Here is a 144,179-nt window from a genome sequence, read left to right as displayed (position 1 = left end):
GATTTAAACTAATAAGAAAACTATAGTATAACTTTTTTCCACCAGTTTCAAGTTAATTTTCATGCATTAAATTTTCAAATGATAGCACAAAAATTACTAAGCTATGTTTGGGTTTAATGAGGTAATAATAAAGAGACATTGTGGCTGTGAAGTTTCTGACCTATGAAAGAAGAAGTAATAATTATTGACTTCTAAAGGTCCACAATGAAATTACTGATTGAAAATGAGGAAAAGAGAGCATTTTCATGTTTTTCAAGGTATTGATAATTTTTTAATTGCCTCTTGTAAAAACTCATTCATTTTTGTGCTAAGTACTTGAAAAAATACTCCTTCAAATATTCTGCAGAACTAATGGCTTATGTTTATTCATAGTTGGAATTAATTTCGTTTGTGGAAATCAGTGTGTAGTCAAAACTTGAACTAACTGACTAACACTCTGTAATATTTGCATTGTAATGCACATTTCGCAAATGGCTCAGTTAAAAGTTAGTCATGGCATCTCCTGCAGTTTCTTTGAATTTGTAATCGACTGATTACTCAGTATCAACTCACAATGACAACTGTAAACATACAGCATAGGTCATGCATATGTTCATTCATACCCATTGTGAGTTTTGAGTGAGAGATTACAGAAAATATTGTGAATAAAGGTAATAACCGCAATTGCATTTGATTTGCTAAGAATTGATTGAAATTTTAGGTAACTGAAAAATATTTCCTCAAAAATGGCATGGTTGTAACTCCCCTGATGCTATTTCTTTCTTTTTTTCAGATGGGCTAAACTTCGTGTGGCCATGGTGCCTTACACCATTGTTTTTGAGCCACTGTCTGAATGTATGGTGATTGGTGGCATTGCCTCATGGGCTGTATCTTTTTTATTCAACTTGGACCCATTAGTATTTTACTTGGTCCACATACTTGTCTGGTTCCTGCTTGACTGGATATTGCTCTCCATTATTCAGGTAGGAGCACTTTGTGTGTGATGGACTGAAAGCCCTCTCTCTGGATTAAAATGTTGATGTAGTGGAAGGGTTTGCATGCTCCAATGACCCCTAGAGCTGTATTGTAAGGGGAAATGTTGATTGCTCCTTGTAGGGTTGTTCTTACCAAATAGGTGAGAGGATCGAAGCCAGAAAAAAGTTAGTCCATGTAGCATCCGTGTCACAGTAGGGCATAGTAGTGCATTTAACCCCTGTGAAGCAGTTGCATATTATCATATTAATCAAGAACATGGGGGATCGAGATGGTGCGGTGGCTGTCGTACTGGCTTCCCACCCAGAGGGCCCGGGTTCAAATCCTGGCGGTGTTGAATATTTTTCAGTGGTATCTTGATCCCTACTTGAGGTGCTTTGTGGAGGGCACTTTGAGTGAGTATGCCTTCTGTCGGATGGAACGTTAAGCTGCGGACCCCTTGGCACCTTTCGTAAAGAGCAGGCTAATGCCGATGCGGGTTGTCTCTCCACCCTTCATCCTTTCCTTTCCATCCCTAATGGCACAAATGACCTCAGCTGTCGGTTGCCTCTCCTTAATACTACTACTACTCAAAAACATGGTATGTTTCGATAGGTGAGCCTAGGGCTCACTCCTAACTAAGCCTTCAGGCTTGTTAAATTTACGCAGTCATGGGGTAGGGGTGTTAGTTCCTTTCCTTATGCGAACATTTGGATTCCCATAAAGTTCTAGTCACCAGAAAATAACATCATAACATCTCAAGTATAGAATGTAGATTGCAAAATACAGTATGCTAGAGTGATAGTCATTTAGCTATCATGATGTATGCATTAATTTCTTATTAGTAACAAATTATTATTTCCAATTTGTCTTAACTTAGTGCAGATGTATGATATATACGAGGGTCATCCGGAAAGTAGTACCCGTTCGTGAAGTAAAGACACAAAAGTAAATATTAACAAACATAAAAAATTTTATTTGAAAGAGGATACTTTAAACTACTTCTCAACATAATCTCCAAGCAAATTAAGGCATTTGTCATAACGCGTGACAAGTTTCTGTATTCCTGCTGCATAGTCCTTCGCCGCCAGCTCATTGAGATACGCGAGGGACCCATCTTGCACAAATTTTTGCATAATGCAGATGGTGTTTAACAATTTCATGAACAATTGTTCGAGAAACATTGGGAAAATGCTCACAGATGTCATCAATTGTGACGCGCCGATCGTTCCTCACGAATTCGTCAACTGAGCTCACCAGTTGGTCTGTAATGACAGACGGTCTCCCCGAACGCTCATCGTCGTGTGTGTTCCCCCTCCCCATGTTGAAGTTGCGACACCACCGCCGAACAGACGACTCGTCCATTACATTGTCTCCATACACCTCCTTTAATTGGCGATGAATATCACATGGGCGAACGTTTCTTGCATTGAGGAATTTAATCACTGCCCTCACTTCACAACTGGCGGCGTTCTCAATTTTTTTAAACATTGTAAACAATCACAGAAACAACACAGGCAATGCTAGCGTCACGCAACTTGGCTTAGAGAAGGCAGACAAGCCACTGAAGCTATCTGACCTCGTCCAGCGGCTACTCGCGTCGTCAGCACTTCATGCGGCACGAACGGGTACTACTTTCCGGATGACCCTCGTATGTATGCACAAGGAGTCAGTGTTACTAGCACTTTGCTAATTGCATTAGATCGCCTATATATTTTATACATAGAGTAACTAAAAATATACTAATGTTAGTAAAAAGATTGAGCTAAAAAATTCTGTGGTTTCATCTATGTATTATTATTACATCCGAGCAAGAAAAGTGACAGGTGAATTTGCAAGTCATGTGTGTTGCAAGAATTTTTATATCCATGTGTGTATACAACCAAGAATACAGAAATGAATGTTCAAAAGGAATGAATGAATGGTTGACACATTCAATTTCACTAAAATTTCATTGGAGGTGGGTAAAATTGTCATGGAAAATGTTTTGACCACAAAATCAATGTTTCTCCATTTCAGAATGGCTCCGTGTCTTTTGGGAAGTTTGACTTTGTGGTAGGGTGGTTATTCCGAGAGTTTAGTGGGCCATGTTTATTCGTCCGTGCCTTGTGGGACCCAGTGATCCAGTGGCGCACTCGGACCTACCGACTCAAGTGGGGTGGGATTGCAGAGGAGCTGAAGCCCAAAGTGAAAGTGTGATTGTGCTCCTTGTTGCGTGAGTGTGTGCATGAGGGTGTGATGGGATTTTTTAAATCGGGAAGAGCATATGTGTCAAGGATTGACAATAACTTGTCTCCTCTTGACAGTTGTGTTTTGTTAATGAAAGGTTAGTGAGCGTTATAAATGATGGTCTGAGCATTCCCTCAATTACAACTAGAAGAGTATTTTAAATCATCAGCTCATAATTACTGCACAATAGTAATACTGGGGCCAGATTTCCTTTGTAAAATTCTGGTTTAAAAACGTTTTAACTTTGTGAAGAGGTGTGTATGTTTTTGTGCATGTCAGATAATTTTATGTTATTTGGCAAAAGATTTTCATTTTATGTTGAAAGTGTGGCCTTTGTTACTAAATGTGAGCTATAATTTTGAAATGCCAAATTTCAATGTTTATTTCATAGTTAAAAAGAAATTTTACTTAGCTGGGAATTTGAACATTGTCCAAAAAGTTATTGGCCAATCAATGATTTTTTTGCTGTTCAAATATTTTCTCAATCTCTGATGGGTATTTTATTCCCCATTGATAATTTTTATTCTTTCCTTACCAAGTTTTATTGGTCACATGAATACATAATAAGAATGTTTGTAATATTTTCGTGTATTGATGTCTCTTAGATTTGAATGGAACAACGTTGTTTGAGAATTAAGCAATACTCAGTGCCTCATATGTTGCCTGTTTTTTTTATTTTAGTCTCCAAATTAAAAATTTCCTTGCTCAAAAGGATCCTTTGTCTTTTCATATATTTTTCTGCATCACATTCTTCATTGATTTATTTATCCATTGGGTTTTTTAATTTGCTCATTCTATCAGGTTCTTCAAAAACTACATTTTTGAAATGTGTAATTTTCTTGTAATTAATTATTTTCTTTCATGTCTGTATGTGATGGCCTTACTTTCTTATTTAACAAGATTTGCTACTATGCTCTTCTGATCATGGTATGAGCCCTAGAGCACATATGGGAGTACTAAATTCCAATTCTAAAGTTCCATGAAATTGTTAAATTATATCATTAGGTACCTGAAGAGATGATTTATTTCTTGAATGTTATATGTCAAGTGCAGCAAAAGTCAGGTTAATTATACCCAGATAATCTTTTGTGTGCCACTCAGGTTAACATTATTTTATAAATGTTAGCATTTTGTGTGGGAAAAGAAACATTTTTGCAGGCATTATTTGATTATTGTCCATTTTGTTTTGAACAAAGTTAACCAGGCAGTATTAGCTAAGTGTTTCAAAACACAAGAGGTGTTTTTCATATATTTATGGATTGTGAAGTAAATTATTGTATTGGTAAAATTTATAAATTGTTGTGAGAATAATTTTTAAAATCTATTGAATTTCTTTTCAGCAATCTAAAGAAAAATGTGTGAAAGAATACATTGGTGGCCTTTTAGCATATTAGCATTTTGGATGAAATAATTTTCTCTATAGCAATAAAATAACATTTACTTTCTGAATGAAAAATTGAGCTTAGGAATCTTATAGCTTTCATGTACTACTGTTTAAATTGGAACAACTAACCACTGGTGGATCTCATAAAACAATTGTTTTATTAATGTGTCTTATTTCATCAAATGTTGATTGTATAAGCTTTCCAAAAGATTTTAAGTTTTAAATTTCTTTCAGTAAATGTGATTGTTTTTCAGTTTTTGGGTGGCACGCAAAGAAATGCATTTTTTATGTGGATGTGGTAGCCTGTACATACTCAATAATTTTTTGCTGGATATTTTTAAACAATTGTAATGGCTGTGTTACCATTTCATTTAATTTCTTTTTAAATGCTTTTGTCATTACTGTTTTTGTTTTCTTTCTTCCAGAGCTGTCATTATGTTTGATCAAGGGATTAAGTCAATTTTTACTAATTGTGAAAGCAACACTGAGTGGTAGGCTAGGTAGCAATATGGGAACAAATTTGCTGGTGTTACAAATAATCAGTTGAATTGCAAGCCAGTTCTTGGCTCTTGTTGTTCTTGTTTAAGATAAATGCATTTAGTAAGCCCTATAAAAAATAATATCAAGATTTTGTGAATTTTACACATTTGACAATTGTGAACATAATAGGCACATTTGTCATGTTTAATACATTGAAATTTTGCTGTGATTGAAGCCATTTATTATGTTAGGTACTTTACATAATTGTACCTTACCTCTTGTTGATGCTAAAATTGTACCATGGCCAAGAAAAGAATGCCTAGGTTAGAAGAAATTAACCATGACTAGTTTTATCAGTCTATTCAACTGATTACTGGCATTTATTGCTCCTAGAGCATTTGGCTTAATCTTATCAGTTTAAAGATAAAATCGAAGTTTTGCTACCACTTATTTGTATGATAAGTGAAATGAGTATTGCTCATGATTATGTATTCTTTATAACATGACTAAGCACGCAAGATCTGATTACAAAATTACATTTTCCAGTGTTTATCAGTAATGCTTAGTCTGAAATGGACTGGAAAGCAAACCAAATTGTATAGAGAATGTTATGGATAATTACAGTTGATAATAAAATCTTAATTTTTGATTTTTATTTAGAGAAAAAATTCTAAAGGAAAGGAAAAGCTTTGATTCAACCTCCTTGTAAATTTAGCTTTAAAATTGAGAAGTTACACAAAACTTTTTTGTGTTTTCTCGGAAAATAGTCTGATTCAAATGTACAGTGTTGCTGTATTTTTTACGCACATTAGCTAGAGTCTAAATTTTACCATGTTTGTAAATAACATCCAATAAAATTTGTGGAGCACACATTCTTTTAATCTATAATTCAGCACTATGAGAGAGTTAAACATCCAGTAGGTATGGGAAATCACAGTGATGCGCATTCCAATGAAGCAATTGAAGCACTGCTTCACTAATTTCATTGCAGAAATTAATAAAATAAATAGCAGCTGTCATTGCTTTTGTTGCTAAACTTCAGCGGCCATTCACTGCCTAATGCTAGATTCTAGTAAGCAGCACACTGCTGAAATGGCATCTGTAGCTTGTGACAGAAATTAGGACACTCACCTGAGGAAACCGAATAAAATCATGAGCTCTCTGTGAGAGTCTGTTTACTGTTTATTCCTTTCCATGCTATGTTGCTTGATTTATGGCTCAAGTGAATGTAGTCTTGCATGATTGTTCACCCCACCAATGCATGCATTAGCTGCAGATGCTTCTTCCACAAGCAGCGAAAGATGACATCCTTAGATCAGTCCTGGCATGTAATTTCACGCATTTTTAGGGTGTTTATTTTAATATACTAGAAAAACTAATGGAATGAATTATAAAAAATACACTGAAAAACATCTTGCTGCAAAATTCAGGGATTTTGGAAGTGTTATAAAGGATATGTTTTGTTTTCTACGTGGCATTCTATTGAAAGTTTATATCATGAAAGTATTCTACTGCATATTGCAAAACAATATTTTTCAAGTCCTCTGAAAACATGCATGTGAGATAAATGTTATTAATCCAGGAACTCAGTTAAAATGCCTTGTTTTACCATGCGCTCATAGATGGAAGTATTTTTTCAGTTCATTATATGTTCAGTAAAATAAAGGTTAATAATGCACTTAACCTAATCACATAATTAGGTTTGAGAAGTGTAATTTAAGTGTCTCATGAACTTAGTATTATACGGAAACATCGAAAACCTGACATTTATACTGTAATGTAGTCGCAAGTTATTACTTTAACTGTGGTGGTAGAAAGGCTATGTGAGGAGTGTGGACTGAGGAGCATTCACCAGATTAGGTGAGAGGAAGAAGGAGCTACTGAGAAAGGAAGTACTACCTCTTCCTTTAGGTGACTCTAGGAAATAAAGTGAATGCTGGATGTTGAGAAGGAGAAGAGGGGAGAGAGGCCTTAGGGATGGGGGGTCGATTGTGGAGTGGGAGAAAGGAGAACAGTGGTAATTTGGAGGTGATGCATGAATCGCAATGCGGACCATAGGACTAGCATTATAAATCCATTGGAAATGGCCATGTAGGATGTGACATAACTTCAGTAGCTGGATAAATCAAGCTCCCTGAATTCTCTCTACTTAACAAGATATTCCTTCTGATTCCATGTGTAGGTAATGGAATTTTCATGCTTTACACACTGAAGTCTTTGGGTCTGGTAGAGAGTATCATGGGGAACACTGCACTAAAGAAAGGTGGGCATCCCTTGCATTGAGATCAATTAAAACAATATTCTTTTACATTAATTTTATTGCTTTATATCATTTTCTAAGGCTTTCGCTGTTGATTTTGGGAAAATTAATTCTTAATACTATTATCCAAGGACCTTACAGTCTGTCTGTTTTTGCCTATGTTGCAGAGAACACTGTTTTTTTCCAAATGAAAATGAAGATTATAGGCGGGGATGCCTATAATAACTTGGTGCACTACCTCATTGGAGGGTGTGGTAACTTTATTATATAGGTACATTAAAAATGACAAAAAGTTAAGATTTGATGAGCAACAGCTGTATTTCTGCTGCTCATCTCACATTCAATATTAACGAATGTGTGATGGATGTTTTATATGAAGTATATTCTAAATTTAAAAAAGTTTCTTTTCTTTATTGTTAAAAATGTGTGACAGTTATCAATGAAAGTTTTTCTATGACATAAATACCTATTTTTTTACAGTTTTCATGAGTCTGTGTGATATTATGATCCTTCTTATGATTATGTGTATGTTGATGTATCTTGTTCCAGACTCATGAATGAAAATGATTAAGTACATCGATGTAAACTCATTTATTTAATGCTATTTTATTGCTTTTCAATCTGCCCTTTTACTACCCTGTTTATTCTTTAAATAAAGATATCCTCTACTGGCTGTTATTAGTACAGTCTGGAACATTGTTTGTTTGAACAGCTGCTGCACAGATGAGCTGTTGAATTCAGCCAGAGTGTGATTTTAATTGCTTTGAAATGTGATATTTTTGTCTATTAAAGGCTGACTTCTTGTGTTTAAGTTTTTGGATATTCAATGTTTATATGTTCTCAGCTACTATTTCACTTATGATGAATTGAATATTTTATTCTTAAGCTCAATTATGAAATGACTGACTAGACTAAATAGTTAGCATTTAAATTAAATATTTATTCAATTGTAGCATCCTGATGAATGGTCAAATGCAAGTGAAATGCTTTGATATTTATTGTTTTTACAATGATTCTGCCACGCTTGGATTACCTGCTATGAAAAAACCTAAAATTTTAGCATTTATAAATTTCAAGAATCTCTATCACTATTACCTGGATCATATGCAATCTGGTAATGTCTTTCTTGTCACAATCTAAGAAGAATTCACTATAATAATTTTGCATTGATTTCTACAGCATCAATATTGCAAAATGTTATTTTTCACTTTTCCACTATAAAATTTACCCTTTCCTTTGGTTTTAATGGATGGACAGCAAAATCTCATGGTGATTATGCTGGATAACACTTCTGGTATGAAAAATAATCTTTTATAATTGACTAGGATTCATCTACAGAAAATAAAATTATAAATTATAGGAAAACGCTAATTATTCTCCAAGAAAAATAATCCTCTTCGTAGACCAAATACATGTAAGATATTCCCCTTCTTGCACTGTAAATGACGATGATGGAGTATCTCATGGCCCGTCATACAGTATAAAAATTTACATAATGACATTTTTTATAATACTTGGTGAATTAGGCCACAGAATTAAAGCTGCAAAATGAAGTGCTCAATTGCAATGGAAACCATTGGTGTCATATTTCCTTCAACAGCAATGGAATGAGCTCTTGGCCACTGATCAGTCCATTGACAATATTTAACAAACACTGGCCACTGGATTGTCTGCAGTGCACATCACCATTGTCAATTTATTTATTATAAAACTGCCAAATTTTCTGATAAAATCAAGAAATTATGCTCACAAGGTGTGGAAAGCCAAAAGGTGTTAATAATTTATATATCTGGTTAAATATGGTTAATGTAAATGAGTTGGCATTGGCGTTGAGAAACCTCTTCGAGGATATATTTCATGAAGCTTGGAGCTACAATGTTTATTAATAGAAATGACGCTGTCCCAATGAGAGACTGCTCAAATTATATTCTAAGGCTGTGATATTCTTGCTGTTAATTCTTAAGTTTTCCTACATACTCGAAGCCATAAATGAATCTCTTTCAGTTCTAATAATTACTTTCCTGCCTTATCCTAAATGGACTCTGAGATTCTATCTAATCTTGATGATTATATGTGATGGATGAATAAAGCTGATAGAGAAGGAAACTCTCAAATTTCATTCAGCAGAAATTACTGCTTCATTTCCTAATTCTAGAATAATGAATCTATGTATTTCCATGAAATTTTCACATAATTGAATTGAAAAGGTTTCAATATATTGAGTTCATAATTTATGTTGCTTAAGTGCCTCTGTCGATTCCTTCCCATCCTCCTTAATGTAACAATAACTTGTAAGAAGGCACGTACAAAGTATTCTGTTGGCAATTTAGCAGAAAATAGTTAAATTTCATGATGAATTTCTTGCTTTAAAAAATTAGATCATCTTGTATGTTATATTTCCCATTACTCACATCCAAATTAAGCCTACGTATATTTTCAAAATTGAACAGATTATTATTGTCAGTAGGACAAAAAGATCATGAAAGCAATCTTGTCAAAAACTTCCAGCTACAAATTATATTTACAAAAAAAAAATCTCTCCTTTTGTGCAGCCAGGCTTGGCCAAGAAGAACCCTAAACCCACCAGGTTGATCTTGCATCTGAAGAAATTCTCGAATATGGAATAATTCTTGAATGACATAACTGGTTGGCAATGCTACATATACTGGTGGCATTGCCTTGAGGAATCACCCCTCCCCTCCAAATCTTATCTACTTTAAGGGGTTGGGCTAGAGCTTTGGACTACTGTCTTGGAGGGCCCAGGTTTGATTTCTGGGCACCCTCAGCTCCACCCAAGCTTGGTGATTTTCCAGGAGCCAGGTCTTCCTGGGAACCCATAATCAGCACGGGAAGGAACTGGCCCCCCTACCCTGATGTGTGAATTTCACACACTGTCGGTCTTAGTACTGGGTGAACTCTTCTACTATTACCTACGAGTACCAAACCGTCCTTAGGGTTGATTACTGTGTTTGTTTTTTATTGTATGTCACGGTTTTTATGCACGCATGGGAGAAATAGATATTTGACTCCTTACCTTCTATAGAAATTCATTCTACAAGATTAGTATACCAAGGATCGAGAAAGTTTTGGAAAAATAGATTTATTTCAGGTATTGTTAAAATGCCTCAAATTTCTTTGAAGTACATCCCTTGTGCATCAACATACTTCTGCCAGTGGCTTTTCCAAGACTCGGAAGCTCCTTGGTGGGTGGATTCCGGAAGATTCTTAAAGGTACCCATGCAAGCTTCTTTGACGGGTCTCATGTCGGTTTACTTTGAAGGATGATTTCACTTTTGGGAATAGGAAATAGTCTGCTGGTGCTAAGTTGGGACTGAAAGGGCGTTGAGGAATGGCCACAATGCTGTTTTTATTCAGGTAGTCGATTACCTTGGAGTAGGTGTAGTTGGGTGCACTGTCATGATTAATTTTCCAGTTTCCTCTGGCTGGCCTCACGCAGGTGACCCTTTTCTTCAGTCTCTTTAGCACATCTAGGTGAAAAGTACCATTCACTGTCTACCCCTCAGGTACAAATTCGTAACAGGCCACTCTCTGGTGTTGATGAAAACAATGAGCATGGCTTTCACTCTGGATTAGCTCATTCGAGCCTTTTTTAGGCGAGGTGATTCCGCAGTGTGCCATTCGGAACTTTGCCGCTTTGTTTCCAGGTCGTATTGGAATATCCAAATTTCGTATCCTGCGTCTTCTTCAACGCGTTGCAGGCCTTAGTAAGCAGGCATTCAAATTTTCAGTGATAATGGTGCTCAATGTCATCTTATCAATGCCAATTCGATCTGCGATCATGCGCACACTTAACCAGTCCAACCCCCACCACCGAGGATGTGCGGTGAGAGCGCACTGCGAAGTACAGTCACGTCAGGGAAAAATTGTTTCCAATACTTTTTATACCTACCTTCCAAAATGATTAGCCCCTGCAACTACGGCACCCGCCTCGCTCCGCTGTGTGCCGTGTCCGTCCCAGCGGGGGAGGTAGTTTTCGCAGTCGTCATTGCACCAAATTGATGCTGGAATTGATAGCTGCAGAGTAAAAGACCGTACCAGTTAGGAGAAGGGCTCCGAATGAAAGGAATGTGTTGAGGGCAAGGAAATAATAAAATATGAAGGGGGAAATGGAGAGAAGAAGTTTGGATAATTTAGGGCTTTGCGAGCTGAGATGGTAGGATAGCGGGGGTTACCGGAAGGGTAGTTATTGAGTAATATACAACCGAGTGGAAGAGAGTCTGTGAGCGTTGGCTTTGGAATGGAGCAAAATGCAAGTAGAAGCGTAGTGAACATAGAGTAGGTGTGTTAAACTATTATTAAGTGGGCAAAATTAAAAATATGAACCAACTAATTTTGTCATTACTCAATTCTAATCATCAACAAACTTTCATAAAAAGGAAGAAATAGACAGGACATGCGATAACTTAGAGGCAATAATTACAAGTGCCACTGTATGGAAACATTAATAGTGATGAAGGATGGAAACATGACCGTGGCTTAGGGAGTGATGAAGGTGAGATAGGGGACCACTATGGTTTAGGAAAAAGGAAACAATGCATTTCTTCAGAAGACAGGGCTAGCGTTTGGTTTAAAAGCCATCATAGGCGTGAATATACCCAGAAAATGCCCGGGGGTTTAGCGAAATATCAGTTGGACTATATTATGGAAGTACAGATTGATGAGCGGAATTAATGCATTCACACAGATTCCCGGGAGAGGTTAGTACTAAATACGTATAAAGTTAGAGCAAGGAGGATAAAATAGAGAAGACGGATGCATACAAAAACAAAAGCATTAACTAGGAAGAAAAGCAAGGAGTACCAAAAAGTAATACAAACATTTTAATGGGAGACGGGTATAGTAGAGAAAGATGCTAGTATATGACATAAGTGATATCAAAGGCCGACAAAACTACAGTAACTTTTTATAGAAAATGGACAACCAATACTTGGATTACCACGTTTTGATTAAGTGGAGAGAAGGAAGTTGGAGAATGTAGACATCGAGTTAATATGAAGAAGAATAAAGAGATGAATGAACTGATGTGAGGAACAAATAGGGCATAAGAAATGTAGAGAAGGACGCTATGCAATTTTATGAATAGTTTACAAAAGATTGGAGAAATTATTAATCTTTATAGAATGTTACTATCAAGAATTCAGAAGGGAAAATCCGTGAATCAAATCAAAGATTAGGCAGGAAAATTGCTAGTTGAAAAAAGAAAGATTAAAGAGATGGGGAATTAAACAGAGGATCCATATGGCAAGGACATTAGGCAGGAGGTTTAGAAATTGAAAGAGAATATGACATAAATGGAGGAAGCATATAAAAACTTCATTGGGAGATAGAAAGTCATTGATGGAATTGCCATAAAATAAGGTGGTGGGGATAGAAAATATCCCCGCGGAACTGTTTAAGGGTCTAGAAAAACGTTGAAGGAAGACTTTTGACGGGCTATGTCAAGAATATATGACGGCGGAAATCGACAGGAAAATTTGGTTAGACCCGTGTTAGACCTCCTCCAAAAACGTAAAGGGAGCTCGAACTTAGTAGGTGAGAACTCTAAAGAAAAAGTTTGAACTGACACATAGCTGATTTTCTCCTTAGGATCATCAATTAGAGGATGTAGATTAGTGAAAATGATTAATAATGGGATACTTATTTTGGGTTCAAGAAGGAGAGATACTTGTGGTACGTTAAAAGCAATGTTATTCTAATAATGAGGAACATAGATAACCAACAGGGTATGTGTTTGCTTACATGTAGGCTTCAAGAAGGCGTGATATTATGATAGGGTAGAATTAATGATTGTATTGCAGAAGATAGGACAAGTTGGAGAAATACATGTAGGTGACATATTCGTAACTTCTTCATATCAGATACTTCTCAGTTTCGTTCGGTAGACTGAGGATAGGAGTTGGCATTGGTTCGGAAGAAGGATTAGATTTTCTACTTAATTCTCACAAATTATTGTCCATTATCCCTCATGCTTTTAGTGAACACGTGGAGTGAGTGGTAAAAGAGACACGGAAATAACTAGAAATGGTAGAGAAAATTGGTAAGAAATTCATAAAAATCTGTTCGATTTTGGAGGATTCAGCTATATTTAACTTGTCTAATCATTGCTGAGAGTATAAGACCATCAGTTTGATAGGTATGGGTTGGGTGCCAATGTAAACAAAACAAAGGTTATGAGGTTTTTAAGAAGTAAGCTGGACGATGTGGAACAGTATCTTGAAATTACGAGGGCGATTCGAAAAGTAAGGTCTCCTATTTTTTCATGAAAAATCAAATTTATTCTCAACTTTGTGCACATCGTAGGAAAGGCTGAGCATTTAGCTATTTTTATACATAGTCGCCTTGACGATCAGTCCCTTTTTGCATCCTTGTAACCAGCTTTTTAATACCGGCGTACCTTTCTCCCGCCGCGTCACGAAGCCAACTGCCGACTGCTTCTTGCACTTCCTCGTCTAACTGGAATTTCTGTCCTCCAAGGTGTTTGGCCCCTAAAGGGTTGCCCCCAGCGACTACCACTTGTTTCTCACTCTCAAAAAACACCTTGGAGGACAGAAATTCAAGTCAGACGAGGAAGTGCAAGAAGTAGTCGTCAGTTGGGTTCGCGACGTGGCAGGAGAAAGGTACGACGCCAGTATTAAAAATCTGCTTACCAGGGTGCAAAAAGTGATTGATCGTCAAGGCAACTACGTAGAAAAACAGCTAAATGCTCAACCTTTCCAACGATGTACGCAATGTTGAGAATAAATTTGATTTTTCATGAAAAAATTGGGGACCTTGCTTTTCGAATCGCCCTCGTAATAAATTGACATAATCAAGTTTTGACCAAACCAATGATCTGTACCATATCAGCATAATGATACAGTCAAGAGTATTAGAGCCCCTTCCCGTACAGCCACTGCGGTTCTCTCCAAATGTCTACAATCGTTGAAAATCCAAAAAGTTCCCAAAGGCAGGAGACATAGAAGAACTGATTGCATGCGTTCCAGACACAATAGAATTGAGAAACATTTGATTATTCAAACAGGAGGAGATAGGTCATTGCAACTACTAAGCGAGCAATTGGACAGTTGAGTCCTGATATAGCACGGAAATGCATGCGATGGGGCTACATACTATTTAATTACTGTTCATCTTGCTTCAGATCTAATTTTGAATGAAAATATGAAATGGTTCATAAGGCTTTGAAACATGTAAATATGAAGTTGAATCACGAAAAAAATAAAAATGGTGTTTGAAGCTCTGAAACATGATTTTAAAATGATTAAAAGTGAAAACAATATTCGGAAATAAATTGAAAAAAAACAGGTAGTAAGATGCATCAAACACGATAGAAAATGTCGATTGACCAGGAAGCACTAACAGATAGCAAATCAGATCTGACAAAACATTTCAATCCATAGTGATCTATGTCTACCTCAAGCCTTCTGCCGTAATTCTGGAATGCGTCTCAATAATTTCCTCCAGCTCTCTGTTGTAATTACGCTTTCATTCCAAATCCTTCGTACCCCATTACCTCTGTGCGTTTTGGAATTATTTCTCTAAAATATACTAATAATCAAAAGTGCATTTATTGTGAGTAAGGGATTGTAAAAGAAAAACTAAAATATACCATCTTACAAAAAACAACCTAATCGCTGATCTCACCGCACTAGACTGTGCACTCTCCGCTTCTTGTCCCGTTGTCATAGAGGTACGGGTCCTAACTTTAGGTTTTCTGAAAAACTAAGGGCGGCAATACATGTCCGAGAACGTTATTTTATATTCAGGGAAAAAGTTTGCGAATCCAAATTCTAAATCTCTAAATTATTTTACCCTGGAATATGGGTCCGCACCAAAGAGAACAAAAAAAACATGAACACAGCAATCAACTCCGAGGTCGGTTATGGTAGAGTTCACTCAATGCTACCCACTACCTTGTGAAATTCACATATCAAGGTAGAGGGGCCAGTTCCTTTCCATGTGCCGGTTATGGTTTCCCAGGAAGATATGGTACCCGAAAAGTCACACAGCTTGTGTGGAGCTGAGGGTGCCCAGAGAGGCTTGCTCGGGAATCGAACACGGGTCGGTCAGTAGTCGAACGCTCTACCCCTTGACTACCGTGTACCCCAACCACGAGAATATTGATAATATATTTTTTTAAGTATGAAGATTCAGAGCTTTCACATATTAAATGAACATACTTGCAAATTGAAAAGCGACTTTCGATGCCTAATTCTCGTTTCTACATGAGTTCGAGGTCTATTGCACGGAGGTTAATGACGCCTTATTAATGGACGAGTGAAATTGGCCTATTCTGGTCCCTCATTCGGAAAAAATCTGGAACGATATCTCAACAAAAATATGACTAAAATTATGCCAAATTTCAAGTATTTAATTTTAATTGTTTATTCATTTTCCCTCTGCCTTTTAACAGAGTACATTTCTCGACGATCCCAAGATTTTGGCGATCCAAAGCTTGAAAAACCTTGGATCTTCATTCAAATCCTTACTACTAAAAAATCTTATTCATTCAATAAAAAGTAAGGGTTAATATTTTATTTTTAATGCTAACTCCTCATTTAAGGAAATATAACATATAACGATACATCTACGCAGATTAAAAATGTTTTGCGTATCTCCTCACTCATAAAAAGCCTTATCGGGCGATCGATGGAATACTATTGATCACCATTTCAAATTTATTAACACCGACATCCGCCGGATTTTGAAAAAGGGCAACCATTTCATTTTTAGTTCGAAAATATAAAGATGCCATTTTATCGAGTGTACTCACCAGGTAAGTTGACACGGAAGGGCGTTCGTTCAATTTCAAATCTGGGCGGCAACTGGCCGAGACACATCACGGTTTCCCCCCTGACGATTAGAATTCAATCAACCAATGAAATGTCATGGACTGTCATGGAATCATTAGTTTTTGAATTATTTTTCAATAAAAATATTCTCATAAACAAAGCTTTTTTAAAAAAAAATGAAAAATTTAAACAAACCATTCTCACAAGAAAAATAAAAGAAAATGAGGCGACAAAAACTTCAATGCATCCGAAGGGAATGTCATGGAATCATTACATATTTAAAGAATTTTGGGATAAAAATATTCTCATTAACAAAGTTTTGATTAATAAAATTGAATTAACCGAGAAAACCATTCTCACAAGACAAATAAAAGAAAATGAGAACACAAAAAACTTCAATGCATTCAAATTGGAATGTCATGGAATCATTTCATATTTGAATAAATTTCGATAAAAATATTCTCATCAAAAAGTTGGTATACAAAAATTGAAAATTCCGAGAAAACCTCGCTCACAAGAAAAATAAAAGAAAATAAGGCGACAAAAATCTTCCTTGCATCTGAAACTAAATGCCATTGAATTATTAGATATTTGAATAATTTTTGGATAAAATATTCTCATAAACAAAGTTTTGATAAAAAAATGGAAAAATCCAAGAAAGCCATTCTCTTGAGAATAATAAAAGAAAATTAGGCGACAAAACCTTCTATGCATCCGAAATTGAACGTCATGGAAGGTCATGGAATCATTAGATATTCAAATAATTTTGATAAAATATTCTCATAAACAAATTAGTGATAAAAGAAATTGAAAAATCCGAGAAAACCATCCTCAAAGAGAAATAAAAGAAAATGAGTAGATAAAAAAACTTCAATCTATCCGAATTGGAATGTCATGGAATCATTTGATATTTGAATAAATTTGGATAAAAATATTCTCATAAAAATGTTTATATAAAAAAATTGAAAATTCCGAGAAAATCCGCTCACAAGAAAAATAAAAGAAAATGAGGCGACAAAAATCTTCCTTGCATCTGAAATGGAATGCCATGGAATCATTAGATCTTTGAATAATTTTTTGATAAAATATCCTCATAAACAAAGATTTGATAAAAAATGGAAAAATCAAAGAAAGCCATTCTCTTAAGAAAAATAAAAGAAAATTAGCCGACAAACTTCTATGCATCCGAAATGGAATGTCATGGAAGGTCATAATATCTTTAGATATTCGAATAATTTTGATAAAATATTCTCATAAACGAAGTAGTGGTAAAAGAAATTGAAAAATCCGAGAAAACCATTCTCAAAAGAGACACAAAAGAAAATGAGGAGATAAAAAACTTCAATGCAGCCGAAATGGAATGTCAAGGAATCATTAGGTATTTGAATAATGTTTGGATAAAAATGTTCTCATAAACCAAGTTTTGAAGAAAAAACATTTAAAAATCCTAGAAAATCATTCTCAAAAAATTTAAAGAAAATGAGGCAACGAAAATCTTCAATGAGGCCGAAATGGAACTTGATTGAATAATTAGATATTTGAATAATTTTTTGATAAAACCTTTCTCGATAACAATGTTTTGATAAAAAATTGAAACATCCGAGAAAACCATTCTCACAAGACAAATAAAAGAAAATGAAGCGACAAAAAAACATCAATGCATCCGAAATAAAATGTCATATCAGTTCATGGAATAATTAAATATTTGAATAATTTTTCGAAAAAAATATTTTCATAACAATGTTTTTGTAAAAAAATTGAAAAATACACGAAACCAATTTCAGAAGAAAAATAAAATAAAATGAGGCGACAACAAATTTCAATGTGTCCGAATTTGAATGTCATCGAATTCCATGATAACATTTTGTATTTGAATAATTTTTAGATAAAAATATTCTCATAAACAAAGTTTTGATTAAAGAAAATTGAATAGATCGAGAAAACCATTCTCATAAGAAAAATAAAATAAAATGAGTTGACATAATACTTCGATGCATCCCAAATGGAATGTCATGGAATCATTATTTATTTAAATAATTTTTTGATTAAAAATTTCCATAAACAATATTTTGATTAAAAATATTGATATATCCAAGAAAAACATTCTCACAAGAAAAATACAAAGAAATGAGGCGACAAAAAAACTTCAATGCATCCGAAATGGAAGGTCATGAAATCATTATATATTTCAATAATTTTTATATAAAAATATTCTCATAAACAAAGTTTTGGTTAATAAAAGTAAAAATCCGAGAAAACCATTCTAAAAAGAAAAATTGAAAAAATGAGGAAACGAAAACCTTCAATAAATCCGAAATGGAATGTCAAAAAATCCTTAAATTTTTGAATAATATTTGGATAAAAATGCTCAAATAACCAATGTTTTGATAAAAAATTGAAAAATCCAAGAAAACAATTTTCAGAAGAAAAATAAAAGAATATTAAGCGACAAAAAATTTGAATGCATCCGAATTTGAATGTCATCGAAATTCATGAAATCAGTAGATATTTAAATAATTTTTTGATAAATATATTCTCATTAACAAAGTTTTATTAAAAAAATGAAAAATCTGAGAAAACCTTTCTTAAAAGAAAAATGAGAGAAAAGAGGAAATAAAAACTTAAATGCATCCGAAATTGAATGTCATGAGGTCATTAGATATTGGAATAATTTTTAGGATAATAATATTCTCATTTGCAAAGTTTTGATAAATAAAATTGAAAAATCCGAGAAGACCGCTCTCACAAGGAAAATAAAAGAAAATATGGCGACAAAAAACTCCATTGCATCCAAAATGGAATGTCATGGAATCATTATACCTGTATATTTGAATAGTATTTTGATACAAATATTTTTATAAACAAAGTTTTGAAAAAAATAAAAAAATCCAAGAAAACAAATTTCTCACACAAATAATAAATGATGCGAAAAAGTCTTCAATGCATCCGAAATGTAATGTCATAAAGTCATAAGATATTTGAATAATTTTTGGGTAAAAAGTTTCTCATAAACAAAGTTTTGATTAGTAAAATTGAAAAATCCAAGAAAACAATTTCCACAAGAAAAATAAAAGAAAAATAGGCGACAAAAAACTTCAATGCTTCCAAAATGGAATGTCATGTAATATGATAGAATCAACAGATATTTGAACAACTTTTGGATAGGAATATTCTAATAATAAAAGTTTTGATAAAACAAAATTAAAAATGGGAGAAACCCATTTTCAAAAGAAAAATAAAAGAAAATGAGGCGACAAAAATCTTCAATGCATCCAAAATGGAATGCCATAGAATCATTTAATATTTGAATTATTTTTGGGTTAGACTATTCTAATAAATAAAGTTTTCCTTAATAAAATGTAAAAGTCCGAAAAAACCATTCTTTCAAGAACAATAACAGAAATAGATGCGACAAAAAACTTCAATGCATCGGGAATGCAATGTAAGGGAATGTCATGAAATATCATGGAATGTCACGGAATCATTAATTATTTGATAAATTATTGGAGATAAATATTCTCATTAACAGTTTTAATTAAAAAATTGGAAAATCCGAAAACACTATTCTCACAAAGTATATAGAAGAAAATGAGGCGACAAAAAAGTTCAATGCATCCAAAATATAATGTCATGAAATCATTAGAAATTTGAGTACTTTTTTGATACACAAATTGTAATAAACAATGTTTCGATTAAAAAAATTGAAAAATCCGAGGAAACCATTTCCACAAGAAAAATAAAAGTAAATGAGGCAAAAAAAACATAAATGCATCCGAAATGGAATGTCATGGAATCATTAGATAATTTAATAATTTTTTGATAAAAATATTCTCATAAACAAAGTTTTGGTTAATTGAGAAATCCGAGAAAACCATTGTAACAAGAAAAATTAAAGAAAATGAGGCGAAAAAAACTTAAAATCATCCGTAAAAGAATTTCATGGAATCATAAACGATATGATTAATTTTTGAAAAAAATAAACTCATTATCTAAGTTTTAATTAAAAAATTGAAAGACTTATAAAACCATTCCTAAAAAAATAAAAGAAAATGAGGCGACAAAAAACTTCAATGCATCCGCAATGGAATGTCATTAAATGTTATGTAACCATTATATTTTTAAATAGTTTTTGGATAAAAATATTCTCATAAAACTTTTTTTGATTAAAAAATTGCAAAATCCGAGGAAACCACTTTCACAAGTAAAATAAAAGAAATTGAGGACAAATCTTCAATGCATCCGAAATGGAATATCATGGAATCATTAAATATTTGAATAATTCTTGGATAAAAATATTTTTATAAACAAAGTTTTGATAGAAAACATTGAAAAATCTGATAAAACCATTCCCACAAGAAGCATAAAAGAAAATGAGGCGACAAAAACTTCAATGCATCCGTAAAGGAATTTCATGGAATCATTATCGATTTTAATAATATTTGGAAAAAAATATTCTCTTATACTAAGTTTTCATTAAAAATTGAAGTCTGATACAACCATCCTAACAAGAAAAATAAAAGAAAATGAGTCGACAAAAAACTTCAATGCATCCTAAATGAAATGTCATGGAATGTTATGGAACCATTAGATAATCGAATAGTTTTTTGATAAAAATATTTTGTTATTTAAAGTTTTGATAAAAAAATGAAAAATCTGAGACAACCATTCTCACAAGAAAAATAAAAAAAGAGGAAAAAAATTTCGATGCATCCGCAATGGAATTTCATGGTATCATTAGATATTTGAAAAATGTCTCGATAAAAATATTCTCAGAAACAAAGTTTTGATTAAAAAAATTGAAAAATCCGAGAAAACCATTTTCACAAGTAAAATAAAAGAAAATGAGGCGACAAAAAACTTCAAAGCATCGGCAATGGAATATCATGGAATGTCTTAACGCGTTATGGAAAGTCATGGAACCATTAGATATTTAAATCGTTTGTGGATAAAAATATTCCCATAAACAAAGTGTTGATAAAGAAATATAAAAATCCGAAAAAACCACTTTCACAAGCAAAATAAAAGAAAATGAGGCGACTAAAACCTTAAATGCTTCTGAAATGGAATGCATGGAATCATTAGAAATTTTAATATTTTTTGGATAAAAATTTTCTAATAAATATGTTTTGATTAAAAAAATAGAAACATGCGAGAAAACCATTCTCACAATATAAATAAAAGAAAATGGGGTTACAATACTTCACTGCTTCCGAAATGGATTGTCATGGAAGATCATGGAATCATTAAATATTTGAATAATTTTGGGTACAAATATTCTCATGAACAAAGTTTTGATGAAAACAATTGAAAAATCCAAGAAAACTATTCTTACAAGAAAAATAAAAGATGAAGCAACAAAGAACTCCAATGCTTCCGAATTGGAATGTCATTGATCATTAGAAAATTAAATATATTTTTGGATAAAAATATTCTAATAAATATGTTTTGATTAAAAAATAGAAAGATGCGAGAAAACCATTCTCACAAGATATAAAAGAAAATGTGGTGTCATAATACTTCACTGCTTCCGAAATGGAATGTCAGGGACAGTCATGGAATCATTGGATCTTTGAAATATTTTTCCATAAAAATAATCTCATAAACAAAGTTTTGATTGATAAATTTGAGAAATCCAAGAAAATCATTCTCACAAGAAATATAAAAGAAAACGAGGCGACAAAAAACTTCAATGCATTCGAAATGGAATATCATGGAATCATTAGATATTTGAATAATTTTTTTATAAAAATATTCTCTGAAACAAAGTTGTGATTAATAAAATAGAAAAATCCAAGAAAACCTTTCTCGAAAGAAAAATATAAGAGAATTAGGCGACAAAAACTTTAATGCATCCGTAATGGAATTTCATGGAATCATTAACGATATCAATACTTTATGGAAAATAATATTCTCATTAACTAAGTTTTAATTTTAAAACTGAACAGTGAGAAAACCATTCCCACAAGAAAAATAAAACAAAATGGGGCGACAAAATACTTCAATGCATCCGAAATGGAATGTTAAGGAATGTTATTACACCATTAGATATTTCAATAGTTATTTGATAAAAATATTCTCATAAACAAAGTTTTGTTAAAAAAATTGAAAAATCCGAGAAAACCATTCTCTCAAGATAAATAAAAGAAAAAGTGGCGACAAAAAACTTCATTGCATCCGAAATGGAATGTCATGGAATCATTATATATTTGAATAATTTTTTGATAAAAATATTTTTATAAACAAAATTTTGAAAAAAGGAAAAATCCAAGAAAACAATTTTCTCACACAAATAATAAAAGAAAATGATGCGAAAAAGTCTTCAATGCATCCGAAAGGGAATGTCATAGAGTCATTAGATATTTGAATAATTTTTGGATTAATATATTCTCATAAACAAAGTTCTGATTAGTAAAATTGACAAACGGAGAAAACCATTCTCACAAGGAAAATGAAAGAAAATGAGGCGACAAAAAACTTCAATGCATCCGAAATGTAGTGTTGTGGGATGTTATTGAATCATGAGATATTTGAATAAATTTGAATATAAATATTCTAATGAACAGTTTTGATAAACAATTGAAAAATCCGAGAAAACCATTCTCTCAAGATAACTAAAAGAAAAACAGGCAACAAAAAACTTCAATGCATCCGAAATAGAATGTCAGGGAATATCATGGAATCATTAAATATTTGAATAATTTTGGATAAAAATATTCTCATAGACAAAGTTTTGATAAAAAAATTGAAAAATCCGAGAAAACCACTTTCACAAGTAAAATTAAAGAAAATGAGGCGACAAAAAACGTCAATGCTTCCAAAATGGAATGTGAATGAATCATTAAATATTTGACTACTTTAGGATAAAAATATTCTCATAAACAGGGTTTTGATAGAAAAAATTGAAAAATCTGAGGTGAACATTCTTACAAGAAAAATAAAAACAATGACGCGACAAAAAACTTCAATGCCTCCGAAATGGAATGTAATGGAATGTCATGGAATCATTAAATATTGGAATAATTTTTGGATAAAAATATTCTCATAAATGTTTTGATGAAAAAAATTAGAAAAATGCGAGAAAACCATTCTCACAAGATAAATAAAAGAAAATGTGGTGACACAATACTTCACTGCTTCCGAAATGGAATGTCAGGGACAGTCATGGAATCATTAGATATTTGAATATTTTTTTTATAAAAATATTCTCTGAAACAAAGTTGTGATTAATAAAATAGAAAAATCCAAGAAAACCTTTCTCACAAGAAAAATATAAGAGAATGAGGCGACAAAAACTTCAATCCATCCGTAATGGAATTTCATGGAATCATTAACGATTTGAATAGTTTTTGGAAAAAAATGTTCTAATTAACTAAGTTTTAATTTAAAAAAACTGAACTGTCTGAGAAAACCATTCCCACAAGAAAAATAAAACAAAATGCGGCGACAAAATACTTCAATTCATCCGAAATGGAATGTCTGGAATGTTATTAAAACATTAGATATTTCAATAGTTATTTGATAAAAATATTCTCATAAGCAAAGTTTTGATTAATAAATCTGAAAAATCGGAGAAAACCATTCTCACAAGAAAAATAAAAAATGAGGCGACAAAAACTTCAACGTATGTGAAATGGAATGCCATGAAATCATCAGATATTAGATAAATTTGTGGATAAAAATATTCTCCTAAACAAAGTTTTGACAAAAAAATCGGTGAAAACTATTTTCACAAGAAAAATAATTGAAAATGGGGCGACAAAAAACTTCAATACATCCGAAATGGAATGTAATAGAATGTCGTGAAATCATTAGATATTTCAATAATTTTTGGATAAAATATATATAAATAAAGTTTTGAAGAAACGTGAAAAGTCCGAGAAAACCCTCACAAGAAAAATAAAAGAAAATGAGGCGACAAAAAACTTCAATGCATCCAAAAGTGAATGTCATGGAATCATTATATACTTGAATAATTTTTGGATTAGGCTATTCTAATAAATAAAGTTTTGGTTAATAAAATTTAAAAGTCTGAAAAAAACTATTCATACAAGAACAATAACAGAAAATGATGCGACAAAAAACTTCAATGCATCGGGAATTCAATGTAAGGGAATGTCATTAAATATCATGGAATGTCACGGAATCATTAATTATTTGATAAATTTTTGGATGTAAATATTCTCATAAACAGAGCTTTAATTAAAAATATTGGAAAATCCGAAAACAGTATTCTCACAAGGAATATAGAAGGAGATGAGGCGACAAAAAAGTACAATTCATCCGAAATGTAATTTCATGAAATCAATAGAAATTTGAATAACATAATGAAAGGAGAAACTTTGTAATTCCACATAGATTTATTCGACGGACGACCTAGGTTTCGACGTGGCACGTCATCATCAGGTACATTTTGTAAAGAAGACAGAGAATATATAGTCACACAAATTGGGGGGGGGGTGGGTTGGGGGGGGGAAGGCGAGAAGAGAGACAACTCCCCGGTCTGAGGTGAGGGTTAGGGGGTGGAAGAGGGGAAAAAACCCCAGGGGGGGGGTTGGCCCGGAGGTGGTTAAGGGGGTTGAGAGCAAGGGGCTAGAAGAAAGGAAAGGATTAGGAACTCCGTAAACTCAGGAAGGGGGAGGTGGTGAAGGGGACGCGTGGATCAGGAGGGAGAGGGGAAACCCAGAATATACGTAAAAACGCTGTATTAAGAGCCGGTAGGGGAGGAGGTAAGGTAGGTGGGGTGTCATTAGGTGTGGAAGGAAGGAAGGTCTAGAAGGGGGGAGTGGGAAGGGTACAAGATTTCGTTAACAATGGTAACCTTATTCTTAACACATTTCAAAATTTCAAATTGCTCTAGCGCGTCAAGCCTTTGTCCTTTCTTCTCAAAATGTAAGAACTCTGGCACAAAATCACTCCGATGATTCTCGTCCAGCAGATGTTTGGCAAAGAGAGACGCCGAGTCCTTATTTTTGACGCACGATTGGTGTTCTAGTGTTAAAAATCTATGTGGAATTACAAAGTTTCTCCTTTCATTATGTTAAGTCGATTCCATGAAGTCACGCCTGAGACAACGAAGAAATTTGAATACTTTTTGGATATACATATTCTAAAAAACAATGTTTTGATTAAAAAAATTGAAAAATCGGAGAAAACTATTCCCAAAAGAAAAATAAAAGAAAATGAGGCGACAAATAACTTAAGTGGATCCGAAATTTTGAAAAGAGATAATTTAAACTTTTCATACATTATTCCACTAAAAATTAAACTTTTTTCCTACAGGCACCTTTTAGGCCTTTTTTAGGCACCTTTCTCCTAGACTACGCTACTGAAAAAGGTATCTTGATATGCGATATTTGATTTGATATTTTGCAACATTCTATTGAGTTTGTATATTATCGTATTAATTCTAATTTTAAATAATGTTATCCTCAAAACGTATTTATTTTATTTTCACCGGCGTAAATCATACGGACATGACGTTATTCACGAAAATGACATTGTTTCACTCTGTGTTACGTGAAGTTAATTTTGTAAGAACGTAACGATGGAAGCCATACTCGTGCTCTCATTCCACACAAAGTTTGTCATTTTACCATCTCCGGGTAAATCGAAGTGATGAATGCACATTGTTTTTCCTTCACCGACCGTTGTCTCAGTTTGTCCTGCTCTATTTTTGCATGCGCGTGAGGTGTGTTCGACTTCAGGGCACTTCGAAGTGGAAGCGTGCAGTGGAGAAACTGTGCCGGAGTCGGAAATCCCTCTAATAATTGCTCTGGCTAGCTAACGGGTGAGATAAATAACGAAAGATTTCATATGGCTCTCCTTCCGTAAATTTTCAAAATGCCTTTAAGTAATATGGTTTTTTAAACCGATGACGTGCTTTATGATTGATAACAAATAAACTCTTGCCGCCTTGTAAAATATTTTGCATACGCCTTTTATCATCAAATAAGTCTGCACATAAATGGTTGCCTCTTTCCTATCAAGAAATTATGTAAGGTTTATCAGCCTGTTTTTTTAGATTTATAAGACTAGAATGTTTTAGTGTTTTAGTGATTAGGTTTGAACATATAATTGATGAATAATATTTTCCCCTTTTTACTATCAAACCAAGTAAATTTAATTATGTTTCCCCGGCCGAGTAAATGGCAAAACCAATGTCCTAGAGTGATTTTCGTTGATGTTTTCAGGCTATTTGAGTCTCACCAAACAAATTAGCACTCGGTATAAAATATTATCATGAATGCATTTTTTCCCTGGTTGGGAAACTTCAGCAACGTGCGTATTACTTTCAATTCGGCAAATAGAACGGAGAAGGATATTAATGGAGTTGTGATTATTAAGTGTGTTTGAGTTTCATTTGTTATTTACTAGCTTAGATTGATTTTAGAATAATTTTTATAACATTCCCCACCGAACCGTCAAAATTCTTCTTCTTCTATTTCCAAGAAACTACGGCAGATGCCGCGACAGTAACTTTTAAAGGAGTCATCTGCTAAATGTGCATTATAATGCAAACATTTCAGTGTGTAAGACTCATTCTTCCGTAATTGTTCGATATACCCTTAAGTAATGTGGCTTTTGAACCGGTGACGTGTTTTCTCCCGGTCAAGGCGAATGGTTTTCACACTTTGAAATTGTTGCACTCTTCCATTTATTGGTATCGGAAAGAACGCATAAACAATCACCTTTTGTAATCATATTAACCCTCACGTGGACCTTAGTCAACCTAATTCATTTTAGTCTTTTGCGTAACATCTGGAAGGAGTTAAATTGGCGTGGGACTCTTGCATACAGCGAAACGGAACAGAAGAGTAAAATGCTATGGAGTATGGAAAAGAATGAACTATAGATGAACAGCTGACTCCCTTTCGGTGTGATGACTTGTGCCGTGTTACACAATGAACAAATATTTTTTCCTTTGGGAAATGCTATGCAACGCCTAAATGAGTCGTTAATCGGCCATTGCCCCTTAACGGAGAGGGAATGTTGTTGCGGGAGCAGTCTATTTTGAGGGTCGACATGAAGTTATATTATTTACCATGCGCAGTGCACAGGAAGGCCGGATTTAAAATGCTATGCCGATGCTTCTAGAGGAATTAAATTCATGATCCGCGATCGTAGGGTAAGTGTAACGATGTGATTTACCTGCTTCAATGGCGGGTATAGGCGACATTCACAAACTCACATGCATGACGCATACCATTTTTTTATTTGGAAAATTGCGACTAGCAAATAATTTTTATTAAAATAATTTACCATTTTATATATCCATGACTATCGGCTGAATATTTTCAAAGTATTTCAATGCAAAGCATTTTAAGGAGTATGTGCGTATGCATCCATCGTTTTTACGTCCTTTGAATTTCTCCCAGCATTTCTTTCTACTCCCCGACGATGCCTAACACTCTATCGTTTGGTTTCATTTCTGCCATTTCACTTTTTTCATCCTTCTCTACGACTAAATTTCAATGGTCCGTACATATATGTCTGTTAATCTGCTTCCGTGACCATGTTTCCGTACCTCCACATCTAAGTTTCAAAGGTAAGTAAATTGTTCCACCCTCCGAGGTAAGTAAATTGTTCCACCTCCTCAGGTTTATGAGGTCCAATTTTAATATTTAACTTTGCCTTTCTCTTTCTCAAAAACCGCCAAACCTTTGTTTTCTTTACATTAACTGTCAATCCACACCTGTGAAACTGGCTTTCCAATACAATAAGTATTGTCTGAAACCTCTTAACTGACTAACAAACTAAAGCTTGGCAAACCTAACTGATTTTATAAATTCTCCACCGACCTTCATACCGATTTCCAATTCTCCCATTTACCCATTTCCTCTACATATGCGTTGAAAATCAAGTTGTACTTAGCCTTTCACTTACTCGAGCACCGCATTGCATTTGATTTGTTTACATTTATTCTCATCCCATTCCTATTTCACTTCCCCAAAAGTAGTAGGACTCATTTTTCCCGGATAGACGGACGGACGGGCGGCGGTTTCTCTGGTTGGGTCCGAGGGAGTGGAGACTCAAGAAGGGCTGGAGGCTGATGGCAGTTGACTCCCAGCCTTTCCGGAGTACGGATCGTTCGTTTGCGAAACCTCTACAACGTGACCTCGTGAACCGGTTAACCGGTGAACAGCGATGCACCATCAAAGTTTGCGTGAAACTGGGAAAAACCAGGAAAGAACTCACGACATGCACAAGGCAGCTTATGGTGATAGTGCCATGAGTATATCGGGTGTTTTTGAGTGGCAAAGGTTGTGTCGGGAGGGTAGAGAAGATGTTGAAGACAACGAACGTTCAGGACGCCCTTCGAACTCAAAACGTGGCGAAAATCTTGCAAGAGCAATGGCTTTGTTTGAAAGGGGTCGTAAATTAAGTAGTCGCCTGACTTATGATGAACTTGGCATCCCTAAAAGTGATGTGAATCGCTTGTGACCGAAAAAATGGGAACGAAAAAGGTGGGTGCGAAGTTGGTGCCGTGAGTGCTCTGAGACAAAACTCGCAAGCGGATCTGAGAAGAGTTTCTCGACCATACGAGTGAGGTTCCAATTTTTTAGACAATACCTCACCAGACTTCTTCCTCTTCCCCCACCTCAAATCTGTGAAAAAAGGCCGTCACCACGGCTCGGTGGAAGCGTTACAACAGGCTATGACGAGGGAGGATTTGTAGCATTCCGGACGCCGCCTGTCAGAAGACGTACGAGACGTGGGAAACCCGCTGGCAGTGGTGTGTGGACGCGCAAGGAAGACTTGGAAGACTTTTGAGTAAATGTATCAATTGTGGCAATACGCTTTTTTTATCGACTCAGTCCTACTACTTGTGGGACAGACCTTGTACTTCTGTGTACCTCCATCGCTCAATCACCATTTTCTCTCTACCTCAACTCAAATAATCTTAGCATACATACAATTTCATTACAAGTTCATTTCACCCAAACATTTTTCTAACCTATCCATTCTATGCTTCATCCTCTTTCTTTAAGGTATCTACCGGTTTAGGTAGGTTTTGAATGGACAGAACTACCAAATCAAATGTTTCTCTTGTATCTCCAAACATAAAACCCAGGATCCTTCTCTGCAACAAACTCCTCTTCATCCCCGTATACTTCCTTCCTCCCTTCATTCCTATCCTATTTCTGCCCCTTCCTCGTTTGCCTATCATTCTTCCCTCTATCACAATCTTCAACATCCTACTGCCTTTACATCCAACTTTCCTGTCTCCTTATGATTTCTCCAAGCGACCCCCTCTCCTCCCCCACCATACCCAGTACTTCCTCATTTGTTTTCCTTTCTGTCCACTTCACCTTCTTCATCCTTCTCCACACCCACATTTCAAAAGCCTCCAATCTACGCCTATCATCTTGCTTCAATGACCATATTTCCGTTCCGTGCATAACTACGCTCCATATCAAAGTCTCTACACTGTTCATCATTGCAATGATGGAAATACAGGTGGTTTCCCGTTGCCTTCCTCAATAGTGTTTTAACGTGACCCCATCATTCAATGGCTGGCCCATTGGGTCAGACGCCTTTGCAGCCGCCTTACTGAGGAACAGGGCGCACCAGCCCTCCCTCCGCATCAAGTCAATGGGAAGGATCATCCTAAGAGTTTTTATGCGCGTCCTGCTTTACACGTTTACGATTTATTTGGGATTATTTTAGGAAGTAATTTTAACGAAATATTCTATTAACCTCTGTTGCCACTGACTAAAGACAGTGATATTGTCGAAAATTTTAATAAAGGGAAGCATTTTCAATTACTAATGCAGGAAAAATTACTTAAAAGTAAGCATTTTCCGCGAAAAGTAAGCGAATCAGCTTGCGCTTATAGGTCGTTATAAAGGTATAACCATATATCCTCGTCCCCTAAGACGCAGACGGATTTTAGAGCGCATTTTGGAGCAAATTAATGCGTCTTAGGGCCCGGGAAATACTGTAATTAACCCATGACTCCGTAAACGGAAACAACAGTTATCTTTGCCTGAATTTAGAAGCGTACATTCCAATAAATTCATTGATAGACCAGTCAAAAGTTACTTCTGCTGCCCGAACCCGGCCGATCTTCCACTAGCTTAATTCAGAAAATCTTGGTCAATCTAAAGATTAATTGAACGATTGCCTCGTTACTCACATTTCCGTCATTGGATTATTTGGTAACTCTAGAGGTAGTTGCCTCTTTGGGGATAAGTTGTAAAAAAATCCCTGGACTGATGTATCACCCATTCATCGATGTATGGGATATTTGGACCCACTGCAATTTTATAGAAATAACACCACCGTTTAACACAATAATAGAGAGGGAAAAATGTCTTCTTCTTAAAAATCCTCCTTTTATTTAAAATGAAGACACGCGCAAGCACCCTTGGATATCGGTCCATCCAAATTTTTCTGCCAACAACGGTGACAGAAATGGAGGCATCCTTCAAATAAGTCCGATGATAAAGAAATCAAAAGCCGTTTCTTCAAACAGAACGCATTGCATCGTAAATTTCTGTATTTTGGTTTCAATAGAAGATGGCTTGGCGTTCGACCAGGGGAGTTAGGTCGGAGGAAGCAGGATTTTACGGGTGATCGATTTGCCCCTGACTTATTCAGCAAGCAGTGATCAAGCTATTGTAGCAAAGCTTCTCTTTGTATCCTCCATTTATAGTGACTGTATTGATTTACATTGACATAGGTGTGCGTCGGCGTGGGTACAACTTTTTGATACAACTGATAGATTAATAGAAGATTTACCTGTTTTAGGACGAGGTATTGGTATGCGCTGCCTTTTCGTGGACATGCCAAACAGCAACCGACCTTCGTAGTACGGTGGACAAATGTTTTCGACACCAATACATCCTCAAATGTACTTTGCAGATATGCGCAAAACATTTGAATATCGGTACATATGTCTAACATTTCGCATTCATGAAGAGTTTTATCAGTCGAAGTGAATGGTTATATCTCTTAGCAAATATTTTTCAGTCATTAGATTTACAATCAAAATGAAAAGATTGTTTAAAATTCTGGGTGAAAAAATTGCTATTTATGGCAAAAGCCGCAATACAGAAACTATTAATAGCAAAAGTAAATGTATTCTTTTTCAGGTATTATTCAAAAATGTGCGAGAAGAAGTGTATATGAGTTACAAATAAATAAGAGGTGTAGTAGCACCATGCTTTCCTCTATTTCACATGTAAAAATTCACATCCTTATACGTACAGGGTCTAACCCAAAAATAAGTAGAATGATATTTTCCCGTTGACGCGGACGGCTGGAGTGAGGAGATATGTCGCAGGAAAGGGTGGTGGGAGGTCTTGTAAAAGCAACATAAAGCAGGTCAGTTGTTTGCAGGCCATCACATTGTTCAGAGCGCTGATAGATTGGACCCCTGTTCGAGGGTCGCGTCGAGAATCCACAATGGCACATTCCATGGAGCAATGATGCGGGATAACATTTTGCTTTAAGCCCGGAAAAACGGGTTAAGAGACCATAACCATGGTTAAGGATACTCGCGGGGATGAATCAGTATCCCAAGAAATGGTACTCTTCTTGCACGAGATATTCCGGGAGAAGAGAGAAGAGATTAATGACGAGGAACGCTCTCGACTTCCGTCAACGACGCAGTGCGACGAAAATGTGTAAAACGTTAGAGGGATGCTCGATTCAGATCAACGCCTGAGTGTTAGAAAATTAGCAGAATGTGCAGCCCCTACATCCCTAATGTGCCACCACCAGACTTCTTTTTGTTCCCCCGAAATAAAAAATAGCTGGAAAGGCAACCATTTCGGAACGCCGGATAACGTGATAGGGGCCATGACGAGGTGCCTGAACGAGTTTTCTGTCGATGCTTTCCAGGAAGTGGCATTAAAGAGCGAATTATTTCGGGTCCGAATCCCAGTCAAGGCGAATGATTTTTACACTTTGAAATTGCTGTATTGCAATGTGCATTGCAATACAACAATTGCAAAGTTACTTTTGCGGAATCTCCCGCAGTTTCTTAAAATTTTTCAACGCGATTCTTGAAATAACCTTTATTAGGATTTTGGGTGCTTGAAAACTTTAAAGAATTTAGAACTAAATGAAATGAATGTGCAATGGGAGACTACTTGATGGAAACGAGAGGCAGAGCCATGACTGCAATAGATTCGGGTGGTATTTTAATTTTGTTAATGTCACCGATTTTTCATTTGCCGAGGACTAAGTATCATAAATCTAACGCTACCCCTCGGTAGGGAGAGAGTCAGATGTCTCATATCAAGCAGCTATGTGACAGAAAAAAATGACGGCATTACTACTACTGCTAGTACTAAATTACTAATAATAGCTTCGCGATCACATTCGCCGCATTTCTATGCCTCATTATTTCGCTTAAAATAGTTTTTCCCAGTTGCTTGTCTCTGGCTGAATATTAGGCCTTCAATGCTGTAAATCTTACTTGGGTCGCGAAGCGAATTGAATGACGTCAGCATGGAGAAGAATCGTTTCTTATGCCCTCTCCCGGGATTCACTACCAAACATTCTGGACGGGCAGTCCGTGACATTGTTCTCGTTCCCTTTTTTGGGAGTGAATTTTAAAGGAAGGAACTCAGGATCCATCACCCTACTTTTCCTAACTGATTTGGACGGTCTTACATCAACTTAAGGGTGACCCGTGGTGACAATGCGTAGACCGAATACGCTGTTCCAGATGATCTCGAAAGTTCCGCACCAGACAGGCAATTTCCCATCCTTTTAATAGGACCAGCATTTTATTTCCCTTTGGGATAGTTCTGTACACGAACTGGATATGTTGTAATCTAATGGAAAATAGCAAATTTTTGCTACTTGTTTTACAGTAAGTCTATTGTTTGAAGTAATTTTTATTGCACTAAATATATTTTTCTCGAGATACCATCTCTGTTTTAGGTCAAAATAAAGGCTAGGTTGACTACTTTAAGCTTTCGACGATTGATATTTCAACTTAACTACTTTCGTCATAGTGTTGAACAAGAAATAAAGATAACAGGATTAAATATTCCAGTTTTTAATATCTCTCAAATTCCATATTTTTCAAGAAATAAACACGCCTTCCCCTAGAAATTTCCTGTGTGTTATGCATTGCCTCAGATCTTTAATATAATGAACAATAGCACATCACAACAGGATGTTTTACCACCAAGGAGTTTCCCGGTTGGCTTTGGTTGCCCATGTTGACCTATGTGCACAATAAAATTCGCTAGATGCCACATAACGAATGTAATCACACTTCTCAGAAGCCTATACACAGCAGTCAAGTAAAAACAAGAATAAGGTAAACTCTAAGAATTGACTTTTGGATGAACAATTGGCAGCGTTAGAGTAATACGGAGTAACATATATGCTGAATATCACAATTACGGGATTTTTTTATTTATCACATACGTTACTGTAGAAACATTTGAAAAAATCAGCGACGTAAACCCAGATTTTCTGGAACATATCAAGTCCGACGCTTATTCGTGAAGGCCAGAGTGAAATTTGAACGAAGCACTAAATGCACAGAGGTTTCTACCATTATTCTACATCGTAATTTTTGAAATTTTAAAATGGTTGTTCCATAGCGTATTTATCGAAGTGCTTCATGCACAAACTTCATTTCAAATTAATACAGTAAGTGTTGAGATACAAATAATTATGACTTTATCAAAGGAATTTAAATATAATGACACATCCAAACAGCATCCTTTAATGTATTAATCTGAATGTGTGAGTCGTCACACGTTCAGAAAAAAACTCCTTTAATTGTGAACGGATGTAAACTTATCGTTTTTATTGATCACCAAGTTTTTTCACAATTTTCCTCTATTTTAAAGAATTTATTTCCGAACAGGTTTCAATGTAATGAATCATCTGATAGGTATTATATTCGTTAGCTAGAGGAAGATTGCAGTGTTGTCATTAAAAGGTCCAGATTACGCCATTCACGAAATTACCTTTTTAGGGCGAATGAAATAATATCATTACATTCCTTTGATATTCACATTTCCGGACATCAATCCCGCAAAGTTAAGGCTACCATCAACTCCACCTTTCCCGACATCTCTCGTACTAAACCCTTTGATTTGCAATAGAAGGGGTAATCATTGCTTGAAACAATTTTTCCTAATCTTTAACAGAATTAGCGGAGGGGGTATGTGGGATACGGGGATCGTGGATTTATTTGGGCCAAGAAATTTTTGAACGCAAAGATTACTTTGTGAAACCAGCCTTTTGAACCTCGTAAATAAATAAACTGTTCGGAAAGCCATGTCTTGGAACATACTGGAAGGGAAAATAATGGTTTAGAACAAGTTTCCTTTGATTTTCGCTATTCAAAGATCTCAATCCAAAGAAACTCACGTTTAGGTATTGGATTTTTTACCTGAATAAATGGTGAATCATATGGAAAATGGACGGAGGCCTCTATCATTGGCGATCAATGAAAGCTTCGGCGAATGAATGTTGTCCGTTGGAGGGGGGGAACCAACAGGTGTGGGAATGCATTCCTCCGCGAGGTTGGCGGAAATTATCCTTCATCTCTGTATCTACACCGCCTGTACACCTTCTGACTCCTTGTGTTCGCCTTGGAAAGTATCCATAGATTCCGCGGAGCTAGGAAAGGGCAGTCACCAGGTGAAAAACCTGGTGCTCTGGCAAGATACGCAAACCACCTCCACCTCTGAGTGGAAACGAGTATTTAACAAAATGACACGTGAATATTGGTGAAAAATGTACGCAAAATGTCTTTCAATTAGAGTTCTGATATTTATTGACCCCATTAAAATAATGGTACCCCAATCATCTCTTTTTGTTATTTCACAATGAAAATATTTTCAAGCTATAAATATGTAGAACCCTTCTATCATTTGCATAGTTTTATCTATCATATATCATCTATCTTTATCATGAATAGAAGATATTTTCAGACAGTAATTTCGGACAATATTCTAGAAAGTCTTCGTCAATGTTATTATTGACTAATGTGGCCTAAAATTTTTTCATATTGTAATCTTTCTTGGTGTAATAATTTCAATACGCACTCAGCACTTTTGATTACTTAGTCGACATTATCGCCATCTCTTGGCGTTTACGTTCACTTTTTGGGCATCGAAGAGGGAAAGAATATATTGCGTTTCCGTCTTTCCTATCGATTCATCTAGCGACGGAAGGAAAACGATGCGGAATTCTACCAGGGGAGCTGACCAAGATAGGATGTATGCGTAGTAGCACTCACTCATGCCCGCGAACTCCCTGGGAAGGGAGGCGGGGCCTCAACGAAATTCAAAATGGATTCCCGTAGCCTGCATACAATATCTAATCTCTATGCACACGTCTAGTCTAATCAAAAAGTGCATGCCATCGGAATACACACAAATTAGGAGAATCGCAGTGGCACCGCTGATCAAATAAATATATTCCTTACGAATTTTCCGAACCTTTTCTCTTTCCTTACGAAAGAATGGGATTTGTAATTATTCTCGTCATTATTTCAAGTAATGCGTCAGAGTTTACTTCATGTAATGAGTCAGAGATATCATTTAGTTCACCGTTATTTACGATAGAAATTATGTTTGGGAAAATTTAATTAATTTAGCGCATAAACTAAATAAAGTTCGCCTTGGATTTGAGAATATGTATTGGGAAATAACTACTAGTAAAAGAACAAATTTCCAGCATTGCGAATGTAAGAGCGATACATAAAACTTAAACTCTGTTTTTCCTGATTAGAGAGTCACCCGGAATATCCTTAGTAAGAATTAAAAAAATAAATTTTCTCTTTGCAAGTCAGGTGCCTCCAGTTTCCCTGTACGGGGCACACAACGAAAGAATTTAATCACGTGAGAAAATTTTAATTAATTTTATCAAGAATGGGCCACGTGAACCTTTCTCCACCTGAAACCTTAACTCATAGTTTTCCTGCATCAGACGAACCTATCATGAATAGAGCAGATTATTTTATCTGCTGTCTAACGCTATAATCCGTTGTCATTATCTTGTTTTTCTACTCACGGTGTTCATAGGATTTATTTAAATAGAATGGAACTAATAAATTCTTTCGCCAATTGAAGCTCTAATTCGTTGTTTTTCTTTCGTTTCCTGCTCTGAGAATCAATTGGAGGAACCTTATCAAATACATGGACGAAATTTTTTTAGAATCTAAACCTGGGTCTTTATCGTGATGTTCATATCAGAAAAATCACTTCTGGAATAGAAAACTTAAAATTTTCTCCTGATAGGTTAGACATTAAATTTGTTACTGACGCTTTTCTTCTTTGGGAGTCATCGGAGGAACTTTTAGGGAATTGAGCAAATAATAATTTTGGACACTTCAATACATAGTTTCATTCATACATCATTTATAGTTTCACTCTCGCTTTTTTCCTCGTAATTTAAGAACAAACAAATATATCCTGACTATCCTCTAAGATTCTCTCTATTAATAACCTCGTTACTCTTATGGCAATATGCGTGTATTTCCCCTTCCTGGCCCCAACTGATTCTCCCCAATTAATCATTGTCATTATATTGAAGATCACAAGTACCGCTTTTGCTGCATGTGAAACCAGACTAATTGTCCTATAGTCCTCACATAAAGCTGTTTTTACCTTCATTTGGATCGGTACTTACACTGATTCAACGACATTTTTCCAACATTTCCATTTTCCATTATTTTTTTCCAAATTCCTACCTCATATGTGCCAGGAAAGAACCCAAAAAATCTTTTCCTCACACGTTTCCCTTCCTTCCATGTCCTAGACACATTAGTAGTTTCGTAGGGATGTTATCCATTCTCGCGGACTTGTTCCATTTATATTTCTTTTGTGCCTTTTCTATCTTCTAGTGATGTTGTCTGGAACTCGGCTATCTTGATAAGCATTATATTTTCTCTATTTGTCTAAACTGGTTATCCTAATAAAAAGGGACGTTTCAGGCGTGATGTGGTAGACTATCATGATTAATCAAAAATTGGCAATTTTGCACAAAATAAAATTAAATACTATCGGTTTCAATGCAACTACATCATCATCAGGTAACAGTCATTACTCAGAGTCCAGTATATATGCTGAAAAGCAAGTAAGGGGAGGGTAGTGGAAAAGAGGGGAAGGGGAGGAAAGGTGGAAGGCAGCATGGGTAACTATATATTTGAGTGGGGGTGGGGAAGACAAAGTAACTAGGTGCAAAGACCTTCAAAGTCCGGAGAGAACGTCGTAGCTGGATGGAGGGGAATTTCCCGTTGGGGGTGTGTCCCACGGAGCGGCGCCATACTCCTAGGGCCGTGGTTAATGGCGCCGCTCCGTGTCCGCCACCCTTGCAGAACTTTTCCCGCCTCCCCCTTCCATCCAGCGTCCCCGGCCCCTTCTATTAAAACCTTTTTAGTTCCTTCCTTCTCTCCTTTGAGAACGGTGGTATCGCCACCGAAAATTCAGAATACAAGTGATTTTCTTTTCTTTTTTGTGTATTTTTGTTCGCTAGTGCTATCTTGATTCCATAAATTATTATTTAATCTGTGAAACTTTCACATAAGTTATATATATATATATATATATATATATATATATATATATATATATATATATAATCTACCGGTTAAGGTAGGTTTTGGATGCACACAACTATCAAATAAATAATATTTTGTGACTTCTAACAAAACACACTCCAGCAACCTACTCTACATCAAGTCCCTCTTCATCTCTGAGTACTTCCTTGCTCCCTTCATCCCGTCCAACATCCCAGTCCTGCTCCTGTCCTTTTCTCGTTTGCCTAACATTCTCACATTCTCCCCTTTGTTCCAGTTTTCAGCATCCCACTGCCGATCAAATCGCCCTTCATCCATTTTTCCTGCCTCCTTAGAATTTCTCTAAACAAACCCCTCTCCTCATCCACTATGCCTAGTACTTCCTCATTTATTTTCCTTTCGGTCCATATCACCTTCTCCATCCCTCTCCACACCCACATATCATAAGCCTCCAATCTACTTACATCATCCTGCTTCAGTGACCACGTTTCCGCGCCGTACATAACTACGCTCCAGATCAAACAAAGTTTTGACAAGTCTTTTTTTAACATCCTTACTCAACGTCCCTGCCATCAACTCACTTATAATGCTGCAAAGCTCACTCTTCACGGCTTGTCGTAACGCTTCCACCCCGAGCCGTGGTGACGCCCTTTCACCACGGATGTGAGGCGGGGGGGAGGCATTGTTTAAAAAATTTGGATCCTCACTCACACGGACTAGAAGCTCTTGGCAGATCCGCTTGCAAGTTTCCTTTTGTTCACCCGAGAACACTCACGACACCAGTTTCACACTCACCCTTCTCATACCCATTTTTTTGTCACAAGCGATTCACATCACTTTAAGAGATGCCAAGTTCATCATTAACCATACGAATACATAATTTACGACCCCTGTCAAACAAAGCCTTTGCTCTTCCAAGATTTTCGCCACTTTTTGAGTTCGAAGGGCTTCCTGAACGTTCGGTGTCTTCAACATCTTCTCTACCCTCCCGAAACAACTTGAGCCACTCAAAAACACCCGATATATAGTACTCATGGCACTATCACCATAAGCTGCCTTGAGCATTTCGTGAGTTTCTTTCCCGGTTTTTTCCAGTTTCACGCTAAATTTAATGGCGTAGCTCTGTTCCAATAACCGGTTAATTTTGGAGCGTTATGAGGTCACGTCATATATGTTTCGTAAACTAATGATCCACACTCCGAAAAGTCTGGGAGCCAATTGCCAGCGGCCTCAAGCCTTTCCTGAACTCCACTCCCAAGAACCCTGTCAGAGAAACCGCCGTCCGTCTATCCGGGAAAAAATAAGTCATGCTGATTTTGGGACAGACCTTGTATCTGGCCCCTGCTCGAGCGTCAGTCCGGACCTTGCCCACTAAGGGTTACACCATTTTCTTTCCCATCAATCCCCATCCCTTTCGAAACCCCTGCCTCTATCTTCCCACTCTCCTTCACCCGTCCTCCCTATGTTCTTTTCCCTTATCATCCTTTATTTTCTTAGTATCCTTTCTATCTCCCAGTCAAGTATGCCAGGGCCAAGGGTATCTTCATCTGCCTCACATTCTCTTTTCACGTCTAACCAGACAGCCCAAAACCTTTACCACACAGATTGTCTGTGTGCTCTTACCATCTCTTTGGAGCATTTTCAGTGTCAATTAACAAATTTCATTTAGTGTTTTATTTTTTTGGACTTTGGTTTCCTTCGTAATTCATTTTAGTTCTTTTACCTTCCGGGGATCGGGATGGTCCGGCGGCTATCGTACAGGATTCCCACCGTGAGTCCCGGGTTCGAATCCTGGAGGCTACACATTCCAGTGGTATCCTGATCGCTACTTGTGGAGAGCAATAAGAGTGAGTACGACGTCCGGTGAGTACGGATGGGACGTTAAACTGCGGGCGCCTTTCGACAGGAAAAGGCAATGCCGACGCCGGGTTTCCCTCCACCTTTCCTTTCCCATCCATCCTTAAAGACATTTAACATGTCCCTAGCTGTCGGTCGCCTCCCCTAAAACTACTACTACTCTTTTACCTTCCATTGCGGTGAAAACATTTACCTTATTCTTACAAGTTCTATATCTAGCAATGTGTCTTTCACCACGCTTCTTTCACCCTATGATAAACCTCTTCGCGCTGACTTCTGCCTTAAGGTTTAAATGGATAAAGGGACTTTATGGTCTCAATTTTGTCCGAATGAAGACGTTTGTCAATCTAACTTAATGTTTACATTTTTCCATATTCTTCTCTCTTCCGTCTTCCTAATCATTTCGTCTGTATATCATGGATTCCTTGTACTTTTCCTATTACCGGTTTAAAACTAACACATCCATTATAGTTATATAAGTAAAATAAATTATTAATTTTATTGAGGAATACGATATTCGATTCGTATATAGCAGAAAAATATCGACTATTAAATAAAAAATAAAGTACAATATTTATGAAAATTATTTTATTATAAACTTAAAATACATGACTCTCTTAATTAAAATACAAAATTAAAGAAGAAATTCATTACAAATTAGTTATAAATATAGCTATAGGAAAAGGTTTACCGTTTTTCAAATTGAATATTTACATTACTGGCAAAACTCAGACACACTTGTAAAACAAATCTTGATAAAGTTGAAAAATGCTTGAAAATCTTGTTTCCAGAGGAACTCTCAAATAGAAAAACCTTTTAACTGTGTTTGATAACTGTCGCAAAATACCTGAATCCTATCATACATATTAGTTTTTAGAGAAATATATTCACTTTAGCTGTTATTTTCCAACAATACAATTTCCCAAAAAGAAAATTGTTTCATTAGAATCTATCGCTGAAAAATATGTACACTTAATTATATAACCAATGGCTTCTCCTTGGTATTCACACTGGGGGATAAATTTGTATGACATGATAATATTTTAAGTAATTCTAACAAGGGGTATTGAGATTGATGAGGGGATATTTACATTCAGATGCCCTATACTATGCTCTGTGACATCTTACCTGAGTGCAATATGAAAATTGCATTAAAAGTGAAATTTCAGCACTATTAATAACTATCCATAACATATTTATTGGAAACAGGACAAAGTATACAAATTTCTGCTAAAATTGCTCCAAAAATGTGGCAAGAATGTATAAAAAAAATCTGTTTTTAGGCAATAATCCAGAAAAATATGCACAAGAGCCAATCCATTTCATAAAGTTTCCATAACATCTACTGGAACCAGGAATATTACCATCCCCTTTCTATAATATGTAAATTGTCTCATATCAGTACTCCAGTCATTATCACAAATGTGTGCACAAACATTCAACACAAATTCCACCTAACGTCTAATCCTTCAGACATTTAAGGTGATAAATTAGACATATCCTGTAGAATCAGGTATCACAATCAATTATTTAAAAATACTGTTTGTTTTCATCACAAATGGATGATAATTTCAGGCTCAAAGAAATGCAGTTAGTGTCACAATGCACAAGAAAGAGAAAACATTCACAACATTTCTGTGTACAGCATTCTGGATTCCTTCTTGGCCCTTTGGTGAACCTGGAATTAAGTTCAATGAGTTTTAGCTTGCAATGGTTATTTTTTCCAAAATTTTATGGAAGTTACAGTGATAAAATCACTGCAAGAAACTTGAAATATTCAAATTAAAGCCTCTGCCTACCTGTGATTGGTTTCCAAGGCCTGGTAGGAAGTGATGTTTTCTTACTAGAATGCCAAGGGCTAGTAGGATAAGGACGAGTTGGACTGAAAGTACTTGTTCCAGAATTTTCTTGTGGACTTTGACAGGAACCTAAAATATGATAGTAAACAGAATTGGAATACATTGATTTGCACCTAATACAATATTTTACTCATTATTCATACTTGTGACAACTGCAAGGCAAATGATCAAAATTATACTTGACTTAAAAAAAATTTGGCTCATTTGAATAACATGATGGAATTCCTATTCAGTATTAAATCTTTTTGGAATCAGGGATTCAAATACATCATATGTAGTTATTAGAAGTTATCTGCAATCATGGGCATACAAGAGCAGTGGGGAAAATGCTCCATGGGATTATGGTTGTCAAGATCACAGATAATATATAATTTGCCTAATCCAGACTACCCTTGGCCCCATACAATCTGGATTAGCTTCACTTTACCCTATTGAGAACAATGAAATGGAATATGACCTCCAAAGTGTAAAAACCTTTTTTGTCTTAGAGAAAAAGCTTGTCCACCTTTTTCCATAGCCATATACTGAGATACTTAAAGAGTCCCTCATAGCCAAATCAGTACTTAATCAAGGAAAAGTTGTCTACTCTACTAAAAATTAATGTTTCAGTAATTTTTAATACATGTTTCAAGATTTTAACTTAATTATAAGTGATAATACTGACCTCTTTTGGATAATTTCATGCCATCTAGGAGTGGATTGACATTTCTTTGGCAGTGCTCTCCAGCCTCTTTTATATAAATTTCACTATTAGTCACAATGGATCCCACAAAACACTCATAACTTCCAATATCACGCCTCTGTGTATACGTGTACATCACACCATCCTCTTCCCATTGGCCTAAGCATCTATATTCCCGCTCTGTATAAATACAAGAATTTTCCAAGTTACAAGAAATTCATGTTTCATTTATCATCTTTGGGCCAATCAATTAAAATATCATGGAATTAAATAGGCAATGGAAAATATGTTTGCATATCTACCTAATTCCATTACTCACAGTTAACAAAGTGGACTAATTCAAATGAGAAACATATTCTCAACAACAATATAAATATATTTCACATAAAATAACTAACAAATTTTCATTAGTGCTCTGACCAACAGGGACTTCATTTAATAAAAACAACATTAAAATTTTGAAAATCCTCTCAAAACTAGTAATAATTAATTATAAATTTTAAAACACGACTGTGGTGGATTCACTAATTACTAAGCAGTGAAGATAAAAATTTTGAAGGAATCGGTGGTTCATAATAAGTTCATGGCCCCTTTCACATACATTATTTTAAAATGTGATTTTCAAATGCACTAAGTACTCCATTTTCTTTTATAACAAGTAAGCAATCCACTTAGCAGAAATGCATAAATTAAAAAAATTTATTTTCTAACATAAATATTCCTGGGTTGCATGACAAATAAAAATACAGAAGAATAATTATTTCTTCTAAAATTAACATTAATTGAAAAACATTTAGAGCAAAACAAACGCCTAAGCCTAGATTATAATCAAGTGTCTCTCTAAACTGTCGCCCATAACCATAAGGAATGTGGAAATAGCATGCATACATTGAGATTAGATTACTAGTACAAATGGGTCTACTTTCATTTTAAAATATATATAGGTAGCATGCAAGATGGTACAATGACACTCTTCATACAAATATAGCATTCAAGGCTAAGGGTAAAATCAACAATAATTAAAGAGGTCATAGTGAAAACTTGTGATAACTCTGACACATGTTGGTGAAAAATTGCATAGAACCATCAACTTAAATAATAATGCAGTTACTTAAAGTGATACTTCTTTCAGGAGACTTTGCCTACTTTCCTAGAGTGGAGACATATAGTAACAAAACATTGTGCAGCGGTAAAAAAAAAATATTTTTCCATAGAATTCATGTTGCCTTGGCATGGTGAGTGATTTCCCTTCCTCTAAGTGATTTCCTTGGAAAAATTCATTGGTGCATTGCAGTACAAAGGGAAAAAGAAAAGTGAAGACACTCAAAGTGCTTTGAAACTCCTTCTCTAAGAACAAAGATGCAATTGGTTGGTCTGTGAGGGAGGACAAGGTAAGACACAATGTGTGAACCCACTGCATGGAGCCTAAGTACTTAGTGGCCACTACCTTCCATTCTTCTGGCAGTAGCATCGGGGTGCCTTGGGTCACGAGAGGAGGAGGAATGGATGCACCTCCTGGGTTGGCCCTGATGGACCCCTGGACTGGCCCATGAAGAAGGCGAGTTGAAAGGAATTGCTACATTTTGAGAGCAAGGAATTGACACTGAACCTTCAAGTGCAGGATTCGGGAGAGGCCTTGGATGATTTCTGATGATATCCGGCAGTGGAAGCCGAGGTGGGGGTGTGGGCAGTGGCGGGAAATATCTCGGGATGAATTTTGTTAGAGGTGGAAAGCTTCCAGGGGATTGTGGACCCATAAATGGAATGCTTGTGGTTTTTTCAGTCGTGGTCTCTTTGGGTGCTTTATGACCGTGATTTTTTGGAAAAGTCCATGGATCATACTCTGTTTCAAAGTCTTCAAATTCCATGGAATCACTGGGTTTTGCCATTCTTTTTGTTCTCTCTCTTGATTGAGTAAAACCTATTTTTTTACCCATATAACTGGAATTGTAATTTGTTATGGGTTGAGGTGGCATTAAATGTCGTATTAAGTGAGAAGGTTGAGTCAAATAGCCATGTTGAAACTGGGATCTGATTGAGGCAAGAGGCCTTTGATTTGACTGCAAATAAGACTGGGGATGATTTGGAAAAATGGATACATCTGGAAATGTTGGCCGTTCAGTTGAGACTGGGAAAAGATCTCCCTGCCATGGGGAAGTCCTAAAATTTGGTGCTACAGAGGAGATCAGTGTCTCCATGTTGGGTTTTTCTCGAGCACGTGAATCTGCGATGTGAAATATCCCTGATCCTACTTGTGAGGGGTTATAAAACTTTCTTGGCCAATGATTTGAATTGAATGGCACATCTCTCCCAGTCCCTGAAAATTGCAAGGAAGATTAAATGATTTTAATGTAGCATGCTAATACAACCATCTAGCAAAAAGCAGAAACCAAAGAAGGTATAATTCTTATTATTTAGAATATGGATTATCTTCAAAAGAAAGAGTGCATAACTATTTTGAAAATATCAGTTAAAAATTGAATTTATTTTTGTGGTTTGTATTGGCATGAGTAGTTTCTGATTTTATTGTAGTCATGCATAAGTTGGTAATTTTAGTATCATATTATTACATAGTTCATTTAAATCATTAAAAAACTATTTCATTACAAGAATGCAAGAGAAACTAGACCACACAGTGACAAGTTTGGAGCATTTGGAATTATTTTTTATTCATTTTCATGATTATGGATAGAATATCTTGCAATGGACTAGTATAATTTTGGCATGAAAATTCCAAAGTGCAAATATACATTAATGCAGACTTTGTCACATACAATGATGAAGTTAGGGTGATAACTGCTGGGAGCTGATTATGTGTAATTGGCTAAATAACAGTGGCGGCATTGTAAGTTCAGCTTTCCTTAACTTGGGAAAGTAATGAAATAAGGATGAGGGTGACCAATTACCTACTAGTTGAAAATTACAAGTTCTTTAATAATTAAAAGACTTCAGTATAAGTTGCAATTACATTTTTTTCAAGGATAAATTACCTAACGTGAATTGAAACTGAGGTTAATGATTACCTGCATTTATGATGATTATATGGAGAGGTTTTAATAGGACACGATCTCAGCAGAATGATCTGAGAAAGTTCATAGGAGAGGGGAAGCAGAGATGAGCAGGAAAGAAATGGAAGGACAGGCTTTTATGGAGAATTGGAATATAATATGACATATTTGCTACTCTTCCCTCTTCTCCCAAAGCTCTGAGCAAAGATAACTTTGGAAGAACAAGTATATAATTGTCCACCACTGAATTAAATGATTAATCTACATCATTAATAATTTATATTTTCTGTAATATTTTTTATGCCCGCTAACCAATATGGGCCTGATTTGCATTGGTTCAAAGCTAACTATGTTTCATTTCACTTTGTTAATTAAATATTATTAATTCAATGAAATGAATTGAATACTATTCATTAGTGACATAAAGAGAATTTGGCACTAAGTACTAAGACTCATGTAAGTAAATGAATCAACAAAGAAAATATTATAATTCTAAAAATACATTTCTACTGAAATTTAGTGATCAAATTATGGGTAGCCAAAAAATTATCCTAAGATGAGGTGATCACTTTAAGAAGAAATTTTATTATATGAGGCAGAATACGCCTTCCAGGGATTTTCCCCTGGGATGAAAAACAGTGACAGTTTAGACAAGATGGGATGCTTTGTGCAAAAAAAGAACTGCACCTACTGGAGAAAGAAAGATAAGGTAAATGCCCTTTATAACAAAAATAATTACCTTCATATACTTCTGGTTCTGCTGTGCAAGCAGATACTCTGTAGAACATAATTTCTGGTCTGTTACAATCAGAATACAATTTTGCACATAAACCAGAATCATCAGGAATAAAGCCAGTATACTCTCCTGCAATTGGACATGGGGATTCTCTAAGCACTTCCACTCCTAGAATTAAAAAATATATATATTACTTTCAAGCATTGATACAAGATGCTAAATAGACTATAGATTCTGAAGATGATTTTTACAGTTTCAGTCTTGATATGGCAGAAGGATTCCATAATGTATTTCTTTTCAAATTTTTAAACTAAAAGAAACATTTACTGCACTGCGTACATTTGAGCTCAATGAGCCTCCTCACTGATCAAGCACAAAAAGTGCCTAGTACCTGATGCCTCTACCTAAAGCCTCAATATGTAGATGCAGCTTTTTAGTGGGAAAGTGCTCTACAGTAAGTACAGAGTAATTAGCTGGAGATAACATTTTGAAACATTTATTTAATATTATCTCGAAACTCATAAGTAAATATATCTAACAAAAACTTACTTCCTTGCGTTATCCATGCATCATCTCTGAAATTTGAATCCACACACAAGCTTTCATTTAGGTAGGCACTTGATCTCAAACCTGAAAAAATATACAAAATAAATTTTAGTCATTGAGCACAAGAGAGGAAAATAAATTGTTAAAAGTTAATTTTTAACTAAAAATTGAGCAATATTAGATATAAAAACTCTACATAGACTCTTTCCAAAAGTCTGAAGGTAGTAACCCGCAAGCTGAATATTAGCTTTTGTTAAACTAGTATTCAATGGCCAGTTCGTGATAGTTTTATGTCTCTCTGAGATGCCTGCAAGCCACTAAATGCCAACATAAAGAACATTTTCCCCCCTTCCCCTGAGCCCATGACTACATACAGACATTTGGAAATGATAGCACTATGAAATTAAAGCATTTCCCCTGAAAATGATCGGCACCACTTTTTCTTCCAGGAGTAGACTATATCTTCACAGTTTGTGCACAATTCTTGAGAATTGACAGTGAAGAATAAGATGCAGATGTTGATGAGCTAGATTGACCATTTAAGTCTATGGTAGTACTGATTGAAAAATGTGTAACTCATTTCAGAGATTTTGAGTGAGCTGTGAAATACCTAGGTATTGATCAATATTAAACATGGAACCTACAACAGCTAATGGTATGCAGCAGATGCAGATAAGTAGTTAATAATCCAACATTTCACTAGAATATTTACAAAACGAGTGAATACATTCTTTAATATGATTCTGTGCATGTGAAAACGATTATGACAAAGGCTGAACTTCAATCATACATGATGTCACCTCCTTGGGAGACTTGAAATATTAATGCTTTTCTCATTCAGCTAGACAGCTGTCTGTTGATGCTGATATTTTTCCTGCATGTGTTCTCATTTCATATTCTACGGACTTTAATTTCAAGAAGTAATCCAAAGGTGTACTGCCACACAGTATTCACGTGCAATCAAAAAATTATCTACAAAATGTGTTTACCAATAAGAGAAGGGAGTGATTTGAAAATGTTTCTTTTCTCTCCATTTCCCATTTCATCAGGATCATCATGAGTAATCTATCAAAGGTAGCTTTAAAATGGTCAATAGTAATTATTTTGCACTATGTATCACATGGACTTCCCTGTTTGCTAAAATAATCTGCTTATTTATTTCTTTGTACCTTCTGCTTGCCTTCATACCAAATAACAAGCTCATTCCCTAAAATCTTTTTCCCTCTTTACCTCTCTTTATCCCCTCTATCAAAGCTGTCAATATTTCTTATAGCATTGAAGCATCAGAGAAGAAAAAACTTTGTTCATCCACATGTACTCTATTATTCATGACCTAGGTTTCAACTTACAAAGTCAGCATCAGCTTTGTAAGTCGAAACCTAGGTCGTGAATAATATAATGTGTGGAAAAACAAAAATGTGTGGAAAACATGTGTGAAAAAACAAAGTATTTTCTTTTCCAATATGAATCGATTCCACAAAGTGAAGCCTCAAACCAATCTGAGCATTGAAGCATATTGTAAGACTATGATATCGCAATCCAGCGTATTTTTTTTTGCATTGAATTTTTTTTGTAGAATACAGCCAAGTTTCTTTACATTGAGGAGAAATTGCACCAAGTGATGCTAGGCACAATTAAATTTATTAATTGCTTTTTATGTGAGGTTAGAAACAGAAGAATTTACTTTGTATATTAGCAAATTTAGAGGATTCATCAAAAGGATATTTTAACCAGCAACTCACAAATCTGGATTGAAACACTCATTAACAGAGATGGAAATGAAGACATAAGACCCTCACATCTTTTTCTAATGAACTGATTTTCAAAACTAAAGGAAATGAAGATAAAAGACTGAATGAAATGGATGTCGCTATCTTTTTCTGTAACATTTTGAATGCCATTGCTAAAGAAACATTAAGCTTGAAGAGCTCAAGGTCAAAAATACACTACATCAGGATAGATACAATGCATGTTTAAGAACAGAGGCCATAAAAGAGAACACAATGCACAATAGGGAACCCATAAGAGGATGGAATAGTAACTAACCTATAATATGATAGTAAAACACCTATGTATTCACACATATTCTTGGATGCTCCAAAACTTAGGTAATTATTTATGTAATTAATGTGTTTACATGTAATTATCGATTTCTTGCATATTAAAGTAATTAAGAATTATAAAGTATTAAAAAACAATAACATTACTGAATAAAACAATGACAGGATATGCATTTCATTCGTCATATTACATGAAAATCACTCTTATGATCACTAAGTTGTCAAATCTTACCCAATTGGAACTCTAGCACATTGACACCCCGTAGTTTCATCCAAATGCATGAGTATATTTCTTCACCACTGAAAAGAAATAAGGAGGTGATTATTTTTACACTAAAGGAGGTGAAATTAGGGGATACCTTATTTTATTATCTAGCAAAGCTTCATTTTCATATAAATGTACTGCCATTAAAAAAAGCTATGTTTTCAAAAGTTATATTTTATATCCTTCCAAGCACATATGAAGTTTATTGAGCTAATATACTGATAAGAATTATTACCTGAATGACAAAAAATATGAATTGCTGGGCATGGAAAAGATTACATTTCAGCCTTGCAACATCAGTGATGATAAACTTCCAAAATTATGAATTTCTGGATTCAGCCCTTAAATAACTTACTTTGCATTAATTTTGATGAAATTAAAGAGAATAATTAGTGGTCAGCGCTAGCCCTTTGTAAGCCACTGTTATTCCAATTGAATAAAGAATGAATGAATACCTGAGGTTGCTATGACTTGATGCTGATCAAAATTAAAATGGTGCATAAGTACTGTACGATCGATTTAGTGATAGTACGGGGGGCCAGGAACTCACCACTGAGTCCGACCAAAGATGAGGGCACGCTCTCCAGTCGCATCCTCTGTCGACAAGCACCGAAGTGTGTATGTGGTGAATGTTCGGTGATCCCGGAACACAAGTGTGTTGCCTTCAACGGCCATGTGCTCCCAGTGACCCTGCGCCCACTTGGCGAATCTGCGAACACAGGGGAGAATTTTCCATCAAACCTTTGATATAATGAGTACACTGTCAATCAGAAACGTTTTTTCAATGGAAATCCATGAGGTCAAATGAAATTCAGATTTCATTGAAATGTTATTTTCTTCAATTTCAATTTATTATACACATCCAGGTTTCCTATAGATGAAAATTAAATGCTATAATTTACTAGGCATTAGCAATAAAGATAACATATTGTCATGCAAAAAAATTGAATTTAACATGCAATAAATTAGACAATCCAATATGAATATACAAAGCTAGAGATATATAATGCATTAGTTTACAATGCTATTTCAAAATATAGAGTGCAATTCTAACTATGATGCATATGCCAAAACTGACAATTATCCCTTGGGGGATAGATGAAAATCATGAAAAATGCTGAGTTCTGATAGGTCAGTCAATATTATGTCAACCTCTCAAAATATTCTGGTAATGGGCAGATATTCACCAAATCCATTCAGGATAATGAAGACCGAAATTATTACTGCTTATCTTGCATCCCTCTTTGCACAAACATTTGTAATACTAGTGACAAAATGTTTCCTCAATGGGAACAGAAGTTTTGAGTCAATGATTACCCCTGAATTTCACTGAATTCACACTATGGAGCAGAAAACCATTTTATGAATATGGGTTTATATCTATTCTTTTTAGATGTTAAGGTCAGGAGATATGCAGAAGGTAGGCCAAGTAGCACCTGCTTCTCAGGGACATAATTGCAAATGCGTGGCCTTTGGATGTGTCTGATCCCAGTTGGGTGGCCATTTAAGTGATGGTAGTACATTTAAATACTATTTAGGAAGGAAATTTAAACAACTAAATATTTTCAAAGGAGATGATCTGAATGGCAATAAATATTTAATGAAACCTGGCCACAAAGGGATTTAGGAGGGGTGGTTGTCATGCCACTATGGGGTAGAGGGGAGGCCTGTGGTCGGCATACTTCAGTGGTCTTTATCACAAGAAATCCTTGCACAACCAAGTAGATATCAGAGGAAGAAAAGGCACAAATGGCAAACTATATTCTTAGAAGAGGGACATGGAATGTAAGAATGATGCCATGGACTGGAAATTAAAAAAAACATCAAGATACAACAGGCAGGAGGAATGAGATATAGGGTAATGGTAGAAGACACTCACAGGCAGGGGCTGGGGTCGAGGGGCTGCGGCCAGTGTAGTGGCCCTTGGGGGGTCAACTTGAGTGTCTCGAAGCCGTCAGTGGCACTACGCAAGTCGGAACTGCATGTGGAGTCACTAGAGAAGGCCATTGAGATGACTCCTGTTGCTGCATCCTCTTGGTAAAGCTGCAAAAATAAGAAGGAAAGGTAGTAGTAGTTTTGAGGGGAGGCGACCGACAGCTAAGGTCATTTGCGCCATAGGGGATGGACAGGAAAGGATGAAGGGTGGAGAGAAACCCGGCGTCGGCATTAGCCTACTCTTTACGAAAGGCACCAAGGGGTCCGCAGCTTAACGTCCCATCCGACGGACGCCGTACTCACTCAAAGTGCCCTCCACAAAGCCCCTCAAGTAGGGATCGAGATACCTCTGAAAAATATTCAACACCGCCGGGATTTGAACCCGCGCCCTCAGGGTGGGAAGCCAGTACGTTAGCCCCCGCACCATCTCGATCCCCAAGAAGGAAAGGTATAAAACAGGAAGTGGAAATGGCACAGCAATGCTTTTGTGACCATCACTCATGGAGTGTTTTTGTGGCTGCATAATAGACAACTTTTTGAACAATGTAGTGAATTTCAATGCAACAATTTCAGAGTGTAAAAATCATTCGCCTTAACTGGGATTCGAACCCAGATCCCTCAATATCCGGTCGAGTGCTTTAGCCACTTAAGCTACCGAGGCGTCCTCTTAAACTCTGAAATTTTGGGCTTTTAAAGGAACAAGATGTTGTGACGAAATACCGTACATACAATGTCACAGGCATTCGTAGTCGTGCGCAAGGCGCCACAGTCCACGAGGTTAAAGCCAACTTTAAACACTTATGGTGTTTTCACTTTGACAAATTCCAAAGAAACTGCGGGAGATGCCGCAACAGTAACTTTTAACGGAGTCATCCGCTAATGTGCATTTCAATGCAAGCAATTGTTGCATTGAAATGCACATTAGCGGATGACTCCGTTAAAAGTTACTGTTGCGGCATCTCCCGCAGTTTCTTTGGAATTTGTCAAAGGGAAAACACCATAAGTGTTTAAAGTTGGCTTTAACCTCGTGGACCGTGGCGCCTTGCGCACGACTACGAATGCCTGTGACATTGTATGTACGGTATTTCGTCACAACATCTTGTTCCTTTAAAAGCCCAAAATTTCAGAGTTTAAGAGGACGCCTCGGTAGCTTAAGTGGCTAAAGCACTCGACCGGATATTGAGGGATCTGGGTTCGAATCCCAGTCAAGGCGAATGATTTTTACACTCTGAAATTGTTGCATTGAAATGCACATTAGCGGATGACTCCGTTAAAAGTTACTGTTGCGGCTTCTCCCGCAGTTTCTTTGGAAATGTAGTGAATTAACAATCCAACCCTTAGGGATCTATAATTTCAAATCAGATGAAAATATGAACAAATGTGGTGAACACTTGGAAACAAAAATGACAAATTTAAAGAGCCCACAAATACTGATAAACAAATTCTCAGGAACAGGATCATGCACCCTGCATTATATCTTCAAAAGGTACATTTGTCTACACAATATACACATATACATATACATATTGAGGAAGGCAACGGGAAACCACCTCAATTATCATTCCCAAGATTAACATGATGGACTATACAGATATTTTGAGTCCTGGCAACTACGGGGCTTGGCCCAATCGGCCGTGTGTCGTGCCCGGCAGCGGGGGAGGCAAGGCTTCCGCGGTCGTCATCCCACGAAACCCTTGCAAGGGAAAACCAGCAGCAGCAGGACAGAAGACGCAGGAGAAGAAGACCAAATTAGTTAGAAAAGGAACGTGGAATATTAGGACAATGATGAGGACAGGGAAATTGGAGAATGTTAAGCGAGAGATGGAAAGGGGAAATATAGATATTTTAGCTCTATGCGAGGTGAGATGGAAAGATAGCGGGGATTACTGGAGTGATAAGTATAGAAAAATATACAGCGGCGGGGACGAGAGCCAAAGAGGGGTTGCCATAGTATTAAATGAAGAGGTAGGAAGAAGCGTAGTCAACATAGAGCAGTTAACGGATAGAATACTACTAGTAGAAAAAGACACTGTTGGAACCGTTAACGCTAAAAGGACTAGGAAACCATGGATCACGGATGAGATGATTACAAAGATGGATGAGCGTCGAAAATGGAAGAATGTAAATACAGAATTAGGCAAAATTAAGTACAAAGAATTAAACAATAAATTGAGGCGGGCAACAAATAAAGCAAAATAAGCATGGTGGAAGACGCAGTGCGAGGATATGGAAAGTCTGCAGAGGAAGGGTGATATCGGTGCGCTGTACAGCAAAGTTAAATCTTTATCGGGAAGTAAGAAAGGGAGATCTATGCTAACAGTTAGAGATAAGGCAGGTAAGGTAATAGTTGACACAGGAAAGATCCAAGAGAGATGGAAGGAATATATAGAAGAACTGTATAGTAAAAAGCTTAGACCAAAGTTAGACATTGAAAAGGAACATGAAGTAGAGGACGACAGCTTAGGTCCAGGCATACTAGACAATGAGAGAGAAAGGGCATTAAGGGAGATGAAACTAAATAAGGCCGTGGGGGTGGATAACATTCCCGTGGAACTTTTAAAATGCTTAGGAAAATATGGGAGGAAGAGGCTATATGGGCTGATCCGTAGTATTTATGAGGAGGGCATCTGGCCGGAAGACTTTGTGAGATCAGTTTTAGTTCCTATTCCGAAAAAGGTAAAGGCTACGTTATGTGAGGACTACAGGATAATTAGTTTGATATCCCACTCAGCTAAAGTTGTTCTCAGGATCATAAACAAAAGGATAGAGAGTAGGGCAAATTATTACTCGGGGGATGATAAGTTTGGGTTTAGGAAGGGGAGAGGTACGCGTGATGCCATTGCAGTAATGGGATTATTAATCGAGAGGAATATAGAACACAACCAGGAGGTATTTGCCTGTTTCGTAGATTTCGAAAAAGCGTTTGATAGAGTGAATTGGGAAAAAATAATGAGTATATTGAAGAAAACGGGAATAGATTGGATGGACAGGAGGCTAATCCGCAACCTGTACATGTCTCAGACTGCTCAGGTGCGAGTGGGGAACGGGGAGTCCGGTTGGGCAGTGTTAGGAAGAGGTGTAAGGCAGGCTTGCCCATTATCACCGTTGCTGTTCAACCTGTATGCAGAGGAAATGATTAAAGAGGCATGGGAAGAACTGGAGGTAGGAATGAATGTGGGCGGGGAATTCGTAAAATCAGTTAGGTTTGCTGATGACCAAGCTTTAGTTTGTCAGTCAGCCAAGAGGCTGCAAGCATTGCTGAGTGAATTGGAAATTCAGTGCGACAGGTATGGGATGAAAATCAATATCAATAAAACAAAGGTTATGCGATTTTCTAGAAAGAAAAAGGCTAAGCTAAACATTAGAATAGGAGGGCAAAAACTAGAGCAGGTAGAACAGTTTACGTATCTCGGTAGTGTTTTGGACCAACACGGTCAAAGTAGTAGGGACGTAAGGAGAAGGATTGCCCTAGGCAAAGAGGCTTTTACAAGGAGGAGGGAGTTGATGATGGGGACGTTGAGTAAGGATGTTAAGAAAAGACTCGTAAAAACTTTGATATGGAGCGTGGCTATGTACGGCGCGGAAACGTGGTCATTGAAGCAGGAGGATAGACGTAGACCCGAGGCTTTTGAAATGTGGGTGTGGAGAAGAATGGAGAAGGTAAAATTGACAGAGAAGTAAAGAAACGAGGAAGTACTTGGTATGGTGGGCGAAAAGAGGGGTTTGCTGGGAGCAATCCTATGGAGGCAGGAAAAGTGGCTGAAGGGGGTATTGACCGGCAGCGGGATGTTGAAGACTGTAATTGAGGGTAGAATGTTAGGCAAACGAGGAAAGGTAAGGAAGAGGATAGGGATGTTGGACGGGATGAAGGGAGGAAGAAAGTACTCAGAGCTGAAGAGGGACCTGATGTAGAGTAGGATGTTGTGTTTTTCTAGGGGTCACAAATTATTTAATTAGTAATTATGTCCATCCAAAAACCTACCTTAACCGGTAGATTACCTAATAATAATAATAATATGCATATTACGAACAACCTTCTTCCCAGCATATGCAGGAATTATTCATCTTTTACAAACATCCTGTTAAGTGACATAAAAACATCACTGTTTAATTATTATACCATTTACCCTCACAGTTTAATTATTCTTCTCATTATCCTCGTCAAACACAACTGCAATCATTTTAGAAGCTTTAGTCTTGATTTAAGTTTCTGTTTACTCACTAAATCCCTGATTCCATTGTAGTCATGGGCTCTCAGTTCACAATAGTACATTGTTGGCATAGAGGACAAGTGCGTTGTACATCTTTATTTATTAAATATGCTTTGTCTACACTTTTTCATTTAGCAAAAAACTTAAATCAGCCATGTTACCAAATTATCTCCACATAGGATTACCTCTACAGCTAAATTACCTCTACATGGGATGATTTAACAATAAAACAACCGGGACAATCAGAAACACAAAAGCCTAACTCTCTGGAAACCATTAAGCACTGAAGAGCCATGTTCACTGCCTTGCCAATTAAAAATTTCCTCAGCAAATAAGTAAAAAAAGTTCCATAGATAACTGATAATCCTATCCATTACCACTGGCTCCTTGCTTATCTCTGCCAATCCTGATCTCCCCGCCACCATACTACGATTGGCCAGGTGATTTGGCGTGGGCTAACACCGAGTAAAAATTGATATGGGTTATATTGAATCATCTATATACTTCATTAATTACAAGTGAAGTAGGATATTGTAAAAGTACAGCATTATGCCAAATTTTCGAGGATCGAAAACAAATGGCTTTTAAAGATAGATAAAAATGACGGTTTTGTATAATTAAGTCTTTGTTTGCCTTCTTGCTTACTTATATATATGAATCACTTTTCCAGGCTTTTACAAATACATAGAGCTTATCTAATACACGAAAAGGAAAGTTAGAAAGTGATATTGCCAGGTCAATATATTTCATTTAACATATTTACCAGATTTAACTTATTTCATTTGATTATCGATAGATGACTTGTCAAAACGTCATTATTTTAGAACGCATGTTTTTTTATAGTGATTGATGCAAAGACATTTCATGATAGCTACATTTATATAACTATACAAAATAAATGAAAAACTATTTTTACTGGAGTACTACAGATACTGCTCCCCTCATATAGACAAAATATAAATAAACATTTCAATTTTACATATAACTGCGGATAAGAGAGGTTATTTCCTACTGTCTTGAATTCCATTTTGTAACTTCCTGTAACATAATACCACAAAAGCTACGACAATTAATACTTTGCTACATATCTACTTCCCTATTCAACTAATTTTCTCCATTTTACGCTCCAACATCTCAATCGCCTTGAATCCACAAACATGAATGCCTTGAAAACCAGATTTCGGTCCAAACACTTCATAGTAATTTTTAAATTATTTTTTGTATGTCTTTAAATATCGCTCAACCCTTCTTCTTGCAAATACTTATTTTGCTAACACAATTCTCGTAAATATCCTGCTACTAAGAAAATATTCCCCATAATACAACGCAAATATGTGAAACTTTGCTCAAATAAATGCGGAGTCTTTTTGTTAATCATCATTTCGAATTGAAGCCTCCGCTCAAAGGACTCCACAGCCCGGAAACCATTCGGAGCCCCGGGAAATTCCAGTTTATTAGCATATTTTTTTCGCGGAATCTTCTCAGTAGGGATGCACCTGGTAGCTACGAGGGGAAGGAAGGATCGGAGGCTGAGACGGGATCAACACCGGCCACCCAAATCATCCTTCATGAGAGATAAAATCCTTCTCGAGGGGCACCTTGAATCTCAAGAGGGCTCCAACCAGACGGATGTAAAAAAACTACCCGCGCCAATATTGAAGAGATATTTCCCGCGGCCTCCTGTCGAATGGAGCCTTCTGTTTGACGTCGTCGCACCAAGACGGAAATATATTAATATCCTTTTTCGCGCCCAAGATCGCGCGTCACTTTAGTCTGTATACTCTAGAAGAAATTTCTGAATTGTCTTCTTGTACATTATCTATCACCTTAGCCTCCAGAGCGTCTGCTCATGGCGCGATTTGCTCAAGTATTAAAAATGTCTATCTCACTATTCTACTCCAAGGAAATGCAAGACGTAACTGCCGAAATGGTTACTTCTCAAAAAATAAGTTGCACCAAGATAATGGGATTTACATTACATATGAAAATGCTAATTTTTTGGTCCCCACGGCGATAAGATTCGCCTCTCATACATTCTTCATTTTAGATTTGTAACTGCCTTTTCATAAAGGATCACTCACCCTGCTGACAAAATTGTACCTAATCACTAAATGTATTCATTGATATAATTAACTGCAAATCTACTAATCCTGACTGAGGACTCGGGTTCGTCTCCCGGTAGGATTTGTACACTTCCTCCCACCCAATTTCACCCAATCTGCGTAATGTACCGGGTATCAGATCTTCCTGGGGAAACTGCAGGGGGAACAGGGAAAGTAACTAACTGCCCCCTACCTTGAGTGAGAAATGTCATAGCTGTACTCAGGTGAGCTCTAACCTTATCCATCAAACGAACCACGTGGCGTTCCTTTTATCAACCATAGAAAAAACGAAAATATTTGGAAGCCATAAGAGAAATAGGAGTGACAGTTTAGAGTTACGAAAAAATCGCAGACGCCGCTGATAACACCCTCGCCTGCTATTCCATAGGTCACGAGTTCGATTCTCGTCCTGATGGGTTACCTACCTCCAGAAGGGATTGCGTGGTTACCATTATCCTTGTTGTTCATTCATGCTTGCTTTCCAATGTAAAGGCCATTATGTTACAATTCGGATTGTAAATTAAATAAATACACGGGTAAGACTAATGTAACACTGGAAATATCAATAAACTCATTCTAGAGTACTAGTAGATCAATATTGCAAGCTGAGAGCCCAAAAGAGTTTCCAGCAGTCGGAGATTTATTGAGGTAACAGAGAATAAAACTGAGGGCAAATGCGTTCAAAACGAATGCACTGTGCTTAATAGGATGATTGCGGAAATGAATTCAGGATGCGCAGTAAACAGAAAAATAATTGAAAAAGGAACAGCAGGGTGTGCATGCATGAAACTAAGAGAAAGAGAACATGCGACAGAGAGGAGATGAGAGTGCAAGGACAGGGCAGAACGAGATAAATTCGTAAGAGAGTGATCACGTAAGTTTCCACAAATAACTAAGAAATGAGGCGCTTTTTGCTTTTCCCATCCACAAAGGGAGCGACGCGAGGGACATGAATTTTTATGACGATGTAAATTAATAGAGAGAATAATATTAGTTAATCTAGGCTATGCTCTCCATTCAAAATGACTTTTTTAGCATTGTTGTGAACGCACCGCACACCGGTACCGGGCTCTCGTCTTTGTGGTGCTGCTCGCCTCGGAGAGTGCCAGGTAGCGCTGGTTGTTTGGTCCGGGCCAGTGGCCTAAACACTGGAATGTGATATCTGCAAGGAAAAAAGGAAGAAAATTTAGCTCCCAAAATTCTCCAGACCCACCCTATCCGATATATAGTCGTTAGTCGAACGATGCCGGCAAATCTGGTTCATGCTTTGGTAGTAGCTGTGATTTACATGTACTTAAATGATTTACAGGCAAATATTATACGATGAAATAAGGCTGGAGTGTTTTTATGGGGATGCGACAATTAAAAACAATAATTTTAATATGACTAGCCATTTGTTAATAAATCGGAATTTAATGTATTACCTGGGCTTCGCTGGAACTTCGCTATTGGAGGGAGAGAGCAGAGAAAGGGACTTCAAAATTGTTTTTGAATCGCTATAAGGGTAAGCAAGGACAGTACAATGGGAAGGGAACTGAATCAGCAAAATACGATAAAGATAGATTACATAATCTTTAAAGGCCTTAGTTCAAAATCAGTGACAGCCTATGCGTTTTTTTGAATAAATGAAATTTTCCTGAGATTCTGAAACCCTGAAATTTTCTGAGATTCGTCACTAAGAGTTCTTATGCTCTCCACAAACTTTTTACACCATTAATAATAGTGAGCTAACGAATTTTGAATTTTAACAGTGTTTTGACTTCACTCTTACCCATGATATCTCTAGAAGAAAGCATATTAGACATACATATATGTGGAGAAGGTAACCGAAAAGTAGGTTTCGTCAAGAAGATATTGGGAAATGCGATGAGGAAGTGAAAGATAATAAGAGAGATCGCGTGCAGCGTGGGGCAGTGAGATTACCCAGAGGAGTTTATGACACACACAGGCCAAAATTGTTGAAAGATTTGGGGAGGGATTTCTTCGAAAAACGAAGATTAATTTCATGACTGAATGAGCATGGTAAATTTAAGACCGACCAGTTATCCGAAAACGCTCCATACATTTTTAAAATCCGAAACTAGTATTGAATGCATAACCATTCCTTCAATATTTGAGAGATCGACTGTAGAATGGATAGGTTCAAGATATCATTTTTTTCGGAAACAACTAGAGACAGTAACAACTGCTACTCACATTACTAAATAAAATCATCATTACGTATAAATATATATTTAGGTATGCATGGCAGTGTGCACACATATATTAATTAATGAAATCGCACGTTTGCACCTGCGTGTGAGTGTGTATTCCGATATATAAGAATTTATGCGTACATGTTGATTATATAAATTGACATTTAATTATAAATTAACTTTTATAAAATTAAATTATAAATTAACATTTAATTATAAAGTCCCTCCCATGGACTTGACGCGGTGGAAGGGCTTGTGCGTTCCGATAACCCCTAGAGATATGCTGGCGGGAGCAATGAGAATCGCTCCAAGTAGGGTCACCCATGCCGCCAGAGAGGTCGAAGGTTGGGAGCAAGAAGAAAGGTAGTCCACGCAGCTTCTTTTCCTCAGTGAGGCGGCTACAGAGGCATCTGACCCCAGGGGGCAGCCATTGAGTGTCACGTGAAAAACACTATTGAGGAAAGCAACAAGAAACCACCTCCATTATTATTCCCAAGATTTATATGATGGACAGTAGAGAGAAAATGAGTCCTGGCAACTACGGGACTCGGCCAAATCGGCCGTGTGTCGTGCCCGGCAACGGGAGAGGCAAAGTTTCCGCGGTCGCATTCTCACCAAAACCTGCAGCAGCAGCACAGAAGAAGAAGACCAAATTAGTTAGAATAGTAACTTGAAATGTTTAGGAAGAGGAAGTCGCGTGTTCTTCTATAGGGAAACATTTGATAGTGATAGGGGATTGGAATGCGACGGTAGGCGAAGAAAGATATGGTGATGAAGTGGGAGATAACGGGTTAGGTAAGAGGAATGACCGCGGGGAGAAAGCAATTGAGTTCCGCAGGAGACAGGGGTTAATCATCACCAACACTTGGTTTGGACACCACTAAAGGCGTAGATAGACATGGAAGATGCCGCATGACTTAGGCCGGTTTCATTAAACTATATTATGGTTATATACAAATTTAGGAACAGCGTGACACATTCGCAGAGTTTCCCGGGGCGAATGCGGATTCGGATCACAATTTAGTAATCATTATTATGCCGTTCAATTCAAAAAGATAAGGCAGGGAAGACGGTTTAGGAAATGGAACATAGAAGTGTTAACTGGAATGAAAAGGAAGGAGTATCAGCAGGCAGTAGAGAAAATCTAGGATGAAGGAAAAAAGCTGAATACTATCCAGGAAAAATGGAAGTATATCAAAAAAGGTATATCGAAAGCTGCAAAAGAAACTACAGGAACTGTTAAAAGGAAAAGGACAAGGAAACAATGGATCACGGATGAGATGATTAGAAAGATAGATCAGAGAAGGGAATGGAAGAATGTAAACACCGAATTAGGCAGATGGAAGTTCAAAGAGTTAAATAATTAATTGAGACGGGTAACAAATAGAGCAAAAGAAGCTTGATGGAAGACGCAGTGCGAGGATATGGAAAGTTTATAGAGGAAGGGTAGGATTGGTGCGCTATACAAGAAGGTTAAAACACTATTGGGAAGTAAGAAGGGAAAATCTGTGTCAACAGTTAAGTCGGGTAAATTAATATTTAACACCGAAAAGATCCAGGAGAGATGGAAGTAATATATAGAACTGTACGGTTAAGAACTTAGGATAGCAAAGTGAAACATATAAAGAGAATATGACGTAGATGAAGGTAGCTTAAACCCACGCATACTCTTCAATGAGAGAGAAAGGGCTTTAAGGGAGATGAAATCAATTAAGGCCGCGTGCGTAGACAAAATTCCTGCAAAGAAGAGAAGAATTGAAGAATATGTAAGGGGAAGAGTATGCATGTATATGGACTGATTCAAAGCATCTATGAGGAAGGAATCTGGCCGGAAGACTTTGTGAGATCAGTGTTAGTTGCTATTCCGAAAAAGGTAAAGGCTACATCATGTGAGGACTACAGAACAAAAAGTTTGATTTCCCACGCAGCTTAAGATGTTCTCAGGATCATCAACAAAAGGATAGAGAGTAGGGAAAATGATTACGGGATGATCATAATGATTAGGGGATGATCAGTTTGGGTTTAGGAAGGGGAAAGGTACGCGCGATGCCATCGCAGTAATGCGATTACTTATCGAGAGGAATATAGAAAACAATTAGGACGTAGTTTCCTGTCTCGTAGATTTCGACAAATTGTTTGATAGAATAAATTGTGAAAAACTAATGAGCATATTGCAGAAAATAGGAATAGATTGGTGAGACAGGAGGCTAATCCGCAAGCTGTACATGTCTCAGACTTCTCAGGTGCGAGTGGGGAACGGGGAGTCCGGAAGAGGTGTCGGGCATTATCACCGTTGCTATCAACCTATACAGGTATGTGGAGAAAATTATTAAAGAGGCATGGGAAGAACTGGAGGTATGAATGAAAGTCGGTGGGGAATTCGTAAAATCAGGTTCGCTGATGACCAAGCTTTATTATGTCAGTCAGCCGAGGGGTTGCAAGCATTGCTGAGTGAATTGGAAATTCAGTGCGACAGATATGGGATGAGAATCAATATTAATAAAACAAAGGCTATGCGATTTTCTAGAAAGACAAAGGCAAAAACTAGAGCAGGTAGAACAGTTTGCATATCTTGGAAGTGTTTTGGACCAACACGGTCAAAGTAGTAGGGACGTAAGGAGAAGGATTGCGCTAGGCAAAGAGGCTTTTGCAAGGAGGAGGGAGTTGATGATGGGGACGTTGAGTAAGGATGTTAAGAAAAGACTCGTAAAAACTTTGATATGGAGCGTAGCTATGTACGGTGCGGAAACGTGGTAATTAAAGCAGGAGGATAGACGTAGACTGGAGGCTTTTGAAATGTGGGTGTGGAGAAGAATGGAGAAGGTGAAATAGACCGAAAGGGAGACAAATGGGGAAGTACTTGGTATGGTGGGCGAAGAGAGGGGTTTGTTGGGAGAAATCCTATGGAGACAGAAAAAAATTGACTCAAAGCGTATTGATTGGCAATGGGATGTTGAAGAATGTGATAGAGGGGATAATTTTCGGCAAGCGAGAAAGCGGTAGGAATACGAGTCTGTGTGAATTTCACACGTAATCGGGTTTAGTAATCCAGCACGATCAATCTTCAGTCAATTCAATTTTAGTGCCAGCAAAACTTTATTTTATGTAAAATACTATTTCGCTCAATTTACTGAACATTGATAATATTCAAAGTGGATTCCACAAAAAATATAATGAACGTAATCAGTTACAGAGCTATATTTTGTCTAATATTTATAATAATTTCCCTACATTTTTCAAATATCTTTTTGCAGCGATAATATTTAAATCACCATGTGCTCAGGAATATATTTATAAACTTGGCGCAATTATGAGTTAAAAGTTGCAGATTGGTGGAATCTTATTTCAGACTCGAATTGTTGAAATGGCTACATATTCATACAGTGTAATGTTCGCTGGGAACTCAAAAACAGCGGAAAAAATCTTCGTCGCACACCACGAATTCGAATCTTCGGAATTATTACAGCGCATCGTTTTACATACTGCAGCAAATGGATAGAAATTATGCGCATGACCTCCCTTAATTCTCATGCATTTTCAAGGTAAAGTACGTGTAGCATTATGATAAAGACACACACCACAGGGCAATACATTTGTCGGTTCCTTTTCAGTGATGCCATTATGTCATGGCCTCGGTAGCCCGAAGATAGCATCCGGAAATGGCATCTGAGACTTTTACGGAATAGCTACTGATGCCACTCCACGTAGCCGATGCCATAATGGCATCCTTAAGAAACTAGCAACCGACGCCATCGTTAAAGAATAACCCTACGGGATGGTTGCAGAGTGCGTACCTGATTTCAGCGGAGGGGAGTAGGGCTTTGGGGTCGCCGATAGAGGGTACTTTCCTCTGCCCCGAGGACACTGGGGCAGTGCCGGGGAGCAGGGGGAGGGAACGGGGGGATGAATGCGAGGGCAGAGAGGGTGACGGATGGATGCGGGCATTGCGGGTACATGGAAAAGTGACAGCGAGAGAGGGAATGGGAAGACGGACCTGCTGCGTGCAAAAAGTGTGAAAGGGCTATGGGGAATTAAAAAGTATAAGCAACACCACTCACATCCAGAAATAAAAACGGAAATGTTGAACCGATTGAATGAACGAACCGATTTTGATACAGTCAAGGCGAAGAGAATGCGTTCACGATCCTTACGGTAAGAAATGTTACGCGGACATGTAGAAAGGAACGTGGCGCAGACGAGGATATCTTAGGTCCAGGTATATTGGGTGGCAGGATGGAAAAAAACGGCCCCGGGAAACGAAGGAGAACGGTGCGGTTGGAGATGATAATATCACCGAAAGATTACTCAAGGTGAAAGGAAAAAAACGACAGGAAGGGATTTCATGGACATATGACACTTGTGAGAACAGTGCCAGGCGTTGCAACCGTCCCAGCAGCAAAACGCGCCCCCTCCCGTCATCCCACGCACCGCTTCCCCACTCCCCGAATCCTTCCTCTTAGCACTCGCACCGTCTCTCCCAAAATATCATCAACGTCCTCATTACAATCTGTGCCCCTCCTTTTATGCTGGAGAATGCACAAATTTTCTCTTCATTCGCATAAATAATCACAGCTTTTGATATAAAAACCCATCCCTGGCCACTTCTTCTTGCATTCCGCTTCACATGGACTACCTTTCTCACCTTAGAATCTCTACCTAAAATATTTATATTATAATACAATACACAATTTACAATAAAATACAATATGTGTGTATGAGAGAGAGGGCGAGAGTGGGAATTTGTGCGCGTAAACGAATAAGTAAATGTCCTCGGAAAGAACTGGTGAATCAAAAGTAAGCGAAGTAACGAGGATCCCCAGATATGGAAGGGATTATTTGAACGCCAGAATAGGCGAGTATTAAATACGTGAATTACTTGGCAAGTGTTTGAGACGGAAACGAACATATTAATATTGGAAAAAGAAGTGTACGAAAGAAAAAGGCAATTAATAATCGGACGATAATGATGCCAGGGATATTAAGTAAAGACGGATGATGCTTTCAATGAAGGAGTGGCATTGAGGGGCTTCCACAACTAGCGATGGGGGAAAGTAGATGACGCTTCATACGATGTGGTTCAGTAAAATCATGGAGCAAATGAAATGGACGGTTGGAAGACAAAGGAAGATATAATAGAGGTTGCGAGGAAGTTGAGCGGGGATACTTGAAGAAGACAAAAAAAGTAAACGAAAGAGGCATTGCACAAGAGACAATGGGATGCCAGAGGCCGTGGTCGAGGGGAGAATGTCGGTTACGCGATTCTATGGGAGATAAGACATTCACTTAAAACGACTCGTAGCCAAGGAGAATGCACGAGTTGGATTACTTAGCGTAACTCAAACACTGACATCTTCAAGTTGTAGAAGGTATGAGTCGTAAAGGGTTAAATTTCTGCATATTCTAACATTAATTTTGTAAAAGTCTGTAGTTGATGCATACAACTGGCTTTCATAGTTCTCAGGAAAAAGGAGAAATTGAAATACTCTCATTGATGTAATAAGTATCGAAGAATGCTTGACAAATTCTTAGAACACTTCTCCATTTGATCCTAATCGAAAACATTTCCCACCCAAACACAGTGTATGGGTCCACTGCGAAGAAGGCACTGCAGAAGTTTCTGCAGATAAATACGAACTTCGGTGGCAGAGTTTCCTGTTACATTCAACACTAAGCAAATCGTAATAAGAGTGGCCCGTTCACATAACCTGATGGCGTCCACCTGTTGACCCCCCCCATTCTACGGTAATCCTTTTTGAGATTGTGACCTATCCCAAACTCCTGCCACGTCGAAATAATAGATACTCAGTCGCTCTTACTTATAATTAATTAGAACCATGAAAATATGTAGAAATATAATCAAATTTTACTGATTGGGATCATCTTAGCCGAATAAGACTCGTGGCGATTGGACAACTCAAGAATACACATGGGTACCGTAACTCGAAGGCACTTAACCTGTTCTCAGGAACACGCAGGAAATAGTGAAAGACACTGGTAAAAAAGCCTTCCAACATTCTTTTCTGAAAACCCAAGACAATATATTAGTTGCTCTTTTAAGGAAATTGCGATTGCGCGCCCTATGACCTGCTAATTTGATTGTACTGCTCGAGTTCATCTGTCCAGAACCGGGAGAGAAAGGCGAAACACATAATTTACGGTCGTTTTTATTATTATTATTATTAAAAATACACATGTGCTGATAGACAGTGTCAGGTGGCACACAAGTCCCAAATAATCGCAAAATATAATAGATAAAATTAGACTTCAAAACACAAATCTCCTTAACAAAACAAGCGAATCCCCATCCCATTTACATCCATTAATCAGCAAGAAAAAAAGATAAATTAAAATATTAAGCATTACATATAATACAATACACCACACATTAATCAAATTATTACATATATTCCTTACATCTATTCTTAAAAGTATACACTCTGTTAGGAAAGGGCTCGAATATTTTTGCAGGTAAGGTGTTCCAATCAACAATTGTTCTATTTAGAAAAGAATTTTTTTTATTTGTTCTCTATTTGCTCTCATTTTACCTTAAATTTGTGATCATTTCTCCATATAAAATTTGGGTTCCCCGCCTCTTTGCTAAGATCTGGCCAAGCTTTCTCCCCCTTCAGAATGCGGAACATTCCACAAAGTCTGCTTACTTTCCTTCTAGTTTGTATAGGTTCCCAGCCCAGCGTTTCTAGCATGTCAGACACACTCTCCATCCTCCTATGCTTCCCCAGTACATATCGGACAGCCTTTCTTTGCACCTTTTCCAGTTTTTTGATATGACCTTCTTCATGAGGGTCCCATACAAGAGAAGCGTACTCTAAAATTGGTCTTACTGGGGTCTGATACGCCTTCTCCTCGGTTGCTCTAACGCTCCCTTGGAGGTTCCTCACTGACTTTTGACTAACTGATTGCCTACATTTACTGCGTCGGCGGCAGATCCCATTACTTCAATTAGAAATTCCTCCATAAATTTTCCCGGGCGGCTCATAGGAATACGAATGGTCTGAAATGGTTTAGCGATTCATTTAAAAAGTAATCCCTTATATCCTTTTGGATTTCAGTGCCAACCGTACATGAGGATATCGTTTTTAGGTAACTTTAACTAAACAATAATCGAGATACTGGAATAAAATTGTTCAACATATTTATTGATCCTTATGTACATCCTGTTTTAAATTACAGCTATTATTTTCATGTTTTGTTTTCGGAGGCCGTAGATTGAAGTAACTCGTAGTATGGAGAATGGCTCGCAGGGTGATTCCTTCATTTGAAAGATTACAGTGCCCTGCAAATCCACGATGAAATGATGGCTGTTTATGGAAATGATAGCCCGCCATATGAAACAGTTGTGAGGGTGAAAAATAATTTTCAAAATGGCCACATGCCCCTCACATACAATGCAAGAAGTGGGAGACCATCACTTACGGACGATGCTGTCACGGTGAAGAGAGTGGAGGATTTTATCCTATTAGACCGAAGAGCAACCATCCAAATGATCATGATTGAGACTGACCTTAGCTACGGAGTAACGTGGAAAATTATTCACAAAGAACTGCACATATCGAAGGTGCCAACGCGCTGGGTCCCACGTCTGCTGACACCTTTTCAGAAGCAAACACAAGGCGACCAGCAATTTCGACCACGGCGCGACCGGCTTGGAGATTTTGTCATATCCGCCCTATTCTCCCGACTTCGCCCCAAGCGATCTTATTTCCAGAACTCAAATAACCACAATAGAAAACTCTTAAAAATAAAAATTAAGGTTCTATCGCGATTATTTTTAGTAGTAATCAAAAGTTAACGACACCCTCTCGAATAAAATAACTACTAAAAGTGAACGCAAAACAAAGGACTGGCACAGATGGGGTCAGCTATATCAATTGCATGGCCTAAGCTATTTTTGAACCCACGAAGCCACCTTTCAACGAGATAATGGCTTGAAGATAAAAAATTCAATCAAATTATTTCCGAATATGTTGAAGCTACGTTCAGGTGCTGTTGTATGGTGATCACAATCAAAATTATCACTAAATTAGACCCAAGACAGATAGATAGATAGATATTCACGTTGAAAAAAATTTGCCAAACGCACAACTAATTAAGTCTCGCTTCTAGCAAACAAACTACTCAACTGAGGCTCAAAAACACCAGGCGCTCTGAACCAAGATACCAACATGAACACGCATGTCACCCAGTTGAAGAAAAATGTGCTGTTTTTATCTGTACATCGGAACTGTTACGATCACCTGGTTCTATTACTGGCCACAGTCTCCTCCATTTAACAATTACATTTTGTCTCCAGTCCGTCTTTTATCATTTAAACATAAGATATGCAGAATGTATCTCGGAGCCATTGGTCTCGACATCAAATAATGATTAATTTGGATTATGGGCCCGGTAAGAGGTGGGGCGAACGTGGAACCGCCTCTTGGCGCAAGTATCAACAAAGCCAAAAAATAAAAACGAATTCCAGCTGAGGAAAAACCCACCACCCGAGGAAGAGAGCTATACACGCAAAGGGAGCAAGTTTCAGCGATTGAAAATAATAAATAAAATAAAACACTCAGTTACGAAATAGAAACAACCATTTCCGTCTCCCACAGCAAAAGTACACTAATAGAATCATAATCAGTGGCAAACAACATTTTGGGCTAAGAGTGTTGGAAATTTAGAACTCCACATTTAGGCACATCGCAACCTGCAAGCCACCACTAGCGTGTGTAGAATGAGGTGATTCCACACCAGCCATGTAACATCAAAATTAGCACTCAAATATCAGCTTTCTATTGGAGATTATATTCATGCGACTGAACTAATTATTATAAACTGCCTGCATGAACTAAGGTATTGCATTTAAAATACTAATCTTTAAATGCAAGACGAGCTGCTAGCATGGGCTGCAATAAAAATGCGAATTAAAAACTAGTCTGCTTAGAATTAAAACTAGTTTCGGCAGTGTCGTAGGTAATTATTCAGATCCCTGCACGCTCTTGGACAAAAATAACTTTTTTAAATTTTCCGTTTTACGGTTTATCTCTCCAATCATATTTCATTGAGTTCCTATAGGGAGCAAAGAGAGGGTGGTAGTGTGGGCGTGCTGTGGAACTTACTGTGATCCGCGTGGGCACATCCCCGAAAGCGGAAGTGGAGGCCGGAGCCGACGGGGCAGTTCTCCATCTGCGAGTCGTGGCGCTGGCAGAGGGCTTGGCGGCGTCGGCCGTCGGAGGTGTCTTCGGTGGTGTAGGAGAAGGCGAATCGGCCGTCCAGGGGACAGTACTCGCTGCGTATCACCTCCCCCGCCAACCCGCTCGTTTCTGCAAAGGATGGGTGGTCAAGAAAAATGGCGGCGCACAGCGGCGGGAAACCTCAATGGCCGACAGCGTCCGCCACGCGACGCACGTAACACCATTAGATACACTTTACGAAGGGGAGATAGCCAAATAAGATCACGGCTACGTGGCCGCTCTTTCCGATAAAGAGTAACAAGGAGTCCTTAGCTACATCTACCTTCATTCAACTCTGTCGACGGAATATGAAAGTGAAATTTATAATACAATATCAATTTGTTATCACTGCATTAGACATATCTGATAAGGTGGTATAATTTATATTTTTCCATATCAACATTCGAATTGCCTTGGGAGTCTCCCAACCGTTGGGAAGTACACCGCGAACACATTGGAGAATTGAGAAGAGATTGAACGAATTGGATAATCAATGAGGAACTTTAAGTTGTTTCTATCACATTGTGTTCGAGGAAAAAATAACTCCTCTATTCATTCTGCCATATACATGCTAAACTACATATTTATTTATCATTGAAAAATATCATTTGGGTCACTTTAGGTGAACACTCACCATTCAAAATTTAAGTAAAACTTATAATGTGAAATTTACTTCGTACCACGAATCCTAAAGTAGGTCTGTAAGCGTGTCGGTGGCAGTTCTTCCAATCGCAATAATTTTTAACCGATCGGTGACTGGCCCTCCGTGGAACGATTGCAACGTCACGAATTTAATGCTTCTCGGCCAGATCCCATAAACCGGATACATACTCTTGACTTGGTCAGGTAGGAAAAAGATAGCAACGTTCCCCAAACTCTTAGACTAACAACAACACATTTAATCATCATCATGTCAATCCGAAGCTTGAACTCAACCCTTAACACCACCCTTTCAAATGTCTATTCCCTTGCTCACTGATAACTCCACCGTCTAACATCTCTCTTAGCCTTTATTTATCATTCGGTTTTCTTCGTGCCCCTGCCCTTCTATTCTGTCACACTTAAAAACTCAACTATTTCTCAAGACGTGTGCAACCCTTCTAGTTCTCCTTGTCGTACAACATACTCTCGTCTCATCTTCTATTCTTCTGCATAACTCTCCATTCCTTATTTTACATGCTCATTTTATCTACTGCGTCCACCTTCAGTTCCAGGTTTCGAAAATTTCCGCTTTCTCAGGCTTAATATAATTTAATTTTTCTGAGGGCAACGTCTCTGATCCATATATTTTCACAGTTTACACGAATGCCCGAACGCATCGTGCCACCTTGTTTCTAAGCATACCTTCCTTGAGCATTCCAGTTGCCTCTTCAATGTAAACGCTTATGTACGAGAATGTAGAATGAGCTCATCTTTACTTGATTTCCGTCGAGCTCCGTCCATTTCATGCTCAACTACTTCCGAAATAGATTAGAGATACTAATTACTCTTATTTTCCTTCTCTTGATGCATAATCTGCCCGAGTATTCTCCCTTCCGCATGGCATTTCTTCATAGCACTGTATATCTCTGAATAACTTGATTCACTACGCTTAATGATACTTAAAGTGTTCTGGATTATCTGTTATATCTTCGATGTCTTCTGCGAACCAAGTATGTTAACTTGTTTCCTCCTCACCTCAATTACTTTGACGTGTAACACTTCCATTGATTTTATTTCCTCTTTCAAGTGTAAATTGAGTATTGCTGTTGCTATTGAGGTTGCATCCTTCTGTCTTAAGCTTTTTTCTCTTCTATTTTCTATAATTAATTTTGATTGCATAAATATTATGTATCTAGTTGGTTTACATATTTTTCTCTCGTTGCAATCCATGCAAAGTGTGTCCTGAAATTTGACCATCTTTTTCCACTGGACATTTTCAAAATCCATCTCCGAGTCCACGAATACCACATACTATGGCTCACTAGCATGTATAATTTTTTTCCACCATTTCCCATAGACAGAGTATCACCTCTCTCCTCACCCCTCTGTTCTTCCGGAATCAAAACTGGTTTTTCTGACACGCTGTCTTCAAATTTTTCTCTCATCTTTGTAAAAACGAGAACTTGATAGGTATAAAATAAATTTATAAAAAGTAGGAAAACGTGTAGCAGCAAATTATTTAATGACTACAAAAAAGTTTCCTCATTTAAACACTGACAATATTATAAAACCCTGTTACGGAGGAAAGCTACATTTTAAAAGAACTGAGATAAAATTCACAAGATTTTCGGTCTTAAATTATACTGTAACCTTCGTTACACTGAAATCGAGCGTTTGTTACGGATGACTGTTTAATTTCCCAAGTCCTCGGTTCGTAGATACTTTTTATGGAATCATTTCGTTATTGCTGAACATCGTCAAAACTTTGGAAAACGGAAAATGGTTTTCAAAATCGAAACACCATATCTTATGTTTTTACAACTATTCCATTTTCTGGGTATTGGGTTTTCTCCCACCTACTTACGAATAATTCAATTATTTCCCCCTATTCTTGGAAGTTTGGTGGTGAGAGGACTACATAAATAATCGTGTCAATAGCGAAGTCAGAGCAGGCGAGGAATCTATGGTAAATGGCACGAGGATCGTTTGACTCTCTTCGCGTGCAAGAAACACTGTTCAATATCATTAGATTGCTGGATAAAATTATAACACCGGCCAACAACCGAGTCATATAACCTATATTTCATTGTGGAGCTATTCAAAAGTGAATATCAAAATACGGTGGATGCCCACCGGTCGGATTCCATCCTTGATTAATCTAAATTACCATAAGAAAGAAGGAAAAAATAAGTATTGAACGGATTTTCGAGATGCGTATATACTTCAGCCGCAAACAGGGGAATTGTCCTAAGAGGTTTCTCTTTACTTATTAAGGATTTCGCGGTTCATGCAACATGTACCTCCCTACCGATTGATAATATGCCATACCCGTACAACATTGACATGCAATTAATTACCTGCACAAATACCAATCACTCATGATCAGGGGTATGTGAGGATACCATTCTACTTACTGAAGAGCAGCATCTCTCGGAAGTGGGGCTTGACACCCTGGGCCTCGGGCCGCGGAACTTCTGGGCACTGCGGCAGGGCGTTGCGCCGTTCCTCGGGACAGCTGCACACTGCCGCTTCTTCGCTCGTGTAGCACTTGTCCAGGCCCTCCGTCAACACCGAGAGCACGTTGCGGGAGCGCAGGCTGAGGTGGAAGCAACGGATGCAAATGGCACCACCCGAACTGCAATCAAAATGGTCCGCGGTTAGCAATATGCCAGGCGAGGCGGCAACGTGCACAACAACGGCGGCAAACGAATGAACCCAGTCACCTTTGACAGATCGTTTGCACAGTAAGTATACCTGGATAATTACCCCCACTGGTTTTAATTTGAAATGCTATCAATGCTAAAATACAGTAATCAACCCTAAGGTAGGTTTGGTAGGTGATGATAGTACTAAGCCCGACGGCGTGTGAAATACAAACATCACGGTAGGGGGGCCAGTTCCTTCCCCTGTGCCGGTTATGGTTTCCCAGGAAGGTCTGGCAGCCGAAAAATCACATAGCTTGGGTGGAGCTGCAGGTACCCAGAGGGGCTTGCCCGGGAATTGAACACGGGTAGGTCTGTAGTCCAACCCTCTACCCTTGGACTACCGCGACCCACTATTGATGCTAGAATAAGGAAAATAGGCAATATCGGTTTAATTTTCTTCCCTTTATTCTCTTCAGAAAGCCATTGACCGTCAGATATAACAGAAATCCTTTCTGCGGAAAACGTAAAAAAAGATCTGAACAAATTTTCTTTCATCTGATGCTCTTACCGGGAGATAATGAAGAAACTTAAATAACAAACTTAAAACATGTGCCATCAGCACACTGCCCCACAGAATAGGCTTGTGACAAGATGATATACGAAAACAGGTATGCTTTTGTAATTAATGGTGTTTGGAAGTGTCAATATTTACTCCCTACAGATTAGTAGTCAACAATAATCACGGGCGCTGATTCACTGTCGTACTACCGTATTTCCGCTGGTTAAGTCGCTCACTGAGACTTCGAAATCGTTTCAAGATTTCAGCTATTTGATTTTATTTTCACAACGTGAGATATCATATTCAGGTAAGTAAGTACACACTTCCACTGAGGAACCTTATCAATATTATCAGATAGAAATGAGTAAGTTGGGCTCACGGGAACCAACGACGGGGAATCAATCGGTTTACCGGTAAGAAGTGAGGGCAAGGGTTGGGGGAAAGTAGAGTGAGTGTCAGGGGGTGGAGGGAGTGGCGATCGGTAAATAATCTGAAACTGCTGGTTATTTCTGAGTTGATTCCGCTAATGTAAATGAGAAAAATGAAGCATCAGATCACGCTCCCGTGATACTAATAATAAGCTAATTACAAGAATAGGCTGATGAAGGTCTTGCTGACTAATTCTCGTAAGCAATATGCGTAGAGATGGGAGGGGGGGACCGCTCTCCGAGCGAGTACAAAGTGAGGAACAAACGCGAGAGAAAGAAGTTAAGGCAAAAGAGGGAGAAAATTAGGGAGAATGAGAGGTTAAATGAAGAAGAGCGGAAGAGCGTTCCCTGTGAGAGGAATTTGCTCGGAGTGCTCCCTGCTCCGCAGATGAGAACGAAGGTGAGAGCAGGCGACCGAATTCCCACCACGGCCTAAACGATCCACCCACCGCCTCACTTCTTGAATCCCCCCCTGTTCACTTCCGTGAGCCAAGAGTCATATCCTCCGAGAGAAGCTCCGTTCTTCTGCCGACCCCTCAGTGGACCTCTCATTCCGACGAGAAATTTTTCTATTCCACAGCACGACATTGAACTCCAGAGAGGAGGGTCTTTAGAAGATTTAAAGAGCAGATGGGAGTTCAACACAAAGGATCCTAACTGAAGTAGTAGTAGTTTTTAGGGGAGGCGACCGACAGCTAAGGTCATTTGCGCCATAGGGGATGGACAGGAAAGGATGAAGGGTGGAGAGAAACCCGGCGTCGGCATTAGCCTACTCTTTACGAAAGGCGCCAAGGGGTCCGCAGCTTAACGTCCCATCCGACGGACGCCGTACTCACTCAAAGTGCCCTCCACAAAGCACCTCAAGTAGGGATCGAGATACCTCTGAAAAATATTCAACACCGCCGGGATTTGAACCCGCGCCCTCAGGGTGGGAAGCCAGTACGTTAGCCCCCGCACCATCTCGATCCCCCTCCTAACTGAAGCAATGAAAACATGGGTAAAAGCAGAGATTGTGAAGCGGCGAAAAATAAAACGGACGTTGTAAGGAATATTTATTTCGTGGAAAGAGTGCTGGCGCTAGTAGAAATCCTGCTTGCACCGGCGACTACTGGCCCTCGCATTCGGGAGTTGGGTGAATGAATGTCCTGGCTCCATCCCGCTCGAACGGGTGCATGGGAAAACGCTTGATTCTGAGAGGGGTGGGGATGAGGGAAACTTGCTCACACTGCCTTCTTCTCCCCACGAGGTTCTCCGAAAGACTTACCTCCGTCCACGGCGAGCCCCTCCGGCGGCACGCTAGACTCCACGAATTACTACGAACCTCAAAACACACATCTAAAAAAAAGAACCACTGACAGGATATGCGTACATTTAGGTAGAAGGACGAGTGGCTACACTCTCATCCGTGGGAAATCGCAAGATGAGGCGAATGCCCTTTGTTTGCACAGCCAAAAGAAACCAACGCGCAATGGCATGATGATTAAAATATTTACGGACACATTTGCTGCGGTCTCAACTTCCCTCGCATCGCGTGCGATTAACTCCAGAGAACAGGGACCGTAAAAGGAACTCCATCATTCTCCCTGGAGAGACATCAAGAAATTCCTGAGAGCGGTTGCTGGGAGAGGGGCGAGTGAAAAACGTAGTTGTAGGAGATCGCCGAACGAAAAAAGTACCGCGATTGCATGGGGCAACTCTTTTCCACCGAAGCCACAGGAAAGACGGGCAAAAACACTGAACGCATCGTTAGACAGGACCAGGGGCTTGCGGGGGAGGGCATTGGGGGGGGGGGGAGTGGGAGGAAGAGCGGATTTGTGGGCATGGGAGGAGTACGGGGAGGAGTGAGGGTTAGGGGGTGGGTCTGGGTGAGTGGGTCTGAGGGATGCGACTCACTCGTCCATAAGCAGGACATTGGTTCCGATGCGTCGGTGGCAGTGGCCCCATATTGGTATCGAGTCCGCCGAGATGTTTAGCGCCGAATACTGGACTTGTCCGCCGCCAGCCGTCACGGTCGACTGCATCACGAAGTCCCCTTGGAGCTCGGCCGGGAAGTAGCAGGCTGCCGTCGCTGCGAATGGAAAGAGAAGAGCCAAGTGAGGTGGCCGTTAATGCTGAGGAGAGATTTGGGGGATGGAGGCGGGAGTCCGGAGTGAGTGACTTCGCCCGTGGCCCCCCTCCCGGGACGGGGAGTGACCACCGCGAAGGCCGATGATTTCCGCGCCCACCTCTGTGCGTGAGACTCCGACCAATACGTTCTCTCCTCAAGAAACGCACAGAAATTCAAATCGAATTACTACTCTGAAATTCTACAACCATTAATCGTAATTTTTTCACTAACATGAAGTCCTCCTTGCGTGAAGTTAGGAATTCAGGGTAGAGAATTGCATTACCCTCACAGGCACACCTCGCCAGGAATGAAATATACTTGAAACCCTGAAAGATCGTGGGCTTAACCAAGGAATTCAAGAGGGACACTCCAGGGTTGAACTCTCTACCTTCGGGTGAGTAACCGAATACTATAAATATCACCCATGCCATTAACATTGCATACACTTCCTATTATACAAAGGTCGATAGATTATAGAATTCATGCACTTTAAAAACTTATACTTCGGCATTTCACCTTACACAATATACTATTTGAGTTTAAATACGTACAGCCACCATATAACTTAAAAAATCGTAAAAATTCCAAGATAAAAACTGGTTGGACGTAGCATATGGGACATGAGTAGTACTTTGTCGAGTCTTCTAGGAATGCTCGCACTGACATAATCAGCAAATGAGATTCAATCTTGATTGGAGAAATAAAAACATTTCAAATATACGGATTACTTTCGATAAACTGGGGTCAATATCACAGCAGGGCATTTGAAAACGTCCATTCCTTTGAGTGAAAGTTCTTTTCAAAAATCTGTAGATAGTCAACGGCGAGGCGTAAAATTGGCCAAGAGCTTCGCGTCACTCTTGTAATAATAGGTCCGAGAGAAATGGCCCGATACCCGAAACGATTGACATGAGTTGCATACGAATGAGGAATAGGCCTCATCGCTCGAGAAAGGAATGCTCGTGGAGAAGGCATTCGTCGCGTTCGGAGGCAGCGAGGACTGCCCCGCTGGAAGGCTGTCTTCGAAAGTCACCTCACGGGATTCTCTTAAGAGGATACACCTATTTCAGGAGAAATGATAGCTCTCTTAGAATTAAGCATGCATCGCTAGCCATGCTTTCCTCTACGAATTGGAAAAATATATTTTTGGGTCACCGAAAATATACAAAGATACAATTTCAAAATTTCGGAACTTATCCTCGAATCGCTTTGCTGCAGTAATGGCATAATTATGAACTTCCTTCACATAAATAATGCATTCAAGATTTCGCTTTGGATTATGTTTTTCAAAAATTCATATTGCCTGGGAATATCAGGCCGAGTCACACACTGCTTTTTTCAATATATTCAATATACGTATGTCACCCTCATTAAAACACGAGAGTTGAAATAACATATTTCCAGCTTTGATCGAGTCCGAAGTAAAACTTCACAAAGGCTTCGTTTTCCAAATAAGTACCAATCTAGTCTTACATATAAGATAAAATATAACTTTATTTTTTTAGTCGTTCTCTACTTTTATATAATGGAGACTCTCAGATGAATACTTTAACCTTCATGCTCAATAGTTTTCGTCAAAATAGCAATGGATTTATTAATTCACAAAAGCTCCTGATTTAAATTGGCACTGCAAACGCATGCTTAGCCTATTGTCCATGCTATCGCAGACTCAAATATCAAAGTCTGTCCGGAAAATGTTATTCAAACAAAATTTTCATAAATAATTATTATTCTGAGTTGCATTGCCAAATAGATCAAACAGATGACATCATAAATATAATTAGGACTTTATAAAGCCTTAAGTCACTCATTGCAAAAAATATTACTTAACTTACGAATATAATATTTCGAAGTTCACGTTTTCCAACAAAAACGTACTCATATTCCAAATGATTCAAGCGATTACGTCCCGGCGAATCACTGACTGTCGGAGCAACAATCCACGCACGGCAACTAATCGGAAGGTGCTCAAAAGAAAACCCCTCCGTCGCTCCACTGCTCCCATGGCCAACACTGGCCAATGACTTTACGGGCCGGGTGCAAAAAATTTCGAAAAACCGAATGTGGGAGCCTTGAGAAGTGCTACCACGCTCAGTATCCGTCGGTTCTTTCGAAATCGGAGCGGAGAAAATTTTGATGGAATATTCTATTCCATGGAAACCCGCGACGACTACTACAGAACAAAAATCTACAAAAGTGGCTGTGGGCGACAATACAAATCAATTAAACACAGATACAAGCGCGGTTACAATTTTTTAGAAACCGTAAGATCGGAAGCGAAATTAACTATGGTTAAAACCAAGCCCAAGAACCTTACGTTGAATTCCCCTCATGAGTTCTCGAACGGGGATGCCGAGAAGACTTCCGCCGAAATCTACGATGGAGCTAATAGTTAGGAGGCTAAAAACTTCAACTGCCCCCACTTCGTACACGGCTTCTTTCTGTGCGACCAAAGCCTAATCAGTGCTTCCTGATAATCATTAAGATACATCCAATCGGAATGCAAGTACTCTTAGCCACGAATCAGCTCCCAGCTACTCTTGACAGCGTGCGTATTTACTCCGTCATTTTTTTTAGTAATTAAAAAAAAGTTAAAAAACTTCTCTTAAAATTTCTTTATTGTTAAAACTTTATTACACTCATTTATGTAAAAAATATTGATAATTTAGACAACATCCTCCACGATGTTCCTTCCATGCATACAAACTACCTTCCACATTCATTAGGAGATATTACAGCTTCAAGCTATTAAGCAGCGATGGAAGTCAACAAAAACAGATGCCGGAATTTCCTCTCGGATCGACCAGGTTGGGTCGTAAAATACAACTGCGGGGAAATTCGACGCATTCACTCGAGGAAAAAATTATAAGAATTAGCTTTGTGCATTATTTCTTATTTTAAACATTAATGAAATTTACCAAAATCACAGCGACTAATCGGTGCTCTCAAAACCTTAAAACGCAGGAAAAAAAAGTCTTCAATGGTATAAATATTTTTCAGTCCTCTTCTCGATCTAAAAAGAACGGAAGAAAGGAGTGGACGGCATCCTTTGCTATCATCAATACTTCTTAATTCTCCCCAGTACTCAGAAAGCTGACTAAACACTTAGGTAAACCAATGGGTAATGGAAACATTTCGTCAAGGTTAAAGGAGTGGAATGACGGCCGCGAGGAAGATGCTGAGACACAGGAGAAAGGAAGGAGCGGATCTCCCTCCCGTCGTGTGATTCTCATGGATGACTCTTTCCCAGACTTACTTCATAGGTACCACTTCGATTTAATAGGTACAGTACGATTTAATCTGGCTTAAGTATGCTATTGTTACTCTAAAATTTCGATGTCACAAAATTTGGGTGGATTCTACAAGATGACGGGCTCTGATATACTTTCAAATCTTTTCTAACCTCCACGTCGCGTATCGCCAGACAACTAGCGTTGCATCGGCGGTACGTACCACTATGGAAAAAAACAAGATTCGTAAATGTTTCACTATCCTCTTTAATACCCGGAAGGCCGAAGTGACTATCCCATTGCTCGAATATAGTTTTGTGGTCACCGTTCCGAGAAGATGACGGGAATGATTAACTGATCACTGTATGCATCTTTCACGGGAGGAAAACTGGCAGAAATCCACAAGGACTGAGCGGACACTGGACCGTAAATTTTGGGCGAGCAGGCATGCTCGAAACAAGCCCGGTTCAAAACTCGACGTTGGATGGGTGTATCGAGTCTGTGGCAAAGGTATTCATCGGAGGAGCGAATTGGATTTCAGAGATGCGAGCGTGGAACGGACACCGGTGTGACTATCCACTCGACGGCCATTGCGAGGAGAGCGGGAGGCGGAGAGGGTGGGTGGCGCGGAGGGAGAAAGGTAGGGTGTGGGGCAATGAAACCGCGACTTCCGGAGCGCCGCGGCCTCTCAATCGAGGATTCGCGTCTTGCTTTGATGGCTCTGATTATGATCCACCCCCATCCCCTCCCCCCAACCGGAATGGGACGCATGTGGGAGCAATTGCCTCCCCACTCCCGTACCGAGTAATAGTCACGACACAGGCAGGCAGGCTCTCCCGTCGCCTCGGGTGTTCGGGTGTCGTCCCAATTTATATGAAAATCCTCGCGACCCAAATGCCCGTCGATGGCGACGCGCCGTCCCGACGGTGGCCACGGCCAGCGGAAGTGCTCCCCCTCTTCCCCCCCTGAAGGTTGTGCGACCCGCGCGCGTGAGGATCAGCAAGCCAGGGATGCCCTCCGACGGACCAGGACCGTTGCATTGCACGTTGGATTACTGGACGGTACACGATTCGAGAAGGCACTCACCCCTCAGCATCGCCTTTTTCGAACCCCGTGATCGATTTTGGTCGAGGCCTCTTTGGCACATTAGAATATTCACGCGCCTCGACAAGTATGCTCATTATAGCTAATCTACCAGTTGAAGTAGGTTTATAATGTACACAACTACAAGATATATATTTTGTCTCCCCTAACAAAACACAAGCCAACATCCTACTCTTCAACAAGTCCCTCTTCATCTCAGTATTCTTCCTTCCTTCAATCTGTCCAACACCCCTGTCCTATTCCTGCCCTTCCTCGCATGCCTAACATTCTTCCCTCTATCACAGTCTTCAACATCCCATTGCCAATCAATATGCTTTGCATCCATTTTTTCTGCCTCCTTAGGATTTCTCCCAACAATCCCCTTTCCACCATACCCAGTTCCTCTTCATTTGTTTTCCTTTCAGTCCAATTAATCGTATCCATCCTTATCCACACCCACGTTTCAAAAGCCTCCAATCTACGCCTATTACCCCGCGTCAATGACGTTTCCGCGCCGTACATAACTACGCTCAATTTCCAAGTTTTAACGAGTCTTTTCTGAAAATCCTTCGTCAACGTCCCTATCATTAATTCTCCCCTCATTGTGCATGCTTCTTTGCATAACGCAGTTCTCCTCCCCATGTCCCTATTACTTTGACCATTTTGGCGAAGAACACTTCAGAGATTCATAAACTCTTCCACCTGCTCTAGTTTTTGCCCTCCCATTTGAACGTTTAACTTAAGCTTTCTCGTTCTGGTAAACCGCATACTCTTTATTTTATTTGCATTTATTCTCATTCTATATCTATCACTCTGAATTTTCAATGCGCTCAGCAATCCTTGCAATCCCTTAGCTCACTAACAAAAATACAAATGACAAGTATGTACCAAATGAAATTGTGAGACACGAAGAATTTCGAAAATGTTGGCACACTTTTAAAAACTAAGACTTCTAAAGTGTTTGACCAGATGATCGTTTTAAATATCGAGCCTATATAATTTCTCCATGGGCATTCACTGAAGTGGAATGCATAGAAAATCACAATATTCAAGCTCTGCTGAAGTTACTTATTACAATGGTTCTTGTACAGTTTGTACTCCCAGTATTTTTGCCTTATTCACTATCATTATTAGAAGTTATCATAAATGTTTTAAATCAATATAAAAAATATCTAAACCTTTGTTGGCCACGGATGACGATTTATTAAATGCAATAGCTCATAGAGATCATAAATTCCATTTGTCTTTTGATGCATTTGAAAGAATGGCAGCTCCATACGCGAGTTTTTCCATGCATAACCAACTCACCTTGCAATTCAATACGGTAAAGGTATGGCATTGTGTTATATTATTTTTTTTTTAATTTTACATCCATAATTTTGTTGCACGTGTTTCTTTTTTGACACTCTCTCATTGGTACCTTCTGTTACTCAACTCAGTAATTTTTTATAACGAGTTGCCAGCAAGCATTCTATTTCATAGCATCAACGCATGGATGACGTGCACCAGTCAGCCAGCAAGTCGAAAGAACTAATGCCGGCTCGAGGAAACCTCGCCGACCGCGGGGCACGACCGCGGGGCACGGCCGCGGGCCAGCGTCTCCCCCCGCTTCTGCTACACCGCGGGGATCGGGGAGTTTCGCCTTGTGTGCCTCATGGATCGATCGCTCTGACTTGATTCCAGGCACCCACATCCCTGCGGCCCCCCTTAAACAAACGTAATTAACATTCGCAACGTGCTGAGACCTAGCTAGACCAAGCTTCCGAGTGCCACAGAGGGAGCACGTATTTCTTCCGAGAGGTGTCCTATTTCATTGTCAATGGGTAGTATTTTCCTGAAATATTTTTTTTACCATGCAGTAATCCGAAAAGAGTCAAGTTTTGCGCAATCTGTGTCCGATTATAAACATAAAATAGCTGCAAGGATATCACAAGCACCCAAACCGGAGGAAAACCCACCGGGACGGGATTCGGACCCGCAACAGCGGGTTTGTAAGCGAGGAAGTTACCCCACCACCGCCGCGTACGAAATTTCAACTCTGCGTCACACTGCAAATTTTCACCGCACTGCGAAGCATTAAAAGTATAGAATCATTATTCCCTTCCGAGAAGTTACATTTGAGTTTTATCTGCCCTAATAGGTATGAAAAGACAAATATACATTTTTTAGTGGTTTCAAGATTACTGCTTGGGTGCCGTACGGGGAAGTGGAATGCTCGCGGGGTATGCTCAAATATGACACCCCCACTCCTGCTCACACCCATTTCCGTTGGCAAGAGACAATACCAACACCAGGTTTCCCCCCCGCTAACTCTTTCGCTCCCTTGAGACGACGTCGGACCCGGCTTTCCACACATGGAACAATACCAGGCTTCGTCGGTCGCTTCCCCTGATACCTACGACCGCAGAGAGGGAAGGCGACATTTTCCGCGACACAAAGTATGTTGATGGGTTGGCCATTCACATGCACCAGGTTTTTGCCCCATGGAGACAATGAGTGGAGCGACAAGTTGATCCACCGGCGTAGATCTGAACGCCAAAAAGAGAACATTTTGACGCATCCGCTTTGAATAAAGCGGAGGTAATTATTGTTATCAAGGTCTGTGTTTCACCCCAGGAGCCACCATGAGAGCGTGTGGTGGTGGTGGAGCGTGTGAGCGGTTGCTACGTCACCAGCCATTACAGCACAACAGAAAATTATTAAAATTCGGCATTATTTTACTTTAGAATAGTTCAAATTCTTCCATGCGATTTTCTCTCATGTTTAGGTCATGATTTGCGCGAGAGAAAACGGATTCCTAGCGTCCGGTCTGCTCGGCCATCAATAACCTTGAAATTAAACAAATAACTGCTGGGCAAGCCGCGAGAGAATCTATGGTGGAGTAACCCGCTGGTGCTCACGCAAATGCGAGGAATTTCATTGAGCATAAGTCATTCGCCTTGGCCGGAATTCCAACCAGGATACCTAACCAGGATACCTTTGATTCCCAGACTGGGGATCCGGGTTTGAATCCCTTTCAAGGCGAATGATTTTTTACATTTCTATTTTTGTTGACTTCCCAACACTGCTCGTCGTGCTCCGTCTACCAATGTAGTGAGGGACTCTATTTATTACATATGCGCCAGCGTGAAACTCTTCGATTTGATTATATATAGTGATTTAAGCCATGCACGCAATCTTCGTGCTTCCAGTATTCAGGTTGTTGAAAAAATGACGTGAATTGTAGATGAAACTAGACAATGAGTGACAGGAAATATATCTACCTTGCAGAAGCGTATGAAAATCCTTTTCTTTCCCAAAGAGCATCAGAAAAGCGAAATATTTGTGGAAGGGACAACGAGGGTAAATGATAAACGAGATCAAGTGATGATATTAAATCGTGGTGCGAAAAAATAGGATTTATCCGTCACTCCCGAGGACCGGCCGCCCCTCCACCGAAAGGCGCTCCCGCCATCGTGACGGGGGAACGGGAGACGACACCTCAAGAGTACCACCCCGCCGTGCACCGCACTTCACCTCTGAAGCGAGCCCCTCGTAAACGCGCGCCCCCGAGCAGCCTCCAGAGGATTTCCGTCCGCGGCTTCGAGCGCTTTTTGTTCGCTCAACGCTCCAGCGCCCCCGGCCATCCGAACCGGGGGTGCAGGGAGGGGGGGCGGTTCGCGATGGGGGGAGGGGGGGCGGGGGAGAGATGCGAGAGGTTGAGAGGGTTGAGGCGGGGCTTCGAGGGGGCAAAAAACATGGGGGCGGGGGGAGGCATCATCCCGGAATTCGTCCTGGTCGTACCGACTTGGAATGGTGAATGAAATCAGAGAGAGAGAACATCCAGGGGGACGCTGGAGACTGGAAAAGTGTGTAGTCAGGACGCGCGGTGCGAATGCCAAGTAGCCTTTGCCCGGGGTGAACGCTCCTTTGGGATGTGGAGGCCTGGCGCCCAGCTTGGAGCGCCCAGCACCCGTAGAGGACCAGGCGTGAACCACGACCAACGCGAGCCGCGGAGTGCGCCCTCGGATATGCACGGGACGAGTGCGCGGCATTTGATTGCTTTAAGCACGAGACGTGTAGATCGCTACACGACGACGCGTCAATGAGTTTCGGTACACATTACCGGTCGCGTTACATAGGAGATTTGTTTTTCTAACCCACAGAAATTTTCGGAAAATCACCCAGTTTATCTGTATAAATACCGCATTTTTGTTACCCTTCAATTGCAACACCGGTTGTTAGTAAGATTCCATAAACTAATGATTCCTTTAACTTCATATGTGTACATAAATGCATGATGAATAAGTTATTACGAAAATATGCAGAGGATTATATTCCAAAATTAGTTTTTTTTTAAATTTCGATGGTGGAATTGCTGCGGCTGAATTTTTCTACGCTTTTCTTTCAAAAGGTTAAGAGCGTCAATAATCCGTTTTGCTATTTTCCTCCATGATTACCTCTCCTGACATAATTACTTCGCAGCTACCACATTCAAATATAGTTTTTAACATGCTCTTTTGCTTCTAAGACTCCTGATTTCACTTTCTTGAGAATTTGAATAAACACATTAACCCATGATTTCTCCAGTCAGGTCATTAACCCATGACCTTGTGAATGGGACGGGGTTCGTCAGATGCTTGGTGGGGTTTAGAAGTGTAACTATGCTTTGTATTTTAGTCCATCAAAAGCCTTCCACTAGAATACAGCTATCAATATACGTGTATATATACGAGATACAAGACACTTTTTCGGAAATTTTCTGAGTCGATAACTTTTCAGACCACCCATGTATATATCAATAGCTGTACAATATATATATATATATATATATATATATATATATATATATATATATATATATATATATATAGGGTTCGTCCGGAGAATAAGTGTACTGAGCTCAGGAAATGTATTACACTTTTACATATCTTAAGCTAATATTCCTCAAAATAGGACCCTTGTGAGTCGATACACTTGTTCCAGCGGCGTTCCCATTCCTGGAACGCACACGCGAAGGCATCATCGGGAACCTCTCGAAGACACGTCGTCACGGCCTCTTTGACGGCGTCCAAAGTCCCGTATCGCGTTCCTTTCAAACTCCTCTCTATCTTCGGGAACAAAAAGAAGTCCGGTGGTGCCAAGTCCGGGCTGTAGGGCGGGTGAGGCAGCGTTGCCACGCCGTGCTTGGCCAAGAAGTCCGACACGACAAGCGCGGTGTGAGACGGCGCATTGTCGTGATGCAGCCGCCAGATGTTTTCGATCGCTGGCCGGACGCGGGCGACTCGTTTTCGAAGCCTGTCGAGCACTTGGACGTAAAATGCAGCATTTACAGTTTGTCGTTCAGGTAAAAATTCGTAGTGGACGACTCCCGTTTTGTCAAAAAAGACAATGAGCATCGCCTTGATCCGAGATTTGCTCATGCGAGCTTTCTTTTGACGGGGTGATGATGGGGTGTACCACTCCGCACTTTGTCTCTTCGACTACGGGTCGTACTCAAAGATCCACGTCTCGTCACCCGAAACAACGTTCTCTAAAAAATGTGGATCATTTTTGCAGTGATCCGCAAGTTGTGTCGCGATTTCCAAACGATTGAGTCTTTGATCATCACTGAGCACTTTCGGCACCAACTTTGCACACATTTTTCGCATTTGTAATTGCTCCATAATAATCTCGTGCACATTACACTGCTCTGCTATCATCCGAACACTAAGACGACGATCAGAGTTCAGTACATCGCGAACTTTTCGCACATTTTCGTCGGTGAGTGTCGTTGATGGACGTCCAGGCCGTGGTTCGTCGTCGACCTCTTCTCTGCCCTCCACGAACATCTTGTGCCACCGAAAGATCATGTTTCTGGACATGGCTGACTCCCCGTAAGCCTGGTTAATCATACCGACAGTTTCGGTTGACGATTTCCCAAGCTTTACCGCAAATTTGATGGAATAACGCTGCTCCAAAAACTTCGGCATCGCGTTCCGTGACGTGGGTCGAGCGTGGAGGTTCGCGTTAACAGAGCTCCTCACTACACCACAGCTCAGAGCCGACTGCCTTTTTCAGCGTCGCTTGCCAACATACCCCCCTCCAATCGCAGCCCGTCAGAGCGGTGCTGGGCGCGCCTGGAGCGGCGGGAAAAAATCAGTACACTTATTTTCCGGACGAACCCTGTATATATATATATATATATATATATATATATATATATATATATATATATATATATATATACATTCAAACACGAAAATATATATATATATTATTTCGTCGAAGTAACACGGAAGTGTAGAATAACAAACTTTGCCAGCAACAAACAATATAAGAAAACATAAAAAGATCATTCACGTTCTTTCTTGATAATTCCGTCGAAATGATCAAGAAATAACGTGTGAGTGATCTTTTTATGTGTTCTTATATTGTGTGTGTATATATATATAAATATATATACATATATATATATATATATATATATATATATATATATATATATATGTGTGTGTGTGTGTGTGTGTGTGTGTGTGTGTGTGTAATTTGGAAAGAAAACTTAATGCATGAAATCTGTTATATTTTGTGCCATCTTGAAAAGTGTACAGAAAATGTACCCAATGGAATTCTTACCGTCAAAAGCAGCCCCATTCATAATAAATAAACTCTTATATTTGGTTTTTGTTTTGATAGGTGAGGGTAGAGTTCACCTGAACTAATCTGAGGTCTCCAAACATACCTGACAAGGGGGGACCAATTTCTGCGCCGTCGAATTAATTCCACGGGATTATTTCATCTCACGATAGAAATATTTTGCCATATTTCAAATTTTAAAACGCCTTTACCAGTTTTACCTTCGAACTTAATGACGAAGCCAAAAAGGACCCATTTTTGTTTCTCGGGAGCGAACTATTCTGGTGGTGTATACGGAACTAATTTGGTTGACCGAAATCGGTTGCAACACACCCTACAAAATGGATTTATTACATCTTGCAATCTTTATGACGTTCTAGTTATCAATTAATAGAATAATTATTGATAATTGATTTGTTCCTCAGGTGCGAACTATTCTGGTGGTGAATACGTAACTAATTTAAGTGGCCGACATGGGTTGCATCAAACCCTACAAAATTGATTTATTAAACCCTGCAACCTTTATTTAGTCCTAGTTATCAATTAACACAATAATTATTGATAAAAATTTCAAGGCTGGCATGCTAAACCGCTTCCTGCTATTTAATATAAATCGTTAACGACTATCATGATAAATTATACGATTATAAATTATTAGTATGATACATGTATGAATTAAATGGGGACATTTCATTTAAATCTCTAATGTTTGTTGAATATGACCTTGACTAACACAATCGATGTCAATTTACAGCATTAGTGCCCCATGCTGCATTCATTTCCATAACAATGACTGCTGCACAGTTTGGTCTTTTATCTCTCTCATTAGGCTATCTCTCTTTGCAAATAGTTGCACTATTAAATAGAAGTTAATCCACGAAACATCCTCAGCCTTATCCAATTATTTCATTGGATCGGTTAAATACGAGGGGAGACGTGAAGGTCTACAGGTTCCAAATGTTTTTCTGTGCGAGTACATCCGGTTTGCCCTCTGGTTCCCTCGCGATGGCCGAGCCACCCACTGGGGAGGCGCCCATGCCCCCTCCCGAGACGATACTCGAACCCGCGACAAGATGTTCAAGTTTTGTGAAAACCTCCCCTGCTCAGACAGCTTAGGGTGCCCCGGGAAATCAACCGTCCATGCGCCAATTGGCTCCCACGCCACTGGCGACAAACTTCAAAATATGTGTCCGCGTTTATTCAGTCTCCAGCCAAGTGCTTCCTGACAGAGAATTGAGATGAGTCAATAATAAAAGGCAGGGCTTTAATCATTCTCCACACCACACAGGAAACGTGAGGGTTTAGGAGATGCTAGATTCTCACCCGCCGCCGTCAACCATTCCCGATGGATCTGCACCCTTGCCGGTTAGCAGGAATGAAATCCTCTTAAGACACGGAATGTTAGGGTGAAATTATTTACAGGGACGGAAACGAGGTTTGTGGAACGTTTGAAAACAGCATCACACGCAACGAACGCGAACTCGGTGTCACGTTCAGGGAATCGTGAACCTTGCGGTCGCAAAACTTCGCAACGGATGTGCGATTTTCACAATTGCGATTGCCACACGGATCACTTTGCTAAGTGAAGACCGATGATTACCTACCAGGCCAGAAGTCATCGCACCCGACGGGAAGATTCAAAGAAATCGATCGAGCATGCTTTCATCCGGCTGGACACACTTTCAAAGCCGCCTCGAGGTGACTATGCTCGACGAGAGAAATTAATTACGGCATCCGCAATTCGGCCGTAGCTGGCCCGGAAACGACGTCAGGAGGGAGCGAGTGCCTCGATCAAACAAGCGAGATAACCACGGGCATGTACCGTTGCTCCTACCCGCGCTCTCCGGTGCTTGAAATAATTATTTCTCGCACCTTCACTATGAATTTCAAAGCAGCTCGGCCGTCATGAATGAAGAGATTTCAAGGCAGGCGACGAGCATATGGTAACCCGCCCAGGAAATCTCTTGCATAATCTTTCCGACAAAAATCACTACTCCAAGCGGAAGTTTCCATATTGCGCCGTGCAATTAAAGCTCTCCGAAACATGCCCCCATGTAGGCCCTTAGGTCAAAGGTGAAACAAAGAAACCCATATCACCGCTATCATATGTTGAAGAAAATGACAATGCGGATGGAAATGAGTGATTGAAAGTCGGCATTCTCGATGTCTATTGTCTTAACGCGTGCGAGGTACGGAAATTGCAGTAAAAAAGCACAAAATTTCTACGAAATCTTTTAAGAAACACAAAAAAAGAGCCAAGGTGACGGGGTCTGTGGAAGAGATTTCGTTTGTATTACCAGTTTTAGGAGTTTCTCCGAGAAAATATAACAGCTCCATCCCTTAACTACAAGTACAAGTTCTACCATTGGTCGCGTCATTTTATTTCCACCACAAAAACTCATTTGTTTCAGAATGATTTCTTTGCAATCAAGGTAAAAGAAAACGGCCGATGTTACGATGGATCTCAAAATGTAAAACGATTATTAGGTGAAGCGACGAGCACGCACAAATGTAACTGCGTCTTACAATAAATTCTTCGGAAGAGATTTTAGCATTTCTAATTTCATGGCATCGCGAACCCCATCTTCCATTCCACTACCTTCAGGACATATTTTCCTTTTTCACATTGGAATCGAACTGTGACCACAGAAGAAACCTCAGTAGAACATTTTGAACGCGTCAATAAATTAGTCAGACATGACATGATCTTAAAAAAAAGAACATGTGCACTGTAGAACGAACGAAGAAGATTAGTTTCGACCTAGTGCGAGGGTGGCTAACCTATGGCACGCGTACCTAACGTGGCACGCAGACCTGGGAGGGCGATACGGGCAATTTCACGGTGGGTTTAGATTACAGGGTCGTCACAGTAACGAAAATTGATCTAAGCTGGCGGGACAAAGAAGAGCGTCGTACACGTTAGTGGCCTCTGCCATCGGAACAACCTCTTTGACTTCGAATGGTCGAACATTTTCTGCGCCGTATATTTGTATCCATTTGCATTCAAGCACGCTAAACGTTGTTCTCATATGTAATATATGTGACAGAATTAGACTACACCCGCATGAGTTAGATAATGTCCATCGCTTCCCCACGACCACTGGAGTGATCTCTTTCTTTCATTGAAATTCGTTTCCTTTACTTACAATGTGTGAGTTTCCTTTGGGATTAATTGTTCTATTTTTCTCCAGATTCGAGAAGAATTAGCCATGCTAATTCCAAATATCACATTTTTTCCTCTGCCAAAGGACAAATATATTTCTCAAATAGATCCCTCATACATGCAAACTGAACCTCTTCTATGCGTGGATTTTATTTTTTTGTTAATTTGTATTGTTAACTTTGTTTTTATGCGTAAAATTTTTATTATTGTCACTTGTTTCTTCTTTGTTGTTTGCCAAATGTAATTGGCGTGATGTAGCTTTTGGACTAAATAAATAAATGACGGATAGAGATCTTCCATGGCATTTAGTTCAAATAATTATCTCCGTTATAAGCTCTAATAAAACATTCAATTTTCAAAACAAATAATAGTGATTCCATTTAAAAATGATTGTTCTTCATTATAAAAACACCCTAAGCCTCTTATAGACATAAAAATAATGACCACAATGCATACCTCTATCTCACTCAATGGGCTATCACGCGAGTCATGTGTATACTCTTATTTCATAAACTTTGACACTCAATGACCAAAAGTTTCATCATCCCTGACCTAAGGCGTCGTCGATCTTTGGCTTCCCGCAATGGTGGCCGCCAAAGCCGAGCGCGGCTTCATCATCATCCCTTGCTAGCGTCCAAGTTTCGCACGCCTCCCTATGAGTCTCCCAGAACCCCACAGGCAGCGTTGGAGACCTGAGAGACTCGCTTTTCTTTTTTTCCCCGATCCCATTTTGCGGAATCATACACCGTAACGTAACTTCATTGTGAGGGACTTTAATTCGAGATGATTTTCAGAAAAAAAAACTGAAATCCCGCGTGAGATGCAGCGACGCACTGAGTGAGAAGAGCGGAGTAAATGAAGCTGCAGTCAAAAAAAGTGCTAGAGAGAGCCATTTCGCATGCAGGATCTCATACTTCCACTTCCTCTTGCAGATTTGGCTTCTCGATTGCATTCGATTCCTTTCATGCATGAAACGGAAGCACTTGAAGAACTGGGACGTAATTATCGAGCTCAATCGATGCATTTGCACGAGTAAAATATTCCATCGGCGATAAGACCATCCAATGGATTACGTTGCAAAGGCATAGGGACGGGCTTGCATTGCATAACACCGTTCAATTACATTTTCACATATAATATTCATTACGAATTACCATCACATTCCATTATGTTACAAGAATTGTAATATCATTCCATTAATTTCAGCCATACCTTCGTGATTGAATAAAATGAATTTTCACGATTCCAAAACGAGGAAAATAAAACATTAAATAAAACAATATTTCCTTTGAGGGACATAAACGACAAAAACCCAAAGCTCTCACATAAAAAACACGAGAATTAGATCACATGGCCTGTAGGCACTTCGAACGAGAGTACTCAATTTTTCAACTATTTTACCTAATTCTCGATATTTTAATAGGAGAGACGATCTGTTGTGATTTTAGTACTAAAAAAATCTCAATTCTAAAGGTGAAAATTGATACGAAGAGATTTACACATTCATTCAGTTTTTGAACGATTTTACATGGAGCTCGGAAGCTAATAATTACTTGGCCAAGAAGTCTTTAACTCTGATTATTCTCGTTTACTCGTATCAAAATTTAAGTCTTGAAGCCATACAAATGATCCCAGGGAATAAATTAGAATTCGAAATTATCGTTCTTCTCTAAAATATTTTTGTCGGAATTATTATTTTCCCGGATTAGATAATTTTTTAGAACGATATGAGACCCACTAACGAAATGAAATAATTAATGGACGTGGTCGTCCAGGGGGTGGAGCGTTCAACTACTAACGGTCCTGAGAGCTATTGACAATGTATCCTCAACGTCCCCCCAGTACCCAGGAGAGCATGTAAACTAATGATCGCATTAAGTTACACGCTCTCCTATGCTCACGATTACACCAGTGACAAAGCAGTAATCATTGATGACGATCATATTTTATTTTAAAGCGCACAAAAAATTTAAGAAGTATTTTCCATTGGAATGCTTCGATATTCATATTGAAATTAAAAACACTACGGAATTCTTCTGGTATCTCTTCTAGTGACCTATCGTTTAAAAATAATGCGGAGATTTGATTTACTGTCGCCAGTCTGATTAGGTATCCCAATGAGTGCTAAATAGGAAGGGTATCGATGCACCAGCTAAACCGAAGTTTAAGAGTGCGAAACCTTTATGCGTATCAATGGGTTTTCACTGGGGTTTTGTTCGGTCGATGAGTTTCCTTACAGCTTTCCTGAAACCGTCATAGCGCCACAGGGCTCTTTAGCCACCATAAAGGCCGTTTCAACACCTCCCTACTTCTAAGCAGTGTGCTTTTTTCAATACTCTTCCTGAGAAATATATCATCATTCCATCTCCACGGTGATACGTACATATATATTCGATTTCCCGCTGCTGAAGTCAATGCCTAGGCTCACCGACTGTAGCCCTCCGGCGGCGGTGCCGTGATGACGACCACAAAACTCGTGTGCCAGGGCGTGTTCGAGTGGAACGAGCAGGCAACCAACCAGTCGCTGGGAAGCGGTGCGAGGAGAATCGACGGCGATTGGGATTCCACAGCGATATGGGGAGAATGTGGAAGTTTTTCTGCAGTCGCCCTCACTGCAAAAAGGATTCAATGAGAATGTACAAGGAGGGCACGGAAGAATTCCTGGGAGCAAAGTCAGCCACGATCGCCGGAGGTCGTCAAGTAAAACTGTCCTGCACACTTAACCGAGAATCGTCTTGAAGACATATTTATAGGGACTAAACTCAAATATTTATTAATATCCAAATTACACCAGATGTTTTGTAAGAGTGGAGCAGACGCTAAATTGTCAGACATTATTGTTTAGAACACAAATTCAAATTTAATGGAAAATATTTCTTCAATGGAAAAAATGAAATCCACTCTGCCCGGGTATAATTTATTTGACTTGATTGAAATAAATTCTAGATACGATATATCAACCGGTTTCTGGCGGGTTCAGACGGTCTTACTAGATGTAGCGAAGCATTCAGTGCCTCTTGGTCGTCAGAGAAACGACTCCAAGATTCCTAAATATGGCTCCCAAGTTCCCTCTAGTATTGTAATGACAGGAACTATGGAAAATTTAAAAAATGAAATGGTACCAAACTTACAAAGCAATGATTGGTTCCAAATTTCATTGCATACGAATTTGTAGAGACACATTATTTACCGCTTCATATAGAAATACATCGACAATTAATGCACCCATCTTTCACCCATTTCTCCGGAAACACATTGAACAGCCAAGAGGATACTACACATCCTTATTTCACACTCTGCTTTATTTGGAACCAGCAATTCAATGACTTGCCAGTTCTTACAACGTGTGCAAATAGTACAGCGAAAAAGTTACGGCTGTACTATTTCTTCAAGTCGCCGTCATATCATTTAGAAAATGATGATTCACTCCATATGCTTTCAAAACCTTCAAGAGCTTTCTTCTATGTACTCAGTCATACGCATTTTCCAAATCGAAAAATGCGCAATAAAATTTATTTCGCACATCCTTGCATTTCTGAAGTACCTGCAGAGGTGCCAACGGATGATCCCTAAATTTATTGCATGGTAAGTAACTGTAATTAAATTGCCAAATTTTATCTAATGTTCAGTAGTGCGATTTTATCACGTACTCGTTCAAAAATTTTACAAAAAGCCTCCCAACGTCCACTGGTGTGTTCAAAAGACTATCTGAAATTTCTTCCCCGTACGTTGAAGAACTACTGATTTCTTCCAATCTTTTGGTAAAACAAAATTTGCAAACGTAAGCTAAATCATTCACAGACGAATAATATGCAATTTCCTCCACGTTTCAATTGTTAACTATACACGATACCTACGTGCCCATATGTATTCCGGGACGTGTTATGGCACCCACTGCCAAACTTGGACGTGGCGTCTTGCATGTAATGATGCAGTAGTAGACATGCGTGTATAGGAGATGCCGTTCCTGAGGCACCCAATCTTGCTAATCTGGAATTCTACAAAAATTGTGATGGTGGCCCTGAATACAAACGCACGAAACTAACCAAATCAATGGTTTCATTAATGGAGAACACAGCTCTAATCTAATCACCATCATGGAATCGAACATTTTAATTCATGAACAAAAATTAATTCCACACATTATTTAAACAAAGACAACAGAAAATGACGTTTAAACTGAAACTATTGCCGGGACTACAATTCGCTGAGCTGTAATTCACAACCCCCGGGCTCCAAGAACCGAATGTTTCTTCTCGTTCATCACTATTTGAAGAGTAATTTCTCAAAAGGGAACCTTTACTAATTCACGCTCAATATTCTTACTATTTAATCCATGTTATCAACCAAATAAATAGTGCATACTTATTCTCAGCCCATCGATGCCTGTATTCCGCCGAATTGGACCTCCATTGTAGGATCAAAAAGTAGCAGGACTGAATTACTGAAGCACGAACTGAAGAGCGGTGGCAGAGGGTCGGACCAAATCTACGCGGTAGTGGGGAGCCTTCCAAAGAGACCGATATTTTTTCCAGTCGCCTGCGGGCAAGCGGGAGTAACCGCGTCGATTTCCATGAACCTCTGTCAAGAAATGTCGTCGCCATTCAAGATGGCGAAAAATCTCGAACAGCGCTACGCCATCAAATTCTGCGTCAAACTCGAAAACTTAGAATTAATCGGATGGACGGAGACAATCGAAATGATTGCGGACGCCTACGGGGATGCTGCCGTGAGCCGCTCAACAGTGTTTGAGTGGCATAAGCTGTTCCGGTAGGGGCGGGAGCTCGTTGAAGACGACCAGCCCGTCGCCCGTCAACTTCAAAAGTTGATGAAAATGTGGCGAATCAATTGCAATCAAAATTGCAATTGTGAGACTGAATCAGCGAATATAATTACGAAAAATGAATCACTTTAGAGATTGGAGCAAAAATCAAATTCGATCAAATAACTGACCATTTCCGGAATTCATTATGGCCTCCTATTCCGTGGAGTTAAGGCACGATTTTAAAAGGGAGGTAAATCGGATCGCGGGATCATCTTTACTCTTCGCGAGGCCGTAAGACGAGGCGGTCAATGTTGCTAAACCTGAGAGTTCTCCCTATTGGTGCTGGCGGCCAATGTCTGTAGTAAAAATGTCGACTGGAAACAAGAGGAAAATTTAAATTTAATTCCGCCACATGAAATATTATTGCATTCGAAAGCAAGAAAGGCTAGAGAGAGCAAGAGCAAAAAAAATGACCTTGTCCAAGGAAAAGTTGAAGCTGTTTACAGAGCCGTGTGATAAATTTGCACGACGTTCATCGAACTTAGTTCAAATATATAAATATAGATTAAGCTGAGATAGTAAACAAATGGATTAAGAATCCGAAGAACATTTATGTCAATAAAGAAATGAAAACTGAAATACTGGTTGAATATGCTACTCTTAACGATTGGGAGAGCGGAGACTAGGCCTGAATTCGACGCGGCAATAAAGAACTTGAGGACAAACAAGGCAACAAGCATCGACAGGAGTACTCTCGGAATGACGATTATTCATAAAATAATAATTTAACGCAGTTATGCAGCCTTATTAATTATGTGCATGTTAGAGGACAAATATGGGTGTGGTCCATTGGAAGACTAAAGAGAGGGAAGATACCTACGAGTGAAAGCTTCATCTGACGACTCTTATGTCGAAGGTCATGACAGAGCCAATAGAGTGAATAATGGAGAAGAAAGTGGAAAGAGATAGGAACAATTTGAATTTAGAAGTAAAGAGACCAGTGAAGGCATTCTTGCTCTCAGATTCATCGCAGGGAAGAGGAAACAGAAATACCACCTTTATTGGACTCACAGATTTGGAGATACCTTTCCAACGTGAAGTGGAAGATTTAGTTATCCTAAAAGAAACTGGAATGTACCACAACGATAGGAAAATCATATATGCTTCAAATGGAAAGTTAACTGCAGTGATTGTATGCAGCAAAAGGAGAGAAGAAATTAAGACGCATGAGTGAAGTAAGTCTCATTATTTTATATCATTGCTCATTATCACCCCTGACCACTAACGTGCAGATAGAGTATTCATTTCATGAATACACGGGAAAGATGAAAGGCGTTCTGAGAAAACTAGGATAAACTCTGTTAGTGCTTAATTGCTCAGCTTAATTGTTTGGTTCAATTTGTAGTTTAAGCTATTCGTCTACGCTCTGCATCCGACGACTCTAAAGGTTTTGAAATCCTGCTCGAGTTTACACAAAAGTAAACGTGAATAATGAAACCAGTTGTCGGGAACTAAGTCTATTATAACAGTATGCGCATTCTTTTCCCCAATTTGGGAAGACTATGTAACCATCCATATTCGAGTGAAACAGCGGTGGTTTTGGTCTCATTCCACTGGAAATGCATCCTCTTCATTTTCCTTTGATAGCATATCGTGCATTCATCTTCTCAAGGTCCTATAACTTCGCACACTTTTTCGACATGAGGAAATACTAATTCCAGGTTTTCAGGTGAGAAAGTCACACTCTGAACCGCAGAATCTCTCTCGTTCTCTCCTGGCTCACATGTTTGATCTCCGAATCAAATTCGCACGACTTTATAACACATTTACAGGTTTGACGACGACCATGAGTGTTTCAGCCCGTTCTTTGGGTTCATTGTCACTGCGAGCTATTTCCGTTGATGAGATGGGAATTTCTGGATCCGCGAAAATATCGCAATAGAAAATTCGTCCAAAGTAGAAAACGGCAAGGGCCAGACAAAACATGGACCATCTTAAAATAGAAATTTCTCTCGTGTGGGAAAAATTGAATGCAATCAGTCGACGCGATAAAAACTGCGCAGTTGAGGAAGGGCGATGTGAATTCTAGTCGAGAGAAAATATTTGTCCTGAGGGAAGCGTTGGAAACAGATTGTGAAGATCCCTCCAAAGTTTATTCAAGTTATCACCCTTAAAGCATTATCTGTATTCTTTGAAGATTTGTGGGTTCCCTGTTCACTAAACTGCGTTGAACCGGGTGGGATACATCCGGAAGATTTTACCGTCCTTTCAATCATCGAAAAAGATTAAAAGTTTTAAGATAAATGATTTATAAATTCGTAATATTAAAAGTAACATTTATAATAATCTATCAACGACGTCCCTCAAAGCAATATACATCACCAAGAGGGTTATGCCACTTCCAGTATGTGTGTAATGCTTACTTCTTGAAACATGATGACTTAAATGATAGAAGAACTAACTTTGGAAATACTAACAATGCGATTCAAAATCGGCCATCGACAGTACGACTGAAAGATCGCACCTCAATAACCGAGTCAAAAAATTAAATGACGGTTGATATACCCAACATATATACCCTCACGGAACATATATACCCTAAAAAAAGAGCATATACCCTCGATGAAATCAACCCAAGCTGCAGCTTGAATCTACATGCAGACGGAGTGCTCGAAACTGTGAATAGCAGCTTAGGGGAAAAGGATGATGTCACTCGTGGATGACACGGAAAATTTTACTCGCCTTCCATCTCAATAAGCTTTCTTGCACGTGGGTATATTCGAGGTGAATTACCAAAGCGTTTTCCATGAAGCATTTGAATGCGCAAGACTTCGCCGAAGTCTTACTCTTATTGAATCACCCACATGTGAGAAAAACTTCGCACAGACAGCCGCCGTCTCATTCAATGGCAGCGGATAAATTAAAATGTACACACCGCTGGCTCCTCTTGCGAGACCATCTCCAGTTGAAGTTACCCAACACAAACGACACGTGGTAGATAGGCAACAAACCATGACACAAAATCATTTATTTAATTACGTGAAAACGTTTTCACCAAAATTAATCGGATATCCACCATTCAGTATTCGCATAAATCAGAGGATTATATCTGAATTATTAGCGGATTAACGAAACGCATAAGGACACTTGTTTTCCTAAAGAAAAATAGGTGTTCTTGGCTCCTTCCAATTATTTGCTCGAAATTCGCAAACCTATTGAAGGGCATGCAATGCGAATATATCCGATGTCAATTATAACCCGCAGGGGGAAGGCTGGGTTCAAAATAAATGGGGGTGGAAGGAAATCGTTTGTCTTCAAGTGGCAGTTCAGTTAGAGGAGAGTTACAGACCTTAGAAATCTTTTCAAGACGACAAAGTGATTTTTAGAGAAAGAAGGGCACGGGTAGAATGCGTGCTGCTTTCTAGCGATTTAGACCAGATATCGGAATAAAGAAAAGAATGGTGTTTACAATTGAATATCAGAAAATATACCACGGTGAATTTGGAATAAAAGAAAATGTAAACAAGAAATATATAAAAAAAATAGATGTAATCGAATTAATATTTCAGAATAGATCAAATTCTCGGTTTTTACAATGAAATCAAATAATTCATCAGGTACACGCATCAGAGAATTTGCGAATCAGCCTTAAAGAAGTTAGATTTCATCACGCGCGTTGAAATGAAAAAGTTAAGAGGGTGGTGTTACTTTTCTTTAGTTGGGCCTAATTTAGAATAAGCGGCAAGAATCTAGGATCCGTGGGGAGGAACTTAAACTAACAATTTTGTTAAGGTTCAGAGAAAATCCGAAACGTTTTTCCTTCCGAGAATACTTACGAGAATAGCGTGTTACGGGTTTGCTGGAAGATTACGGGTGGGACCATCATGATTCTCGAAGAGAGGAAAGACTTTGACTTATGGGTGAAGGGTGCCTGAGTTTTTTGGGACAAAGAAGGAATTATTGTTGCACAAAATTATTTGGTTGAGTCGACCACCAGGATAAAATACGAGGGATAAGAGCACTGTCCGAAAAGTTTCCGACCTCAACATGGAGATGGTAGCACCCTTCAACAAAAGTTGAGGAATGTATTTTCGCCTGCGTTGAAAGGTACTCACCAAACTTTCAGCCATTTTGGACCCTACATTGTTTCTTGAAAATCATTTGAGTGAGTCGCTGCGAGGTGTTTTGTAAAAATGGAAAAAATTGAGTAACTAGTTGTCATTAAATATTTGTTTTTGAAAGGTAATAACGCCTACGCAAATCACACACGAATTGGACGTAGTGCTCGGGTAATTCGCAGTAATCTTTTTGAAGCGTGAAATTTTGGGTGGCCGAATTAAAACGTGACCGCACCAGCTCGGCTGATGAGCGTTCGCTACGGCTAAGGGGTTTATCGCACACTTAAAACGCCTATATTGCGGAGAAAGACGCCAACTACTATTTAGAAGGGTAAAAAAGTTAGAGCATCGCTGGAAAAAGTGCATTGACTTAAAAGGAAACTACGCTGAAGAATAAAAATAAATTTGAGGAAAAAATGTCTTGTTTATTTGATAGGTCGGAAACTTTTCAGACAACCCTAGGACATCGTCAGAGATAGATTATGATTCTCGATTTTACTTTGCACGAATCGCAAACAACACAATCGAACCCAAGATTCCCAAATTTCAAATAAACGACAATGCCAGAATTTTATCCATGGGTCATGCGTAACGATTATTGCATACTGGACATAGATGAGCACGAGAGTTGTCTGCATGTAATATGAGCTAACTTGCATTCAAGTGCATGAATAAACTTTCTTATGCATGGTTTGTGCCCTACCACCCCCACCACTACTCATTACTCTTGTGGGGTATTGCATATATGTAAGTAGAAGACAGAAGGGCCTGGGCTTGATTCCTGATGATACCCCTAGGCACCCTCAGCTTCGCCAACGCTTTGCGATATTTCGGATACGGGACCATCCTGGGAAACCGCAGGCGACACCGGGGATCGTATTCCCCGCCCTTATTGCCCAGCCACTGTGAATATCACGAGACGTAGGCCTCAATCAGCAATATATGAGTACATATATGTAATAATCAAGAATTCCCTTTGCTTCATTATATAAAAGTCCAAGCCCAAATATAGGTAATACATACTTTTCAACAGCAACGTTAACAACGGCTCAACTAAGTCATTGCATATTTAACAAATCGACTTTGACTATGTGATTTCAATGTTTAACATCACATATTTCGCGAATACATTAAAAACAAACTATTTTCATGCAAAAAAGTAACTTGGTATCTTACTTTCTCACTCCTATATTTGTTTAAATTGTGAATATGGGTTCTTCAAAATCAAAAGGAAAATATTTCATCATGTTTATGTTACTCTATCATTTTACTCATTAATTTCATCCTACATATGTTCATGTAGGATGAAAGAGTTTTTGCATAAATGTATACGCCACTGTGGGTATAATTTTGCATGTGGTTTTGTTCTTTACGGGTGGTGGCCGAACACCCCCCGCCACACGCCCTTGCGGCGGCTTGCGGGGTATTATTTAGATGTAGATGTACTTCTTTTTCAATCCCAATTAATTAATTCTAATGATCATGATTAATTTTCAATTAATTTCTAATAATCTGATGAAGTATTCATATCTTTTGGAAAACCGACAGAGGGACAAACTCAATTTTTTGATTTGTTATCCTGACTCTCCTTTGGCGTACCCTGATAAGCCTTTTCTTGCGTGCCATCAGGTGCTTAAGGTGCCAAACCACCAAAGTTCAACACGAAACACAAGACCGAGGCGAGACTCGAACCCGAGACCCAATGATTTAGGAGGCGGGCATGTTACCCTCCCATCTGACGTAACCGGCCGCAAAATTTAATATTCAATTAACAATTCTCATCCGCTGTGGTGAATTGCTTCTCCATCCACAGTTCATGTCATTGGTAAATATGATCCATGGGTCGGATCCAATTTCGAATATATTTGCTGAGTTTGACCGCAGGTTCTATAACTAAGAAAAATTTCAAAAAATTGAAAACTTATATTTCTGTGGTCGGTTCAACCCGGCAAACCACCTTCGTGCCAAGTTTCAGTTCTGTGGCTCACCAAGAAGTACCACAAGATGAGGGAGAGATGTTTCGAAGGCGGACCAATGCAGGAAAAAATACCTACACTCCTGGGAAATATTGAATATTATGAGTTTTTGATAACACTTCACTTGCTATTCTCCAGTCGCACGTTCACCAAACCAGATTCGAAAGCCACAATAGAAAATGGTCTGGAATGATGAGGCCTAGAGAAAGAGTCGTAGCAATAAAACTTTTACACAATGCTATCCTCTTGGTTATTTTCATCTGGCGATCAACCTTCATGCCAAATATGTATACCATGCATACCATCAAGTACCATGAAAATACACGAAAGGTGGATGGACACATATTAACATATTGACAGTAGTCAGCGTTAATAAAATACTATACCCGATATTTAGTCCTCCACTATTCGAGTTGGCGTTTGCATTCGGCTGAAGAGACTGAGTCAGTGTTTTATCGTACTGAACGCACAAAACAAAGTAATTGCGATTGTCTATCGCAATTTGTCGTCATCAAAATGCCGCACTTGCGTGCCATTATTACAAATTCACGGTCGTTTAAAGGGATGCTTTTTTTTAAATACCCATGCAATTGAATACGTATTAAGCACCACTACTGGACACTGAATAAAATAATCCGTACAAATGTAATTTACTTATAAGCAGCATTTTGAACCACTGCCACCGCCGACTCGAGATGTTCACGTGTCATCGCGCTGGCGAAAGTTAATGGGAACATTAAATGTGAAACCCATTCCGTGTTATGTATTTCAAATCTCATCACGTAATTATACGCGCAATGGAAGAAAACTATATTAAAATGATTGCTATTTGTGCCTAGTTCTTGAGCGGTCGTCATCTCCGCTTTCAAATTGAATACTCACAATTTACCAGACATGAATATAAAAAAACGCCTCTCTGGCTGAGTGACGAGCATATACTGCTCACTTCTATCACGTAAGAAAAGCTATATCGGATACGATTCACTTAAATCGTTTTTAAAATACAGGCCTCTTCCCTGAACGCCAATTATTTACCCAGTGGCGAAACGTAGGCATATTTTTGGGGCAACCATCCATAATAATGTATGCATAAATTCCAGTATTTCCATGTGTCTAAATGATCTGCTCGCAGAATGTCAGGTGTATTGGAAAATTTATTTTAATAATAAAGTTATGCCATAATCATTTTCTGTAAAGCGTTGATTCTGTGAAAAAATCAGACTGATCTCGCTCATTATTTCACATTAAAAATGTCGAGATATAATGTATCGTGGATTTCATCCCCATCATTCTACAAGGTTACATTGTCCGGGGTCGGAGTATTGGAAAACATTGGTGAAAATATGAGAAAGCTCTTACGAAAACTGACTCCGTCATTTTCCACATGGAAGCCAAAATTAAGCATATAAATATTAAACAAACAAACAAATAAATATATTTAATTACACCTATTCATTTATACGCGTGTTATTTTAAATCGCGAAAACATAAATTAAATAGAATTTAAATTAGACATCAATTTTCGGGAAGGCACCCTGGACGCGGCAACCATCTCTGAAACCATGCAAGACTTCAAATCACAATGGGGCAACGTGAGAAATAAGATAACATGATGCAAGAAAACTCGTTAACTATTGAGAAAACGACCTCCCGTCAAGGCTGTTAGCTGCAGAAAAGAAATTGCATGCATTCAGTACTGCACGGCGTGGATATGTCAGTGGTGCCGTTAATAGGTGACGAGAGAGGAAGTGGACGAGCCAAGAAAGCGCTGGGAAGCGGTTCAGAGGCATCTAAATGCCTTCTCAAGGATGGGCAATTCATTTCCCCACTTCATCAGGCAGCACTTAAGCATTGTGTAATCCCAAGGTGAATAATAAGTACCTTTTGTTAGCCTTACACTTAAGCTGGGAACGTATAATTACAGAGGGAGCCGGGAAAAATACTACTACGAGTATGCGAGGGTTCTGCGTCCTCTTAAATCGTACAAAATTGAGCCGTTTCTTTGTTCAGGTTGGTTACTCAATGCGTGGAGAGGAGGTCATACCGTGTGTCTGACTGTGAAAAAGGTCCGGCTGTTAAGTCACTAGAGCAAACAATAGAAAAGTTATAAGAACAAAGAGATATTTAAGCACCAGAAAAGGCCTGATAAGAACGTTTACAATGCTGAACGTTAAGAAACAAGAATAAAATGCTCTCTCTCTTCTACTTCAGGGTACCAACTCGATCCACCCGCACCAACTCCCTACTCACATTTCCTGTATTCCTAGGATGTCTCTCACAGAGCGCTCACCTTTATTTCGCCTCTCCTCCCTTCTAAATTCACTCCCTCACACTGTCGATCCTTTTTATTTATCATGTAACAATTTCACAATCCAAGGTTTATCCCACCTGTCAACAAATTAAATATTTACCCGTCCATGCTCAGCTTTCGTTGTTTATTGTTATACTGTTATAGTATTTTGTCCTCTTTCAACTTTTAAAAATATTTTTCACTGTAAATTGACGCAAATGCTGTAGGTGAATAATTTTTTAAAATAAAATAAATAAATAAAAATAAAAGTATCACTCTACATGGATCTGGATAATATTGACTGATACAAAGAGACATATACGGGGTGCGTTCCGAAATATATAAAAATATTTTTTTAGTAATTTATTGAACAGATTTGCGCAAACACTTAAAATTCTTCAAATTACTGTCCTTGGACCTTTACACATTTTTTCCAGCGACTCTGCCATGACCACCCTGGAAGACGTCTTCGGGGACCTCGCCGCGGCTCCGCTTCTCGCTTCGTCACGGCTGATTGGATCTCTTCTATGGACGAAAAACGATTTCCTTTCAGGGCTGCCTTAATCCGAGGGAACAAAAAGAAGTCTGCTGGGGCGACGTCAGGACTATAGGGGGGGTGGGGCAGCGTTGGCACCTGTTGTTTGACCTGGAACTCGCGGACCCGTAGCGCGTTGTAGCAAGGCACGTTATCGTGATGGAGTTGCCAGGTAGTGGAGATGTCTTTCCTCGTCCTGATGACCCTTATTCGGAGTCTTACCAGCACATCCACGTAGTAGGTAGCGTTGGCTCTCCGTCCTTGAGGAACATATGTCCTTATGGACCACTCCTTTACTAACGAAAAAGACAATGAACATTGTTTTCACTTTTGATTTGCTCATTCTTGCCTTTTTGGGCTTGGGGGACTGGTTGGTGTGCCACACAGAGCTTTGGCGTTTTGTTTCTGGGTCGTATTAAAAACCCAGGTTTCATCATCAGTGATGAAGTTGTCCAAATAATCAGGTTCATTTTCAAATTTGCAATACGTTGCAAAAGTTCACTTGAAATTTCCGCTCGGTTGGTCTTTTGGTCGTCCAACAGCACCTTGGGCACTAGCTTGGCGCACACTTTCCTCATCGCTAATTCTACACTAACAATGCGAAACACAACAGTAGACGACAAGCTCAGTTCATTGGCAACTATCTTGAAAGTCAATCGATGGTCATAGTCCAACGATTGTCGAACAAGACCCGCATTATTGTCAGTTTTGCTGGTTGACGGCCGCCCTGAGCGTTGCTCGTCGTGAACCTCTTCCCGGCCCTCCTTAAAGGCCTTTAACCTCCTCGAAACTTGTGAGTGGGACAGAGCAGAGTCCCCGTAAGTCTCACGAATCATTTTGTTAGTCTCCTCAAAAGATTTTTTTCAGTTTAGCATAAAACTTAATGATCGCTTAACGTTGCTCGATCGTCGATTTTATATTTTTCGTGACACGATCGGCGTGCAGATGTTTACAATAACTGTCGTCCTGCCGCTTCCACGGCTTGGGGAGCACTATGATTGATTTTCTAGCAAAGCTTAGTACCCCTCCCACCTACTCCAAGTAATTTGATCCCACTTTGACCAATATGAGAGGCGCTGGAAATTCAATTGCATTGCTTTCGGAACGCACTCTGTAGATACACTTAAATAGACATATTTAGGTGCATTAAAGTGACACAAAAAACAGCGTACGTCAGGGTACCGTTCTAAGCCATTGCATTTTACAGCATTTACATGAACGATGTGCTCTCAGACGGAGTGCTGGCATGCGGGTGACACCGCAGTTTCCACCACATGACGAATAGTAACACTAATATATCAGCAGAAGGAAATTCCAGAAACACCTACCACACCTTGACTTCAAATATGGAAACTCTATTTAAAAGTAAACAAAAAGAACTTACATATTAACTAATTATGGAGATAATGAACGCGTCACGTGGGCATAGCTAAAAAATGTATTCATATGCAGAATATATGGTATTCTACTACCTTTCTCTTTCTCTCGAACAACAGAATCACGATACATAACATTTGCACACCCATGACGACCACGCTCCTTTTTGCCAGACGAATGTTTGAGATGAGTTTCACCTAGCGGTCGCATGCAGCGCCCACTGCCTTCCTCTCGAGCAATTCGTCGAGTGAGTTTGCCGAGGAAAGTGTACGGTGAAGTGAGCAGTGAAACCATACGGACGGTAGCTTCTGACAAAATCAGACGATAGCTAAGCATTATTATGCTACACGTAGGTAAGGAGTGTCGCCACGGATAATTTGTTCGCACTAATCGGAAAACCGCCAAAAGTTGGCCTCCTATGTCGGAATATAAGCATGAATTAATAACTAGGACAAGAAAATGCACACAAAGTCTAGGTAATGGAGAACGAACCTAAGAGGGAATCAAACCTATTGATTAGTTTTGCGAGGACCCGCCACCATCGGTGCCGAAAATGAAAACTAGAAATTTACGGATTGGCGAAAGAATTTTTATTTTGCATTTGCTGATTTGAAAAAGGAATACTTAAGGGTAAATTGAGGAAATGTTTCGGAAGGCTTTACTAGACGATGAACAGTTAATTAATACCATAAACTTCTAGAAAAAGATGCATGAAAGCGGTACAAGTGTAAGAATGGATAGGCCCTTGAGTGGGTGGTTTGAAATATTTCATGATTTAAAACCAAGATGGTTAATGTCACCGGGATTGTTCAATGTATTTATGAATAAATGAGTGAGAGAATGATGCATGGATAGTGTGAAGCTATTGTTATTCTTTGTTTCTAGAAATTACCTTTACACGTGAGGTAGTTTTCGCTGACACCTATCTAATCCTCCTTTGTTGAGTCCTACAGCTTCATCTTTGGGACATATTTACATCTACATAATACCCCGCAAGCCTCCGCAAGGGCGTGTGGCGGGGGGTATTAGGTCATTAACCGTAAAAGAACAACACCACATGCAAAACAACAATATGGAAAATTACACCTGCAGCAGCGCACACACTCATGCAAAAATCCCTTCATCCAACACTCATGCAAACACATATACCATAAACCAACAAACAACTTCACCCCAGTATGCCGCACGAAAACAACAACAACACGCAATCCAGGACACAACTAGCAAGAATGTGAAACTACACCACCTCATGAACATGCAACAAACAACAATCTACCCCCCGAGGAGACTGTGGATCGCAGGGAATGCGACCCAACGTTGCAGGTAGCAGGAATTTCCCCCCGCGGAGAGGGACGAGGGATTGAAAGGGAGACTTAAAAACAGATGAACAGAACACTAATGAGATCATTCGAAAAGACATTTCGCCACTCACACTTAATATCTGAAGACACTAATAGAAACTCGTTTAGGGAGCCTCATTAAAGCTAGGGTGATGGGAAGTCCCATGAAGCTTTAACAGTGAAGGTTGCTTGGAACTTGGATGTTCGATGAAAGCACTTGAAAAATCGTGCGCTGAGAACGAGATATGAGAGATTACCGTGATCATAGCGGTTGATTGGTTAAAAGACTTTCGGTAAATATTGGAACCTTAGGGCCAACAATTAATTTTCACTTTTAGAAAGGAGGGTGGAGGGCTTTAATACGGGATTGCCTTGCACTGACATTTCAATGTGTGGTGTACATTTAACATTTAGATAATATGCATCGTTATGAAGTGCAGACACTAAATATTTATCTGCATACCATTTAAAATGCTAGAGTAAACTAAAGTAAAGCATTTCCAATAGCATAGGCGAATCAAGTGGGATAATCCCTGCATCAAGAAGACTCCATCCAATACACTTAATCAACCCTGATGCCAATGGAGCGTGGGGCGCATGGAAGTCAGCACCGCACCGAGGCGCCTCCCCGGAAGTGCACAGCCTCCCACAATGAACGCGGGCCGCCGCGAGCCGCGTCCCGCGCCACCCAGGCTTCCCCATTTGAAGGGAGCCGCAGGAGGAGGGAGAGGGTAACCAGCGCTCGTCGGCGCCTCACGTGGCCAATCCCGATTCACCCAATCGGCGTCCGCCCAATCTATCGCGCCAATCATCTGCCTCGCCTTCGCCTCCCTGAACCTCTTGCGTCATCTACGGCGTTGGCTTGGAGGGGGTTCGGTGCTGCACCTCGGCGCGCGCCCTCCTTCGTCTTCCCTTCGCCAGGGAACGAGCGGGGGTGCGGGAGGGGAAGAGTTGCGATAGGGGAGGGGGCAAGAGAGCGGGAGGAGTGGGTGGGGTGGTTTCTTCCCGGGTCGCCGTCACGCACGCCCAAACGACGCCCCCATTACCGCCAAGCAGAGAGGGGGCAGAGGGCGAAGGGTGCGTACCGTATCCTCCTAGCCGCGGTGCAGGGGGCGATCCCCGTCGACATACAGGTAGACAACCCCTCCCCCTGGGCGCCGTGTTGCCAAGAGGGCTCCCTGCGTCTGCCGTGCGCGAAGACCGATGGAATATCCACCCAGCGTGAACAAAAGATTCACAGGTGAAGATGAAGGACGAGGTCTCCCTCAAAACGTCGGCAACTGTGCAGGATTTTAACCCGCAGTGGAGGTCCCGAGAAGAGTTCACTAAAAGAACTTTTGCCGTTTTATGCCGTGAATTAAACCGGTGCGTTAGGTAAATAAATTGGACGGAGAGGGAGACCAACGACATAGTATTATATATTTGCTGGAAAAAGAGAGAAAGTTGAAATCCGAATTCGGCGGAGGACATTTAAAGAGGTGACAGAATGCTGAGGTTTTAGATATGGTGAGCGAATAGGAGAACTTATTGGAAAATTGAAAAAAAGACAGAAAAAGTGGGCGAAGGAATTTTTTACGGTTATTGGGATGATGAATGCCGTGACAGATGGGAGACTATTGGGTAAGGGAGGAGGGCAGGAGAGCGGATTTTTTGATGGCATGAAGGTCGGCAGAAAGTACGCATTGGAAACGTATATAAAGGCGGAAATAATGGAGTACAAAGAAAGAGGAGCTTCACGCGGAATGCAAAGTTATAAAATAGTTTTTAGGGGCCGTTTTAACTTTAAAGGTGGAATCCCATCATGATTATGCGATGTTGATTAGCGTATGATACGTCTTTTTTAAAAGTTTGCCGAAAAGTGGAGGCTAAGGTATTGAAGATAAGGGCTCACTAGCCAAAATATTTATGCATATTTTACCGTCACCTGCTGAATTTTTATTATCAAACAAAGTGCTTTTATTCCTATTATTTATCATGAGATAGCTTATTTTTGTTGTCCGTTAAATTTGTAATATATATATATATATATATATAAGCATATAGATATATGTATTTATTTATATACATATAGATATATATTAATATATAGAATGTATATATGTATATATATACATATATAGAATATATATATATATATATATATATATATATATATATATATATATATATATATATATATATATATAGTACATTACACAGTAACAAACAATATAGAAACACAAAAAAAGGAACACTCCCGCGTTATTTCTTGATAATTTCGACGGAATTCTACTCCGTCTTCATCGGAAGATAGAGAAGTAATCTCTATCTTCCGATGAAGACGGAGTAGAATTCCGTCGAAATTATCAAGAAATAACGTGTGAGTGTTCCTTTTTTGTGTTTCTATATTGTTTGTCACTGTGTAACGTACTATTCGGCACTTCCGCGTTAGGTCTACGAAAGCATATATATATATATATATATATATATATATATATATATATATATATATATATGCACACATATACATATATAAGCATATAGATACATTTATTTATTAATATACATATATAAGCATATATATTACACATTAAACGGACAACAAAAATAAGCTTTCTCATTTCCCATTACTTCTATATCTTCCGATGAAGACGGAGCAGAATTCCGTCGAAGTGATCAAGACATAACGTGTGAGTGATCTTTTTATGTGTTTCTATATTGTTTGTTGCTGTCCAATTTATTATATATATATATATATATATATATATATATATATATATATATATATATATTATATATATATATTTATTTATGTGCCATTGGTTTAAATTGATTTAAAATATTTTAAGATGCAAAACATTTAAGACATAAGACATTAATTAACTTAAGACATTTCTTAAAGTAAGGTGGACCAGGAGCTCCTTGCGAAACGTCACTGGCCTTACGAAAGTAAACATTAACGCTGTCGTTAGTGCTTTGAGGGAAAGTCGTCCAAAAATTTTGATTTAACGACAGGATTGAGGCGAGATTGAGACTTTTTAGTCCTTTCATCAACCCAGCTTTACGAAGGATACCAAAAATATTGAAAATTTCATTAGATGCCGCCCTCACATTGGTAGCAGAAAAATCGCACACGTGTTTGTGCACGGGGAACCCACAGCAAAATTGTGATTCCCATCCTTCCTATCGTGAAGACCTAGCCCCATGGCACTTTTTCCTTTTCCCCGATGTGAAGAAATGACTTTCATGGGAAGCTTCCTCCGTCATCAGAAGTTATTGAGGATATTTTGAAGGACTTATCAAAAAAGTGGCTTCACCATGTCTTCGATGATTGGAAAAAAAGGTGGGACAAGTGCAATGCATCAGATGGGGACTAGTTTGAGGACGAATTAGGAACATCAAAATTCGGAGAGTGAATACAGGTATGTCGTCAAAAAAATGCTTATTTCTATTGAAGAGCCCTCGTACATACGTGCAAATTTCGTTCTTCGGCATCGAGGTCGCAGACTGCGAGGCAAGGCGCGTACGTAAGTGCCACCAGGCACCGTCCCAGAGACTGGGTAAGAATGAAAGAAAGAGCCCCTGCAATGCTCGACTCAGCCGAGTTTTTCAGGTGGCGCAGTGAATGTATTTACATTCCCCATTCGCAACAGGATAAACCTGGAGGGAGAAGGATGAAATTGTCCTGAAGGCGGAAACACGTCGCGCATTCCACCGGAGGATAACTCGATCCGTCCCAGGGGATTTTTCATTGCTTAATGTAAACTTCTGATGCGTGGTATGCAAAATTAAAAAGGTTGAAAAGTTATTCCCTCGACCACAGTTATAACGGCCTCTTATGATGTGATACATGGCCATCGGTGAGTTGGGAGTCTCTTACCGTGAGAATCGCAATATCCGGATGCCAGCTTCACCATTTTCACTACGGGAATTCCTCCGTAAATTGCAAGGTAATCCGACGCGGATTCATGAGGAAAAATCTGAAGGTCACGGTTATGTTTTCACAACACTAATGGCAGGCGCTATAATCAGACGACTGCATTATCATAAGCCATGGATAAGTGTTGACCTTGGCTTGATTCATCAGTTCTACTTGTACACACGTATCTCGCGGTACACTAATTTGAATACACTACAGATATGTTATTTCCAGACTTCCTAAAAAGCCCTCAGCGTTTAATTTGCATCCCGACGGTTACGAGCAAATCCAGCCCTTGATTGTTACACATTAAAATTTATTTATGAATACCTGTAATTCTTCAAAACATAATTGTCGAGGACGTTGAGTGTAGCAAACGTATCAAAAACGCCACTTATTGTTTTCTTTTGCAGAGCTGACTTTCGTCAATTAAGGTCGGATATTAATTTAACATTAATTTCTATTGGAAGTCAAAAATTTAGAAAGTGATTGGACAGAATTTACTCAGTTGCTTCAACATGCTGCCAACCGAAAGAAACAATCTGACATGCCCGGTGACCTGTAGGAATCATCATTGTTATATAATTATGTTTCGACAAACAATTCATGAAATGGTGTTTATGTTACTCTTACTTTTTATATTATTATGACAGATTAAATATATTAGGCAGCGTTTATTATTTTTTCAGCCCTATCAACAAAAAGTTGTAAATCCATGACAAATGTGAGAAGATAGCAAGATTGCATCGAACTATTTATTTTTAAATGAAATTAATATTTTCCCTGCCTCTGTGGTTTTTAGACGGGACAGATAAGAGTTCACTCGACACACATATCAATATTTTATTACGAGAATGCAGAGTCAACCGACTAAAACATAAAAATATTTCTGATTCACTTTGCAACAAATATTTTACAGCATACGTAAACCTCGAGGAGTCTCGCAAGAATCCCTGCATGAAACAGACTTCACCACTTAAGTTTATTTATCAAATATTCAGAACCCCGCATTGTTCAATTAAAATAAAAAATATATAATTAGGTTCGAGACTTATTTGTATGAGAAATACAAGTCTTACTGCATCACCTTTTTCAACGGAGAAGGTTTCTGTAACTTTAATGCATTTAATTTTGATAACAAGGAAGCCATACGAAGATGATAATCTGAAATTTGACGTGTGCACAGCGATAAGTTTTATGACTCTCGAGCTCAAGCTAAAAAGGCATATTTGAAATGCTAACGGGGCTTCGAAAAATTATGCTCATTGGGCGTGGCGCAAGCTCCGCCACACCACTCTCATTATCTCCTCCGCAGATAGCGAAGATATCGCCGCCCCTACCTCCCCGCACATGTGTACCCTACCCCGAGCACGGAGCATTGGGCGAAATTTTCGCCGACTCCGCACGAAGCGGAACCTCGGGATTTCTCAACTACTCTCCTCCGACCTGGGCCCCGGCGACGTGACACTACGGACGGGTGTGGTGCAGACCTTCTCACCAACATTCATAAATGCAAATATATAGGATGTCTCAAGCTTCCTCTTGCCGACAGACAAACGTTCAATGTCCATATGAAGCGGCGAATGGATCAGTTAAATTAAAGTTTACAACATAAATGAAGGCTTTCCATATTAAATATGGGAGTATGGCATGATCAAAAAAAGAAATGCTTTCCCGATATAAAATTTCAGAAGAAATCCCTGCATAATATCACAACCTCCGGGGTAATTACGTATCCAAGAAGTTTCCATAATCGATTCTCTCAGCGCAATACAAATTCATCCGCGCATTAGGTTTTCTTTAGCCGAAATAGGAAATTGATTTTCAGGAAAAGCTCACGCTGTTAGTTTGGCAATGAGATTTGATTGGATAAAAGAGAAGCCCTTCGATTTCATTTCCAACAGGTCAACGTAGTAAAAGACAGTTCGATGAGGAGGAATAGAAGGAGACAAATAGGATAACTTAATGCTAGAGTACTATCCAAGGCCAATTTCTCTGACACCGCGTGGCTCGGAAAACGGTTTCCAGTCACGGAAGGCAAAACATGTGCCTTGGACGAGGGGTGTCGGGGATCGGCCAGGAGAACAAGTCCGTGTTCGGCCGACTCGCGCACACGACGCACGCGAATACGGATCACGCAAGCTTGCTAGCTAAACTGTACTCGTTGATTTGAGTAGGTAATACTGAAATGCAATTGGATGGAGGTCACGGAACGCATTTCCAAAAAGAAAGGCTTACGGGTGCAAAAACAGGCGGTCTTGAAGCAATACGGGTAATGCTTTTCTTTCATCCAACAATTAAAACTAATTTCCGTCATCAATGCATTCGTACGACTGGACTAATGCGAGGTGATTTGAGTGGCGGGAGACGTTCTCAATACCTGGATGTGGTCGCTTCCCGATACCACGTCTGCCTCGTGCCCTCCGTCTGCCGCAGTCGAATGAAAAACCCTTCTTCAGTTACCTCACAGGAAGAGTTCTACATCTGCACTTTCAGTACTTTCATCACCGATGCGGAGTGCAGGGAACTAGTTCTTAATGACGCATTTCTGCATATCTTTCATTCCCATACATTTTTTTTAGTTTTCTTACGAGCAGAAAAAAGTTTCATGCAAATTATGAATAAACTGAAGGCGTGGCATCGCAAATGTATCCATATACATGTATATCTAAACGGGATCTATATACTATATTTACTCATCACTCGCTTAGTGGCACTAAGATCATAGCTTCCCATTTTCCGATGAAATTTTCATTACCTTTCACGCAACATTTATGTTTTTTGGCCGCGAAAACTTGCTCGAAAACCCATTTTATCTTGACTTTCCGGCCGTTTGCGTGATCCCCTGAAAATCTTTCAACGTAATGACGTTAAATATTAAAGAGGACGCCTGGTTAATTTAACTGGCCAAATTATTCGGAAGGAAATCGAGGGATCCGGGTTCGAATCCCAGTCCTGACGAGAGATTGTCCCATTGTGACATCACCACATTGACGTCCTCAGCTTAATTCACCGTCGCAACATTTCCCGCAGTTTATTTAAACGGCTTTAATTTTGCTCTTCTAATTATCGAGTGCCCACATTAAACTTCATGTACCTGGTTGATGCTTTACTGATCAAGAAACATAAACAGAATAAAAATAAATTTGAAAGCCAACTGCTCTATCATACTGAACCGAACCGCAGATGAGTCACAAAGGAGAAGATTGATCGGCGGTCTCATGTTTCGGAAGGATTGAGGGGACATCTCGAATCTAAAGCGAGGAATAACTCCACACCAAATCAACAATATCCATTGCATCGGATCGAGGCGTCTCGGCGAATGATTGAGATCTTTCGGGAGGCAGGGAGTAACCCAGTCACCGAGATGACAAGACAAACTGGCAGCACTTTTCCGAAAACAAGGAGGCCTGGTCTCCGTCTACTTGAGCGAGGCTGATTTCGCTGCCCGGCGGTCAACGTCCCCTCAACTCTGCGCTGCCTCGGCCGTTCGTATATCGTCAGCAGATGGGTGCATAGTTCAATCGACGGAGAGAGAAGCTGAGGGGTTCCCAGGAGGGAATGGATGGGGAGGACAGGGGAAGCGAGGGGGAAAGAGACAGAGATCCCGTGGGACTAAACACGATGTCGTTGAGAACGCAGACGACCTAATTTAAATTTGAAATGGCGCGCCTAAATTGACCGTAATTTTCAGAGAAATTCTTGAGAATGACGACTAGAGTTTAGATTACAAAATTGGGCATTTAATCTCATAAATTTTCCCTGTCGTCTACAGCAGGGGAGCATTTACCAAGCTCGATTTAAAGTACTGAATGAAGTATGTCGTGTAATTAATACGTGATACGTTTTCTTATGCTCATTGCATGATACTTTTCTTATGAACATTTAGCTCCAAACATTGCCCCGTACCTTGAATTTATATTTAACAAATCCTTCACAGAGTGCAAAGTACCTAAGATTTGGAAAACCGCGCAAATAACGCCTATTTTTAAAAGTGGTGACAGGGAGGATCCCAGTAATTACAGACCTATATCTCTCACATCTATCTGCTGCAAAATCTTAGAGCACATAATTGTCAGTTCAATAATGAGACACCTTGACAATATTAACTTTTTAAGTGACAATCAACACGGATTCAGGAAAACCCGCTCCTGCGAAACCCAATTAGGATTCTTTACACATGATTTACTTTTATCTGGTGAGAGAGGTAGGCAAGTGGATGCCATCTTCCTAGATTTTCAAAAGGCATTTGATAAGGTCCCACATGGTAAACTCATTCATAAATTAAAGGTCGCGGGTATAAATAAGGGCGCCATACGCTGGGTTAAAGATTTTCTTTCAGAGCGGGAACAGAGGGTAGTCCTTGATGGCGCTAGTTCCGACAGCGTTCGAGTCACGTCGGGGGTACCTCAGGGAAGTGTGATCGGGCCGTTGCTTTTCTTGACTTTTGTTAACGATTTGAACCGCGAAGTGAAAAGTAAAATTAGGATGTTCGCGGATGACACGGTGATCTATCGGGAGATATCTGGGGATGAGGATCGTTTTATTCTAGGGCAGGATTTAGATTGCATTACTAAATGGTGTTCTAACTGGGGATTGACTCTAAATTATAATAAATGTTCAGTGGTAAATTTCTTTAAAAGATCAACGGGATTTGCTTACAAATTAGCTGGAGGTGACCTAGCAGTAGTTGATACGGTAAAATACCTAGGTGTCACATTCACAAAAGACTTAACTTGGGGGACTCACATACGTAAAGTCTGTGGTCAAGCATATAAAAAATTGGGATTCATTAGACGCATTGTCGGCAAAAGTGACTCGAAGGTCAAGGAACGTTGTTACCACGCTCTTGTAAGGCCTCATTTAGAATACGCATGCAGCGTGTGGGATCCGAGTGAAAAAGGTCTCATTCGGGAAATTGAGAAGGTTCAACGCCGGGCAGCCCGTTTTGTAAAAAATTCCTACGATAAAACGCAAAGCGTCACCGAAATGCTCATGGATTTGGGGTGGGAATCATTGGCTGAGAGACGATTCAATGCAAGATTGAAATTATTAAATAAATTTAGATCCGCATGTTTCAGCACCGAGGTCTCGCAAATTATTCGTACTCCTACATACATTGGTCGCTTGGATCATGCATATAAAATTCGGGAAATAGATGCCAGAACTAGCCGACTCAAGGACTCCTTCTTCCCACGGACAATACGGGATAGCAACTGCAGGGTTATAGATAGCAAAAATTCCACTTGCCACCCTCAGCGTCTAAAAAATAATTAGTTGTATTTAAATGCATGCTCTTCCACTAACCTTATGTGTTTTGCTATAATAACCCATTCTTTCCGAATGACCTCATTCGTGTTCCGTTCATCTGTTTTTAAGTCTCTTTCCTTTCAATCCCTCGTCCCTCTCCGCGGGGGGAAATTCCTGCTACCTGCAACGTTGGGTCGCCTTTTACAGACTCTTTGGGGGTAGAGTGTTTCGTGGTGCATTTTCATGTGGTAGTGATGTTTCAATTTCTTGCTTGTTGTGTCCTGGCTTCCGTGTTGTAGGATGGCTTTCGTGCTGCATCACGGGGTGCAGTTTTTTAAGTTGTTTTGCGGTATATAGTATGTGTTTGCATGAGTATTGGATGAAGGGATTTTTGCATGAGTGTGCGCGCTGCTGTGGGTGTAATTTTCCGTGTTGGTATTTTGCATGTGGTATTTTTCCTTTTTACGGTTGGTGACCTAACACCCCCCGCCACACGCCCTTGCGGCGGCTTCCGGGGTATTATGTAGATGTAGATGGAGTGATATAAAAAATGTTGACGTCACAGTAAATATAATGTAGTCTCCTAGCTAATAAGAAAACCTTTGCCAGCGTTCTTTGGGCACGCGTGCTTTAGATTAAATTTCTGACCTCGTATGTAATTTGTACGGAAATATAACAACGAGTACAATCCAGGTATTCCTGAGTTCTCAAATAAAATGTTTGCGTCCAAGTTTATTTTCTTAATTTAATTTTCGTCGACTATTGAACTATTCAATAATGTTCGTATTAGTTATGCCCACAGTGAAAATATTCTCTGGTTTATTTTTACACATAGTTTGCTACACGATATCAAATGTCATCTTAAGCACCATGATGATGTAACTGCCTAACCTAAACAATCTTAATCATAGCGTGGAAAGTCACGTAATAGTGGATGAGATTTCCAGTGATTGGAGAATAAAATTTATTAAATATGTACTTAGATTTCATTGTACATCTCTCGTGGATATCGATTCCTGGCGGGGAGTCGTTTAAACATATTTGAAAGCAGAAAATGTTTCGAGATATTCAATTTTACTGTAAATTAATAATTTAAGAGAAAAGCTTATTTGGAAACACCGGCCTATCACGTACGCAAAGTAAAATGGCAGGTGATCACTATTATTATTATATTGATAGAAATGAGCTCTTACGGCTAGTAATATTGAATGAATGTTTAAACAGTTTACGGCTATTGGAGTTTTACATTCATTCAAGGTGATCACTATCTCGAGTATTTTTAACAATTAGGTATTAGAAGTCTTGAAATCCTCGAGTGCCTTCCTCTCGAAATTCTAACGTGATTGACTTCTGTATTGTTCTCATTTGTAAATTAGATCGACGCCTTGAGAGTTATTAGCAAAGCTGAAAATTTTGAGATAGGAGAAAGATGGCCGTAAAACAAAAGTAATAATATTTATATTCACAAGAAAACATTAAATTGGGATAATCTTTACCCGCCAGGGTTTGAAAAAAAAACGGAGAATAAACGATAGAGTGAAGCGTTGTCAAAAAAATATATCATCAGGTGATCGGACGACCCCTCGACAACCGGACACTAGTGCTACCTGATGAATCCAAAACGAGGGGCGTATGATGGCCATTAAAAAACCCATCGCTGGGAAAGGAGCGGAACTCTCAATATCCCTGCATTAACGTATTAAAGCGGTCTAACTACCTGGAGTAATAATTAACGTTGATGCACCGCAATCAGTCTAGCTTCAGCGCTATTTAATCTGATATTTTGCGTTCCTCTCTACCTGACTATTCCACGGGGCTGCGACACCTGGTACAACGAATGCACAGGGGTAAGGTGTCGCCTCTTCCTAACAATGCGTTCCACTGGAGTCAGGGACATAAGAAAACGAAGAACTCCATTGAGATCGTCTAACAGTACCTCAATGATTTGTACCATCAGTTTTGAAAGTGAGTGGCCACCTCCATCATCCATCCATCGTCCATCACACATTCTGTTAACTGTTCAATGTGTTAAAAAATGGAATCTCTTCTCTGGGAGTTTTGGCCTAAGTATGACCTAGAGGCAGGGCCAGCGGTAAGGCCCTAAGACATTTTTTTACTCACTTAAATTCTGAGAGAGTTGCAAATGATTATGACTAGATTCTTAAGGCAATTACAATCATAATTGGAGTCGTAACGCTTACCTCAGAGTAAAATATTCCCCACGAGTATTGACGAGCTCCCCAAACGAGCTCCCCACAAGTCATGCCTTACGGAACGGCTCCACTTTAAGATCTCTCTCTCTCTCTCGAAAACATAATACGACGACTCCGCGTGCGACACCATATTTCGCCCGTGTGTGCATACGTTAATAGTACATATTGTCTGACAGTTAAATCATTAGTCTGTCATACTCTAAAGTGATTTACGTAACAGCTGCCAAGTTGAGCACTTGTACCGGTGTGAGAATTTTAATGATAATGAATTTCCTTAGTGGGCAAATATGGCTTCGCGTACAACGCTTACCGTGATGTCTCCAAGGTTTAGATGCCACCCGCCGGAATGCAGCACCGCCGCGTTCCTCCGCAGGGATTCAGAAATTGCCCGCGTCACGCGTGAGTGCGACAGAGACTCATATTCCTGGCATTCCCGGTTGATTCCCCACGGACTTCCTTTCCCAGGCCATCGCGCTTAATGACCGCTGTCTCATCCATGAATCAAGCACCAATCCTATATGGGAATCAAGCACGTAAATGCTTCGAAAGGCAGGGATTGCATAAAGGAATTCATGGGTGAATGTGGACACGTGAACTCTCAATTTGAGTAATCTTAACAAGTGCCCGGGGCAAACGAGGACGGGCGAGACACTGTGTGAATGAGACGGAGGCGAAGAAAACGTACACAAGGAGAGGGCAGAGCCGAAAGTCCGAGAAATTTCATTGAGTGTGTGCCCCCAAGGGAAATGACCTCAAATATTCGTATCTGAGAGTTCCGTATCTGTCATAGGTGATCTCACCCGGAGATGCCAAGCAAAGTTTCTGTAATCCCCCCAAAGGACAAGCCAGCGCCGGGTATAGGGCCCTTCATCATGAGGCTGGGATCAGTCAGCTTGAAATTTTGCAAAGAGGTTGAGGATAGAGGTTCCTTACTATTTGCTTCCATTCTAGGCTCTGTTCTCGAACATTTATTTCGCCACTGACACATTCATGCAATACTTCAAACTAGCTTTTCTTTCCTCTCTTGATATTCCTTGTTCTGAAACTCTCTTCGACCTCATTCAACTCTCGGTTGAATGTGGTCGAAGAGAGAGACACTCACAACTTTCTCGGTCCACCCTTTCCTCTCAAACGATTTACTCTTTGCTCACACAAGGTTTGCATTAAAAGTATCGGTAACAATTTTTCCTGGCGTGTGCGTGCAGTGCTGAATTCAGACCGTCAGTTGTGTGTGCGCATGATCGCAGATCGTATTAGCATTGATAAGATGGCAATGCACACCATTATCACTGAATATTTGCCCATGCGAAAGATCTGCGTCAAACTCGTCCTGAAGGTATTCATGGACGACCAAGAGCAGAGTCGAGTGTGTGAAGACCTGGGACGCGACGATTCCCCAACCCTCTTATAGTCCCGCATTGGAACCAGCAGACTGTTTCCTATTCCAAAAAGTGAAATCCTCCCTCATAGGACACCACCATGGGACCCTAAGTGCCGTCAAAGAAGCTTTCACGCGAACCCTAAGGGACCTTCCGGAATCCGCCAACCAGGGAGCCTTCGAGTCGTGGAAAAGTCGCTGGTAAAAGTGTGTCGACGCTCAAGAGATGTGCTTTGAAGAATTTTGGGGCATTATGGCAGTGTCAGAAATAATTGTATTTTCCGAAACATTTCCCGTGACCTTTTATACACACCTTGTATGTCTTTTATTTACTCAATAGAGTATAATCATTGGTAACATATTGAACATTATATAACATCAAATGCGCAAAAACCCTTGACAGGAGTTCACAAATTTATCTATGCTCGATGATTCGACTCTCGTACTTTCTCGCAACGCGACCTAACCTGCGTAGCATTATCGACAGGTTTTACTTTATTTAACCAATCAACGTCCTTTCCTGGCCCACTCATTCCTCTCCTTTATCAGAGGCAGAGTGGTTTTGAAAAGAACTCCACCAAAACATTCTCTCAGCAAACATTTGACACCAAATATCTTCCTCATATTATAAACATCTTGGAATTGTGAGAAAATCAATAAATCCAAGGCTCACAAGGAAAATGTGAGGATTAAATTTGACGGGCCTGCATTAAAACCGCTGTGATTTCGGTATAAAATCCTGTTGGGCAGTGAGAGAATCCTTTCGAGTAAAGAAGTCTAACTCGTCTGTGACCACGGACGCGGGACCTAGAGTCATTAAACCTTGGCCAAAGGACCGGCCGATGAGAGGCCACGGTGGATGTTTTGTTACAATTCCAGCTACTCGCTACTAATAAAAGAAATGGGGATTCCTTTTAGGAATCTCGCTGGTAGCCGACTTTCAGTTTTATGAGCTGCCATCAATGTGAATCTCGGAGGGAAATCAATACGTTGTTCCCCAAATGCAACATAACAATGAATTTTTGTCTAAATTAAAATATATCCACTGAATCAGTTTTGCGACTACCAAATTATCTTCTACATTCCAAACATTCTATTCAAAAAATTATTTCGATATTTTTATAATCATTCAGTATACACCGTTGTACAGGAATACATGAAATAGTTAAAAGCATTCCGGCGAGAAAATAAATTTTGGGAAACGTATTTGGAAAAGCGAGAGCATGTTAGTCCGATGGGTGGAGCACTGGGCTACTGACTGGAGGGCCCGGATTCGATACCGGTTTACACCTCTCAGCTTCACTCAATCTATGTTATGTTTCGAGTACCATATCCTCCTGGGAAACCGCAGGCGGCACAGGGAAATCCTGATAGGAAACCGCGACCTAACCGGTGCAACTCATGCGCCGACCCACCCCCGGGAGAGCACTATCCGGGGGCGACTTGCAGGTCACCATTTAGATGTCGTATCTAGCACCCGTGATGGAGGGGAACCCCTTCCACGTCCTGGCAGCAGGGACGCCCGCCCTATCCCTCGGCGGAGACCACACGACGCCGTGGTCGACCAACGCCGCCCGCGAGAGGGAGGACACCCTGCCCGCCGCCCTCACAACGCGGTCGAGTGGCGACGGTGGTGGTGATACGACGGGTGTAGGTGGGCGAGGCGACGTGGTGGTGAGGACCCCCGTGTGGTAGGGGGGGAAGGGGGTCGCGGCGTGAAGCGGGAATCCGGTTACAAGGACGACGAAAGCCACGGACCTCGTGAAAGTGATGGACTTCGGAATAATAAACTCTAGTGCTGACCGAATGTCTGACGGTTCAAAACCTATGCGACCATATACGATACTCTAGCGCTCTGGGAGTTAATAGCAAACGAAAATGAACCTTAAATTGCTTCAATAGATGATGTGATTCATGATTAGTCCTTTCGACTCGCAAGGAATTGACTTCAACTTTTGTCATTATATGACCTCCAGACACATGATATTTATTTTCACTCCAACAGCAAACTAATACTTAAACCGATGCTACTAAGTCTTTGGCGTAAACAGGAAGAAAGCAATATTATAAAAAGTAGGGCCATTTCAATTTCATTTGCATGCGATTTGTACTTCCCACACGATATACTATTTTTATTTGAAACGCATGTTCTCAGCACAGGTAATTTCTCTTAATAACGTGGTAACACTCTCATCAGGCCTATCAGATGTTTTGTAAAGCCTACCGTCAGTATTTTTTCACTGTTCGCGGTGATAATGTTAACAAGACCGGATCGGTTTTTCACTAACTAAAATTTCAAATTTGGTTCGATCTGTTCAGTTCTTTCAGAAAACTTCATATGATTACCTTGAGCCAATTTTTTCAATTTAGTTTTATGTAAGCACCCTTAAAATTTCTAAAAAATCATTCCTTGTTCAAAATTTTCTCGTTAGAGCAAAGAAAGAACGCCGAAATCGCAATCACCTAATTTCTGTCACCAATGCAAAATATCACTTTGGTTTTTTAATCGATAGAGGGAGACACCCTGCCGGAGCTTAATAATTGCCGCGACAATAAGTTTTGACGGATTCATCCGCTAATGTGCATTACAATCCAACAATTTCAGAGCGCAAAAACCATTCGCCTTGACCGGGATTCGAACCCGGATACCGGCCAAGGCGAACGATTTTCACAGTTTGAAATGGTTGCATTACAATTTGTGTTTATCATTCAGACAAGATGTGTAAGACAGAATCACGATCAACCGGAAGAGCAAGTCACTTTCACGGATCAGAGTCCTATCAACTCCGTTCCCACAGAATATCATCTGCTCTTTCAACAGTATATTTTTCACACTAAGGAAATATAATTATAATCATATGAATTGGTCTGGTGTTAGTGATTCCTATGATTGAGTTCAGGCCACATGTTCACTGACATAATCACGCATCCGCTTAATTGAAATATCTAGAAACCACTGTTAAAAGCCAATGGCTCACGCAAAAAAATGGTCATTATTGATGGAGAACATTTTCTGTCCCATCAAGTCAAATTTCAAGAAAACGGCTGGAAGACGAAATGAATTATCCTTAATTTGTTTTCCGTCACTTTGGTCACCAAAAAGTCAATCTAAGGTCATGGCTGGACTGTCAAAATGTAATATCGTTGCATCCCAATAAACCCAAGAGCCCTGAAATGCAAACATTAGGTGTTCACGGCTCTCCTAAATTTCCGGATTCAATACGAATACATCATTTTATTTTCTCCGTTAATGTTTTTTAAAACACAATTTTGAAGATTTTTATCGGATCAAACTAAAAATAAACACGCTATTAAGATTAAAATAGTTTTAGAGTGCAAGCATTAACAGTAGTAGTATTTATGGGAGGCGACCGACAACTAAGGTCATCTGCACCTTTAGGGATGGATGGGAAAGGAAGGGTGGAGAGAAGCATTAGCTACTCTTGTCGAAGGGCGCCAAGGCGTCCGCAGTTTAACGTACCATCCGTAGGACATCGTACTCACTCAAAGTGCTCTCCATAAAGCTCTTCATATAGTATGCGAGATACCACTGAAAAATTATTGGTGTCTCCAGGATTTGAACCTGGGCCCTCTCGGTTGGAAGCCTGTTCGTTAGCCAACGCACCATACCGATCCCCGTATGAACAGTGCTAGTAGTTGAGTGCATACAATAAAAGTGCACTAATTGTGGTATTAGGAAAAAATAGTAGTACAGGTAAACAGAGTAGAAGTAATATGATAAAGTCGAATACAAATAAATAGGAATATTATGAAAAAGCCACATATTTTATTACACCATCCATCACATGAAATGCGATTTTGAAACGTGGGAAATTACAGTGTGCGCTGAGACGACAAAGGGCGCATCACATGACTTCAAGGAAACAGCTCGATCTCTGAATAAACACGGACACGGTTGCATCACGACCCGCGCGCCCCAGGCGGCGCATTTCGGACAGGGGAAGTGGGGTTCGGGGTGGAGGGGACCAACGGCGAAGCCTCGGTGCAAGCGCGACCCCCAACCCCCCCGCTGCCTCGCCGCCGGCTGCGGGGGCGGTCGCCGTGTCGTCGAGGGTGGGAATGGGGGAGTGCGGGGCTCCAGAATGATCTCCCACCATCACCCCTCCCACTCGACCCGCCCCCTCCACCTTCCTCCCTCCCAACGACTCGAGATACATTCGGAGACCTCAATCACGGGCGGCCAAAAAAGCATTCACCCGACAACAATGTGCTGACTCATCCATAACCTGCTCCGCCGCTTTTTCACTCATATTCCCCCGGAATACCTGCCCGCCTCCTCCCCTTTTCCCCTCACATCCCCCCCTCCCATCCCTCACCCTTACCCTCCACCCGAGACCGCCCACCCGCCACGGCCGACAGCCAACCAACCGCCCTGCACTCGCATGCGTGCGCTCGGAACGCGGTGACCCGAATCTTTTGAGCGGATCACTTAGCGGAGGGAGACGCGTCTCCGCCGCCACTCTCCACTCCTCTCCCGCACCCCCAGCAAACCCACCTCGGGTACAATATTTCTGATCCACCCCGCCTTAAGGACTAACGATCTCCACGCGAGGGTTGCTGGGATGAAGAAGGCCGCAGCTGACACTCCCCGACCGACTGGCATGGACATCGCCCGTGCATCTATAGTCCGAACACCCTCGGAGCGGAGCCGAGAACCGAACAGTCGCGAGGTTCCAGTTTGATACTCAAAGTGATTTGTGGCATTCGAGCAACCGAATGGCACGAAATGTGAAAGTATCCTCCCGAGAGAGGATACTTCTTCCGCATCTCGACGGGATTGACGAAGGTTGGAATCAATGAAAGAGAATGCCGTGCGCTGCGCATGGTACTCGGAATGCGAACGTTCGAATCTCTGAGCGACGGTTATTCGAATAGAACTTTCCGCCCTCGCTGAAAATTCCCACGACGCCCGTTTTACCGCACGTGACTAGAATGAAACAGCCTCAATCGCGATCATCTGCTTCCCATGCCTCGGCACCACTTTCTGAACATTTTTGATACACCTGTCACAGTGGTGGCACCAACGGTGGGGGATGTAACCCCCCCTTTGAAAAACCGCATTGCCAAAAACTCGAGAGACAGCACCATCGCGTTGTCAGGCCATTCACTCTCCTAGGAATTCAATAATTTGGTTAACCATTTTGTTTAGCGACCACATTTCTTTCTCGAAAATAGTTTTGGGCATTTTTTCCCGAAGCGTCGAAAACAGAATAATGCCAGGATTTAAGCAACTTACAATTCGAGTGATTTCAATGCATTCCAATCTTTGCGCAATGTGTTGAGAGAGAGAGAGAGAGCTAGGTGATGCCCTTAGAAACTTCGCCAATAAGCCTAGGTAAAGGTGGGTGGGATACAATGTGCCGGCTGGGAAGACGCGAAGGGAGGATCTCGGTGGAGGGGAGGTAGGGCGGGCCGCGTGGGAGAAAGGAGGGGCGCTCGAGAAAGGGAAAACACGAGCGGCTACGCGCCGGGGGCGGGGCGGAGAGGGCGGGCGAGGAGGAAATTTGAGAAGAGGAGGAGGGGAGAGGACGCGACACGGGAGATACGCCGCTCTCCGGAGAGAAACGGCCGAGGAGGTGGACGTGGGATAGGCAAGAGAGGAAAGCAGGCGAAATGATGCGGAAGAAGGAAAATGATAAAATCAAATTTCAAAAGAGAATGAGGCACGTCATATAGTCTACCGGTATAGGAACGATTGCTTTTGATGGACCTGGGCAATCGTGTCTCCTTCCGAGCCCCACCTAAATGCTTAAGTTTTGGACAAGAAAAGACAGCAAGAAAGCACACCAGTTTTAACTTAAGAGGTTTCTTTAAGAGGTCTTTTAACACGAGGGTTTCGATTTTAGCGAAAAGGCAAATACTTGGGTGTTTTACTTATTTCAAGCCTTTTACAGGGCGCACAGATCAGATTAATACTTGGGTGGAATACATGGGTTAGGCTCACAGAAACTAGGTGTCATCGGACGGGTTGTAGGAAAAGTAATGACAAAGTAAAGGGGGAGTGATACTTCGCTTTATTTAGGCCACATTTGAAAAACGCAGCAAGTGTTTGGAATCCAATAGAAATGAAAAAAGGTTCGGGGTAAATCCTCTAGATTTGTGATAAATAGCTACAAGAAAAGGGAATGCGTCACGCTTTGCTTATTATGGCCTGAAGATCACCCTTGAGTCACGAATCGAGAAGGCAAGAGTTTTAAAACGCCCGCATTTCCTTGTGAAACCGAGGAAAATATTCTATCTCGTGCACAGCTGATTGGAACGCCAGAACACACTAAGAGAGAGAATGATACCATCAATGACAGCTTCCAGTACGCGTTCATCTCTCCCAAGACACAATCGTTATGGAAAATCAAAACTAAATACTTCGATATTTTTAACTAAACAAGGAAATTTTATAACTAAACCAGAGCATCATTGAATAATGCAAGTTGGCATGTAGTGTGTAAATTTGCGTGTGTTTATGAGCATATATCTGTATGGTTACATATTTACGCATAAGTGCGTACTTATGAATTAATGGCTGCAACACAAACACCCCCGACACACGCCCTGGCGGCAGCTTGCATGATATTGAGTGATAGATGCACAGGGTCTGTTCCAAAATTAATAGAATTAATTTGGGAAAAACATTATTGCAGATCAAAGTAAAAATTACTAAAAGTCTTCAAAAGAGCACCTTTGCGAATCGACACACCGATACCAGCGCCTCTGCCAGTCGCGGTAGGCTTCCTGCAAGATGTCGACGGGAACCTCGTTCAGGCACCTCGCCACGGCTTCTTTGACGTTCTCCAGCGTTCCAGAATGGTTACCTTTCAAGCTCCTTTTTATTCTTAAGGACAAAAAGAAGTCCGGCGGTGCCACATCAGGGCTGAAGGGCGGCTGGGACAGCGCTGCCACCTTATACTTGGCCATGTACTCGGCCACGAGGAAGACAGTGTGGGACGGCACGTTGTCACGGTGCAACCTCCATTAGCAAAGATCTCCTTCCCGACGCGTTGCCCTCTTTTCCGAAGCCATCAGAGGAATTGCACGTAAACCTAATGTATTACATGCCAAATATTTTCCTTCCTGTACTCCGCATGCCCAGCATTTTCTCATCCATATCAGAGTCATCTGCTCTTCCTGCCTTCTTTGAATTTCTCTCAATAACCTCACCATCATTTAAGGGAGAGTTTATTGGGAGTAATTCAAATTCCTTTGATTTTCAATCCGTCCCTTTCACTTTATCCTCCACACCACGCCCACATCTCAAAATCCTCCAACCTACGCTTATCCTCTTGCCTCAACGACCTAGTTTCGGAGCCATGTGGGCAGAGGCCAGAATTCTGTCCGTCTTTCGGCACTTGGTTACATTAGGAGTGCCCCACTTCGTATATCGTACCAAAACAATGAGTTTTGGACGTAGAAGGCACCCAGGAAGCGAATGGCCCTCCACGAGACGGGTCGTGGGCCGCGAGGGGTGGGTACCCATTGGACGCCCCTGACGGCGGCCCACGCGGGTGAGGCGCAATGGCATACGGCGACGCCCCGTGACACTGACCGACATTTATGTCGTGTGTTGTGCTCTGCAATCAATTCTTACGTGTCTCATGCACCGACATCCCGTTAAAAATAATACGTCCAGATTCAAGGGATGATTTTCATTCGATGATGGAATTGGTCGTGGAAGTGGGAAGTCGCCAAAGCGACGCTCTTGACTCTTTCCTCTAGGTGAGTACAGATCCTACTGAACCCTCGGCAATGAGCTACCAGAGACTGTTTCTCGTATATTAGATGAAAATAACTCTAACTTAAGAAACAAAGTTATCATAGCTTTGATGCCATATAGTGCGAAAACAACTCTAATAGCTTGTCCCACTACTGGAATCATTTCAATTCTTTCTCCATTAGTAACCAATATTTATATAATATTGAATTTGGATTTTGCATGTCTTGGGGGGAATCATGCCCTGCCTCAAACCTTAGCGGTAACTTACTATGGAGATATTGATGAAACGCGTAGCAATAATTATAATCCATCGCTAATGCGGATATCCACAATATAATTAGTACAGCGGAAATTATTCAGGTACAGTCCCGGATTGTCTTAAACGAGAAGGAAGACCTTCTCACGGGAATTTGTTGAATTTTAAAAATATTCTACCCTGTGTGCCTCTCATTGGGTTTGAATAACACCTAAGCTTCATATCATGGTTGACGTTTGTTTCAAAATTATAAGATGTGACAAGAATTTCAGGAAACGTAGCTATTCATTCGGTTTGAGCTCCACGGAGGGAGGCCGCCCCATTGGCCCCACGCATCCAACCGCCCGCCTCCATGAAATCCCCCTCCGCGGCCAACGGCAGTTGCCACACGCACCCCCAGGCATGCGGTACAGCGACATGGTAGTGGGGATTTGGGGCAGGTCTGTCGAGCGTTTATCGTAATTAGAGAGACTCTCCGGGTGGCGATCGCCTCCCAAGTGTCCCACTCCGAAGGCGATCCACGAGGCAGAGAGACAGGAGCGGTTCGAAGAATGAAATAGGAACATTTGACTGTTAGACGAGACCGGATAGTTATCAAAATCAAATCAAAAGCATCAAAAGCAAAAGCTCTTTCATCGGATTTCCCCTTCTAACGAGAACACCTAATCAGGAGGTATCATTAAGAGAGGCATGAGAAGCCACCATAGCATGGAATTCTAACACGTTAGAATTTTACGTCCACCCTTCCCTCGCATAGTCTTAAACGAAGAGTCCACCGTCAAGGGATGAGAAAGAAGCAAAATGTATCAAGAATACACCAATGAAGTACATAATTTGAGAGTAGTGATAAGTATCACGATGATCAGATGAACCTCATGAGGCTGTATGAGCTTAATTTTTCATGCTAAGCATAAATAGGTCAATTCTTAACGATTTCAGAGTTGTGCGTGGTAGGCGGTAGGTTTCACCCAATCAAAGTTAACCAGGCGAGTGCAACCGTTTCCTCCTAATCTCCTGCCTGAAGTACTTAAATGGTTGAAATGCGGCCTAAATATTCCGGGGGAAGCCTTTAAATGCCAGCTTAACGACTTGTGGCATCGCGAAGATGTGGCTTCCCGGCGCACCAAAGGGGATTCCAGGCACGCGCTCTGGGATCCGGTGGGCGAGTGGGAAGGGGAAGGATGCAATTCGTCCCACTGCCTCACATTGCAGATCGGCACTCTTGGGCTCGTCCCCCAAGAGTCCCCCGGTGTTAAATGTGGGAAAAACAACCGAGAGGATACATGCATGAGTGTTCGTGCTCCTGTCGACGCCAAATGAGCGGGAACACCTGCAGGCAAATCGAAATGCCGGAAACCCCGGCACGAGGTGCCCTCACCTCGAGAGGAAATACGGAGCACCGCGTGAGCGCGGAAGTGGACTCTTGATTGAATTAGCGAAAGAAGTATTTGCTAGGAGAATATAGTGCTGCTGACAGTGCAATAGGTAAAGAGGTGAATATATAAGATTAGCAAAAACTATTCATGTGGAGCTCGGTAGTAGTCTATGAATCCGCAATCAGGAGCCCAAGTCTGTAACTTTTTTCTCCGGGAGAAGAGAAAAAATGTTTTCTTCTCTGTGTAATTCTCCCGGGGCAAGTCTGTAACTGACACTGTTTTACAAATAGAAAAACTTCATAAACCGGCTCTTGTAAATTTAATGATTGTTGCCTCACTCGTAGACTCAGCAAAGTATTTTCCTCCGCGTAGTCTAGATAAACATATGATTACAACTTTTAATATATGAATACTTTATAAAGGGAAGATAAATGATGCATAATTTAGTGATTGATTAATATCAGGGAAATATTCACACAAAACACAATTATTTACGACTATATGAAATGGTATTGCCAACAAAACATATTTATATTTAATATTACAGCTACATGGATATTTAAATTCAAATTCTAAGCATTAAAAGTAGTCAGTGATTCACCTAAATCAATCATTGGACACTATAATTTAATACAGCCCTTTCCTGATTTTTATAGACATTTTAACAACAAAATATTAATAAGCTTATAACCTGGAGCAATAAAAAAATATTAATTATTTGACTACCACAGATTAAACAAGTCATGGCAAATTTTATGAGTTGCGTTTTTAATGAATTCAGAGTTAAATAACATAAGTTATCTTTGCGTAGTGCAATACCGTGAAGCGTTTACCTCTACCTCACTTTGTCTCTAGCTAAATGTAGGGAGGAATTTTGTAATGCCTACCAAAGCAACTCGACCAAAACCAACTAATATCAATTTTACACAGACGAAAAGTTTATCTTAAATGCATGCACGAATTTATTATCCATTTTCCCAGTAAAGACGTTCGCATTGGAGCCCGGGCTAACAAGAAGTACAACAATTTTTAAATTAAAGTACCTACTTCATGTACATTGGCTGCAATTTTACTCGTTTGCACTGTTGGTATTATGATCTTATCGTTCTTTTGGAACAATTAGCAGTACCCATCAACTGCTTCCTGCACATAATTTATAATTATTGGTTACATGAAATGGAAATTCTATAATCGTAAACGAACTAACAGGCACGACACCAAAACGCTGCAACATTTTGACGGGTAGGGATTTGAGAAAGGAAAGATATTTGAGAAATATCTAAAATACTTCCACTGAATAGTGCGTTATTGCTTTCATCAAATCAATACTAAAACGCGGACTTTAATCTCGCAGGTCAATAACGTGGCTCCCAATTTTAGAAAGAATTGAGAAATCACTGTCGAAATACGCATTTTCTCCTTGGAGAGAAATTAAGGACCCCCTCTCTGCATCGACGCGATAGATTCCCCCGGAAGCTGCTTCGCGAGTTACGGATTGAATCTGGGAGACTACATTTCAACGAGAGATTCATCTTCCTCCTGTCTCTCGAGAAACTAGTTACAGAATGGGATTGGGAGATTCTCCTCTCTTGGGAGAATGAGAAACGTCTTTCTAGGGAGAAATGAGTAATAGAACAAGAGGTGTCTGGAGCAAGAGAATGAATTTAGATTGGAGACTTTCGAGGGGTTTGAGAAAAATTGAGGCAAATATTTTGAGTGGATGGGCAGGATAACGTGATGATAGAAGGAAGTCACTGCGTGACGCGCGAAGATGACAGTGCAAGCGGGAGAGAGGGAGGACATTTTGAGAGGCATAGGGTTTTTAAAGCAATATCAGAGGGGAGAACACTGGGTAAGCGGGGAAGGGGAAGGAAGATAAAGTCAGTAGGAGGGATTGGGATAGGCTTACGATTCAATCTTATCGCTAAAATGAAATAGTTTTATGAATACGATAATCCTCATAATGATAATTTGCTTCGTAAAGTTAACAGTAACCGATCGGTGACAGGATTATAACGAGTTAAAACAATAACTTTGTAAAACTACCTCGCTTCCCAAGCCTGAGGTGTGACCACGTCGATAAGGGCATTCAATTACGTGAGGTGAGACTGGATAGAGGGTTCCCATACATCGTAATTATACACTGAACTTAAAAGGGAGTCTTTGAAAGGAGGTTCTTCTGAGTATTGCATAACGTAGCGTACGTGGACGGTCCCTTATATGCACAGTGGCGTGGGGGGAAGGAGACTTCGCCATGGGATACCCCACGCAAAGACAAGATTCCCTACTCGGAGATACCCGCGAGGAGGTCGACCCATACACGCGTCCGCGCGCAAGTGGACTGGCATTATCCTTCGGCGGACTTTCATCGCCGAAACGGAGCAACGTCAAAGCGGAGTGACTCCGTGACTCGCGGGCATTCGACAGTGAAGTGGACGCAAAGGAAACTTAGAAGATTAAAATTCACGTGACGAGAAGCCGGTCACTTCCGTAAGCTCGACTCAGCTACGCGAATTCTCGCACGGGAGTAATTTCGTGGCATTTGAAATCAATAATTACAATGACGCCCACCACTTCGTCTGAGGCCCGCGAAAAATACTCTAAGATTCATTATCAGGTATTTTTCCGTGAAAATAAGATCAAAGAGTTTGAAAATAATGTGACCACAATCATCAGGTTTAAAGTAGCCCACACACGTACGCACTCACACGCAGAGTCACAGGGACAATGCATGAAGTCTGATACTTGAGGGAGTGACCTCGCGGACGATACCGCGATTCAGTGGGGTGCCGTTCGAGCACCGCCGACGCGCAGTGCTAATCAGGAGGGGCCGCGCTAATGAAATCGCAGGATGGAAGGGGAATGCGCCGACCGTCGACGAGACGGGGTTCGTCTGGTGCAGCGGCTCTAGTGCCGCCTTCCCACGCCCGGGACCCGGGTTCGCATTCCGACGATTGTGTCGGGCGGGGTGCGACGGGGTGGGTTGCGACGGGGTGGGTGCGGCCGCGTGGGTGGGTGATGCGTGGGCAGGTGCACGTGGCGGCACCTTCCACGCTTCCCTCCGCCAGCCGTTCCGAGCTGCTAATCGGTGCCGTGAAACGGGGTGCCTCTTCCACTCATTACATACAAACATGCACTCCTGAGTGACGAATGGGGAGAGTATCATATTCGTATAGGGAGCATCTCTTCTGTCCGCAATCTCTCCCCGGGACTTCGAAAATATGGCTGGTTACAGGCAATTATTGGAGGGAACAGGACGGAATAGAGTTCTAATGGTTAGAAATTCGACCCACCTTGGTTTCGGATGGGACGGTCCGTAGGCTTCGCTCTGGATTCTAACCCGGTCACTAACCCATAGCTCTACCTATTGGACCACAAACCCGAACTAGTCACTTTACACACTTAAAACGCCTTCGTACATATACCTATGAATAATTGGGGAAAAAAACACTAACATTTTATGAATATTTATATTTTCGTGTGTAAGCTAATTTTTGGTTCAACTCTTCATTTCTATTGCTAATTGAATGCACGCGTTCTTACAGATGCAAATTTACGTTATTATTCATTTCATGATCCTGTTGTGCGGCGAAATTAAAAAAAAAAGTAGGTCATCTCGAAAAGAATGTGCAATTCCATATCTGTCTTCTTAACCTCTTAATTGTATCTACGAAATGCTACAGGTACTACTTCTGTTTTGGCGCGCTGACTATTAACAGAGTTCCACCATGGAAGTCGCAAGGGCACCAAACCTCCCCGTCCCGTCACGCCGCGCCAAAGCCCGGCGACCTCTTCCCACGCCACTGCCCTTCCGCTGTGGACGACACCATGTGACGTCATGACCCGACGCCTGATCCACGTGACACTCCGATGCGACCACGCAATCGAAGCATTGGCACCATCTCGCACCCTTGAATTCGATCTTAGGGCGCAATTCCGGTGTCATAGTCGCTAAATGAAGTAGCGCTCTAGAGTGGGCTTGGATGAGGCGAGAGCTCCGTCGAGACCATGATATTTCTGGTCGAGCTTAACCAGTTGCGGAGTCATGTCTTCTTACTGGAAGCAAGTAATGCTCCGGCGATCACGGTTCCATAGTGGCTGGAGACGGTTCTAAAGCTTGAACAAGCCCGCGGATGACCTCACCTTCTTCGAGGCAAATGTGGACTTGATTTGAGCCGACGAACCTGTTTATTTTCTCCCAAGTGCCCCATAGTCACGTACTGGATAAAAAATGTAAAATACGACTGCGAACCATTGTTATTTGCTCATGGAACCCAGATGGATTAAAAATGTGGTCAATATAGCTTCTAAAAACCTACAATGGGTAAGTACTCGTGACGAATTCAATTTAAGGAAAGAAATTAAATGATACAGAAGTGGGACGCACCAAGGAATGCGTCCAAGAACGTTACTAAAATAAGATTAAAAGAGAAAGTTTAGATTGGCTTGGGAAGTGAATGCAAAATTGCGGATTCCATGAGCCCAGGATTGTTATACACTGATATAGAAAATGCGCTTAGGGAAATGAAGGCAAAGAAGCACACGAGAATCAATAATATTTATGAAAAATTACCTCAAAAGCTTAGAACAAATTAAAATAAGTGATTCGTCACCTTAACTGTGCAACTCGTGAGAAAAGAATGCGGTAAGAAGGTATTTTACCCATTTAATGGACGCACAACTACTGCAGGCTAACAATTCATAGAAAAAACAGTACATAAAGCTTTACTGTACGGAAACAATTTCATAACTACTGTAGGGACTAGAGCTTCAAAATAGATATAAATTACTGAATCTTCAAGTTGCACAGTATTCTACTGCACGTACTTTGTTCAGAGGATCGTTGAACAAATCCTCTTCTGCGATAGTGCGTTGTTCCCTGCAGCAATTCTCTCTACTTCGAATGATAAGGGCAATGCCTACATCTAATGACTGAAGGCGATGCCGTAGTACTCCATCGACTTGTGGCGGAAAAGCAACAGGGGGAGGAGTACTTGAAGCGGGGGACGAGATGATTCGGAAATAATTATCGAATTTTTGGGAGTCTGGGGGACCCTCGGGAGCTCCTTCCCCGCCATCTCATTCGTCGAGCGTCGCCGCCGTGCTCTGTGGGGACGAAGGCGCGTTCTCCCCCCTCCCCTCGGTGCGCGCGCGCACGAGAGCGCCGGCGGGGGAACGGGGGAAAAAGGGGGACACAGCTCTGCGGTGGAGAAACATTCATTATTCGCCTCACCCTGGCACTTTACTCGTTTTTCATCCTCCTTAGATAATCTTTATGACAACTACCTTCTCCCTCATTTCATACAATTATCAAATATAATTATATCCCCGTGGCAGCTTTATTACCGTGTGAGTATCAATAGCCGTTTAAATCATTTTTAACTCTTAATTATTTAGACTTAAGAATTAAAAAAAATAAACTATGCAATGATAAGGCTTAGTGAAAAACGGACAATATTTACATATGATATACTTGCATCTTATGGCTTACACTGGGAAAAGAACGTGTATACTATTTCCACGGCGCTGAACATGGTCCATGAAGTTCACTAATCTTTGAAATCATTACCATCGCAGGAATTCTAGATGTCAATGGCATTTTGCACGGTCCCAAATAAATTATTATGCAGTAAGAACTAGGCGGAATACCTCTTGCTCCCCCTAAATTATTTTCTTTTTCAGTTCTACATTCTTCCTATCGGTCTTCATGCCATCCAACAAAGCCAATCAATCCTTTCTTCCACCCCGCTGACCAAATGCTCGAGTTATTTCCTTAAAGCTTTTCTATCACACCTTTCAGTACTCCTGAGCTTTAGCTACCCCTATCCATTTCACATTCTCTTCATAAACCTAATAAATTATTCCTTTACTTTACATAATTAGCACAATTCACAATATAAACGCAGAGTTAAGGAGAAGAAAATACATAGGATTAGTAATAAATTTAGCCGAGAGAAAGAAATATTACCATGAAGACAAGGCGGAAAGATGAGTTCCAGGATATAGAGCAACAGAGTGGACAAACAAATCTAGGCACGCTTCATAAAAAGGAAAGAGAACTGTCAGAATGTAGCAATGAAAAAACAACACCATCCATACGAGATAGCAGAAAGAATGTTAGTGAAACGGAAAGAGAGTCAAGAAGGTGGAAATAATCCGTAGAAAATCTTAGGGTAAAGTATTTAATCAAGCGGCTTAGAGAAATATAGAGAAAGTATGTAGACAAGGATAGGTTGGATACAGGGATACCAGATAGAGAGATAGAAAATGTGGAAATAAAGTCGAACACGACAGTAGAAATAAATTATATTTCCACAGAATTACTACAAAATGCATCGAAACATGGAAAGAAGATATTTTTTTGGAATTAGGCAGGCGAAGTATTAACGAGGAAGGATTTTTCAAAGAAGGCATAAATAGATTTTCACTCCTATCCCGGATTATAGCACAGCGGAAGTATACGAGAATTATGGAACGATAAGTTTAATTGCAAATGCAGCGAAAGCCGTTTTGAGAATCACCAATAGAAGATTACAAAAGAACGCAAACCACTACCTGGGAGAAGATAAGTTTGGGTTTGGAAAGGGAAAGTGAGCATGGTGAAAGGGGAGATGGAAATGACGTAATTAGCACATATATGTTACAAGGATTATGGAATATAATGAGGACATAGTCTTATTTATGTGCTTCGTGAATTTTGAAGAAGCACTCCTCATTGTGGACGAAGGCAATGCAAACATTGCAGGGTATAAGATGAGATTGGGGAAATGGACGTATTATTTGAAACATACACATACATATATATATATATTTATTTATATTTATTTGTACATATATATGTAGGTCGCGGGGGGTAGTCTAGGGGGTAGAGCGTTGGAGGGTCCCGGGTTCGATTCCCGGGCAAGGCAATCTGGGCACCTGCAGCTCCACCCAAGCTATGTGATTTTTCGGGTACCAGGTCTTCCTGGGAAACCATAGCCGGCACAGGGAAAGGAACTGGCCCCCCTACCCTGATGTGTGAATTTTACAGACCTTCGGGCTTAGTACTGGGTGAACTCTACCATCACCCACCAAACCGACCTTCGGGTTGATTAATGTGCTTATGGTTTTTTATACATACGTATATATATACGTATATATATATATATATATATATATACATATATATATATATATATATATATATATATATATATATATATATTCATAAATCGGACGCCAGGTGTAGGGAAAGCGGAGGGAGAATAGGGATTAACTGTGATAGACCTAGGAATTAGACGCATGTACTTTTTAACATACATGATAAGGAAATGTTAAGGATAACATGGGAAGGGCTTGAGTTGAGAATAAAAATGAGGGGCGAGTTTATGTTGCCAGCTTTGCATGATGATCACGTAATTATACGCCAAAGAGTTATAAGATTAAAATTACTATGGAGTGCCGAGTGGAAGCAATTCGAGGAGTACGACACGTTGAATGACCACAGGATAACGAAAATAATGATATCATCGAAAACTAGGAGGCTAAGTTACACATTGATGTGGGTGGGAATATACTAGACCAGCTCACGTATATATGCATAGCTTTTGGCAAAAATGGACACAGTAGTGGGAATATTAGGATAAACCACCGTCGGTAAAAGATGAATTTGGAAGAAGAAAGGAATTGAAACAGATAAGGCAAGTGAAGAGGTAAGGAATAGATTAGTCAAGGGCATAAGGCGTGGCGCTGTATGGATGTGAAACCTGACCTTCGAGGCAAGTGGATGAGCGCAGATAGGATGCTTTCGAGATGTGAATATGGTGAAGAATGGAGAGAATAAGTTACACAGATAGATAGATAGATAGATAGCGGTCTTTATTTGGGCGAAATTGAGACCAAATGGTCCCTTCTTCCATTTAACCCATCGTCATATACATATTATATTAGCCATTTAAACTTACAGTTACATTCAAATCTAAACATAAACACATAGAGATAGACATAAATTCATTAATCCAAATTTGCACATCGAAAAGAAAAAAGTATATACATATATATAGACACACACATACACACACATATATACCTATATGCATACACATAAATACACATATACATACATATCCACACACACATACATATACACACATAAAACATACATACATGCATTCATACACATGCATAAATACATACATAAGTACGCACATACACACCCATACATACATACATATACATATATAAATTAAGAATACTCCTTCAAATACTCAAATTAAATGACAGTGAAGATAGAGTACAATAAAATGAGGAAAGTCTAAGCAAAGAATGAGGTTTGTGGGAAAAGCTAGGGAGAGCGTGGCATTGCTCAACTAGTAAAAACCCACGCAGGAAAAACACCCACGAAGAGAAGGGGGGTGTGAAAAACCTGCGAAAACCCTATTAATTAGAGGAAAGATACATGTACATTGTAACAATCATTTTTACAGAGTATACATATTATTAAGTTACTGAAATTGAAATGGAGAAATTAAATACATTGACAACACATGCGGAGTAATGAGAAGCGTGATGTTTCTAAAAATAATTACGCAAACTCCTACCGCTTGAGATGACAAAACAAAAAGCAGGGTAAAAAACAAAGTAGACACAGTGATCTGTATAACAGCTGAGTGGAATGACGGAGGGATACTGGTTAAGTTAAGTACCTGAGGAAAATGAACTTGTGAAGTGCTCTTCTAAATGTTGTTGTTGATGAAGAGTTTTTTATATCATCTGGGAGAGAGTTCCACAGACGGCATGCTGTAACATGAAAAGATTTGTGATAGATTTCCGTGCGATGGTGTGGGACAAGAAGTTTGTTATTACCCCTGGTATTTCTGTTGTGGATTGAGTTGATGAAGAGGAAGTTTTTGTATAGATAATTAGGGGTGTGCTTTGAAAGTATTCCGTAGAGAAGTGAAAGAATATGTAAATGCCTGCGGCCTTCTAGCTTTAACCAGGATGTACACACAGGATGAACACAGAGAGAGGAATACAAGGAACAAATTTTTAAACATGGTGAAAGAAGAGAGGAAGTTGCCGGGGATAGCCGAAGAAGGGAGGGAAAGTGGGTGGGGGAAACAATGGAAGGTGGTGGCATGCTGAACACCGTTAGAGAAGGGAGAAAGCTGGAGAAGCAGGGTAGAGGAAGGCAGAGAATAGGCTTTTTGGACGGCAAGGACACATACCAAGGAACGAATAATAATGAAGATGGAAATAATGAGAGGCAAATAAGGGGAAGTTCATGCGACACGTGGAAGATAACAGTCATTCGAGACCGTCCAAAACTTTGAAAGGCAGGTTATTTTGAAAGCATAAGCACCGCAGTCCTCAAAGATAAGGTTGGTATAATTAGGCTTGGGAACAGCCCAACAGGCAGGAAGTCATTCGCCGGGAGGTGCTCACCCCAAGGGGCCCATCACCCCCATTTCCCTCCCCCGAGTGCCACCCGGATATGAACCCGAACCCGAAGTGTTACAGTTTAATACCGTATGCCACTTGTGGGAGCTACAGGGTACCATGTAAACGTAGATGTAGAATACTACACACTATGCTAACTCGATGTACAGTGTACCTCCGGTGTGAAATTACCTTTGACCTATTATTGCCTAGGTCGCAAATTAATCTCTTCATATTTAGAGTGAGAATCATACCGTGGGAATTAAGCGGCATGTGGAAAATGCTGCTAAGGATTCAAACGGTTTCGCTGGAGATGGATGCAATGGACCAAACATCCGCCCAGGCATCGACTATGGTACCAACGCGGAGCCCAACATTAATGCCAGTCGTGGGAAGTAGCATGGAGATTCATTGCTTTACCGCGAAAATAAATAGATTACACCAGGTTTTTAAAAAACTCTTTAAATTGAAGTATAAATTTGACGTCCAGTCATAACAAAATTAAGAGTTTAATTACAATTCCAAACCGACAGTTAAAGTTTGTCGTTTGTTGATTGTTTGTTACCTTACAGAAGGAGTTATTATGGTTACCACGTTTAGGAGATAAAAATAACCATCTGGAATGTCGTCGAAATCGTACCTGTCGGTAATGCCCACGTGAGGCACATGGGCAGGTTAAGTAACAATTCGATATAAAGAGATATTTCGCAAGTGGGCCTAATGTTGGACACAAAGGGCCGTCTGCCGACGCTTTAACCAGAGGACACAACGGAGTGGGGTAACGAGATTGCAAATTCCACTCCGCGTCCAGGAGGGCACCCTTAGGACAGCATGTGGCCCTGTCGCAGGGCCCTTTGGAAGGCCCTCTGTAACATGTCACCAGATTTTGGGAATTAATGCTCAAGTGCTAAGTATAAGGGACAAAGAACTTGCTAATTTACTGCTATTGGCTATTGCTGATACGATAAATTAAAAAAAACATGATTGATCCTACAAGGAAATATCGATCCTCCAGAGTATCGATTTATTTTCGTAATGTTGTAAACACATTTTCCGAGATTCAGCACAGCCGAGCACATCGATGTGGGAGATTTCCCACATCGATGTGCTCGGCAGCCATTTTATCTTATTTTTTGTTGTGGTCGATGGAATGGGATGCTTTAAGTATTCCCTCCATGCTAGAGTTAAACTCGTATGACATTTATTAATTCTGTCATCAAAGTCGTGTATGCAATCGTTGCACTTCCAGTGGCTTCCAAAACAGGCCATTTAATTATAATTCGACTCGTCGATTTCAAACTCTCAGGACACAGGAAAATTTTCCCTTCATTTTTTAACCAGAAATCAAATCCTTAAGTGCGAGGTCACAAACCTGCTGGACGCAAAATCCACGTGAGATCTCACCAACACGAAATAACAACTCTTCTTAATTCATAGAACAGCGGGATATGCCGTGACAGTTCCTTTAACGGTGTCATCCGCTAATGTGCAAACTTAAACGCAGAAATTTGACAGCGTAAAAATCATTCGACTTGACCGGGACTGGAACCTGGATCCCTCGATTTCTGGGATCTAGAAATTCTTAGCCAATGAGGACGTCTCGGTTGCTTAATTAGTGAAAACACTCGGCCAAAAATAGAGAAATCCAGGTTCGACTCCCGATCAAGGCGAATGATTAATGTGCTGTGAAACCCTTACTTCTCCTTGAATCTTTCCCTCGAGTACACAAGCCCACACAAGTCCCTTAGCGAACTCAGTTTTCATTCATTTTTCTTCATGTGTTCCTTGTGTGTTTCCCCATATTGGCATCATTCGCATGTATGCCACCTGGTCCTCTATGCCTTCGCCTAACCTTCCAAGAGTAAACGCATAAGGATATGAGTACAGATGGACCACCCACCCCCGAGGTTATACATGTATGAGTAAAGGATAGGTGTTAGACGTGAGAGAAATGTCTCACGAGCGTTCACCATATAATTTTGCTGCGTGATGACCGCGGAGAGTTTTACACACTAGCTTCAAAATGGAGAAAAGTGGGGAGGATTTATTTATTTCCTAATCGGCATCGACTATTTTAAGGAGTTTTTCAAATCGTTCAGTGAGGAATTCCGAAGAAAATACGCATAACATAGCGTGGTTACACGCAGTTTATTTTCCAAAGATTATTTCGTCGATCGCAACCTATTGTATATTTTCTATTCACTACATCCGCACATGTAAAACACCTGGTTCACTATGCTTGGGTGCTAACAGGGGGAAGATCCGGAAGATAGCGCTCATAGGACAGACGCTGGAAGTAATTTCTCAATGGCCAACCGATTCGAAACAATGGGAATTCTCTCCATTGGCGCCAATTGAACCTTCCTTCCTTCAATGGCATTTTATCGAGCTAAAGCTCATGAGACAACTCAAGGTTTAAAATAATGAATACTTATGATGGTAGGGATATAAATTTCTCAGTTATGAAAGGGACTCGTGATGTACTGGCATGGCCTTTAAGAAAGCGCTTCAATGGGAATTCCATCCGCTCACCGACGCTACGAGTTCCGGATGTTCTGAGTTCCGTGCGTTATGAACCTTTCTCCGGGAGCAATACCACGGTGCTGAGATTCTAAAAAAAACACTCGATCAAAATTAATCTTACGCTTATAAACCACACGAATCAGCAATCACTTAACGCTTTGCGAGAGGCGATGCGATGGGAACCTCGGATCCGCCACTCCCCACACCTCCTCCACCCCCGCACACCGCACCCCAGCCACTTTGCCCACGTAAACTACCGTCTTAAGGGACAAAGCGACGAGTTGAGTCGACCGCTAAACGTTTCCACTTTAAAAATATGTGGAGAGCTTACGGTGGATCGCCCACGGAAACCACTGATGGAGCGACTTGACGATAGCGTCACTCCTTTTGGCAAATTTTCAAGATGGGCTGCCACACATTCCACCATTTAACGTGTCTTATGGATCCCTAAAAACTGGCCAACAAACATGCACACACATATCTTTATCAAGCATGCATGCATACATTGAATGTATATTAATAAATCACTATAAAATAGAAAGGAGTATTTTCCTGAAACGGTGCTTGAGCATCTAGGCTCAAGAAAAGTTCAATACAATAATTTGAGCTCATTTGCGACTATGTTGTGTGATGCTCATTAATAAATAAACAATTTATTTGTGTTTCGTAACTTAAGTTCAATTGTTGAATGACTTTCAGTAACCAGGAAGAAAATTTTCATTTACAGCCTTTTCTTCGGCTCGGAATTATGAGTCTTGAAGACGCCTCATCTTCAAAATAGGTGATGCCTGAAAATCTAAGTAACATTGATTTCGCGCAATGAAATTGTCGAAAAGACGACGGGATTGGATAACATGAATTTTTCATTCGTATCGTGCTAGACGGGAAAGATACTAAAGTGAGTAATGGTGGCTCAGGCGGGGAACACAAGGCGATTCGAAGAATGTCTGCCATGAACGAGTCGGAACGCGGGAGGGAGGCGCGGAGGGCCGTGGGTGGCGCCCACGGGCGCCGGAGCCCAATGAAACCGCCCGCGCCTGCCAATTACCACCGCGGAAAGGACGAATGCCAAGCTATTCGATCCAATCTCCGAGCCGAGAATGAAACTAAGCCGAGGCTGGCGAAGGCGCCGGCCGCCGCAGAGACCTCGGCCCACGTCGCGCCCACCGAGCACTGCCAAAGGCAATGGAAATAAGAGCCTCGGAGAGGGTTTACACAAGCATTTGGGATGTAAATCATTGCGGCCCGCGTCCTGACAGCGAGATCATACCCCTGTGAGCCGAATTCCTCGATCTGAGACCCTTTTCGGGACGCGACCTCCAAATTAGGAAGCTGTGTAAAAGTGGATCGCGGTTGTTAATCAAATAAGCCCTTTCAATGACGTCGCGCGTTTAATGTGCCTCGAGACTAACCTCTTCATAAAAACGATGGTTCACAAACGCCAACGAGTGCCAGCAATTTAATTTACATCGTCGGCATAGCAAACAGAAATCTCAAAAACACGCGGGTTACTCTCTTCGGCAGTTGATTTCGAGGCACGGGAGAGGATGAGGGGACACTGGGAAATGCCGTCGCGTACGGATGTGGAGTCACCTCCATTCCTGGGTGCAGGGAAAAATTCCCAGTAGTCCCGGGAAGGTTCTCTCTAGAATTCAAGCAGTCAAGTGGTCTCGGAGCGTGAGTCATGGCAGCATAATGAGGAAAGAAGGGCGTTAAGGTTCGAGGACGGAGAGTGAAATTGGTGGTGTTTCTTTTTTAAGGGGGCCAAGTGATAATTCACTATTTCCAAGAGCTGGAGACACGGAAGTCCGAATATGTTCGCAGTCGGCGCAGATATCTCCCGTTCGAATGACGTCGGGACCCGGGAAGTCACCGGGAAAGGGCAAGGACTCGCGTGGGAACAATACGGTTCGGATGAAGTTGGCGGGCGAGCGAGGGAAGGCGGCGGCAGGCGTCGCGGGGACTTTCAGCGGGACGGACCACCGACGCCGCTCCGTCTGCCGGACGCAAGAAGGGACACCGCGATCGGAGCCAGCGAAAGCGACAGCGGGCGTCGCTGCTCCATTCAGCCGGCCGCCCGCTCACCGCTATCCCATTCACAACGAAGCGAGGAGCCCGCTTCGACCTTCCTCACCCCGGCGTTGTGCCGATGGGTACCCCACCACCGTGCCCGCTTCCCTGCCTTCGCATCGCCACGCGGAGGATGGCCGGGATTCCACAGCAACACTCCTTCAAGACCCTCCGGAACCTCGACGGAGTGGGGGGAGGGGTTCGACACTCACCTTGGCGCAGAGGGCCGGCCAGCAGGACGTAGAGGAGGGCGGCCCAAAAGACGAAGCCCGTCGAAGTGGGCATGGTCGGCGGCAGTCGGGACGGTGGCCCGCACCAGGTGCTGCTAGCTCGCTCGCTCGCTCACTCACTCTCCTCTCTCCTGCACTCGGTCTCAATCGCTCTCCCCGAGGAAGAAGACTGGCCGGCCTATGAATGAACGCCGGTGAATGGGCCGCACGGAGCCAGGGGGAGGGGGGCGGGGGGGGGATGTGGCTCCGGAACTCGTCAAGGACGTGGGCCCCCGCCTCTCGATCTTGCCTCCGACTCCACTTCCCCCGCCGGCCGCGGGCGTCGCCCCCCCTCCTCGCCCCCTCCGAACAATCCCGCCCCTCCGCCGCACACGGGGACAGGTGGCGCAGGCCTCAGCCGGTGAGGGAGGGAGCGTCCTTCTCGCCCCCTCCCTGAGGTGGAGGGAGGGACGCCGGGATTTTTTCACCGGTGGGGGACCAACGGAGGCACCCCGTCGGTCCCTCCCTCACCGGCCGACACGATGGACCGCACCCGGGCGTCGACTTTGCGTCCGCTTCGTCATCTACGTTCGCTTGTACATGTCACACTCCGGGTGAAGAAGAAACAAAATTTCATGGCGTAAATATTAGACATTGGAAAACATGTGAAATACGCCGCCGGCAATGCAAAGGCCGCGACAAGAGCATTGTGCCCTGTACTACGTCCCTTGGGACCGAAGTGTTACTTTACCGCACTACGATAAGGCCAGTATCAGGCTACGCAGCAGCAGCGTGACTCCGTACCGCACCTATTTATTTACGAAGAATCTTACAGCATAATTCAACGAATTATCGGAGCCCCGGGGTTCACGAGGAATGTGGATATCCATAAGGACGTGAATCTGACGTCCGTTTTAGAAACCCATCGGTATCGAGCGGGAAGAATGAAGGAAACCCTGCGAAATGCCAAAAATGACCTTCTCAATGACCTACGGTCTTTTAACAAAAATGCACTGATCACCCACCGCCACCCACAAGGGACACTTGTTCCTTCCAGCATTCGCAAGGAACACCTATTAAAAACGAATTAACTAGAAACATGCTGCTAACAACTGATAGCTGGAGGCAGCAATCCACCAGTCCAAAAAAGGCTGTGAATTATTCTTGGCCCTACACTGTAAACCTGCGAGGGTCCCGCGGAGGTGTAAGGTATGGATGGGGTGGTTTCGCTCCAGCCTTGGAGCAACAAAGTTGACTAAAAAAATTGTTTACTAATAGAAAAGTAAAATAATTCAAGCGATGGAATATTTTTTACAGCAGCATAATTAAAATTTTATAATTACATACCGCAGAAGCATACTGCGGTATGCAATTATAAAATACTCAAATAAATAAGAAAAACAATAAAATAAGGGTGAGATTGAAAAGTGACTACACACTAGACAATTTGACATGAAAAAATTCGATTCGAGAGAGGACGCTTCGGGAGGCGCCGCCGGGGCGGCATCGGAGAGCCACGGAGTGGCGCCGCACCCTCCCTGCTCCTCCCGATTCACTCCTCCCACAGCACCCCGGCAGCCAAGAATGTCACGTCCCACACCCGAGCATTCTTCTCCCCCACCCCTCACCTCCCCCGGTTGGACCCGCTCCCCCGCCCATCGGCCATCCCGGGGAATGCGGGGTCGAGGGGGAGGGGTCTGGTGAGTGGGGGGGTGGGGGTGCGTGCTCGGGGAAGGAGGTCGAGGCCCGCTCTTCGTCAGTTCCCTTTGGAAGGTGCTTCGGGTTTCCCTTCTGGCCGTGCACGCCTCGCCGTCGTCGACCCCTTAAACGCTTTTACAGCTCCTTGCGGTTGCAAACACGCGCATATTTTCAATTAGTCGCACACTTCCGTGACGGAGCGTCGTCGCATCCCTCGGTCCGCTGCCGCGCACTTCACTCAGCCTCCGTGAGCCAGGAAGGTAAAAGCGATTTGGGGAAAATGCGGGTCGTGACAGACGTGTGCTCCTTCCCGCGATAACTTTATAGATATATAGGTTATAGATAGCAAAAATTCCACTTGCCACCCTCAGCGTCTAAAAAATAATTAGTTGTAATTAAATGTATGCTCTTCCACTAACCTTATGTGTTTTGCTATAATAACCCATTCTTTCCGAATGACCTCATTCATGTTCTGTTCATCTGTTTTTAAGTTTCCCTTTCAATCCCTCGTCCCTCTCCGCGGGGGCAAATTCCTGCTACCTGCAACGTTGGGTCGCATTCCCTGCCTTTTAGAGACTCTTTGGGGGTAGAGTGTTTCGTGGTGCATTTTCATGTGGTGTTTCAATTTCTTGCTTGTTGTGTCCTGGCTTCCGTGTTGTAGGATGGCTTTCGTGCTGCATCATGGGGTGCAGTTTTTTAGTTGTTTTGCGGTATATGTGTTTGCATGAGTATTGGATGAAGGGATTTTTGCATGAGTGTGTGCGCTGCTGTGGGTGTAATTTTCCGTGTTGGTATTTTGCATGTGGTATTTTTCCTTTTTACGGTTGGTGACCTAACACCCCCCGCCACACGCCCTTGCGGCGGCTTGCGGGGTATTATGTAGATGTAGATGTAGTGAACTTATCTTAATTACTTTTCCCTTAAAAATGTTTAATTTCACGTGATTTTTGTGAGAATTTGTGTTAAACATGGTAAAAAAATAAATAAGCCGCATTGAGTAAG

The 144,179-nt window shown here is 40.3% G+C and overlaps 2 protein-coding genes across 2 annotated transcripts in view; one reads left to right on the top strand and one right to left on the bottom strand.

The window, feature by feature from the left end:
• GlcT (ceramide glucosyltransferase) overlaps positions 1–5,699 on the top strand; it is a 23,085-nt gene extending 17,386 nt beyond the window's left edge. The window contains exons 7-8 of the mRNA XM_071597321.1: positions 773–962; positions 2,971–5,699. Of these exons, the coding sequence (XP_071453422.1) occupies positions 773–962; positions 2,971–3,150 (370 nt within the window). The 3' untranslated portion in view covers positions 3,151–5,699. The remainder of the gene's footprint in view (positions 1–772; positions 963–2,970) is intronic.
• A 34,397-nt stretch (positions 5,700–40,096) lies between these two features.
• On the bottom strand, positions 40,097–141,616 carry LOC139698400 (uncharacterized). Its single transcript, XM_071597295.1, has 13 exons — positions 141,483–141,616; positions 74,476–74,650; positions 71,365–71,585; positions 68,195–68,398; positions 57,933–58,042; positions 50,512–50,675; positions 49,183–49,341; positions 48,600–48,667; positions 46,311–46,391; positions 45,765–45,929; positions 42,000–42,197; positions 41,276–41,404; positions 40,097–41,154 (listed from the first exon to the last, which is right to left on the bottom strand). Exons 1-13 carry the CDS (start codon positions 141,553–141,555, stop codon positions 41,054–41,056), a joined length of 1,848 nt encoding a protein of 615 aa, XP_071453396.1. The 5' UTR covers positions 141,556–141,616; the 3' UTR covers positions 40,097–41,053.
• Between the last annotated feature and the right edge of the window lie 2,563 nt (positions 141,617–144,179).

This window comes from Hetaerina americana, unplaced genomic scaffold (assembly GCF_022747635.1).
Source record: "Hetaerina americana unplaced genomic scaffold, ioHetAmer1.1.p SCAF_85, whole genome shotgun sequence".
Taxonomy (NCBI): domain Eukaryota; kingdom Metazoa; phylum Arthropoda; class Insecta; order Odonata; family Calopterygidae; genus Hetaerina; species Hetaerina americana.
The sequence above is the reverse complement of the archived record's forward strand: the minus strand, read 5'-3'. Positions and strand labels throughout refer to the sequence as shown.

Bases quoted from the DNA above. Each gene is read 5' to 3' on its own strand.
- LOC139698400 (XM_071597295.1), bottom strand. From the start codon at position 141,555: ATGCCCACTTCGACGGGCTTCGTCTTTTGGGCCGCCCTCCTCTACGTC. The intron at 71,586-74,475 runs GTGAGTCGCATC...TTTTGATTGCAG, and splicing joins AATGTCCTGCTTATGGACGA to TTCGGGTGGTGCCATTTGCA. The intron at 45,930-46,310 runs GTAAGTTTTTGT...TTTTAATTCTAG, and splicing joins TGCATGGATAACGCAAGGAA to GAGTGGAAGTGCTTAGAGAA.